The sequence below is a fragment of the Bos indicus genome, chromosome 18 (assembly GCF_029378745.1).
Source record: "Bos indicus isolate NIAB-ARS_2022 breed Sahiwal x Tharparkar chromosome 18, NIAB-ARS_B.indTharparkar_mat_pri_1.0, whole genome shotgun sequence".
Taxonomy (NCBI): Eukaryota; Metazoa; Chordata; class Mammalia; order Artiodactyla; family Bovidae; genus Bos; species Bos indicus.
In genome coordinates this window covers 58,292,094-58,431,256 of record NC_091777.1, presented here as the reverse complement: position 1 = coordinate 58,431,256, position 139,163 = coordinate 58,292,094, and the positions used below count along the sequence as shown (strand labels likewise).

At 41.5% G+C, this 139,163-nt stretch overlaps 4 protein-coding genes, 1 long non-coding RNA gene, 1 other non-coding gene and 3 pseudogenes across 12 annotated transcripts; 4 read left to right on the top strand and 5 right to left on the bottom strand.

Moving 5' to 3' along the window:
• Positions 1–9,857: 9,857 nt before the first annotated feature.
• Positions 9,858–14,752, bottom strand: LOC139177180 (zinc finger protein 615-like; annotated as a pseudogene).
• Positions 14,753–15,033: 281 nt separating this feature from the next.
• On the bottom strand, positions 15,034–37,028 carry ZNF614 (zinc finger protein 614). The gene is made up of 5 exons (XM_019978750.2): positions 36,181–37,028; positions 20,866–21,073; positions 18,209–18,335; positions 17,623–17,718; positions 15,034–17,287 (listed from the first exon to the last, which is right to left on the bottom strand). The coding sequence occupies exons 2-5, from the start codon at positions 20,878–20,880 to the stop codon at positions 15,771–15,773; spliced, it is 1,755 nt and encodes a 584-aa protein (XP_019834309.2). The 5' UTR covers positions 20,881–21,073; positions 36,181–37,028; the 3' UTR covers positions 15,034–15,770.
• A 2,303-nt stretch (positions 37,029–39,331) lies between these two features.
• Positions 39,332–52,880, bottom strand: LOC109572170 (zinc finger protein 432-like). Of its 6 annotated transcripts, XM_070771547.1 has the most exons (6): positions 50,949–51,445; positions 50,479–50,518; positions 48,093–48,268; positions 46,253–46,379; positions 44,189–44,284; positions 39,332–43,543 (listed from the first exon to the last, which is right to left on the bottom strand). In XM_070771547.1, exons 3-6 carry the CDS (start codon positions 48,105–48,107, stop codon positions 41,814–41,816), a joined length of 1,968 nt encoding a protein of 655 aa, XP_070627648.1. In that variant the 5' UTR covers positions 48,108–48,268; positions 50,479–50,518; positions 50,949–51,445; the 3' UTR covers positions 39,332–41,813. The 6 variants fall into 6 exon arrangements, with proteins under 6 accessions (XP_070627648.1, XP_070627649.1, XP_019834300.2 ...); XM_070771548.1 differs by lacking the exons at positions 50,479–50,518; positions 50,949–51,445 and adding an exon at positions 51,502–52,880; XM_019978741.2 differs by lacking the exon at positions 50,479–50,518.
• A 4,609-nt stretch (positions 52,881–57,489) lies between these two features.
• ZNF613 (zinc finger protein 613) lies at positions 57,490–68,429 on the bottom strand. The gene is made up of 5 exons (XM_070771553.1): positions 68,204–68,429; positions 66,301–66,501; positions 64,329–64,455; positions 63,954–64,046; positions 57,490–59,233 (listed from the first exon to the last, which is right to left on the bottom strand). The coding sequence occupies exons 2-5, from the start codon at positions 66,313–66,315 to the stop codon at positions 57,543–57,545; spliced, it is 1,926 nt and encodes a 641-aa protein (XP_070627654.1). The 5' UTR covers positions 66,316–66,501; positions 68,204–68,429; the 3' UTR covers positions 57,490–57,542.
• Positions 63,479–63,551, top strand: TRNAW-CCA (transfer RNA tryptophan (anticodon CCA)). The gene has a single exon. It is a non-coding gene; the product is annotated as a tRNA-Trp (tRNA).
• A 4,640-nt stretch (positions 68,430–73,069) lies between the features above and the next one.
• On the top strand, positions 73,070–85,808 carry LOC109572180 (zinc finger protein 84-like; annotated as a pseudogene).
• Positions 85,809–89,698: 3,890 nt separating this feature from the next.
• On the top strand, positions 89,699–94,277 carry LOC109571806 (zinc finger protein 613-like; annotated as a pseudogene).
• Positions 94,278–94,415: 138 nt separating this feature from the next.
• On the bottom strand, positions 94,416–98,723 carry LOC139177181 (uncharacterized). Its single transcript, XR_011561661.1, has 3 exons — positions 98,627–98,723; positions 96,516–96,574; positions 94,416–94,532 (listed from the first exon to the last, which is right to left on the bottom strand). It is a non-coding gene; the product is annotated as an uncharacterized lncRNA (long non-coding RNA).
• A 43-nt stretch (positions 98,724–98,766) lies between these two features.
• Positions 98,767–129,963, top strand: LOC109572174 (zinc finger protein 84-like). Of its 2 annotated transcripts, none has more exons than XM_070771555.1 (6): positions 98,767–98,921; positions 105,941–106,127; positions 108,188–108,314; positions 109,060–109,155; positions 116,752–116,847; positions 119,498–129,963. In XM_070771555.1, the coding sequence occupies exons 2-6, from the start codon at positions 106,113–106,115 to the stop codon at positions 120,784–120,786; spliced, it is 1,623 nt and encodes a 540-aa protein (XP_070627656.1). In that variant the 5' UTR covers positions 98,767–98,921; positions 105,941–106,112; the 3' UTR covers positions 120,787–129,963. The 2 variants fall into 2 exon arrangements, with proteins under 2 accessions (XP_070627656.1, XP_070627655.1); XM_070771554.1 differs by having other exon boundaries at positions 108,997–109,155.
• Positions 129,964–139,163: the final 9,200 nt, after the last annotated feature.

The window sequence follows — 139,163 nt, the reverse complement described above, 5'->3', positions numbered from 1 at the left end:
ACCCCAGTTCCATTCCTGGGTCGGGAAGATTCCCTGGAGAAGGGATAGACTACCCACTCCAGTAACATCAGATATGACTGAGTGACTTTCACTTTCCCCCTGGGACACCCAATAAATTATTACTAGGCTTTTTCTTCAAAGGACTTATCACTTGGTGACATCGTATCTATTGATTGTCTCTTCTTCACTATTCTGTAAGATCCATAAGGGGTATTCCCTTGCCCGTGTTGGTCTCTGATTTATCTTCAGTGTGGAGTACAGTGTCTTGCACAATGTTGTTGCTTTAAAATATATCTGAAGGAGTGAATTATCCAATAACCCAACATTTCAGATTGAATTCCAAGACAGCCACAGTATGGAAAATTTCCATTTCCTTTCCTGTGAATAAGACCCAAATGTTTATAACTTGGATAGGTGGATAACTACAGGATAGTTAGGAAATTAAGGGAAAGTAGGGCTTCCCTGGTCGCTCAGACAGTAAAGAATCCGCCTGCAATGTGGAAGTCCTGGGTTCAATCCCTGGGTCTGGAAAATCCCCTGAGGAGGGCATGGCAACCCACTCCAGTATTCTTGCCTGGAAAATTCCATGGACAGAGGAGCCTAGTGAGCTATAGTCCGTAGGATCACAAAAAATCGGACACGACTGAATCGACTTAGCATGCATGCACTCAGGATAGTGAGAGGCCAAGAGCCCTACTCTCAGAAGAGGGAGAAAGAAGAGAAAGCACATCTCAGTTCAGCAGGTAACAGTGAAGCTGGAATTTTTGAAATGGCAGCAGCTTTCAAGAGTTTTGAGAGCTTTGCCCTTTAGACAAAGTTTTTTCACCACATCCTTTAAGAATGTCACCTCCCATCTCTTATGTTTTCCTCCATTCTTAGACATGAAACCAGTCAATCATAAAGGAAATCAACCCTGAATATTCATTAGAAGGACTGACGCTGATCCTCCAATACTTTGGCCACCCAATGCAGAGAGATGACTCATTGGAAAAGACCCTGATGCTGGGAAAGATTGAGGGTAAGAGAAGGGGGAGGCAGAGGATGAGATGGTTAGATAGCATCACTGACTCGACAGGAATTTGAGCAAACTCTGGGAGATAGTGAAGGACAGGGAAGCCTGGCGTGCTACAATCCATGGGGTCACAAAGAGGTGACATGACTCAATGACTGAACAACTTAGAAACTGCAATTCCTGTCCTTTCTGAGGATCCTCTTTCATTTTGCTTTTCCCTGTTTATATTGAGTCTCTAATCACACACAATTTAGAAGACAGCTATGTTCTTTAGAACTGCCTTCCAGTGGCTTACTCCCTTCAGTGACAAAAAACTGATTAGTCCATTACCTTGTTCATTCAAGTCCCAAATAAATAATTGCTTATTTTTCTGCACTGGGAAATATAACTTTCTAGGGTGATGGAAATGATGACAGATTTCTCTCAGTATGTACTTTTCAGCCATATCACTCAGAGGATGCCATGATCTTCATTTTCTAAGTGTTGAGCTTTAAGCCAACTTTTTCACTCTCCACTTTCACTTTCATCAAGAGGCTTTTGAGTTCCTCTCACTTTCTGCCATAAGGGTGGTGTCATCTGCATATCTGAGGTTATTGATATTTCTCCCGGCAATCCTGATTCCAGCTTGTGTTTCTTCCAGTCCAGCGTTTCTCATGATGTATTCTGCATATAAGTTAAATAAACAGGGTGACGATATACAGCCTTGACGTACTCCTTTTCCTATTTGGAACCAGTCTGTTGTTCCATGTCCAGTTATTATACCTATTTTAGCTATGACAAACCTAGACATTGTTTTGAAAAGCAACAACATTACTCTGCTGACAAAGGTCCATATAGTCAAGGTTGTGGTCTTCCCAGTGGTCACATATGGGTGTGAGAGCTTGCCCATAGAGAAGGCAGATCACCAAAAATTTGATGGCTTCGAACTATGGTGCTAGAGAAGACTCCTGGAAGCCCCTTGGACTGCAAGGAGAACAAATCAGTCAATATTAAGGGAAATTCAACCCTGAATACACTTTGGAAGGACTGATGCTGAAGCTGGAGCTCCAGTATTATGGTCGTCTGATGTGAACAGCAGACTCACTGGAAAAGTCCCTGATGCTGGGAAATATTGAGGACAGGAGAAGAGAGTGCCAGAGGATGAGATGGCCGGATGGCATCACCGATGCAATGGATGTGAACTGGGGCAAACTCTGGGAGATGGTGAGAGATAGGGAGGCCTGATGTGCTGCAGTCTATGGGGTCGCAAAGAGTCAGACGTGACTGAGCAACTGAACAACTACAAATACCTATTTTAAATTTTTATTTGGAGAAAACTTTAGATTTACACAAAAGCCACAAAGTACTACAAAGAATGCATATATACCTTCATTTGACTTCCTCTCGTGTGAATATTTCATATAACCTTGGTGTGTGTGTGCTCAGTTGCATCTGACTCTTCACGGCCCTATGAACTGCATCCTGCTAGGCTCCTCTGTCCATGGGATTCTCCAGGCAAGAATACTGGGGTGGGTTGTCATGTCCTCCTCCAGGGGAGCTTCCTGACTCAAGGATCAGACTCAAGCCTCCTGCATCTCTTCCACTGCAGACAGATTCTTTACCCAGTGAGCCACCTGGGTAGCCCCTATGTAACCATGATACGTTTGTCAAATTGAGATATTAACATTGCTATGACACTCAACTAAATTAGTTTCTATTTGGATTTCACAACTTTTTACACTACTGTCCTCTTTCTGTCTCAGGATTCAACCCAGGGAGTACTGCCTTTAAACATCATGTTTTCCTGAATTCCCTTGTTCTGTGACCATTCCTCACCCTTTTCTCTTTTTCCTGTCTTCATTTTGAGGAGTACTGATTAGGTATTTGAGATATTGACCTTCTTTTAGGTCAGTCTGTTTTCCTCATTAAACAAGGGCTATCCATATTGGAAAAGACACCTCCGAATCGAAGTCCCTTTCTAATAACATCATGTCTAGGCTATCAAAGGGACAACAAAGGTAATATTTGCCAGATTTTTCCACTGAAAATAGCAAAAAAATTTGACCAAAAAGAACCAACATATAGAGCTCACATCAACAGATTTCAAGATTTATAAACCTTCAGTAGTATTGGTGAAAGGAGAAAATACAGGACAAAGGAATACAATAGAGATCCCAAAAGACCCACATAAGTCAATTACACTCAAGTGTTTCACAGAGGTAAAAAGTTTATTCAAAATGAAGAAAGATAGACTTTTCAGCAAATAATGCTGGAACACTTAGAGGTCCATAGGCCAAAAAAAAAAAAAAAAAGCCAGTGGGGGGTGGGGGGGACAGTGGGGGGGCAGGGACTCTCAAAAGTATCTCAACACATTCATCCCATAAGCCCTATACTGATAAAGAACTGATATCCAGAACAGAGTTCTTAAAAGTCAATAAGAGCCTGCTGAGCAGTGGGCTGATTTCCTTTAGGAGTCACTGGTTTGATCTCCTTGCTGTCCAAGAACAGGAGCTGGATATTAAATTGCTAACCTAGGGGAGAAACCGTGCTCATTAATTTCACACCTTCCATCCAGTTTTCAATTACTGAGTCTTGCAGAGCTTAACACATGTACCCTAAACCCTGACCAACAGAACCACTGATCATTAAACACTTCGGCTTAAGCCTTAATCAAAGGCCCCACTACTAACACCCAGATTCCTCAGTGACTCAACCCAAAGGAAATCCCCTATATGGACACTGGCATGCATTCCCTCTTCACTGACCCTCCACAGACCCCTCACTGGGGATTCTTACCCAGAATCAGGCTCACCAGCTTGAGCCCCCAAAGAGTCCTTCCGTAGCTACCAAAGCCTGAACCTGGTCCAAAACCAGTTCTCCTTCTAATGTGTTCTCCCCATAGTGCATCTGTGGCTGTTGCTAGGGACTTGCAGGGCCCAGGAGGAGGTGTATCTGCTGAGGGCTCTGGGTTAGTTTCCTGAGTTCTGGCCTCGCACAGGTTCTATGACATCACATGGCTCCGTGACCTCAGAGAGGTTCTGGCCTTTAGGATGGGAATGGCTTTAACAGCTGTTATCACTTTGCTGGGTGGGAAGACATGGGTACCCCACTGCTTTCGTCTCTTTGCAAGAGATGGTCACAGGTCACAGGCACCTTAAGTCTTCCAAGGCCAGCACCTTGCCAAGGCCAATGTGGTATGAGATGCGTTCTGGTCATCAGTTTGGGCAAAACTGGCAAGTTGATGGTGCCCTTGAGCCCTTAGGCAGTAACACCTTGAGTGCAGCCAGTTTGCCTGAAGTCTGATATTCTTGTGGAAGAAAAAAATGTTCAGAGAGCTTCTGATTGGATCAAAGGTTGAATTTACTTGAGGTCTATGTTGGAAAAAATCTATGCTTGTATTTCTTTTACTCACACTACTGCCACACTTGCAACACGTGTGACATGTCTGTCACCTCCTTTACACCAATTGGGTCCTTAAGTCTGACTCAGTTATAACCCTGTCTATGCAGAGATATTGCCAGACCCCAGAAGTCTGGCAGGGCTCGGTCCTGTAAGAATGCTGCTGACCCAGTACAGATGCTAGTTGTAAGTAGCAGGTCTCCAAGTTACCTACAACTTGTCTGACTTGGCTACAAATCTGAGATTTCCACAACCTCTGCTTTGGGTTCAATTAGTTTGCTAAAAGGGCTTCTCAGGCAGCACTAGTGGTGAAGAACCCACCTGCCAATGCAGGAGACGTAAGAGACAAGAGTTCAATCCCTGGGTCAGGAAGATTTCCCTGGAGGAGGGCACGGCAACCCACTCCAGAATCCTTGCCTGGAGAATCCCACAGACAGCCTGTCAGTGGAGTCCACGAACTTTGGGACACTCCAGGGGGTTGCAAAGAGTCAGACATGACTGAAGCGACTTAGCATGGCACAGCTTGCTGAAAAGCTTATGAATGACCAAATGAAGAGAAAAACAGGACTGGGAGGGTCTCGAGCACAGGAGCTTCTGCTCCTACACTGTGGCGTGTTCCTCTCCCCAGGCCTGTATGTGTTCATCCATCTAGAAGCTCTCCAAAGCACACACTATTGGGACTTTACGGAGGCTTCCTTGGAGAAGGCAATGGCACCCCGCTCCAGTACTCTTGCCTGGAAAATCCCATGGACAGAGGAGCCTGGTAGGCTGCAGTCCATGGGGTCGCTAAGAGTTGGACATGACTGAGCGACTTCACTTTGACTTTTCACTTTCATGCTTTGGAGAAGGAAATGGCAACCCACTCCAGTATTCTTGCTAGAGAATCCCAGGGATGGGGGAGCCTGGTGGGCTGCCATCTATGGGGTCGCACAGAGTTGGACACAACTGAAGCGACTTAGCAGCAGCAGCAGCAGCAGGAGTCTTCCTTACATAGGCATGATCAATTAGTAACTCCGTTTTTAGTCCTTCTCTGCTCTCTGGAGGATGGGAAGTGGGCTGAAAATTCCAAACTTCTAATCATGGCTTGATCTTTCTGGTGACCAGCCCCCATCCAGGAGCCCACCCACAGCCACATCAATAGCATAAGAGACATTCCAGATGCTCTCATTATGTAGAATTTACAAGGGTTCCGGAGCTCTGTGCCAGGAACTCGTAGCACAGACCAGCAAGTCAATTTTCTATTATTTCACAAGGTCAAACTCAAAAGGATATATGCTAAACAATTCTATTTTTCTAATATTCTCTAAGTGAAAAAACATAGCCGCAAAAAGATCTGTGATGCCAAGGGTTAGGGTCAGGGAAAGGTTGTGACTATGAGCATGTAAAATGAGGGAGTTTGTGTTGACAAAGCATTCTGAATTTTTACTGTTGGTTATATGAACCTACATATATGACTGTTTCTTGAAGTGATATATAAAAATCAAACAAAACTGAGTGCATGGTAAAACTGGCGTGATCAACCCAATTGTAGTTAATAGAACTGTAACAATTTCAGTTTCCTCTGTTTATGGTTAACTGTGTGCTTATATAACATTTTAGCTTTGGGAAGAGTGGGCTGAAAAGCATTTAGAAAATCTCTGGAATATTTCAGTTTTTGTAATTCTAAACTTATTTCAAAATTCAAAATTATAAAAATATCACATTTATATTAATTTTATAACCCCCCAAATGCTACATATAAATTTAGCTAAGTACATCCAAATACATGGAGTAGTACTTATGAAATTAATACAGTGTTTCATTTTGAAGTACTTCAAATACTTTGAAATAACACAAACTTAGAACCAAAGAAATGCAAAAGTTAAATAATAAAATGGTCATTGAACACTCCTGCACTGTATACATTAAAATTCAATCTGGGACACGACTGAGCGACTTCACTTTGACTTTTCACTTCCATGCATTGGAGAAGGAAATGGCGCCCCACTCCAGTGTTCTTGCCTGGAGAATCCCAGGGACGGGGAAGCCTGGTGGGCTGCCGTCTATGGGGTCACACAGAGTCGGACACGACTGAAGCGACTTAGCAGCGGCAGCAGTGACAACACTACTACTACTTAAAATGTATAAGATCAGTGACAAGGCAACTAGAAATATGGTTGAAATTATCCTTTCTCTCGGGGCTTGTGAGGTGTATCATCCCTTAAGTTTAGACTTATGACATAATGCTCTTCTTTATCCTTTCCCCACGGCTACTTTCCTTCACTGTTACCAGATATTTTGTTAAAGCCCACGATATTGAATGGGTTTCTGCCCAGATTTCCTGACAAAGTATGCGGTAATATTACTCAAATCTTGCCATATTTATCGCCATAGTAAAGTATTTCTCCAGAGTTAACTGACATCTGTTGAAATGTTATTTCTGGGCAAAGGCTTCCCCACAGTTGTATTTCTATTAATTTCTAATTATAGAAATATTCACTCACCTGTGATTCATAATGACCACATATGATCTGGTCTATTCCCACTGAAGGCTTTCCTAGACTTTCACACTACATAGGTTTTATCTCAGTATATTTTTTGGACATAAAATGTCCTAAAATATTTTCACCAAGGCTGGTTTTCAGTTCAGTTCAGTTGCTAAGCCGTGTCCAACTCTTTGCAACCCCAGGAACCACAGCACGCCAGGCCTCCCTGTCCATCACAAACTCCTGGAGTCGACCCAAACCCATGTCCATTGAGTCGGTGATGCCATCCAACCATCTCATCCTCTGTCATCCCCTTCTCCTTCTGCCCTCAATCTTTCCCAGCATCGGGGTCTTTTCCAATGAGTCAGCTCTTCGCATCAGATGGCCAAAGTATTGGAGTTTCAGCTTCAACATCAGTCCTTCCAATGAACACACAGGACTGATCTCCTTTAGGATGGACTGGTTGGCTCTCCTTGCAGTCCAAGGGACTCTCAAGAGTCTTCTCCAACACCACAGTTCAAAAGCATCAATTCTTCGGCGCTCAGCTTTCTTCACAGTCCAACTCTCACATCCATACATGACCACTGGAAAAACCATAGCCTTCACTAGATGGACCTTCGTTGACAAAGTAATGTCTCTGCTTTTGAATATGCTGTCTAGGTTGATCATAACTTTCCTTCCAAGGAGTAAGCATCTTTTAATTTCGTGGCTGAAATCACCATCTGCAGTGATTTTGGAGCCCAAACAAATAAAGTCAGCCACTGTTTCCACTGTTTCCCCATCTATTTCCCATGAAGTGATGGAACCAGATGCCATGATCTTAGTTTTCTGAATGTTGAGCCTTAAGCCAACTTTTTCACTCTCCTCTTTCACCTTCATCAAGAGGCTTTTTAGTTCCTCTTCACTTTCTGCCATAAGAGTGGTGTCATCTGCATATCTGAGGTTATTGATATTTCTCCTGGCAATCTTGATTCCAGCTTGTGCTTCCTCCAGCCCAGCGTGTCTCATGATGTACTCTGCATAGAAGTTAAATAAGCAGGGTGACAATATACAGCCTTGACATACTCCTTTTCCTATTTGGAACCAGTCTGTTGTTCCATGTCCAGTTCTAACTGTTGCTTCCTGACCTGCATATAGGTTTCTCAAGAGGCAGGTCAGGTGATCTGGTATGCCCATCTCTTTCAGAATTTTCCACAGTTTATTGTGACCCACACTTCAAAGGCTTTGGCATAGTCAATTAAGCAGAAATAGATGTTTTTCTGGAACTCTCTTGCTTTTTCAATGATACAGCGGATGTTGGCAATTTGATCTCTGGTTCCTCTGCCTTTCCCAAAACCAGCTTGAACATCAGGAAGTTCACGGTTCATGTATTGCTGAAGTCTGGCTTGGAGAATTTTAAGAATCACTTTACTAGCCTGTGAGATGCGTGCAATTGTGCAGTAGTTTGAGCATTCTTTGGCATTGCTTTTCTTTGGGATTGGACTGAACTTTTCCAGTCCTGTGGCCACTGCTGAGTTTTCCAAATTTGCTGGTATATTGAGTGCAGCACTTTCACAGCATCATCTTTCAGGATTTGAAATAGCTCAACTGGAATTCCATCACCTCCACTAGCTTTGTTCGTAGTGATGCTTTCTAAGGCCCACTTGACTTCACATTCCAGGATGTCTGGCTCTAGGTCAGTCATCACACCATCGTGATTATCTGGGTCATGAAGATCTTTTTTGTACAGTTCTTCTGTGTATTCTTGCCACCTCTTAATATCTTCTGCTTCTGTTAGGTCCCTACCATTTCTGTCCTTTATTGATCCCATCTTTGCATGAAATGTTCCCTTGGTATCTCTAATTTTCTTGAAGAGATCTCTAGTCTTTCCCATTCTATTGTTTTCCTCTATTTCTTTGCATTGATTACTGAAGAAGGCTTTCTTATCTCTCCTTGCTATTCTTTGGAACTCTGCATTCAAATGGGTATATCTTTCCTTTTCTCCTTTGCTTTTCACAGCTATTTGTAAGGCCTCCTCAGACAGCCATTTTGCTTTTTTGCATTTCTTTTTCTTGGGGATGGTCTTGATTCCTGTCTCCTGTACAGTGTCATGTACCTCCGTCCATAGTTCATCAGGCACTCTATCAGATCTAGTCCCTTGAATCTATTTCTCACTTCCACTGTATAGTCATAAGAGATTTGATTTAGGTCATACCTGAATGGTCTAGTGGTTTTCTCCACTTTCTTCAATTTCAGTCTGGATTTGGCAATAAGGAGTTCATGATCTGAGCCACAGATCTTGGTCTTGTTTTTGCTGACTGTATAGAGCTTCTCCATCTTTGGCTGCAAAGAATATAATCAATCTGATTTCGGTGTCGACCATCTGGTGATGTCCATGTGTAGAGTCTTCTCTTGTGTTGTTGAAAGAGGGTGTTTGCTATGACAAGTGCCTTCTCTTGGCAGAACTCTGTTAGCCTTTGCCCTGCTTTATTCCATACTCCAAGGCCAAATTTGCCTGTTACTCCAGGTGTTTCTTGACTTCCTACTTTTGCATTCTAGTCCCCTATAATGAAAAGGACATCTTTTGGGGGTGTTAGTTCTAGAAAGGTTTGTAGGTCTTCATAGAACTGTTCAACTTAAGTGCAGCCGAGAGGAGCTATCCCACATCCAAGGTCAGGGGCAGCGTCCGAGAGGAGATACCGCATGTCCAAGTAAGGAGCAGAGGCTGTGCTTTGCTGGAGCAGTCGTAAAGAGATATCCCACATCCAAGATAAGAGAAACCCAAGTAAGACGGTAGGCACTGAAAGAGGGCATCAGAGGGCAGACAGACCGAAACCACAATCACAGAAAACTAGCTAATCTGATCACACGGACCACAGCCTTGTCTAACTCAATGAAACTAAGCCATGCTGTTTTGGGCCACCCAAGACGGATGGGTCATGGTGGAGAGGTCTGACAGAATGTGGTCCACTGGAGAAGGGAATGGCAAACCACTTCAGTATTCTTGCTTTGAGAACCCCATGAACAGTAAGAAAAGGCAAAAAGATAGGACACTGAAAGATGCACTCCCCAGGTCAGTAGGTGCCCAATATGCTACTGGTGATCAGTAGGTATGCTACTCCAGAAAGAATGCAGGGATGGAGCCAAAGCAAAAACAATACCCAATATCCACAATGTGGATGTAACTGGTGATAGAAGCAAGGTCTGATGCTGTAAAGAGCAATATTGCATAGGAACCTGAAATGTTAGGTCCATGAATCAAGGCAAATTGGAAGTGGTCAAACAGGAGATGGCAAGAGTGAACGTTGACATTCTAGGAATCAACGAACTAAGATGGACTGGAATGGGTGAATTTAATTCAGATGACCATTATATCTACTACTGTGAGCAGGAATCCCTTAGAAGAAATGGAGTAGCCATCATGGTCAACAAAAGAGTCCGAAATGCAGTATTTGGATGCAATCTCAAAAAAGACAGAATGATCTCTGTTCGTTTCCAAGGCAAGCCATTCACTATCATGGTAATCCAAGTCTATGCCCCAACCAGTAACGCTGAAGAAGGCTAGTTTTACCTGAGTTGTTTCGTACATTTTTCCATCAATATAAAATATGCTGTAATCACTAAAGATAATACCACATTCTTTGCATTGCAATTCTTCTCTGCATACTATTTCTTGAGGGTCTGCAACTTGTTACACACTTCCCCAAAGAGACTACCTGTGATTTCATTTATGTTTAACATGGATTAACAAGTGGGCAAAAGCCTTCCCACATTTGCTGCATCCACAGGGCCCCTCTCTGGTATGTTTCATTGATAAACCTTGAATCCTGACTTTGTGGTAAAGACTTTCCCATATTCACAGCATTCATATGGCCTCTTTCCCATGTGAATTCTCTAACAGGTGATGAGATCATTTTTGTGTAAAGAGAATTTTCCACATTCAGTACGTGCAAAGAAGCATTTCCTGAGTAAAATCTCTGATGTTCTATCCGGCATGTCTTCTTCCAAAATGCTTTACCACACTCGCTGCATTTGTATAGTTTCTGTCCAGTGCAAATCTGCTGATACATATCTAGAGTACTCCTTACAGAAAGTGAAGTCGCTCAGTCGTGTCCGACTCTTTGTGACCCCATGAACTGTAGCCTACCAGGCTCCTCCGTCCATGGGATTGTCCAGGCAAGAATATTGGAGTTGGTTGCCATTTCCTTCTCCAGGAGATCTTCCCAACCCAGGAATTGAACCCGGGTCTCCTGCGTTGTAGGCAGACGCTTTACTTCCTGAGCCACCAGGGAAATCTAAGCCCTTGCCATGTTCATTACATATATATGGTTTCTCTCCAGTATGAGTTCGCAGGTGTGCATTAAGCTTCCTTTTTGAGAATAAGCCTTTGCCACACATTTACTGCATATATTGGGTTTCTCTACAGTGAGTTCGTTCATGCACAAGGAGACTGCCTTTCTGAACAAAGCCTTTTCCACAATCACTGCATATATAGGGTTCCTCTCCAGTGTGAGTTCATTGATGTCTGATGAGGTGGGCTTTGGCTGGAGAAGCATTTCTGCATTCACTGCATACGTAGGATTTCTCCCCTGTATGAGTTCACTCATGTACAATCAGTTGGCTCTTCACAGTAAAGCCTTTCCCACAATCACTGCATGTAAATGGTTTCTCAGTAGTATGAGTGCACTGATGTACAAGATCACCCTTCGTAGTGAAGCCTTTTCCAGACACTACACACATAGGGTTTCTCTCCTGTATGAGTTTGCTGATGTATGATGAGGCAGTGCTTCGTTGAAAAGCCTTTCCCACATTGACTGCACATATATAGTTTCTCTTCTCTGTGAGTTTGCTGATGTGTGCTCAGACTGTTCTTCAAGGTGAACCTTTCCCACATTCACTGCATATAAAGGGTTTCTCGTGTATGAGTTCAACGGCGTGCAATAAGACATCTCACTGAAGCCTTTTCCACATTCACTGAATATGTAAGGTTTCTCTTCTGTGAGATCCAACCAGTCCATCCTAAAGGAAATCAGTCCTGGATCCTCATTGGAAAGACTGATGTCGAAACTGAAACTGCTAAACTTTGACCACCTGATGCGAAGAGCTGACTCATTTGTAAAGACCCTGATGCTGGGAAAGATTGAAGGCAGGAGAAGAGGATGACAGAGGATGAGATGGTTGGATAGCATCACCGACTCAATGGACATGGGTTTGAGTAAATTCTGGGAGTTGGTGATGGACAGGGAGGCCTGGGGTGCTGCAGTCCACGGGGTAACAGAATCAAACACGACTGAGCAACTGAACTGAACTGATTCTCCTTAGCCTCTCATTTTTCTCATTAGCATAGTAATTAACAGAGGTGTCCAACATCCACAGCCTTGAATGAATTGAGATGATGTTATCAAGTTTGTCATAGTTCTAGTTCAAAAAATGCTTACCAGGGACTTACCTGATGGTCCAGTGTTTAAGACTCTGTTCTCCCAATGCAGGTACCCACGATTCAATCCCTGGACAGGGAACTCAATACCACATAATGCAACTAAAGAGTTGGCATGCTACAACTAAAAGACCTCATGTGCCACAACTAAGACCCCATGCTACCAAAAAAAACCACTCCAATAAATTTTAGGTATCACGTTCAGTGTGCTTTTCAGGGGGGCAGGACTGAATCTAGAGTGTAAAAATTAATAAAATGTTTTTGGAGTACAACTTGCAATTGCTCAGTTTAAATCTTTCATTCTTCTAAAGGCACCAATCAACAGAAATTCAGAAATTATCGTTGTGAGAACAAACATGCACAAGGATATTTATGGCATCAATTTTGACAATTTTAAGGAAGTAAGAAATCTTGTGATCATTACATAAACTTACTCTTGTATCTCTGCATTCACACCTTTGGATAGTGCCCCAGCATGACTCTGATGAATATGTCCGATGGGACAATAGCAAGCTTGATGCAGAGGGAAGAAAGACTTGCTCACTGAAGCATGTTCTACTCTCTTGGAGCTCTCCTAACACATTGTAATAGAGCCCAGGCTAGGCACAGGATGAGATACTATGTGAAAAGTCACCCCACCCATTCCAGGGATGATATTTCCAGATATGTGGAAAAAAGCCATCTAGATCATGTAGCCACCAGTCAGGACAGCCCACACTAGACAATTTAACTCTCAATCCACGTACTAGAGAATTAATAATTAATGTTTGCTGTCTTTAGATATTTTTAGGGAGATAGATCTGCAATGCAGTCAAAGGTAACTAAAACCAATAGGAGTGTACATTAGTAGGTGATGGGTTAAATAAATCATGGGATGGATCTTCATAAACACTATAGACATAAAAAGAATGAAGAAGCTCGTGATTGGTACAGATACTAAGGAAAACAGTACACAGGTTCCTCAAAAAATGAAAAATAGGAGTACCATAAGATTTAGCAATTTGGGTATATATCTGGAAAAAAATAAGAACTCTAACTTGAAAAGATATGTTGTTACAATCAGTGTTCAGGGCAGTGTTATTTACAACAGCCATGACATGGAAACAGTCTTAAGTGTTCATTGTCAGATGAATGGATAAAGAAATTCAACCATAAAAAGAAGGAAATCTTTCCATTTGCAACCATGAGGGATATTAAGTGAAATAAATCAAGCTAAGAAAGCTGAATATTCTATGATCTCTTTTATTTGTAGAACCCTCCCCCCCCCCCGAAAAACCCAAACTTATAAATAATAACAGACTGTGTGCCAGAAACTGAAAGAAGGGTGGGAGGGCAGAAATGGTGAAGGTTGTCAAATGGTACAAACGTCGTTATAAGTCCAATAATAACAGGATTGAAAATCATTAGCTATGAGGGAAATGCAAGCTCAAGATCAGATATGACTACAAACCTAACAGAATGGGTAATGTAACATATCACAATACCAAGTGCTGGTAAGGATGAACAATTGAATCATGTGTTGCTAGCAGAATGACTAAAATACACTTAAAATACCAAATGCCAGAGAGGATGTGGAACAAGTGGATATCATACACTGCTGGTGAGAATGTAAAACGGTAAAGTCACTCTGGAAGCGAGTTTGGTAGTTTCTTTTAAAGCTAAACACAACTTTCTTTATGTCCCAATAATCATACACCTGAATATATATTACAGAGGAATGAAAATTTATGTCCATCCAAAACCCTGGATGCAGATGTATAGCACCTTTCTTTATAAAAGTTGAAACCAGGAAACAATACAAACTTATCTGAAGAGTGAATGGATAAACAAACTGGTACATCCAATAATGTATACTACTCAGTAATAAAAATAAAGCAATTCAACTCAAAAAAGTCTTAAGAGCAATTTCCTGAGGGACAAAAACAGATTACATGGCCCTTATTAATAAAAAATTATAAATTTGTATCAATAAACACAACAATGTTTAAAATCCGGTTATAAAAATTAATTTCATAAATGACAAAATTATATTGATGGAAAACTGACACATAGTTGCCAGAGGTAGGTTTGGATAGAAGGAGTGACCATAAAAAGGTAGCTTGAGGGTGTCTGTGTTGATTAAAGTTTTACATTCTGGAGATAGCAGTTACACAAAATCTATGAATGTAATAAAGCAGCTTAGAATTCCAAAAAAAAACTATTTAAAAATTCATGTAAAAAATCTAGGGAAATCTAAATTCCAAAGGTTAAGAGTTAATGGTTACATAAAATGTTTTTACGGGGATAAGTTATATAAGGGATACAAGGGAATTTTCTGGACTACTTTTGCATTTTCTTATAAGTTAAAAATGATCTCAAGTTATCCATTTTATAAAAACAACTTTGAAGGTGGTTTTATAAAATATTTGGTTTTATTTATAAACTTAGTTAAGCAAGCTGCAAATGTGTGTACCTATTCCATTTCCTTTTTAAAACACTTGCAGTAACAATGATAAAAGCAAACAACTTTTATTTAAAACGATGGAATTACTGGAACTTCCCTGGTGGTTCAGTGGTTAAGACTTTGCCTTCCAATGCAGGGGGTGTGGGTTTGATACCTGATTTGGGAGCTAAGATCTCACATCCCTTGCAAAAAAACAAGCAATACTGTAGCAAATTCAACTAGAGTTGGGAGATGGTCCACATTTAAAAAAAAACACACACAAAATTATGGAATTATTCACAAGGAAATCAGAAACAAGACTCAGGTGCATCATCTGATGTCTGATGAGGTTACATTTGTAACAAAAAGCACTCAAACATTTATTATTTTCATAAAAATTCATTCCTTTGTAAGCCCACTGATATTTAACTAAAGGTACTCTACCTTTAGCATGTTCCTAAAAGTTTTAATTTCTATGTGATTCCCTGACAAATGATGAAGCAGAATGCTTCACTGAAATCTTGCCATATATACTGTCCTCTTAAAAATATTTCTCCAGTGTGACCTCTGACACTCACTGAGGTCTTCTTTCTGGGTAAAGACATTCCCATGGTCATCGTATTTCTTTTTTCTTTTCTAAATCATACTTCTACAATGAGTTCACTGATGATCAACAACAATCCCTGATAATAAAGTCTATCTTCCCACTGATGACTTTTCTAGTCTCTGCATTCACAAAATTTGTCCAAGTGTATATGGAATATATACTTTTCAGACATATAATGAAGCCAGAAAGTTTTTCCCAAGGCATCTCCACCCTGAACGTATCAAGGGCTTTTCCAACATGTTTTCACTAACAGAAAATGTGAGGTAGGATCATTAAGGCACTATTGCATTCACGATATTCACTGGATTTATCTCTGGGACAAACCCTTTCATCTCCTCATGGTCCCCCATCTGATAACAACAGGTCATCCCATGACTACATTCTGCTCTGCTAGAAGCACTGATGCTTAAAGTCTTAGCTGTCACAGAAGGCATTTCCCCAGTCATTGCATTAATGGGGCTTTGGTTCACTCATAAAAAATGATCTGGGACTCTGTTAAAGGCATTTCCAACTTGACTGGATCTACCCATTTCGCTGATGTGCATTTTCTTATGTTTCACAAGATTTGACAAGTGGGAGAAGGCTTTCTCACAATCACTGCACCCATATGGTCTCTCTCCTGTGTGAGTCCTTTGATGGACATTGAGTACTGACTTTGTGGTGAAGGCTTTTCCACATTCATCACACTCATAGGGTTTCTCTCCTATGTGAATTCTCTGATGGGTAATGAGACCATACTTGTGGGAATAGGATTTTCCACACTCAGTACATACAAAGGGAGTCTTTCCCGTGTGACACCTCTCATGTTGTATGAGGCATATCTTCTGACTGAAGGCTTTACCACACTCATTGCACTCATAGGGTTTCTCTCCTGTGTGAGTTCGTTGGTGTATAATGAGAGTGAGCTTTGTGGTGAAGCCTTTCCCGCATTCGTTACACCGGTAAGATTTCTCTCCCGTGTGAGTTCGCTGGTGTACCATGAGATTACTCTTCACAGTGAAGCCTTTCCCACATTCACCACATATGTAAGATTTCTCCCCTGTATGAGATCGCAGGTGTACCATGAGATTACTCTTCACAGCGAAATCTTTCCCACATTCACTGCACAAATATGGCCTCTCTCCAGTATGAGTTCGCTGGTGTACAGCAAGATAGCGCTTCATGGTGAAGCCTTTCCCACACTCACTGCATACATAGGGTTTCTCCCCCGTGTGGGTGCGCTGATGCACAGTGAGATTACTCTTCCCGGAGAAGCCTTTTCCACATTCACCACATACGTAAGGTTTCTCTCCACTATGAGTTTGCTGATGTGCAATCAGATAGCGCTTCATGGTGAAGCCTTTTCCACACTCACTGCATACATAGGCTTTCTCTCCTGTGCAGGTTTGGTGATGTACAGGGGAGCTGCTCTTCACAGTACAGCCTTTTCTGGGCTCACTGGTTAAGTGGGGTGTGTCTCGTGTTTGAGTTTTCTGATGTTTAGTTAATGTGACATTTCTGGAGAAGGATTTCTCACATGGATTACCCCCACTGGGTTTCTCTCCAGTATGAACACTCTCATGAGAAATAAGCTGAGATTTCCTGCTGCATGGCTTCTCACTTTCAACACAGGCTAGAGATTTCTCTATTTTGTGAGTCCTCTGATGCTTAAGGAATTGGAATTGAGCGCTAATGTGTTCTGTACTTTCAGGAAATATAATTCCAGAATACAACTGTCCACAATCACTATGTAGAAAGGATTTCTCGTCTCCATTAAACTCCACAGGGTTCTTTATTCCATAGCTGCTCTTCTGGTTAATTAAACTTAAGCTTGATTCCAAAGCTTTTCTATGTAAGTTAAATATACGATCTTGAATTAGGGTGAAATGTGTTTTGCTCAGATGAACACTCTTTCTAAATGCATTCTGTTCACTGCACTGTTGCATGCTCTTCAGAAATCTTTGGTTTCGAGAGTGCTCTGGCAAATAACTGTTACCTCTCCGGATTCCTAAGAAAAAAGGAAATGATAAATTATTTCATGAGACTGGTATGGGATGAAAGGCTTAAAAAATGACATGGTGTGTGGGGGTGCTCTTTATTATCTACCATGTAATCCCAGTATAAAAGTATAAAGATGTATGAGGAAGTGAATGAATATCAGATCCAAAAAGAGACAAGGAATATATTTAAAGCTAAATACCCAGAAAGAGTTCTCATCTGGATAGATGAATATGGGGAACAGCTGTTGAGCATCAGTCACCCTCACAGCTGTGACTCCTTCTCTAGAAAAAACTGGAATATGACTTCCTTGGTCACTCCCATTGCTGATTCTAACTCACTCACCTGGACAAATTCTATTCCGCATTTCATTTTCTATTATGCATGGTTCTCTTCCATGTTCCAACTTGGAAAGCATATCTGGTTTGGTACCTTGATATCCTGATCATGAGAAATGATAAAAGACTTAGATGCAAGAACTGGGTTATGGTATGTCAAGATGGGAAAATACTGCATTTTATTTATTTAACATTTACTGAATTTTTAACTTTACTGGATTCCTATTAAGCATATCACATTTTATTGGATTCTACTTTTTTAATTGGAGTATAATTGCTTTACAATGTTGTGTTAGTTTCTGCAGTACAACGTGAAATCACCTATGTGGATACATATATACCCCCTTTCTCTTAAGCCTCCCTCTCCCCTTACCTCCACCTGTGCCGAATACTGCATTTTGGAAACAAAATTTCTTGTATGCAAAGCAAATGTTCTCTTTCAGGGTACAGGAGATTACACCTCTTTGGAGCCAGACAGGGAACAAAAACATCTAACTCTTTGGAAGACCACAGGGACTGCAAAGCTTTCATCAGGTGATGGAGACAAGTCCAGTGACTCGACACTCATAAATGACACTGGGAGTCATCCTTACCCAGTGACACCAAATTGTTATAGTTCTCCAACATCACATCCCAGTATAGGTCTCTCTGAGCAGAATCCAGGAGCTGCCACTCCTCCCAGTTGAACTCCACAGCCACATCTTCCAGTGTCAGCAATTCCTGTAATAATAAAGTCCTGTATGATGTGAATTCCTTTCATCAATATGGAAGAAACATGAGAGAAGTTATTCTGATTTTCACCATACCTCCTGCATCAATATACTTTTCTCAAATACATTTCAGTTAAAAACAAAATCCTATCTTTCTATGTATACATTTTAGCACCTACCTATTTGCATAATATCCAAATGACATCAGGACAAATAAAACAGTCCTACATTACCATGAAACTTCACAGCCAATATAAGAATCAACTCTGAACAGACTCCACATCTGAAATTTACAAGATAATGTTTTTAATACATGTAAAAAATAGCAGAAACTATACAAGATACATCTGCAGCAAAGAAAAAAAATAAGTTGATTAGGAAGATTTGAAAACAAAAACAAAGAAAAAATATAGTAATGAATCAGTATCTCAACATCTAAAGGTGAAAATTTTCAAAACTGATTAAACTCTCCAAACCCCAGGCTCAGGAATCCCAACAAATTCCAAGCAGGAAATCTCTAGGTAGGGACATCAGACTAAAACTATAATACACAAATACAAAAGGGAACTATAAAAGCAACCAGACACAAAAGATAGATGACCTACAACAGAACTCAAAAAACATAGAATATTATCTTCAAAGTTCTGATTTTTGTGCCAAATAGTCAGACATGAAGTCACTTGGTACCGAAACACAGGACTCCATAGAGTCCTGGGCAGCATTCTCTCCTTCCAGCCACACTGTATGACAGTACTCAGGAGTACTGCTAACCAAGAAAGCTCACCTAAAGTCCAGTGTCCAGAATTTTCATTGAGGCTCCCTTATATATGTATGATTTACTGAATCACTGACCACATGGCTGAACCCCACAACCCTCTATTCACACAGCTGGTCTTTGGGGCATGGACAGCCCTCGCCTTGAATTGTCTTATTAGCACAAATCCTCTAGGGCCCACATGAGTCACCTCATACATAAACTATAAAGTGTGGTTGCAGTGGTCTGGGATGAAAAACAAGACACTCCTAACACACGGGTAATTCCAAGGCTTTAGAGATTACCTCCCAGAAATTAGGGACAAAAGTTAGTCAAATTCCTTACTACACACTAGGTATTCACGCCCCCACGAGGTACCCTTCCCTTGAGCATGGGCTGAAATGCTTCTAAAAAACAAAATGCAGCAAAAATGCTGTGATACCAATTTTAATATATATATTTTTTTGGTCTGCATGGTATGTGGGATTTAGTTCCCTGACCAGGGCTTGAACCCATGCCCCCCTACAATGGAAGTGTGGAGTCTTAACCTCTGAACCACCAGGAAAATCAAGACATGCATTTTTAAATTAGGCTATATATATGATTTCCATCTTGCTAACAGAATCTGTCTGTTGATGACTTTGATGAAACAAGATGGCATGTTGGGAGGCCCATGTGAAAAGGAACTCATAGTGGTCTTACATGAGCAGACAGATAGAATCTAAGGCTCTCATTTGATTTCTGGAAATGAATTCTGCCAGTAACTATGTAAGTGAACTCAAAGTGTATCCATCCCCAGCTGAGTCTTGGATCATGGTCAAGGAGTACTGAGCTATTATCAGTGAAGCTTGCATATTTCATGCTGAATCTATTTCTCAAACTCAGAATCTCCACCACTGTTCACCAAAACATAGGTTGGATTATGTTATTTTCTCATTTCAAAGGTTAAATATTTCACTTCTATCAAACTCCAATGACTGTTTTATTGAGAAATAACTGACATATATCACCATATAAATTTAAGATGTAAAGCATGATGATATGATTTACATATATTGTGAAATCACTATCACAACAGGTTCAGTCAACATCTATCTTCTTGCGTAGATACAACAAAAAGAAAAGGAAAAAGCTTTTCTCCCTGTGATGAGAACTCAGGATTTGCTCTTAACCACTTTCTTATATATCATACAGCAGTGTTAGCTATAGCCATCATGTTGTTCATTACATCCATAGTACTTATCTTACAACTTGCTTTCTTGAGTATGATTATGAAAGTCACGGAATTTTATATACCTATATAGGTAATGCTCTTCAGTAAATTGCATTCATCTTTCTTTTACATGCATGATTGGTACCAGGCCAGGGAGGAGCCCCTCAGAGTCAGCAATGTTGTTAGGAGTATCACTCCATATACTTAAGTGACATAAACCATTGAATCCCCCAGAGAGCTGATCTGCTCTCTCCTCATAGTCAACACATATCATGGAGCTTTTCATGTTTTTCTGGTTGTGATGTCTGCTAAGATAATAAAAAGTGACAGCTGATGCAATCCACAGGCTCCACCACAGTCACACATTCTCTTCTAATACTAGTCATCTGATGTGATCCCTATGAACAATACATTCCTGATTCACTTTGTCCTGATTCTGAATTCAGAGTCCAAATTAATTTCTCCCCAGAACCCAATCATCCCCAATTAATACTTTGTTTAGTTGAGCTATTATTTTTTTCAGCTTACCACAAATCTATTAGACAATAAAGGAAAGATATAACAAAAAATCACCTGGGCCTTGATCATCTTCTGTGCTCAGGAAATAGTAACATGGATTCTGACTTCTGTCTCTTCTGCATTTACTGTGTCATTCTTAAAGACAGAAATCTTGGCATTCACTTAAAGATGTCCCCTGGAACGATGATATCCAACTCCAAGAACCTCCTCTTTCTTCCCTAATTCCTTGACTTGATCACTCTTTCTCCTGGAGAGCCTGGACCTGTGGGCCGAAAAGCAAACTGACTTTGAGTGTACATTTCCTCTTGGCCCAAACACTGTCACTGTGGATATGCACTTATCCTTAAAGGGACCTCAGTATTTCCAGCTGTTCCTTTATTTGCTACCTAGAGGCTTTCATACTCTGATACAATAAGACAAGGTTAGGAATGGGTGAAAGGTGTGGCTTTCTTATGGAAAGAGGAAGTGGCATGAATATTAAAGGGGAAGAGGGAAAGCATAGGCAGAGCATGATGCCTCAGAGCCTGATGAAAGCTCAGGGCAGATCAAGTTTATGGAAGAGAACACACGGAAGGTTCCAAGAATCTGGATACTCCATCTGTGAAATGCACGTGTACCCTTGCACCACTTCAAAAAGTTTTATATGCTCAGTGGGTACACACACCTCAGTTTCAAGAGGATACCATGAAGTTGATCTTTAAGGTTGTCTTACTTCTCTTTGTGTATTAAAAGGATTAACCTTGCCCAACAGAGGTTGAGCTTTGCCCTTAGTTCCTGGGAGGAAACCTCTAAGCCTTCAGAATGTCAGGCCTGATTAAGAATGGCTTTGTTTACCTGAGAGGCTAGGGCCATACAGTCTATGCTAATCATGTGGTGAATGCTTATGGTGTGAATTAGAATATGCTATGCTAATTATGGTGAATGCTTATACTAATCTAGTTCAATGTTTACTTTAAAGCCATGGTAATAATTCCAGAAAAACATCTATTTCTGCTTTATTGACTATGCCAAAGCCTTTGACAGTGTGGATCACAATAAACTGGAAAATTCTGAAAGAGATGGGAATACCAGACCACCTGACCTGCCTCTTAAGAAACCTGCATGCAGGTCAGGAAGCAACAGTTAGAACTGGACATGGAACAACAGACTGGTTCCAAATCCGGAAAGGAGTACATCAAGGCTGTATATTGTCACCCTGCTATTTAACTTCTTTGCAGCGTACATCATGAGAAATGCTGGGCTGGAGGAAGCACAAGCTAGAATCAAGATTGCCGGGAGAAATATCAGTAACCTCAGATATGCAGATGACACCAACCTTATGGTAGAAAGTGAAGAAGAACCAAAGAGCCTCTTGATGAAAGTGAAAGATGAGAGTGAAAAAGTTGCCTTAAAGCTCAACATTCAGAAAACTAAGATCATGGCATCCAGTGCCATCACTTCATGGCAAATAGATGGGGCAACAGTGGAAACAGTGTCAGACTTTATTTTTCTGGGCTCCAAAACCACTGCAGATGGTGACTGCAGCCATGAAATTAAAAGACGCTTACTCCTTGGAAGGAAAATTATGACCAACCTAGACAGCATATTAAAAAGCAGAGACATTACTTTGCCAACAAAGGTCCATCTAATCAAAGCTATGGTTTTACCAGTGGTCATGTATGGATGTGAGTTGGACTATAAGGAAAGCTGAGAGCAGAACTGATGCTTTTGAACTGTGGTGTTGGAGAAGACTCTTGAGAGTCCCTTGGACTGCAAGGAGGTCCAACAGTCCATCCTAAAGGAGATCAGCCCTGGATGTTCATTGGAAGGACGGATGCTGAAGCTGAAACTCCAATACTTTGGCCACCTGATGCAAAGAGCTGACTCATTGGAAAAGACCCTGATGCTGGGAAAGATCGAGGGCAGGAGGAGAAGGGGGCAACAGAGGATGAGATGGTTGGATGGCATCACCGACTCGATGGGCGTGGGTTTGGGTAGACTCCGGGAGTTGGTGATGGACAGGGAGGCCTGGCGTGCCACAGTTCATGGGGTCGCAAAGAGTCAGACACGACTGAGCGACTGAACTGAACTGAACTGAATGAATGCCAGGCTGGATGAACCACAAGCTGGAATCAAGATTACTAAGAGATATATCAACAACCTCAGATATGCAGATATCACTCTAATGGCAGAAAGGGAAGAGGAACTAAAAAGCCTCTTGATGAGGGTGAAAGAGAAGAGTGAAAAAGCTGGCTTGAAACTCAAAATTAAAAAAACTAAGATCATGGCACCCACTCCCATCGCTTTACTACAAATAGAAGGGGGGAAAGTGGAAGTGGTGACAGATTTTCTTTTCTTGGGCTCCAAAATCACTGCAGGTGCTGACTGCAGCCAGGAGATGATGCGAGAGTTAGCCTATATAAATTAAAGAATGCTGAGTGCCAAAGAACTGATACTTATGAATTGTGATGCTGGAAAAGACTGTTTTGAGAGTCCCTTGGACAGCAAGGAGATCAAACCAGTCAATCCTAAAGGAAATCGACCCTGAATATTTATTGGAAGGACTGTTGCTGAAGCTCCAATACTTTGGCCACCTGATGTGAAGAGCTGACTCATTGGAAAAGACCCTGATGCCAGGAAAGATTGAAGGCAAAAGGAGTAGGGGGTGACAGAGGATAAGATGTTTAGACAGCATCACCAACTCAATGGACATGAATGTGAGCAAACTCCAGGAGATACTGGAGGACAGAGGAATCTGGTGGGCTATAGCCCATGGGGTTGCAAAGAGTTGGACACTTCTTAGCCTCTGAATGATAACAACAACACAGTCAGATGATCTTCAACGAAGGTGCAAGATTAGAGCAATGAGGGAAAAGATGGTCTTTCCAACAAATATACTGAAACAACTGAATATCCAACTCCAGTTAAATAATAATAGACAATAAGTTTAAATGTAATCGCTAAAAATACAAACTACTTCCAGAAATTGAGAAATAAGCCACAGGCTTGGAGAAAACATTTGCAAGAGATATATCTGATAAAGGACTGCTATCCAAAATATACAAAGAACTCTTAAAAACTCAACAATAAGGAAACACAAATACAGGCAAAAGACCTGAACTGACACCTTACCAAAGAAGATACACAGATAGCAAATAAGCAAATGAAAATGTGTAATTGGGAAACTACATCATATGTAATTAGGAAATAACAAATTAAAGAACAATGAGATACCATTACCTACCTATTGGAATAACCAAAATTCAAAATAATGACTACACCAAATGCTGAAGAGTACATGAAGCAACAGATTTATTGCTTATGGGAAGGCAAAATGTTACAGCCACTCTGGTAGACAGTTTGGCAGTTTCCTACAAAACTGTATATATACTCTGAAAATGTATGTCTGGACAGAAACCTGATCTTAGGTATATATCGCAAACTTATCCATCCAATGAGTGAACATTATTCAGCACTAAGAAGAAATCAGCTATCAAACCATGAAAAAACAAGGAGGAGGCTAAAATACCTATTATTAAGTGAAAGAAGCCAATGTAAAAAGGCTATTCACTATACAATTCCAACTACTGTAAATGACATTCTGGAAAAGGCAAAGCTAAGGAGACAGTAAAAAGATCAGTAGTTGCCAAGAGTTGGAGGGAAGGTAGGATGAACAAGCAGAATCCAGAGGGCTTTTTTAGAGCAGTACAACTATTCTGTATAACACTAAAGGGTGGACACGTGTCGTTTTACATTTGCCAAGACACAAACACATATAACACCAAGAGTGAACCCTAATGTGAGTTATTTATTTTGAGTGATAATGAGTCAGTACATAAACTGACTGTAACAAATTCACCACTCTGTGCCGGGAGCCGGCATATTGCATATTGAGTGCAGCACTTTCCACAGCATCATCTTTCAGGATCTGGAATAGCTCAACTGGAATTCTATCACTGCCGGGAGCCAGCCTGAGGAGCTCCACCCATGACAAAGGTCATGAGGAAGGCGGCTCGGCATACGCAAAGGTGGGATCGAGCCTCAGGAGTCCCCCTGGAAATTCTCGAGCATCTACCCCCAAAACCAGAGTCTGCCTACTTTCTGCTTTGTGCTTTCACCTACACCTCTGACTTTACGGGGGGCTGTCCCCCACTACCTCTCTCTGAAAAAAGAGTTAGCTTACAGCTCCAGTTAATAATTCCTGGGTGTGACAGTGTTTAACCTACTAACTCCTTTGGAAATCCTCTAGCCTGCCTGAATAGGTTTTTCCAGCCACATGAGATTGTTCAGAGCCTCCCAACTGTGAGAGGCAGGAGATGTTCTAAACTGTCTAAACACAGATTCCTTTGAGTAGTTAAAAGATTGATTAGAAATTCTACTGTGTCCTTGGCAGTGTATTGATTGATATAATGGGTGTATAGAAATGTAAATAGTGGCCTCAATGTTTGTAACCTTGGACCCTTGAGTTAATTCTTTTCTTGATTGAGCCCACCTCACCTTTGCCCTATAGGAATGCAGCTTTGTCCAATGCTTTTTTGGAGGCTGGTGCCTGACTTTGGAATAATCACCTTCGGAGAAAGAGAAGTTTCTTAAAATGTTAACAGGCCTCTGGTCAGAAGATGATGTAATTCACCTGAACTTTTGCATATGATAAGTTTGAAAGCCTGGCTTCGATTAGGACCAGGAACTGCTGTCCCTGCATGACTCCACCCCTTCCCCCATTATCCTCTATGCACAACTTAAGGTATAAAAACTACTTTGGAAAATAAAGTGCGGGCCTTGTTCACCGAAACTTGGTCTCCCCATGTCGCTCTCTCTCCCACATTCTGGCTGAGTCTCCATCTGGAGCACGGAACCCGCCATGCTTGCTAATTATGCCTGGGCTTCTAAGATCCGACCCGGGAGGCCTCACTGTCTCCTCTCCTTCGGGAGAAGGGAAGGATGCCTGCGGCCTACGTAAGTGGTGCAAATTTCTTGTCTTGAAGTTTTATTGGTCTCCCGTGTAAACCAAGCTACTCAGCCTCTTTTCTCCACTGAATTTCCTCACTGAGCTATCCTCATTCTATTACTCTTTATATCTTTGATAAATACTTAAGTAAATAGGTCGCCTATGCCGTCTCTCCTTCGAATACCCTGGATCAGCCGGGGCTGGACCCCGGCAACTCTGGGGCAGGATGCTGACAGTGGGGAAGGTTGCATATGTTGGGGCACAGAGGTATGGTATTCATAGCTTAAGGTGAACGATGTCAGATTCATGATCTCTGAAGATTTAGCTTCAGGATCAGGGACCAGGCTTGATCACTCAAGAGCTTTTGTGTAGCAGTTTTATTCAAGTCTGAAAAGGGAGAGACATAGACACCCGAAGGGGGATGCAGAGTGCCCCTAGCTAGTCTTATTAAGGCCTTATATACTTTCACCAGACCCACTCCCACAACATACATCTTACATTAACAAGATTAGAACAATAGAAAGATCTCACCAGACCTACTCCCACAATATACATCTTAAGATAACAAGATTAGTCAGAAGGTTCTTTTAAGGAGAAACATACCCTCAAGATACATTGTTATACTGACTAAGACAAAGCAATGTAGAAAATAACATTTGTCCTTTACTCCTTGAGAGCTCCAGACCCCTTTCTCCTCCTCAGGGTCAGTGGGTGTGTGTGTGGGGGAACCCTGGACTTCTTATCAACCTGCCTAGGAATTGACTCTCTCAGTATCCCTACTGCACTTCCCACTCAATGTTACTGTGAATCTAAAACTGCTTTTAAAATATAAAGTCATATCCTTATCTATTTATATCTATATACACACAGTTTTCAGAAAATACATGAGGAATTTCTCGTGACCTTGGATTAGGCAGAGAAGTCTTACACAACACCATATCAGCAAACCATAAAAGAAGACAACTGATAAACTGGACTTGTATTACCTTTTGCACATCAAAAGACACTATAAAGCTAAAGGAAAAGGTAGGCTACAAGTTGAGAAAGAAAATTTGCAAACCATTTATCTGATAAAGGACTTCTATGCACAATAGCCAAACAACTCAAAAAACTCAGTTTGTTAACCAAACAACCCATTTTTAGAAAAGGGGAAAGACTTGGATAGTTTCCTTGAAAGAAGGAAACTACACAACTAAGGAAACTATAAGCAAAGTGAAAAGACAGCCTTCAGAATGGGAGAAAAAATAGCAAATGAAGCAACTGACAAAGAATCCCAAAAATATACAAACAGCTCATGCAGCTCAATACTAGAAAAATAAATGACCCAATCAAAAAACAGGTCAAAGAACTAAACAGACATTTCTCCAAAGAAGACATACAGATGGCTAACAAACACTTGAAAAGATGCTCAACATCACTCATTACCAGAGAAATGCAAATCAAAACCACAGTGAAGTACCATCTCACACCAGTCAGAATGGCTGTTATCAAAAGTCTACAAACAATAAATACTGGAGAGGGTGTGGAGAAAAGGGAACCCTCTTACACTATTGGTGGGAATGCAAACTAGTATAGCCACTATGGAGAACAGTGTGCAGATTCCTTAAAAAACTGGAAATAGAACTGCCTTATGACCCAGCAATCCCACTGCTGGGCATACACACCAAGGAAACCAGAATTGAAAGAGACAAGTGTACCCCAATGTTCATCGCAGCACTGTTTACAATAGGCAGGACATGGAAGCAACCTAGATGTCCATCAGCAGACGAGTGGATAAGAAAGCTGTGGTACATACAAATACATAATGGAATATTACTCAGCTATTAAAAAGAACGCATTTGAATCAGTTCTAATGAGGTGGATGAAACTGGAGCCTATTATACAGAGCGAAGTCAGTCAGAAAGAAAAACACCAATACAGTATATTAACACATATATATGAAATTTAGAAAGATGGTAATGACCACCCTATATGCGAAACAGCAAAAGAGATACAGATATAAAGAACAGACTTTTGGACTCTGTGGGAGAAGGCGAGGGTGGGATATTTGAGAGAATAGCATTGAAACATGTATATTACCATATGTGAAATAGATCACCAGTCCAAGTTTGATGCATGAAATAGGGCGCTCAGGGCTGGTGCACTGGGACAACCCAGACATGGGATGGGGAGGGAGGTGGGTTCAGGATGGGGGACACATGTACACCCATGGCTGATTCCTATCAATGTATGGCAAAACCCACCACAACATTGTAATTAGCCTCCAATTAAAATAAATAATTTTTTTAAAAAAACATTTCAGATAAAAATGCTCAAAAGAATAGGAATAGGCAGATACTTAACATGAAAAAATAATACATTTGAATCAGACATTCCCACTGAAGTCAGGAACAAGACCAGATGCCCACTGTCAGTACTGTTACTGAGCATTATACTGGAGTTCATTTAATTCAAATATTTAGTGGGCATATACTCTGTGACAAGCACTATTTCATTTTCTTCTTTGTAACAAAGCAGATAACAAAGTAACAAAAGTCTCTGAATTTATGGGATTGATATTCTGGGACCCATAGACTATGTTAGATAAAAAAGAAATAATTGGGGTATAATAAATATTGCTATTGGTAGATGATATAATTGTATATATGGAAAACCTAAGAAAATCAACTGAGTAACTACTATCAGTTCAATTCAGTCACTCAGTCGTGTCTGACTCTTTGCGACCCCATGAATCCCAGCACGCCAGGCCTCCCTGTCCATCACCAACTCCCGGAGTTCACTCAGACTCACGTCCATCGAGTCAGTGATGCCATCCAGCCATCTCATCCTCTGTCGTCCCCTTCTCCTCCTGCCCCCAATCCCTGCCAGCATCAGATCTTTTCCAATGAGTCAAATCTTCCCATTAGGTGGCCAAAGTAAAAGTACTGGAGTTTCAGCTTTAGCATCATTCCTTCTAAGAACACCCAGGGCTGATCTTTAGAATGGACTGGTTGGATCCCCTTGCAGTCCAAGGGACTCTCAAGAGTCTTCTCCAACACCACAGTTCAAAAGCATCAATTCTTCAGCGCTCAGCTTTCTTCACAGTCCAACTTTCACATCCATACATGACCACAGGAAAAACCATAGCCTTGACTAGACGGACCTTTGTTGGAAAAGTAATGTCTCTGCTTTTGAATATGCTATCTAGGTTGGTCATAACTTTCCTTCCAAGGAGTAAGCATCTTTTAATTTCATGGCTGCAGTCACCATTTGCAGTGATTTTATAATTTGGTAAGGCATTGGAATTAAAAACTTAATATGCAGAAATCATTAGATGTTGTTATGTATATGATCTGAATCATTAAGAGTGGAAAGTAGATAATATGTCACTTAAAAATATCTAACACTAACCAATACTAAGTAATAAATGTGGAAAAATAGGAACAAAACTTTAGAATACATACTAATGAAGAACACAAAAGAAAATTTGGCCAAATGGAAAAATTAAATCATTTTCTTGGATGCAAAAAAAAGGGAAAAGACTTGGATATTACACTAAAGAAGACCTATGAATGTCTATAAACACATGAAAAGATGATCAACGTTACTTGTCACTAGGGAAACTAAGATGATGGTGAAATTCTACTACATGCCAACTAGAAAGATGATAATAGAAAGACTAATAATTGTAAATGCTGATGAGAATGAGGAGAAATTAGAACTCATACAATAATGGTAAACTGGTATAGGCACGTTTGAAACTCTGTAAAACACATACTTAGGAACCAGTCATTCCACTCAGAGGAATCTAACAGAAATGAAAACATTTCCAACTTGTACCTGAATGTATGTAGCAACATTATTCATCATGGTCTCAAACGGAAAATAATTCCAATAACTGATTTTACATATGAAATGCATTATATACATTCAATAGATCATTCGTGAATAGAATTGAAGAGAATATTTCCCAGTTCATTATATGAGGCCATTTAGTTTTTAAAAATGCAATTCCATCTAGTCATAATTTCAGAAGTTTTTCTGTAGAAACTGACAGCCTGATCTTTAAATACAAATAGCAGTGTAAAAGGTCTAGAACAGAAAAAAAAAAAAAAAAAAAACCTGTGAAAAAGAACAAAGTTGGTGGGTTGACACTACCTGACTTCAAGAATTTATATCAAGCTACAGTAATCATGGAAAAAGCAAGGGAGTTCCAGAAAAACATCTCTTTCTGCTTTATTGACTATGCCAAAGCCTTTGACTGTGTGGGTCACAATAAACTGTGGAAAATTCTGAAAGAGATGGGAATACCAGACCACCTGATCTTCCTCTTGAGAAATCTGTATGCAAGTCAGGAAGCAACAGTTAGAACTGGACATAGAACAACAGACTGGTTCCAAATAGGAAAAGGAGTACCTCAAGGCTGTATACTGTCACCCTACTTATTTAACTTATATGCACGGTACATCATGAGAAACGCTCGACTGGAAGAAACACAAGCTGGAATCAAGATTGCTGGGAGAAATATCAATAACCTCAGATATGCAGATGACACCACCCTTATGGCAGAAAGTGAAAAGGAACTAAAAAGCCTCTTGATGAAAGTGAAAGTGGAGAGTGCAAAAGTTGGCTTAAAGCTCAACATTCAGAAAACGAAGATCATGGCATCCGGTCCCATCACTTCATGGGAAATAAATGGGGAAACAGTGTCAGACTTTATTTTTTGGGGCTCCAAAATCACTGCAGATGGTGACTGGAGCCATGAAATTAAAAGACGCTTACTCCTTGGAAGGAAAGTTATGACCAACCTAGATAGCATATTCAAAAGCAGAGACATTATTTTGCCAACAAAGGTCCATCTAGTCAAGGCTATGGTTTTTCCTGTGGTCATGTATGGATGTGAAAGTTGGACTGTGAAGAAGGCTGAGCGCTGAAGTAATTGATGCTTTTGAACTGTGGTGTTGGAGAAGACTCTTGAGAGTCCCTAGGACTGCAAGGAGATCCAACCAGTCCATTCTGAAGGAGATCAGCCCTGGGATTTCTTTGGAAGGAATGATGCTAAAGCTGAAACTCCAGTACTTTGGCCACCTCATGTGAAGAGTTGACTCATTGGAAAAGACTGATGCTGGCAGGGATTGGGGGCAAGAGGAGAAGGGGGCGACAGAGGATGAGATGGCTGGATGGCATCACCAACTCGATGGACGTGAGTCTGGGTGAACTCTGGGCGTTGGTGATGGACAGGGAGGCCTGGCGTGCTGCAATTCATGGGGTCACAAAGAGTCGGACACGACTGAGCGACTGAACTGAACTGAACAGTAGTCAAGACAGGGTGATATCCATGTCAATGTAGACAAATGAGTGGAGCAGAATAGAGTTCAGAAAAGACCTACATATATATGGCCAACTGACATTTTTAAAAAGGAGCAAAGACAATAGAGTGGAGAAAAGCCTTTTCAACAAATGTTTTCTGGAACAAACATACATTTATATCAAAAATAAAGGAATTTGGATCCATATGAGAGTCAATTCCTAGGTAGGTTGATAAGAAGTCTGGGGTCCCAGAGGAAGAGACAGGGGTCTGGAGTTGTGAAGGAGGAGAAAAGGACAAAGGCTTTTTTTCTATATTGCTTTGTCTTAGTCAACATAACAATGTATCCTGCTTGAGGACATGTTTCTCCTTCTTGAGAATCTTCTGACTAATCCTGTCATCTTAAAATGTATATGATGGCAGAGTCTGGTAAGACCTTTCTATTGTTAGTTCTAATCCCATTATCTTAACATGGAAATTGTGGGAGTGGGTCTGATAAGATCTTTACAATCTTGAGACATTCTTTTGATTTACTATAATAACCAATTGAAAAAAGTATGTAACTCCCTTGCCAAGACTAGCAAGGGGGGCACTCTCCGCCCCCTTCTGATATCTATGTCAGAGGCTTTCTCTGTCCTCTTGCTTTAATAAAACTCTGCTACACAAAAACTCTTGAGTGATCAAGCCTGGTCTCTGGTCCCAAAGCTAAATCTTCTTTTCTGGAGATCACAAATCTGACATCGTTCACCATAAGTTATCACATACATTACACCAGATACATAACTCAAAATGTATAATAAGCCTAATGGAATAATAGGTTCATATTTCATAATGAAATAACAGTAAACCTAAATGAACATGCCCAAAAAACTCCAAAACTTCTAGAAGAAAAAAACTGGTGAAAATCCTCTGAATTTGTAGTTAGGTGTAGCTGTACCTAGATTCTTAGGTACAACATCAAAAGAATAAGTCCTTAAAAAAAGTTTAGACACTGGACTACATAAAAACTAAATCCTTCTGCTGTTCAAAACATATTGTTAAAGAGAATACTGAAAGTCAAGTCAAAGACCAGGAGAAAATCTTTGAAAAGCAAGTAACTGGTAAAGGAAGAATCTGTATTCAGAATATACAGAGAATTCTCAAAAATCAATAAGAAAACACAAGAAAATTGCAAAAGACTTGAACAGATACTTCAAGGAAGATATATGGATGGCCACTAAGCACATGAAACAATGCTCAGGATTATTAGCCATCACTAGCTAAATAAACTTTAAAACCACAAGTTACTGTTCCATACCTATTAGAATTAAAAAGAAAAACTATACAAAATGTGGAGACACCCAACAGCCACCCATCTGTTTCTCCTGGATATAAAGTACAGCCATTTCAGAGAACACTTTAGCAGTTTCTTGAAAAGTTAGATATACACCTACCACAGGATTTAGCCATTCAACCCCTGGGAATTTACTCAGGAGAAAGACAAACATATTATATAGACTTGAACATGAGTGTTCACAGAAGCTTTATCTGTAATAGCTAAAAACTGGAAACACAACTAGCCACCAACAGGTGAATTAATGAATGAACTAATCATTCATTTCCACAATGGAATACAAACCAACAAAAAGGAACTGTGGATACACATAAGGATGAATTTCAAAATATTCAAGAAAATTAGAGATATCAAGGGAACATTTCATGCAAAGACAGGCTCAATAAAGGACAGAAATGGTATGGACCTAACAGAAGCAGAAGATATTAAGAAGAGCTGGCAAAAATACACAGAAGAACGATACAAAAAAGATCTTCACGACCCAGATAATCACGATGGTGTGATCATTCACCTAGAGCCAGACATCCTGAAATGCGAAGTCGAGTGGGCCTTAGGAAGCTAGTGGAGGTGATGGAATTCCAGTTGAGCTATTTCAAATCCTGAAAGATATTGCTGTGAAAGTGCTGCACTCAATATGTCAGAAAATTTGGAAAACTCAGCAGTGGCCACAGGATTGGAAAAGATCAGTTTTCATTCCAATCCCAAAGAAAGGCAATGCCAAAGAATGCTCAAACTACCACACAATTGCACTCATCTCACACGCTAGTAAAGTGATGCTTAAAATTCTCCAAGCCAGGCATCAGCAATACATGAACCATGAACTTCCAGATGTTCAAGCTAGTTTTAGAAAAGGCAGAGGAACCAGAGATCAAATTCCCAACATCCGTGGGATCACTGAAACAGCAAGAGAGTTCCAGAAAAATATCCATTTCTGCTTTATTGACTATGCCAAAGCTTTTGACTGCGTGGATCACAATAAACTGTGGAAAATTCTAAAAGAAATGGGAATACCAGACCACCTGACCTGCCTCTTGAGAAACCTATATGCAGGTCAGGAAGCAACAGTTAGAACTGGACATGGCCAGGTTCGATGCATGATATAGGATGCTTGGGGCTGGTGCACTGGGATGACCCAGAGGGATGGTGTGGGGAGGGATGTGGGAGGGGGGGTCAGGATGGGGAACATGTGTACATGCGCGACGGATTCATGTTGATGTATGGCAAAACCAATACAATATTGTAAAGTAATTAACCTTCAATTAAAATAAATTTATATTAAAAAAAAAAAAACTGGACATGGAACAACGGACTGGTTCCAAATAAGAAAAGGAGTACGTCAAGGTTGTATATTGTCACTCTGCTTATAACTTATATGCAAAGTACATCATGAGAAACGCTGGGCTGGAAGAAGCACAAGCTGGAATCAAGATTGCCGGGAGAAGTATCAATAACCTCAGATATGCAGATGACACCACCCTTATGGCAGAAAGTGAAGAGGAACTCAAAAGCCTCTTGATGAAAGTGAAAGAGGAGAGTGAAAAAGTTGGCTTAAAGCTCAACATTCAGAAAACTAAGATCACGGCATCCAGTCCCATAACTTCATGGCAAATAAATGGGGAAACAGTGGTTAACTTTATTTGGGGGGGGGGCTCCAAAATCACTGCAGATGGTGACTGCAGCAATGAAATTAAAAGATGTTTACTCCTTGGAAGAAAAGTTATGACCAACCTAGACAGCATATTAAAAGAGACATTACTTTGCCAACAAAGGTCCGTCTAGTCAAGGCTATGGTGTTTCCAGTAGTCATGCATGGATGTGAGTTGGACTATAAAGAAAGCTGAGCACCAAAGAATTGATGCTTTTGAACTGTGGTGTTGGAGAAGACTCTTGAGAGTCCCTTGGACTGCAAGGAGATCCAACCTGTTCATCCTAGAGGAAATCAGTCCTGAATATTCATTGGAAGGACTGATACTAAAACTGAAACTCCAGTGCTTTGGCCACCTGATGTGAAGAACTGAATCATTGGGAAAAACTCTGATGCTGGGAAAGATTGAAGGCAGGAGAAGAAGGGGACGACAGAGGATGAGATGGTTGGATGGCATCACCGGCTCAATGGACATGAGTCTGAGTAAACTCCGGGAGTTGGTGATGGACAGGAAGGCCTGGCATGCTGCAGTCCATGGGGTCACAAAGAGTCGGACTCAACTGAGCGACTGAACTGAACTGAATGCTGATGAAACAAGTTAGTATGAAAATGAATGTACACTGTATGATTCAATTTACATAAACTTTTTAAAAATATAAAGTAACCTATTGTAATGTAGAATAGATTGGTGGTTGAATAGATCAGTGGTTGCTTGGGGAGGTGTGCGGAATATGACAGGCAGAGATTAAAAGGAACACAATGAAACTTCTCAAGAAGACAGGTTATGTTCACTGTCTTCATGGTGTTGATACTTTCATAAGTATATGGGAGTGGAAATTTGAGTGCACAGAGGATCAAGGAAAATTTCTGGGGTGAGAAATGTTTTAAAATTGAACTGTGTAACTCTAGAAATTCAAAGTACTGAAGTGTATATTTGTACTTAGTGACTTTTCAGCAAATAAAACTACAATTAAAAAAAGACTTCCTTTTCTACAGTAAAAAAAAACCAAACCAACCAAAGAAAGAACCCATCAACTGAAATTTCCAAAAAAGGTCAAGGAAAAGAGTTCACCAAGAAATAAAAGTAGCCAGAAATCTCGGGGAGAGAAAAAAAAGGCGCCATAAATTTTTAAGTGAAGTGGTAGAATCAGAAAGTAATCAGAAAGTCAAAATGGATTAATGAAATTATAATCGAATACTTTTGAATACTGTATGTCAACACTACCTCCATTAATGAATACATTTGATTCCAGACACCATGCCAGTGGTTCACCAACCTGAGTTGATACTACTGGAACTATTTTTAAAAAGTATAAATATCTCAGATGTAAATATGTTGAGAACAGAGAAATTAAGTGATACAGTCACCTATCATGCTTACACAGATAATCCAAAATGTTTAAAAAAAAAAATCTCCTTTGATATAAAACCGCCTATTAAAAAAATTCGCACTGCAGAACAGAATATAGGGTAAGGGAGAAGCTTTTACTTGAGTAAGAATGACCCTAAGAGGAAATATCCAAAAGTATAATAAACCTGGAGGCAAGAGGAATGGAAACTATATTAGATTACATTAAAAACAGTAAATTTATAACTACATCAACCACACTGAAATTGGTGAGGACGGTGAGAACAGTGGTGATGCGGGGAGCCAAAGTTTTTAGTAGGGTCCTTGAGGACAGACTACAAGGAGAGAATTGTACTCGGATTAACTGGGGAAATGCAGTCTTCGAGTCTGTTTACGGCATTTGACCCTGAGCCTACGGATTCTCCAGGGACCCCGGGCCTCCTCAAATACTGAAAGCCCCCACCAGGCCATCTAAATGCCAGATTAAACTCCAAACATGACCAGGAAACCAAGCGACAGCCCCTAACCCAGGTGTCTCTAACAGAGTCGCAGGTTAACCAGGACGAGACATCGCGTTCACCGATACAAACTTTCATCACAGTTCGCAATCACGGAGCCCCACAAGCAAAGCGATCCAAACCCTGACTGAGTCGGACCTTCGGTCAATGATTTCTTCAGACTCTTAATCACAGATTGCCAAAGGCCTCATCATTAACTCCGAGAAGTCTCTGAGGCCGAATCTAAATAAAATCCCAATTACGGTCCTTCACACATGCTCCGGTTTCACAGACCCCACAGGCCGTGAATACAAGCCCAGAACCCGACTCACCTGATCCCAAACCCGTCCAGACACCACTGGCAGCAACAGAATGCTGGAGCCCACTTTCTCTACCGACGCTTTCACAGTCCCTCGGGACGCCTACCTGCTGGTTCAGGTTATCAGCCGACGACCTTGGAGCGCTGCCGGGATTTCCGGATTCCGTCAGCAGACTCCGCTTTATGACGTAACATGGCCCCACCCACCTCGGCGTTTTTGACGAGACAGGCCGTGGGAAGAAATTGAAATCATTCCTGGCACCCTAAATGCTTTTACCTCCTGGTTGCAAGGAATAACCAACCATTCTGTACTAACTGCGTTAAGATTTCAGAGGTCAATGTCGTTCCAAGGCCAACGTGGCGAGTTCAGCCGCCTGAGGAAAAAAAACTTTAGAGCTGGAGTCCGACGGGCGCGGCCATCTTAGAAGGCAGGTGTCCGTACGACGGAAAGGGCTCAGGCGCCCGGTGACTTGGGAAGATTAAAGATAGAAGCCGATACCTTTCTGGAGAGGCAGCGGCCACTGAGTTGACAAAAGTAGTGGTCACTTATAATCTTAGGTTTGTGGAGAGAGCAGTTAAATGTGGGGTGGGTAAAGGCTTATGTAGTTTATTAGAATTAACAGCTTTTGTAGAGGTGTGCATGCAGAGTCACTTCAGTCGTGTCCGACTCTTTGCGATCCCATGGGCTGTAGCCCGCCAGGTTCTTTTGTCCATGGGATTCTCCAAGCAAGAATACAGGAGTGGCTTCCCATGCCCTTCTGCGGGGGACTGTCCAGACCCAGGGATCGAACCTTGGGCATCTGCAGTTCAAGCAGATTGTTTACCTCTAGTTCAGTCGCTCAGTTGTGTCCGCCTCTTTGCCACCGGCTAAACCAGGGGTAATAACTAAAGGTACATCTCGATTAAAAAAAAAAAAAAAAAAAAGCTAATGGACACATAGCGACATCTAGTGGGTAAGGGGATGAGGTGAAAATGTGTGAACTACGTGTTTTAAAAAGTAAATGGTGACAGTGGGGCATTTGAGAATGTAAAATTATAAGATAATGCAATTATCATACTTGGCATAGTTCACAAATGAAAAAAAAAATGCTTTAAAATGTTATTTTTATGTAGGCATGGGAAGTTTAATTCTAGAGGGTTTAAAGATTTTTAGAAGGCAACCTAGATCCAATTTAAATTTTTCATTCTTTGACCAAGCAATTCTAATTCCAACAATTTATTTGGTAAAAAGTTTTAACCACAGAGGCTTTTGTAGTAAACAAAGGAAAAGCCTAAGTGTACTGTAAAGATGCTTTGGTAAATTATGGGCTATCCACTCAGTATAACAGTATATAACATTTAAAGATTGTTAGTATAAATAAGGAAAATGGTTTTTCCAGTAGTCATGTATGGATATGAGAGTTGGACTATAAAGAAAGCTGAGCACCAAAGAATTGATGCTTTTGAACTGTGGCGTCGCAGAAGACTCTCGAGAGTCCCTTGGACTGCAAGGAGATCCAACCAGATGATCCTAAAGGAAATCAGTCCTGAATATTCATTGGAATGACTAATGCTGAAGCTGAAACTCCAATACTTTGGCCACCTGATGCAAAGAACTGACCCATTTGAAAAGACCCTGATGCTAGGAAGGATTGAAGGCAGGAGGAGAAGGGGACGACAGAGAATGAGATGATTAGATGGCATTACTGACTCAATGGACATGAGTTTGAGTAAACTCTGGGAGTTGGTGATGGACAAGGCCTGGCTTGCTGCAGTCCATGGGGTTGCAAAGAGTTGGACACAACTGAGCAACTGAACTGAACTGTTTTTGAAAATTCTGATTGGTTAAATATTTAGCTTGCATTATTTTAGGGTTTGTGCTTATGAGTAGAGAATATCATAAATTTTCACATTCCTAGTTTTTGCAATTCTTCATTGTTAGTATCTTTGTATAGTAATTATGTTTTACTTTATTATAAAAACAGACCCATTTTAGAAAAGTTTTAGAATACTGAATGATGTAGCTGTTCATAATAAATACAGACTTGTCTCATTTTTCTTTTGTAAAAAATATACTTACCCGCATTTAAAATTTGGAGAATATATCGTTAACAGTGTTTTGCTCTTAGGTACAATATGGGTGACAAAATTTGTTTATATATGCTTTTTAATTTTTAGGTATTAAGAATTTGTTTTCGTAATTTCTTAATAGTATTACATTCCCTTCAGGGATTAAATTTCAGCCCTATTCACCTGAGATGTCAAACTCTGAAAGGTGAGTTGAACATGTGGTCCAGAGAACTCGGGGCAGCCCATTCTGTGACTCTGACTGATCAGTTTCAGGAATGAGTGGCTGTGACCCTGCCATGGCAGCATGTGTAGGTTCACAGAAGGACAAGTAGTAGAAAGGATCTGAGGACCTGGTAGGTGGGGCCCTCATGTCTGATTCCTTGTTGTAGAATATCTGCCCAGAATCCATCCTGTGACAGTGTGGGGTGGGAGTGGCTGCACTAATCCGGGATTTAGGGCAGAGCTGTTCAAATTTTAGATCAGAAAGGTCATTTTATAAACCCAGAGTCTGGGGTCTCCAGTCTCACAGGTTCTGGTTTGGGTCTGCAGTGTGACTGAAGAGCTTGCATCTTTTACAAGCCTCTCAGAGAATCCTGAGGCAGGAAGCCCAGAGAAAACACTTAGAAAAACATCTAGAGTGTTCTTGGCTCGCAACAGATCTTCTTGGCTCCCCCTGGTACATTTAGGTGTTGATTCAAATTACATTTGCCCAGAAGAGCCTTCGTTGGAAACACTTTCTAAAATAGCTTCCCCATGACAGCGTATGTACTAGCCTTAATATTTCTCCAAAACATTTATCAGAACTGATATTCTGATGTGTATTTTACTCAGTCACCTTCACTAGACTCTATGCTCCACGAAGGCCGTGGCTTTGCCTGTTTTGTTCTGATGAGTCTCCAGTGACTAAAACAGTGTCTGGCCAAATGTAGATGCTTAACAAATACTTTTAAAGGAATGAATTACTCACCATGCAGTTGGATATTGAATACTGCCACAATACTGTATGGCAAATGTCCTTTTCTTTTGCCCCTAAAAGCAAGACTCATCATTTATAAACTGAGTTAAATATCCTTATTATATCAAAGAAAATAACTGGATAGAGACAAGAGAATAGATCTATTGCTTGGAAAACTAAGAATTTATTGCAAGCAGACCTGCCCAAAAAGAATTGATAAAGGAGACTGACAAAAAGAAAATAACAGAAGGAAACATGTGACATCAGGAATGAAGAAAAAGGAATGGAAAGGGTAAATAGGTCATCAAATATAATAGGCTAGTCTCCTTTCGAGTTTTTTAAAGTTACATTGGGTGGTTGAAAGCAGACATGACAACTTTACCTGATATGGTTCTCAATGTAGGTAGAAGTGTTGAGATATCACTGTTAGGGAACTGTAAATTAAGGCCATCATTATCTACTACCACGTATGTGACAGGATGGCTGGAATCAAGTATGACAGTGCCAACTGCTAGAAAAGACATGGAACATCCAGGGTGTTCATACACTACTGGTGAGAATGTTAATTAGTACAGCCACTAAAGAAAAATTTGGCAGTTTCTTATAAAGTTAAACACAAATGTAACATATGACAGCTGGGTATTTACTCCAAAGGAACAAATACTTACTTTCCCATAAAGTTGGGTCCATAAATGTTCATAGGGTTTTATTCAAAACAATGAAACACTGGAAAACAACCCAGACATCTGTCAATAGTTAATAGATAGTTATTGTACATCCATACAAAAGAATACTATTAACAAGTAAAACTATTTATACACCAAAAAAATTGGATGGATCTTAACAGCAATTTGCTGAGTGAAACGAAACCTATCTCAAAGGCTACACACAGTATGATTCCATTTTAACAGCATTGTTGAAATAACCAAGTTGGAGTGATGGAATTTGACCAGTGGTCACCATGGTCAGGGTTGGGGGAAGAGTGTGACCACAGAGGGGTAACATGAGGATGTTTCTTTGTGTGGGCACAATTCTGCATCCCAATTGTGGTGGGGTTTACAGAAATCTTATGTATAAGATAAAATTTCTTAAAACTATATACTAAAAACAAAAAACTTCATAAAATTAGTGCATGCAAAAACCTACTAAAATCCAAATAAGATCCAGTTTACTTAACAGCACTGCACCAATGTCATTTTTTGGGGTTTGATGATGTATTATGGTTATGTAAGATAACACCACTGAAGAAACTGAGTAAGGGTATGTGGGAACTTGCTATATTTTGTAATTACTTGGGAGTCTAAAACTATTTCAAAACGAATTTTAGAAAAATCATTTTTAAAGTCTTTGTAAACTACCTAATCCTACTTATAAACTTAGATAAATACATCGTTATATTGGATTACATTTATGAATATATTCCTTTTTACTTTGAAGTACATTGTAGACAGCTGAATTTAGAACCTAAGAAATGCAAGAGTGAAACATATAATAATACAAAGTGGGCACAGAACACTCCTGTATTGTATATAACAATACAAATTAGTGTCGAGACTAGCCCACTTTAAAATTATGGAATCATTGATATGGTTCAAGGTATTCTGCCCCAAAATGGACATCAGGTGTATAATAAATTTAGACATGTGATAGAAAGTTCAAGTATATGTCATTTTCATGAGGTTTCTTTCCTTCAAAATTCTGATATTTTGCTAAAGTTACTCCATATTTAGTGGGTCCATAACCATTTTATTTCTGTGTGAATTCATGAAAAGCAATGAGGCAGAATGTATCACTGAAATCCTGCCATATTCATTGCCATCTGAAAATTTTTCTCCAGCATGCATATCAGGCAACTTACTGAGGTTTTATTTCCAGGCAAAGGCTTTCCCACGATCATCATATTGTTACTATGTATGAGCTCATTGGTGATCTATTATGATCACTGATGAGATAGGGTTTTTTATTTCCATAGAAGGCTTTCCTAGCCTCTCCATTCATAGGATTTATCTTAGCATACACTTTTCATATAATTAGTACCTAAAAATGCTTCCTTGAGCTTTTTCTGCATTGAATGTATCAGAGCTTTTCCTACATGTTAATTTAGACATACAATGTTAGGTAACTGATCACTGAAGGCACTAGCACATTCTCTTCATTAAATTTCACCCCTATGCAAATTTCATATTTCCTAAGGGTGAAATCTAGCAGCAGGCTAATCTACACTGACGATAGTCAAGTATGCTAGGAGCACACTTATGTTTAAAGAGTTCACTGAACTATCATCTTTTTTATCCTAAAAAATTCACTTGTATATAATGAGTTCAGAGTTTCTACAAAGAATTATATACTTTGACCTATATGTTTCTCATGTGTATTAACAAGGGTTGACAAAAGATTACCCCCAATCACTGGATTCAGTCTGTCTCTTTTATGAGTTCTTTGAGGTACAATGAGTGTTGAATTTGTGTTGAAGGCTTTCTCACATCAATTGCATACATACAGTTTGTCTCCTGTGTAAATTTTCTGGTGGGTAATGAGACCAATACCAATGCTGAATAGGATTTTCCACAGTCAGTATATATAAAGGTTAGAAATCTCTGATGTTGGACAAACCTATTTTCTTCCTGTAGGTGTAATCATAGTCATCGCTTTAATGGTTTGTTTCCATTATGAGTTCTCTGATGTACAAGGAGATTCCTTTTTGAGGAGAAGCCTTTTCCACAATCACTGCATACAAAAGGTTTCTCTCCTGTATGAGTCCGCTGATGAACCACTAGACGGCTTTTCACAAAGAAGCCTTTGCCACATTCACTGCAGGCATAAGGTTTCTCTCCAGTATGAATCTGCTGATGTAAAATGAGCTCTGTTTCCATGACAAAACCTTTTCCACATTCACTGCATATATAGGACTTCTCTCCCATATGAATTTGTTGATGTACAATGAGATAGCGTTTCATGGTGAAACCTTTTCCACACTCACTGCATGTAAAGGGTTTCTCTCCAGTATGAGTTCGCTGATGTACCACAAGATTGCTCTTAAAGGCAAACTCTTTTCCACATTCATTGCATGTATAGGGTTTCTCTCCAGTGTGAGTTCGCTGATGTATCATTAGTGCACTGTTCACAACGAAGCCTTTCCCACATTCACTGCATCGGTAAGGTTTTTCACCAGTATGTGTTCGCTGATGCACGACCAGCCGACTCTTTAATGGGAAGCCTTTCCCACACTCACTGCAGATGTAGGGTTTCTCTCCAGTGTGAGTTCGTTGATGTACGGTAAGCATGCTCTTCAAGGTGAAGCCTTTTCCACATTCACTACATACATAGGATTTCTCTACTGTATGAGTCTTCTGATGTACAATCAGATTACCCTTCCTGGAAAAGCCTTTTCCACATTCATTGCACATATACGGCTTCTCTCCTGTATGAATTCGCTGATGTTCGGTCAGACGGCTCTTCATAATGAAACCTTTCCCACATTCATTGCATATGTAGGGTTTCTCTCCTGTATGATTCCGTTGGTGGATGATGACATAGTGCTTTGTGGTAAAGCCTTTCCCACATTCACTGCAGATGTATGGTTTCTCTCCGGTGTGAGTTCGCTGGTGTATAGTGAGCATGCTCTTTGCAGTGAAGCCTTTTCCACATTCACTACATACATAGGATTTCTCTCCAGTATGATTTCGCTGATGTAAGATGAGATTACGCTTCCCTGGGAAGCCTTTTCCACAGTCACTGCATACATAAGGTTTCTCTCCTGTGTGAGTTCGCTGGTGTTCAATCAGACGGCTCTTCGTGATGAAGACTTTTCCACAATCACTGCATATAAAAGATTTCTCTCTCTCATGAATTCTCTGATGTTCATTGAGCCTGGACTTCCGGGAGAATACTTTTGCACACAGATTGCATCCATAAGGTTTCTCTCCTGTATGAACTCTCTGATGATCAGTGAGCTGAGACTTCTTAACAAAGGCTTTCCCACATTCACTGCATATATGGGCTTTCTCTATGTTGTGAGTTATTTGGTGCTTAATGACTTGGGACTTAGTGCTGATGGGTTTTGCACTTACAGGGCATTTAACTGGAGAATGACATTTTTCATGTTTACCAAACAGAAATGATTTCCCATCTCCATTACATTTAGTAGAGTTTTTAATTTCATAGCTTTGGCTCTGAATGACTAAACTTGAATTTGTCTTCAAAGTTTTTATATAGAACTCAAACATATCATGATTTTGCCTGAAACAGAAATAACTTTGGCTTTGAAGAACAGGATTTCCAAATGTATTACGTTCCTGGTATTGTTCAATACCTTTCAGCATTTTTTTATTTTCCCAGTCAACCTGCAGATGATTACCAATGTTGCCAGTTTCTAGGAAAGAAGAGAATAATGAATCCTTTTTATTCCTGTTTGGAATAAAATTGGTTAAAAAATTCCTTGGTGTTTTTTTAAAAATGGTACTTTAGTGGCAACCTTATAACAACAGTATGAAACAAACACTCCCTGTATAAATGTTCCTTATTTCTTACACATTGGTAAAACCAAAGTAATACAGGGACTTCCCTGGTGGGCCAGTGGTCAAGACTCTGTACTTCCACTGTAGGGCACATGGGTTTGATCCCACATGCCAAAATTAAAAAAAAAAAAAAAAAAAATTTAAAGTGTGGCCAAAAATTTAAAAAAACAAACAAAAAAAAACACAAAGATTTCTTCTTGAGCTGAGGCCTGGAAGGTGGAATTCCACAGCCAGAGAAGTGAAACAGATTTGTGACAGGGTTCAAAGGAGTTATAAAATCCAAGGAAGGCAAAAACAAGGCAAACAAAAATCAAGATGTAAAATAAAATCAAGGATCAGATCTCAGAAGCAAAAACGGGTATATTTCCCTCTCAAGGCCTAAAAGTTCTTTTATGGGAAGAGCTATGCAGAGGCACAATTTCTGCATTTTCAGACACTCCCCAGCCTCTTCTCCCTGTCTAGCTCAGGACATCTGCAATTACCAACCATTTCTCACTCACCTGGCCAGGTATGACTGTGTATTTCATCTTCTGTCATCCATCGTTCTTCCCCTTGTTCCAACTTGAACAGCACATCTGATTTGCTGACTCGATACCCTGTTTATGGGAAATGATAGAAGACTTAGTCCCACTGAATTGGGCTGGGGCTGGTCAAGACAGGAGAATTTTACATTTGAGGGATTGGTTTTCACATCTGCCAAGCAGAGGCTTTGCACTCAGGAGAGACTCATGGGATGTTATGATATGATGATATCGCTTTGGTCTCCACCCATGGTTTCTGGCAGAGAGCTTCTGCAGCCCTCATAGGGACTTCCCTGGTGGTCCAGTGGCTAAGACTCCAAGCTCCCAATGCAGAGGGCCTGGGTTTGATCCATGGTCATGGAACTAGATCCCATATGCTGTAACTAAAGATCCCATATGCCACAACAGAGCTTGAAGATCCTTTTTGCCACAACTAAGACCTGGTGTGTGTACTAAGTCACTTCAGTTGTGTCTGACTCTTTGTGACCCTACAGACTCTAACCCGCTAGGTTCTCTGTCCATGGGATTCTTCGGCATGAATACTGGAGTGGGTTGCCATGACCTTCTCCAGGGGATCTTCCTGACCCAGGGATCAAACCATAGTCTCTTGTATCTCCTACACTGGCAGGCGGGTTCTTTACCACTAGCGCCACCTGGGAAGACCTGGCACAGCCAAATAAATATTTTTAAAATTAAAATAAAAATGAAGCCCTTGTAATTTCCTATGTGAGAGGCATGGCAGAAACCTCTTTTGTTACAGCATTTGGTCAAATTCCAGTTGCTGGCACAAGAACTTCCAACACCCTTGGTCTCCAAGAGTGATGGGTGTCTTCTGTGTGCTGATAAGATGACTGGTGACTAGGGGCCCTAGGGAGTTTAAGAGTGGAGACTGGCTGCCAGAAAAACCAAGGCATGAACAGAAGGTTAGAAATTTCAGCTCCTCCTACCCCTGCCATGAGCTTCCCTGATAGCTCAGTTGGTAAAGAATCCACCTGCAATGCAGGAGACCCCCATTCGATTCCTGGGTCAGGAAGATCCGCTGGAGAAGCGATAGGCTAACCACTCCAGTATTCTGGCCTGGAAAATTCTGTGGACTGTATAGCCCATGAGGTTGCAAAGAGTCAGACATGACTGAGAGACTTTCACTTTCTTTCACTTTTCACCCCCGCCACAGAAAGAGAGGACTGGAGACTGAGTTAACCACCCACAGCCAGTGACTTAAAAAAACATGCCTTCACAATGAAATCAGCATAAAACCCCTTACACAACCAGGCTGGGGGAGCTTCTGGGTTGATGACCACATCAAGGTGACACACTTGGAGCACTCGTGGAAGGACCATGATCCCTCCCCCTTAACTCTGCCCCAGCATCTCTTCCATTTGGCTTTTCCTGAGTTTTATCCTTTATAATAAACTGGTAATGGTAAGTTAAGTGCTTTCCTGAGTTCTGTCAGCCATTCTAACAAACTGTCAAATGCTGAGGGGTGGAGAATGGGAATACTTGATATTTTTTTTTAATGTAATTTTTTTTTTTTTTTTTGGCCATGCCCCGTGGCATGTGGGACCTTAGTTTCCCAACCAGGGATCAAACTTGTGCTCCCTGCATTTGAAGTGCGAAGTCTCAACCACTGGACCACTAGGGAAGTCCCAAAGGCTCAGTTTATAGTCAAGTCAAACAGAAGTGTGGGTACCCTGGACACCTAATATGTTCAACTAACATCTGAAGTGAGCCTGTAAGCCTCTGGGGTATGATGCTGAATTTGGGTGGTTACTGTCAAAAGAGGATTGAATTGCGGGACACCCAGGCTGTACATGGAGAGTAGGAGAATTGGTTACTAGTATAGAAAAAACCCAGACATTTGGTGTCAGTCATGTTGGGCATAAAAACAGTTCATAGCACATTGTATATATCCTTTCAACAGGAGCTAGAAGAGGCAATAAGAATCTGCCATAGGGCACTGCAGTATTTCAAAGTTTAAGCAGCTGAAAAAATAAAAGCCACTGATTGGGGACCCTCTGAAGGACCCAAGGGAGCTGTCCTCACCCACGGACACCAGGTTGCTATAGTTCTCCAGCATCACATCCCGGTACAGGGTCTTCTGAGCAGGGGTCAGGAGCTGCCACTCTTCCCATGTGAATTCCACAGCCACATCCTTGAATAACAAGATTTCCTGGAGTAATAGATTCCTGGTTTAATATGAGTGTTTCTCTTCAATTCATTCATAAAGAATATAAAGGAAGCTGTCCTGTTCATATTAAGTACGATTTTGACACCAATTTTCATGTTTTTTTTAAACACACCACCAAGCAACTGTCTGACACAAGCTGTGTGTCCTACCATTCAATTCTGACACAATCAACCTGAAGAGAGCACCATGTGGCATTCGGTAAAGGCTCAGTCCCATGTCTAAAATATGACACAAAGGAACCTAGTTACAAAATAGAGACAGACTCACACAGAGAATAGACTTATGGTTGCCAAAGTGGGAGTTGGAGGAGAAATGGGTTGGGAGTTTGGGATTAGCAGATGCAAACTATCATATATATAGAATGGATAAATAAAGTTCTAATGTTCTGCACAGAGAATATACTGTGACAAGCCATAACGGAAAATCGTATGAAAAAAGAATGTATATACATGTATAACAGAATCACTTTGGTATACAGCAGAAATTAACATAACATTGTAAATCAACTATACTTCAATTTAAAAAAGATTTTAAAGAAGATATCATGAGCAAAGCTGAAAGAAAAGTGACAAGCCAGGAAAATATTTTTTATAAACAAAGAGGACTTCCCCAGGAGTCCAGTGCTTAAGAATCCATGCTTCCACTGCAGGGAGTGCATGTTCAATCTCTGGTCAAGGAAATAAGGTCCCACATGCCACGTTGCGAGGTTAAAATAAAAGAGAAAGAATCAATATATAGTACATAGGAATGATTCATTAATCAGAAGAAAAAGATAATCTTGTTAATGTAAAAATGATAAGGACAGACATTTCTCAAGAGAAAAAATGCAGCTGATCAATTAATATACAAGACCGATTTCAACCTCATCTGTGATGAGGTAAATGCAAAATACGGCCCAAAAAAAAAAATTGATTACTGAAAATCATACAATTTGATAATATCCTAGTATTAAGTGCTGTCAAAGACTAAAGGCATGGATGACCTCATACAGCCCTTACCACGTGGCAGGCACTCCTCTAAATGCTTTACATAGTTTAACACAGTTTTTTTGAGTATGACTATAGACAAATGGCTCAGTGGGTAAAGAATCTGTCTGCAATGCAGGAGACACAGGAGACGTGGGTTCAATCCCTGGGTGGGGAAGATCCCCTGGAGGAGGAAATGGCAACCCACTCCAGTATTCTTGCCTAGAGAATTTCATGGACAGAGGAACTTGGCAGGTTAAAGCTCATGGAGTCACATAGAGTCAGACACAACTGAGTGACTAAAAACAGTACAGCACATAGACAAATGGAATTTTATACAGCTAATATTCACTGAACAATTGCAGTCATTATTCGTTTGGATGTTTAAATTATATCATCTTAGGGCAATAGGATGTTCTTTAAGAGTGTAATTTTTTGCACAAAACGTCCTAACAGATGTGTACACAGATATGTGCATGAACCCACATACATTTGTAAATAGACACACATCTGCAGGTGCGCACACAGAGTCAGTGACAGATACACATGATGTTCTAACACTATAGTTTCATAGGAATCACATAAACACTACATTCTTAATCGCACTTTGCCATGGTGTTGGGGTTAGATTCAGTTTATTTCTCTCTACTGAACTGGATTTTTTTTTTTTTTACAGGCTCTACAAATCCATTAAGGAATAAAGGAGAGAATAAAATAAGACATGAGTAACCTGCGCCTGGATCATATTCTCTGTTCTCTGAAAAGAGTTGGCAATGCAGAGGTTCTGTCTCTTCTGGATATTCCTGTTAATTTCTAGTTAGATATCACAGCTGCCAGAGTGTCCCCATAAATAACAATATCTAGGTCCTTCTCTTTCTTTATTCATATCTTGTCTGTTGGTTAAACCTGTGGGTTGAAAAGCAAAATTACTTTTAGGATTATATTCCTACTTTCTGTGAGCTCACCTTAATACTACGGTCCCCAGTATTTCTGTCTCTCCATTTAATTTCCCAGAAAATTTCACACCTCCGGCCAGTGAAACCTAATTCCCTGAATATGTGGGAGTAGCATGAATTTGATGGGGGAAGTGGCCAAGGAGAATTAGGACATCACTACATTTCAGTGGCAGGTAATTTTCAGCACAGTTATACAGACAAAGCCATCTGGGGATTGAGAAACTGTAAAATCCTTCCTTTAAATTTTGTTGCCCTGACATCTCTTTAAAAAGTCTTCATATCCCTTGTTTAAATACATTTTCAACACAAGGACCAATGAGCAAATCAGAAAAAGAATATGAGCTATACAATCTTGAGAAAGAAGAATCAAACTGGAGGAATCAACCTGCCTGACTTCAGGCTATACTACAAAGCTACAGTCATCAAGGCAGTATGGTACTGGCACAAGACAGAAACATAGATCAATGAAACAATATAGAAAGCCCAGAGATGAATCCACGCACCTATGGACACCTTACCTTTGACAAAGGAGGCAAGAATATACAATGGAGAAAAGACAATCTCTTTAACAAGTGGTGCTGGGAAACCTGGTCAACCACTTGTAAAAGAATGAAACTAGGACAATTTCTAACACCATACACAAAAATAAACTCAAAATGAATTAAAGATCTAAATGTAAGGCCAGAAACTATAAAACTCCTAGAGGAAAACATAGGCAAAACACTCTCTGACATAAATCACAGCAGGATCCTCTATGACCCACTTCCCAGAGTAATGGAAATAAAAGCAAAAATAAACAAATGGGACCTAATTAAACTTAAAAGCTTTTGCACAACAAAGGAAACTATAAGCAAGGTGAAAAGACAGACTTCAGAATGGAAGAAAATAAAAGCCAATGAAGCAACTGACAAAGAATTAATCTCAAAAATATACAAGCAGCACCTGCAGCTCAATTCCAGAAAAATAAATGACCCAATCAAAAAATAGGCCAAAGAACTAAATAGACATTTCTCCAAAGAAGACATACAGATGGCTAACAAACACTTGAAAAGATGCTCAACATCACTCATTATCAGAGAAATGCAAATCAAAACCACAATGAAGTACCATCTCACACTGGTCAGAATGGCTGTCAAAAAGTCTACAAACAATAAATGCTGGAGAGGGTGTGGAGAAAAAAGAACCCTCTTACACTGTTGGTGGGAATGCAAACTAGTATAGCCACTATGGAGAACAGTGCGCAGATTCCTTTAAAAACTGGAAGCAGAACTGCCATACGACCCAGCAATCCCACTGCTGGGCATACACACTGGGGAAACTGGAATTGAAAGAGACACGTGTACCCCAATGTTCATAGCAGGACTGTTTACAATAGGCAGGACAAGGAAGCAACCTAGATGTCCATCAGCAGACGAATGGATAAGAAAGCTGTGGATACTCAGCTATTAAAAAAAAATGCATTTGAATCAGTTCTAGTGAGGTGGATGAAACTGGAGCTTATTATACAGAGCAAAGTAAGAAAGAAAAACACCAATACAGTATACTAACACATATATATGGAATTTAGAAAGATGGTAATGATGACCCTATATGCGAGACAGCAAAAGAGACACAGATGTAAAGAACAGACTTTTGGACTCTGTGGGACAAGGTGAGTGTGGGACGATTTGGGAGAATAGCATTGAAACATGTATATTGTCATATGTGAAATAGATCACCAGTCAAGGTTCAATGCATGAGATAGGGTGCTCAGGGCTGGTGCACTGGGAGGACCCTGAGGGAAGGGATGGGGAGGGAGGTGGGAGTGAGGATCAGGATGGGGAACACATATACACCCATGGCTGATTCATGTGAATGCATGGCAAAAACCACCAGAGTATTGTAAAGTAATTAGCCTCCAATTAAAATAAAAAATAAAAAAAACCCCACAAAACTCAAAAAAAAAAAAAAAAAAAAGAATATGAGCTATAAATACAAATATAAAAACAATTCAAAAATATAAATACTGGGGAAATGAATAAGGGAGTCAACTTGCAGGAAGAAGAATAAAGACAAAATTTAAAGGGACTAGAAAACTGGTGGGTCCAGGGACTTGGACCTGAAGTTTTCGGGGAATGTTAAGTTCATTAGCCAAAGTCTGAGCTAAACACACGAACCTACCAGGGTTCCGGAGCCTCCAAGCCTTCTGCGTCACGCATTTCTGCACGAAAGACAGTGACCATTACCCACCTCACCCCCCACCCGACTAACACCAAACCAGGTCAGATACACACGTATACTGACCTCCCTTAATGGTTCCTCGACTTTGAGCTCCAAATTATTCGAAAACCCGAACAAGACGCCGCATTCACTGACAATCCCCACCGCACTAGTTGTCAACCGCCAAGATGCTAAACCCTGACCTCAGGACTCTCGGTAGTTGATCTGTTCAGACTTTTCGGTGACCACCAGAGCCCATGACTGACCCCAAAGACACTCCGATCACGGACGTTCAGTACACGCTCCCCTCAAAAACAAAATCAAACCGCCACCCCCCCTCGTGCTACCTTCACGGGCAGGAAGGAGCCACAACCCACCTAAAGGCCGACAGCCCGCCCCCGTCCCCGCCTTTTACAGACACACAAACCCACCTGGTTCTCTCCTGAACCTGCAGCCACCTCTTCAGGGCCTAACTTTCTTCCCTAAGCTTCTTTTACTTCTGGTCCCCTCGCCCAGCCCCCTCTACGGACACCAACCGTCAAGGGTCAACGGCGTTTTTACCGCGTTTCTATGGTGAACGATAGGGCGTTTCCGGCATTTCCTTATGAGCTCATATGTACGCGCCACCATGGCCGCCTCGGCCCCCTGGGGGCCGCCATCTTTGCGCTTCTGTCGTATAGACGGCATACGGGTCTGCTGAGAAACCACGGCCGAAATTCTATTTCCTGGCCCAAGGAAAATGGGGCCATTTTAAGAGGTTTGAGCTCATACAAAGCAATCATGACGTGAGGGTAAATTCGTTTGAATGGACAGGGCCCGCTTTCTAAGGTCGGAGCCCATCAAGACCAGAAGGGTGCGGGCATACATTCTAAGCGGCTGTTAATGGCTGTGGCGTCTCAGCTCTGTGGGAAATTAAAATTACTTCCGAACATCTGGATCACTGGTTTAACCCCGAAAAGATCTAGAGACCGTAAGAAAACTTACGCATGCTTGGAAAAAAAAAATGGAGGCGCTCTGTAGCCATTAGGCAGGAGCACTGTGGAAGCAGCCATCTTAGAAGTTCTGTGTCCGTACTCAAAGCAAGTGCTTCGTGCGGGGCGGGGCTAGGCGTGGAATTGTCAGGTTAAGTGTTTGAGGAAAACCGAGGTTTGGGAAACTGATTAGTATAGCGATCACAATGTGAGCAGAAACAGTGGACGTTGTGAGCCACTTCTCAAGTGTGCTAATTACACGGCCGAAATACAAAACTTGCATATCCTAGGCAGCACAGGACAGTCTTCTGTCACTATACATTAGTCTGCATTCTTTTCGTAAAATTAGTACTGTAGGTTCTGGCTTCTTTCACATAGCATAATTGTTTTGAAATTCATCATTACTAAAGTATCAATAGTTCGTTCCTTTTTGTTGCTTTAGTATTCATTGTTGGATACTCACTGGATAATCATTTACCAATGGGTGGACCTTTGAATTGGTTCGTTTTTTTGGATACTGCAAATAGAACTATGAATATCCGTGTACAACAATGACCTCAAAGAACTGGTTTTCCCAGTTCCGTGCATCTTCATCGCCTCCCCAAGAAGTCTTTGACAGTCATTTACAGGGATACTACCCAGTTTATGCCCTGCTCCAGCTCATATTTCTCCCATCACCCCAGCCCTATGCTCGAAGACTCACTCACCCTGAGGAAACAGATCTTGAGAACACAGGCTGTGGCACAAACCCCAGGTTCATCTGTTGGCTTCAATATGTTTAACCCTATAGCCAGTGCCATAAACAATTCTCAGAAAGTGACTTGATAGTCATGTAACCAAAGGTCATAGCAAGAAGTTAGTTCTATTTCCAATATTCCCTAAAATGACAATAATTTGTAAGAGGGGCTCAGGATTACTGAAAGCTGTTCTACTCAAAATGAGGGTTCATAACAGCTAAAGTAGACACAGATTAACATCAGCCAAGGGAACAGACTGGAAGGGCCGAGTCTGGGGAAGTTCCAAATGGAGCTTCCAGCTGCCTTTCCAACAATGGAATCATGGGCAGTGTGACTTTATTCCCCCTTATTTTTTAACTGAAGTATAGCTGATTTACAATGTTGTGTTAGTTTCAGATGCACAGAAAAGTGAGTCAGTTTTACATGGTGTTAGTCGCTGAGTAGTGTCTGACTCTTTGCAACACTGGACTCCAGCCGGCTAGGCTCCTGTGTCCATGGGATTCTCCAGGCAGGAATACTGGAGTAGGTTGCCATTCCCTTCTCCAGATCTTCTCAACCCAAGGATCGAACCCAGGTCTCCAGAATTGCAGGCAGATTCTTTACCATCTGAGCCACCAGGGAAGCCAGAGTTTGACATATACATAATAAATCCCTTTAATTTAAAAAATATTAACTTTTTAAAATTGAAGTATAGTCTATTTATGTTGTGTTAGTTTCAGATATATAGCAAAACAATTCAATTATTCATATATATTGGGCTTCCCACATGGTGCTAGTGGTAGAGAACCCACCTGCCAATGCAGGAGACATAAGAGACGCAGGTTCGGGAAGATCTGGAGGAGGGCATAGCAACCTACTCCAGTATTCTTGCCTAGAGAATCCCATGGATAGAAGAGCCTGACAGTCTATAGTCCATAGAGTCAGAAAGCATCAGACATGACTCAAGTGACTTAGCATGCACATACGTGAATATATATTCTTTTTCAGATTCTTTTCCTTAATAGGTTACTACAAAATATTTAGTATAGTTCTCTGTCCTATACTATAGGCTCTTGGTTATGTTTTTCATTTGGCCACACCTTCAGGCTTGCAGAATAGTAGTTCCCCAACCAAGGATAGAATCTGTGTCCCCTGCAGTAGAAGGGCAGAGTCCTAACCATGGGACTGCCAGAGAATTCCCATGGTTATCTATTTTATATATAATAGTGAGGGTTACTTTCCTGACATAAATGTGTGACAGCAGGCAGGCAGGGGGTATCACCAACCAGGAGCTCCCCTGAACCCCAATGTCCAGTCTTTATCTGGGGCTGGATCCCAGCAGGCTGGAAGGAAACCCACAGGCCTGATTTTAGTTTCCAGTCCCTGCAGAGGTCCACTGACACCATGGGATCTATAGCTTCCACCCTAAATCAGTGTGGGTGTGGTTTTTCCTTTTTCCTTTGCCGATTTTAGTGTCTATTCTTTCTATAATACATGTAACCTGGAGGATAACAAGTTTTCTGAGTTCTATCAGTCTTTCTAGCAGATTATCAGACATGAGGGTGGTCTTGGGGACCCCCCAACACAATAGTGAAAGTGAAAGTCACTCAGTTGTGTCCGACTCTTTGTGACCCCACAGACTGTAGCCTGCCAGGCTCCTCTGTCCATGGAATTCTCCAGGCAAGAATACTGAAATGGGTAGCCATTCCCTTTTCCAGAGGATCATCCCAACCCAGGGATTGAACCCAGGTCTCCCACGTTTCAGGTGGATTCTTTACCAGCTGAGCTACCAGGGAAGCCCCCCAACACAATATGGAAGGTCCTTTTTTGACAAACATGTATATATCATTACACATATTATTAAACATATACATATGTATGTTGCCTTTCCTTTAAAAAATATATACTTGACTCATGGCTACATTTTAAAGATAGGAAATTCAAATGATGACATATATATATTTAAATGAATAATTATTAACTCAATTTCTAGCCCCTCTCCCATCCCCATAGTATATGAGGATAAAGTAGAAAGTTCCAAGCTTCTAATCATGGTTTGGTCTTTCTGGTGACCAGTCGCACTTAAGAGATAGGCAGAAGCCCACCCAGAGTCACTTTATGAGAGCATATGTTCCTATCACCTAGGAAATTCCAAGGGATTTAACAGTTCTGTGTAAGATGTTCCTATCACTCCCATCACTCAGGAAATTACAAGGGTTTCATGACCTTTGTGTCAGGAACCAAGAGCAGTGACCAAATACATTCATCATTATGTCACACTAAGACGTTAGGATTAAATATCTCACTATTCCTTCTCTGATCTGCCCATCTTATATTCTGATAGGAACCTCTATTCAAAAAGGTTTCTTGCAATAATTCTGACCCTGAGAATCGCTTTCCAATAGGTCCTTTCCTTCAGTGACAAAATAACTTTGGTTAGTTCCTGAGGTCATTAAATTTTCAAATCTACATATAATTCATTTCCTATTTTGCTATGAACTGGGGACTATACCATTATGTATAAACTAACAAACAATTTATAATCTAGGTGGAACAATGTGAACATTTTTTAAAAAGTATCCATACCCTTTTCTATGTAAAATTAAGTGAATTATTTCCCCTTTCTCTTCTAATATGTCCCTTTGAGAGGGTAACAGGCAGGAAGGCCAGGTATCTCCAAAGGGAGGAAATAGGCTGCAAGTGTCAGAATTTTTTCTCTCTCCCTTAAGCAGCAGGTGTCAGATTTTTTTCCTTCTCTATACAAAAATAAAAGGTTTCTCATAAAATTCTGTGTTGCCATGATGATACCTGTTTCCACCTGAACTGAACTTTTCTCAAACTTTGAGCTAACCAATGCATTTTCCTTATGAAAATGTTTTACTTAAGCTATGTTAATGAAACTATGTATTTGCTTTGGAATTTGCCTTTCTTCAAAATGGTTCTACCTAACTTTTTCTTTTCTCAAACCTTGGGCTTATAATAGCTCAACAAACCAGTATTCATATCAATTGTTTTATGGCTGGGGGATGACACACCTCATTCCATCCTATCTCAAAAAAATGTATACAGTGGGAGAGGGGCCTGGTGAAACTCCCTCAGTCTTGAGCTGTCTCTCTTATCTGATTAATAGCTTTCTAACAGACATAAAACAGCTTGCGAAAAACTAGCAAGGGGGCACTCCTTCTGCCCCCTTCTGATGTCAATATCAGAAGCTTTGTCTATCACTTTTATACTTTAATAAAACTTTGTCACACAAAGCTATGAGTGATCAAGCCTCGTCACTGGCCCCGGATTGAATTCCTCTCCTCCAGAGGTCAAGAATCCTGTCATCTTTCACGCAACAACCTTTCACCTTGAACAGAAAATTATCAGAAATACTTCATTCCTTATATGTCCTTTTCAACTCATGTAGGTGTACACATACTTTGATTATCTTTGACTGTGGGTAAAATTACCATAGGCATGAAATCTAGCCTTTAAACAATTGCCAGCTCAAAGGTGGAAAGAATTGCCTCTTAAGTTCATCACTGTCATCATCTCTAGGTCCCAGGACAGGACCAAGTCAAGGGAAACAGTTGTTAAAAAGTTTTTTTCTGGATGGTGTGTATATAGCAAGGGAACTGTCTTCTAGAGCCAGAGCTTCGCTGATAGATTATTCATGAATTTTGAGCTCTGTTCCTCCAAGTGAGATGTATAAAGTTAAGCACATCCAAACATGCTGGGTTACATTGTCAGATTAAACGTATTTCATTTCCTTTGAAGGACTTTGGTAGGCTGAAACAACAAACTGAGTAAAGTTAGAACTGAAGAAATGCAAGAGCTAACCATATAATGATCCTGGGTGGGAAAAGAAGACTCATGTCCCTTCAAAGAGGGGAGTGTTAGTGTTAGCTGCTCAGTCATGTCTGACTCTTTGTGACCCCATGGTCTGTCCATAGGATTCTCCAGGCAAAAATACTGGAGTGGGTTGCTATTTCCTTCTCCAAGGGATCTCCCCAACCCAGGGATCGAACCCAGGTCTCCTGCATTGCAGGCAGATTCTTCACCATCTGAGCTACCAGGGAAGCCCACAGAGGGGAATGTATCACATTATAACTTTCAGAGATGAAGTGCAACAGAGACACCTTCCTTTCAATTAAGGAGTCACTGAGGTCAACATTCAGAAAACTAAGATCATGGCACCTGGTCCCATCACTTCACAGGAAATAGATGGGTAAACAGTGGAAACAGTGTCAGACTTTATTTTGGGGGGCTCCAAAATCACTGCAGATGGTGACTGCAGCCATGAAATTAAAAGACGCTTACTCCTTGGAAGCAAAGTTATGACCAACCTAGATAGCATATTCAAAAGCAGAGACATTACTTTGTCAACAAAGGTCCATCTAGTCAAGGCCATGGTTTTTCCAGTGGTCATGTATGGATGTGAGAATTGGACTGTGAACAAAGCTGAGCGCCGAAGAATTGATGCTTTTGAACTGTGGTGTTGGAGAAGACTCTTGAGAGTCCCTTGGACTGCAAGGAGATCCAACCAGTCCATTCTAAAGGAGATCAGTCCTGGGTGTTCATTGGAAGGAATGATGCTAAAGCTGAAACTCCAATACTTTGGCCACCTCATGCTAAGAGTTGACTCACTGGAAAAGACTCTGGGAGGGATTGGGGACAGGAGGAGAAGGGGATGACAGAGGATGAGATGGCTGGATGGCATCACCGACTCGATGGACATGAGTTTGAGTAAACTCCGGGAGTTGGTGATGGACAGGGAGGTCTGGCGTGCTGTGATTCATGGGGTCGCAAAGAATCAGACACGACTGAGCAACTGAACTGAACTGAACTGACACCAAAATTAGGAATTTGATTCCAGGTGTACTGTCCTACAATTTGATATATCAAGTTAAAATTGTGACAGCCATCTCTAAAAGATTCATTTTCATAGGGTTTGTTATTTGCTTCATGCACTTTCTGATATTTTGCTGAAGACGTGCCATAGTTGGTGTGTTCAGAGTTTCATTTCTACATGATTTCCTCTGCCAACTGATGACTAGGAACATACCACTGACCCATTTACTGCCTTCAGAGGTCCAACGGTTTCTCTCCAGTGTGAACTCTGACACCTACTGAAATCTTATTTCTGGGGAAGGACTTCTCCAGAGTCATTACATTTATGCCAACTATGACCTCACTGACATATGTGACCTATGAAAGCCCTGTTAGGGTCTATCTTCCCATGAGAGGCTTTCCCAGTCTCCGTGTTTATACTATTTGTCTCAGTATACACTCGCCAGCCATACAAAGAGCCAGAAGGTTTTATTCAAGGGTTTTCCAGCTTGATTGAATGAGTTTATTCCTGTGTGTCTTTTGTGACAAAAATATGACATAATTGACCACTGAGGGTGCTACCACATTCACTAGGTTTCTCTTCTGTGCGAATTCTATTACCTGCTGAGGGTGCATATCTGCCGCCTAGCTGTCCCACAAGGGGTATGTTCTCATCTTCTAGGGGCTTATTACTGTGGGATGGAGTCTGAACTGCCACAGAAGGCATCTGCACAGTCACCACACTAACAGGGTTTTTCCTCTGTACCATATCACTTGGATGTGATGGGCTGAGATGCTTTGAGAAAGCATCTTCCAACTTGACTGAGTCGCCACGTTTCTCTCTTGCATGTAGCATCCCCTTGTGATACACAAGGCATGACAAGTGGGAGAAAGCTTTCCCGCAGTCATTGCAGCCATAGGGTCTCTCTCCTGTGTGAATTCTCCGGTGTCTGTTGAGACACGACTTATCCCTGAATGCTTTCCCACAGTCATTACACGTGTAGGGTTTCTCTCCTGTGTGAATTCTCTGGTGGTTAATGAGACCCGACTTGTGTGAACAGGATTTTCCACATTCAGTACACACAAAGGGAGTCTTTCCAGTGTGAAATCTCTGATGCGAGATGAGGCAGGTTTTCTGGCTGAAGCCTTTCCCACATTCAGTGCATACATAGGGTTTCTCTCCAGTGTGAGTTCGCTGATGTATCAGGAGATTGCCTTTCTGGATGAAGCCTTTCCCACATTCAGTGCATACATAGGGTTTCTCTCCAGTGTGAGTTCGCTGATGTACAATGAGATTGCCCTTCTGAATGAAGCCCTTTCCACAATCGCTACATATATATGATTTCTCCCCTGTATGAGTTTTCTGGTGTGCGTTGAGCTGCGATTTCCAGCGGAAGGCTTTGTCACATTCCGTGCATTCATAAGGTTTTTCTCCCGTGTGAGTTCTCTGGTGTTCCATGAGCCTGGACTTCCTGGAGAATGCTTTGTCACACAGGCTGCACCCATGAGGTTTCTCTCCTGTATGAACCCTCTGATGATTAATGAGCCGAGACTTCTTGACAAAGCCTTTTCCACAATCGTCGCATATGTAGGGCTTCTCACCTGTATGAGTTTTTTGATGGATAAGCAGCCGTGACTTCTTAGGGAAGACTTTGTCACACTCATTGCATGCATACTGTTTCTCTCCTATGTGGGTTTTCTGGTGTTCATTGAGTCTAGACTTTCTAGAGAAAGCTTTCCCACATACACTGCATCTGTGGGGTTTTTCTCCTGTGTGAACTCTCTGATGATCGATGAGGCGGGACTTCTTGATGAAGGCTTTCCCACATTCAGTGCAAACATGAGGTTTATTTATCTGTTGAGTTCCTAGACATGTAATGATCTGTGAATTTGTGTTCATGGGAATTCCACACTCAGGAAGCTTACTTTCACTGTGAAATTCCTCATGCTTTGCATGGAGGAAGAATTTCCCATTTACATTAGCCTTAACGGGGTTCTTTACTTCATAGTTTCTGTTCTGGCTGATTGAACTTAAGTTTGACTTCAGTGTTTTCCCATGTAAGTAAAGTATATCATGATTTTGCCATAAAGGACAATGATTTTTGCTCTGATAAACATTTCCAAGTGCATTATGTTCATGACATCGTTCCATTCTTTTTGGACAGCTTTGATTTTGCAAGTTCTCCTGTAGAAGACAGTCATCTTTCCTCATTTCTAGGAAAGAAGAGAAGAATGAACCTTCCCATGAACTTGGTACAGAGTGAAACTGTTTAACAAATGCCTTTGGGTAGGTGGGCTCTTTACAGACAATACTATGACCTCCGTTTAAAGAAACTCCAAGTAGAAAAGAGAACCCTCCTACACTGTTGGTGGGAATGTAAATTAAACTGGTGTAGCCACTCTGGAAAACAGTATGAAGGTTTTAAAAAACTAGAAATAGAGCTGCCATACAATCCAGCAATCCCACTCTTGAGCATATATCTGAAAAAACTATAATTTTAAAAGATACATGCACCCCTATGTTCATAGCAGAATTCACAATAGCCAAAACATGGAACAACCTAAATGTCCATCAGCATTCAAATGGATAAAGATGTGGTACATAATGTAATACTACCCAGACATAAAAAAAGAATGAAATAATGCTATTTGTAGCAACATGGATGGACCTAGAAATTACCAAACTAAGTGAAGTAAGTCAGAAAGAGAAAGATATTATATCACTTATATGTGGAATCTAAAATATGACACAAATGAATTTGTCTATGAAACAGAAAGACTTACAGACATAGAGAACAGACTTGTAGTTACCAAAAGGGAAGCAGGGGATGGATTGGGAGTTTGGGATGAGCAGATGTAATCTATTATAAACAGGATGGATAAACAACAATGTCCTCCTGTATAGCACAGGGAATTATATTCAATATACTGTGAGAAATTATAATGGAAAAGAATATGAAAAAGAATGAAACACTTTACTGTATAGCAGAAATTAACACAAAACTGAAAATCAACTATACCTTAACTCAAAAAAAAAAAAAAAGGAATAAACTTCAAGTAAATATGTTTGTTATTACCTGGACAAGAGTACAACACAATAATATAAATAAAGGGTAAAATAAAGGGTAAAATAGGGCACAGATGAGGTTAGAGCATTCAAAATGAGCAAATACAGATTTGGCTGTTTCGTAATTGTGAACTTACAAAGTATGCTGATAGTAAAATAAAATCAAGTTATTATGAGGCTCAGACAGTAAAGAGTCTGCCTGCAACACAAGAGACCCAGGTTCAATCCCTGGGTCAAGAAGATCTCCTGGACCAAGAAGTGGCAACCCACTCCAGTATTCTTGCCTGGAGAATTCCATGGATGGAGGAGCCTGGAGGGCTGCAGTCCCTGGGGTCACAAAGAGTCAGACATAACTGAGTGACTAACACTTTCACTTTCATTATCAACAAAGACAGAGGGCTATTTGTTTCCAAATGATGTGGCACACTTTCATACATCCATAAATCTTTATTAAATTATGGCTATGTATCAAGCATTATGCCAGTGATGAGGAAATAGAAACAAAGTCCTTATTGTCACTAAGCATAAATTCCAGTTAGGGTAAAACTGAACATTAAAGCAACAATTAAGAAGGCAGGAGCAAATTGTGAAAAGTGGTTTGAGGAAGCAATAGAGAACCAGGTGGAAAAAATTAGGATATAATCTAGAGAAAGAAAAAACAAGGTTCATTCATGGTGGCTATGATAAATGTAAAGAATCAAGTGTTATTCCCAATTACCTGACCTAGGCCACTGGATAGATGAGTAGTGGTTTTTAATGAGATGGGGACTATCACTGAGGTTTACAATGTTGCTAAATCAAGTGTGCATCTCAAAGCGTATCAACCTTCAGGTAGGTTCTGGATATTCAAAGCAGACATGAAAAATTCAACTGAACATACAGATCCTGATAAAGGTCCTCACTGAAGACAACACTGTGGGAATCATCTGTATATAAATACTATATAAGGATAGGGGATAGGATGAGATATTTGGGAAAAAGTGTAGACTGAAAGTAGATGAAGGCATGGGTTGAAATTTATAGTTTTTGTAACATTAAGATTTGGGGGTTTTTCAAAATATTTATTTATTTATTTGGCTGCACTGTGTCTTAGTTGCAGCATATAGTTTTTTTGTTTTGTTTTTTTTAAGTTGCAGCATGTGGGATCTAGTTCCCTGACCAGGGATCAAACCCAGGCCTCCTGCATTGGGAGCTCAGAGACCCAGCCACTGGACCAACAGGAAAGTCTTATGACTTTGAGTTTTAAAAAGCCCAGTGAGGAGCACTCAACATTGACTATACTGATACTAATAAGGGAAATAAGCAGTCCTGTACTCAGGAAACTACAAGGGTTTTAGGACCGCTAAACCAAGGTCAAAGACCAAGATATATATGTATCTTATATCACAATTTCATACTAGGGAACTGGCACCTTTTTCTTTTACCCTTTGTACATGTACACATGTTAATATCCAAATTGTTTCCATTTCATTGTAACAAACCCTAAGCCCACCTCTTGCCACTAACAGCATTTTCTTTCAACAGCCTACATATTCATCCTGGTTTCCATCATTTAAGGAATCCTAAAGGATCACACTACTGATCTCAGGACTCTTGACAGTTCACCTGCCATTTGTCTCAGAACTATTGGATGTACTTAACTACAGCTCACACTACTGCCACCCAATTAAAAAGTAAGACTACATATCCAAGGATAATATAAACCAAACTCATAACGCCACCACTATACCTCAATTATAGCTGACCCTTGAACAACACGGGGTTAGGGGTACAGACCCTCCTCGAAGTCAAGATCCAATTTAACTTTATAAAGATCAACTTTATAGACATCCCTCTGTAGTCAAGGATTCAAGCAACCTCAGATAGCATAGCACTCTATTACATATTTATGGAAAAAAATTCCACATATAAGTGGACCCATTCAAACCTGTGTTATTCAGGGTCAACTCTACTAACAAAGACCAGAACAGTTAGCCTGGAGATAAAAGTTATATGACCAACATTTACTTTATTTATCCATGTACACATTCCACTTGTTCCTGTACAATTACCTCCTAAAACCGGCCCTCAAGGGGCTTCAGGCTAATCTTTCAACAGTTCCCTCAAGACCTAGCATGTTTCCAACTTCATACCTTCATTCTTTGGTCTCCATCATCTTTACTTAAATCCCACCTATGCCTTTTATGTATCGGGCTATTGCCTTCTCATTCTATGTCATTTTGTAAGCTCTATTTCACCTATATTTTGGGTGGGGGATGCTGGGTAGGGCTGGTCACCAGAAAGACCAAACCCTGATCAGATGCTTGGATCTGATCCAATTTTCAGTCTCACCTCCACCTCTATTCTCCAGAGAGGGGAGAAGGGCTGGAGACAAAGTCAGTGATCAATCATGCCTAGGGGGATGAAGTCTCCATAAAAATAACCAAATTACAGGATTTAGAGGGCTTCTGGGTGGCTGAACACATGGTGGTGATGGGAGAGCATTATGCCTAGACACGTTGTGGAAGTCCCTCAGCCCCTTCCCCACACCCTGCCCTGGGCACCTCTTTCATCTGGCTGTTCCTGACTTAGATCCTTTCATAACAAACTGGTGATCTAGTAAGTGCAATGGTTCTCTGAGTTTTGTGAGCTGCTCCAACAAATGAATTGAACCTGAGGGGGGAGTCTTTGGAAGCCCCAGTCTAGAGCAAGTGAGTCAGAAGCAAAGGGTACAACCTGGACTTGTGTTTGGAAGTGGAGTTGAGGGGGGGTGTCTGGTGTGATGGAGCCCTTAACCTGTGGGATCTGATGCTTTCTCCAGGAAGACAGTGTCAGAACTGAGTTAAATTGTACGACATTCTGCTGGTGCCAGGCTTCCCAGGGGGTGCTAGTGGTAAAGAATCCACCTACAAATGCAGGAGATGCAAGAAATGCAGGTTAGATCGCTGGGTCGGGAAGATCCCTTGGAGAGGGAAACAGTAACCCTCTCCAGTATTCTTGCCTGGGAAATCCCATGGACAGAGGAGCCTGCTGGGCTATACAGTACATGGGGTTGCAAAGAGTCAGACACGACTGAGCACACAAACATACAGCTGGTGTCGCAGAGAACTGCTTATTATGGGGAAAAACTCAACACATATCTGATGTCAGAAGTGCTGTGAGTGTAGCAGCGGTGAGAGAACAGAGGAGAAACACAGGAAGACCGAGGCTTTCCCAACACACATCTATGAAGAAAAAAAATCGAAGGTTCCAGAGACTGCCTTAAGGGTTTATCTTTCCTCCCTCCACAATTTATATGTTGAAACCCTATCTGCCAATCAAAGATGATGTCAATGTTAGGACTGGAAATAAATATTATCCAAAGGGGCAAGAAGGTGCAGTTGCCAGAAGATAGTGCTAAAAATCTTGGGGCTTCCTTGGTGGTCCAGTGGTTAAGACTCCAGGCTTCCAGTGCAGGGGCCCCAGGTTTGATCCCTGGTCAGGGAACTAAAAAATTTCCCTAAAACAAGTTCTGACTAAAAAATTGTGTGGCCAAAATTTTTTAAAAAGAATTAAACATGTCTCTTCAGAGAGAGGCGTGGAAGGTATAATTTCATAGCAAGGAAAGCAGAAGAAACCGTCAGTGATACAGTGCTGGGGACAGGACAGGAAGATTTGAGAATTCTAAACAGAAACTTAAGAGAAAAAAAATCAAGATCAAGATGAAATAAACAGGGATGAAATCCAAGAACAGAGACATTCTTTGACACGCCTAAAAGATAAAGAGCTCTTCTATGAGAGCGTCGTGGAAGCTTGGCTTCCATGTTGTCAGACGCTCATGGCTGTGACATCTCTGAATGATGAGAACGTAAGTCCTGCGGCCAACCCAGTGCTGGTGCTCTCACTCACCTGGACAGATTCGACTGTGGACTTTGTCTTCCACGGGCCACAGTTCTCCTCGTTCCAATCTGGAGAGAGCAGCTGGCTTGCTGGCTTGATACCCTGTTCATGGGAAATGAGACAGATAGGCTCTTGACTTGGGTTGTGGTCTGCCAGCGTGGAGTTATATTTTAGGAAGTACACAGTGTGCAGCTTAGCCAAGAGAAGGCTCATCTCTCAGGGAAGGGCACGTCATACTCTCTAGTCTGGGACCAGAGAGGAAACTGAGACTCAGGTAGCACTTCAGGGCACCATGGACACGGAAGAGCTTTCAGAAGCCGAAGCCAAAATAAGAAAGGCCACTGACTGGGGACTCTCTGAGGGACCCGGAGGAGCCGTCCTCACCCACAGACACCAGGTTGCTATAGTTCTCCAGCATCACGTCCCGGTACAGGGCCTTCTGAGGAGGAGCCAGGAGCTGCCACTCCTCCCACGTGAAGTCCACGGCCACATCCTCCAGTGTCAGTGATCGCTGTAACAACACAGTCCTGCTAGAGTGTTTCTCTGGTTACCATAATAGAAGGCATGTGAAGGAAGTTGTTCTGCTCTCTTTCCTTTTACCATTTAGGCTACATCTATATACAGAGGTGTTTTGATTTTTTTTTTAAACTACATTGTCATAGAAGCAAAATCTAACCATGTTCAAACCTATTTCCCAAAATATTCTGTAACTGTTCAACCATCATTCAACAAATCAGAAGTTTCTATAATGTCTTCATTAAATCCTTTTGCTAAACTAGAAACATTTGCAATATAGAGTTGAACCATGTGCTACATATATAACTTTTTTTGAAGCAAGTATATATGTACCAGGCACTAAGTATATTCTAGTGACACCCGGATGAATAGAACATTCCTACATTCACCATGAATCTTTGTAACCATTATCAGAATCAACTGTGAAGAAACGCCACACACTATAATTACAAGATATATATGTTAGGAGGAATAAAGACATCTTTCTAAAACATGTCCAAACAGTGAGAGACTAGGAAAGCACATTATGCAAACTAAGAAAATAAATAGCATCCTTCAAAAAACACACAAATACTTACGTACCTATGTACATTATTTATATTTACATTACCAGTCAGGTTCACAGCATACCAGATACATTGCAGAGATAATAAAATGAATGGTAAGATCTGAAGAAAGTACTCAAAATGCAGCACAAACATATAATGATGGACTATATATATAAACCAGAACAATAGAGAGGACTGAGAGAGATCTCACATTCCCCAACTCAGTTTATGAAACTGTAAATACAGTCATAGAAGGGCACTATCCAAAGGCCTAAGAGCTGAGCGAGATCCATGCACAAACATCTGCACAGACACAGAGGCAGACAAACTCAGTGACTGGAAGTACGTACTCCTGCCTGTTTGTTAAGTGAAACCAGGGGATTAGGAAAGAAGCCTGTGAAGAGGACTCTTACTTTTTGCTAGATGTACTTCGTAATCACTGGAGGGTTTTTTTTATTATTATTTATTAGGCTGCACCCGGTCTTCAATGTGGCAGGATCATTTACTTGTGGCTGTGAACTCCTGGGCTTCCCTGCTGGCTCAGCGGTAAAGAATCCACCTGCCAATGCAGGGGATATGGGTTTAATCCTTGGTCTTCGAAGATACCCCATGCCTCAGAGCATCTAAGCACAACCACTGAACCTGTACCTAAGAGCCTGTGCTCCACAACAATAGAAGCCACTGCAACGAGAAGTTCTCGCACTGCAATTAGACAGCAGCCCTTGTTCGCCGCAACTACAGAAAAGCCTGCACATCAATGAAGACCCAGCACAGCCAAAAATAAAGAAAATTATAAAGAAAAAAAAAGAAATGTTAAATATAAGTTTACCCTTGACAGCAAGGGTAACCCATAGGATACTCCAATCACGCACGCTGTGCCAACATTAGTCCTTCAGTGTAGATCCCGTTTACAATATGTTCCTGATGCTACTTTCCCTGGATGCTGAACTTATTATTTTTTTTTCTGAACATTTAATTTAATTTTATTTTTAAACTTTACAATATTGTATTAGTTTTGCCAAATATCAAAATGAATCCGCCACAGGTATACATGTGTTCCCCATCCTGAACCCTCCTCCCTCCTCCCTCCCCATACCATCCCTCTGGGTCGTCCCAATGCACCAGCCCCAAGCATCCAGTATCGTGTGATGCTGAATTTAAATCTAAATTTATTTCTGCACAAATCCTATTTTTCCAATTTGTTATTTTCTTTTGAATTCAATTGCGTTTTACAGTCCCCCCAGAAACCAATTACAGAATGATGGGAGGAATAAGACAAGCCAAAAAGTTACCTGGTCCTTGATCATTTTCTTCTGATATATTGAGAACTGGACAAAGACTAGGATGTGTCCTGAGTCTCCTTTTGGACTTCCCTCAATTTCGGGTTAGAAATCTTAGTCCCAAGGCAGTGATGTCCCTGCAAGTGAGGACATCGAGGAAGGGAAACCTCCTCATGTCACTTGATGTATCTTGTATCTTGATGTATCAGGGACCTGTGGGGTAAAAAGTAAATTCTCTTTTGAGTGTCCATTTCCTCAGGGCTCAGATGTTTGTCGTTGATATTGTCACCGACCTAATTTCAAGGTCACTTGTCCCTTTATTTGGGGACACAGAGGCTACACATGCTGGAGCAATAAAATAGAAGACTGTAAATGTGAGGATAGTGTTTCTTCCTTCTGTGAGGTGGAAGTGGGGTGACTGTGAAGCGGGAGATGGGAAAAGAGAACCAGCACAACACGAAGCTCCCACAGCAGGGGAATTATCACAGGCCAGTTTCTGGAAAGAGAACATACAAACGTGACAACCTGGACAGCTTTGCCCTGGAAACCATGTGTGCTCATGGACCTGCTGAACTACTCCACAGTGCGAAAGAAACAAACACAGGAAAACCAAGGGGAAAAAATTAAAGTGTACACATCAAGATTATTATTTGTGGATATATCCACATTTAGTGGGCTTCCAGGTGGCTCAGTAGTAAAGAATTCACCTGCCAAGCAGGAGACACAGGAGACAAGGGTTCAATCCCTGGGTTGAGAAGATCCCCTGCAAAAAGAAATAGCAACCCACTCCAGTATTCCTGCCTGGAGAATCCCATGGACAGAGGAGCCTGGTGGGATACAGTCCATGGAGCAGCAAAAGAGTCAAACATGACTTGGCAACAAAACAACAATAACTCATTTAGTAAAAGTATAAAAACAAGTTCAAGAAATGTGATTACAATAAAAATCACTAAATTGTACACTTGAAGCAGATAAACTGTATGATGTTTGAATAAAAAAAGTTATTAGGAAAAAACTATGAGTAGAGCTCTAATTATTTGCTTACTAAAATATTTAGAGGGAAATGTATAAGTGTCTGCAACTTACAGTGAAATATACCCCCAAAAAAGTAAAAAGGTGGGTTGATGATGAATAGAAGAGTGATATATGGATACATATACAATAAAGGAAACACAAAAAAATCATGATGATAAAATCTAGATGACAGGCACACAGGAATTCAAATGTATAATTCTGAAATCCTTGATATATGTTTGAAATTTTTCATAATGAAATCATGGGGGATGGGGAAGCCTATAATAATGAGGCAGGGTGAGCAAAAACCAAATCTTTTCAAAATAATTGCTCTTCTATGCAATAGAAAATTAAAAGTCAGTAAAAAGATCCAAAGTAAAAAGACACCATTCACAATGGCAAAAAAGTTAAAAAATCAAGATGGAGATGAGGGACAGGGAATCACACTCTTGTGCAAATCCAGAATTCATAACCTGTTCTCAAAAGTGCTGACTATTTAAGCCTTTAAATTCTATCTAAATGAATGTACATATTGAGTGATGCCAGTCATTAATGGCATAGGTTTGTAGGAATTTTTAAAAAAGAATTTTCACAGAAAAAAAATTGTATGATACATTCATTATGAATATTTATGATAGGAAATTAAATAATGAGGCTAATTATACCAATATTTCAGCAGTTTACTGGAATTGTGAAAATCAAGCATAGAAAAATGAGGACTAAAAAGTAAACTTATGAAAACTTTAAAAAACGTGATCATTGGAGAACAGAATTGGGGTAACAGAGATGCTTTTGTACTCCTGTTAGAACAACTGTGCAAGGAAATATTTACAAGTGTGTGTGCACACACATAGTAAATGAGCAGAAAAGGCCAAATCCTCGTTTTTAGTAGAAACCTTACCACTTTAGATGTGCTTAGTCCTCGGTCTCCAACAACGCTTTCATTTCTACCGGTCCGAGAGGAAAAGATACAAAAAGCCAAAGGCGATTTTACAAACGAAGGCTTGGACTTGAGGAACTGAAGGAGAAAGTAACGTTTGAAACACCCACCCACCGAACAGCTTCCGCTTTCACAAACCTCTCAACGACTGACAACCTGGACACCACCCCCCCTCCCGCAAACATTGGATTCATCCCCAAACCTGCACTAGACACCCAGGTTCGCTGACCAGGCGTCCCCCGATCCTGTCATTAAACCGCCTACTAAATCCCGAATCCAAACCAGACACCACTCTTATTGACAAATATCACTCCCTGCCGCAGTCCTCAATGAAGCACGGCCAAGAGACACAAAACCCCGATTACGGATTTTCAATCCGTGATCTCGACTGGACTAAACACCAGAATCCTTCAGAACTGACTCCAACGTCACCCCAACCATAAAATAGCCCAGTCACCAACTCCCACTTGCTTCCTCTTCCTCCACGGACAGCATGGCTCCACCCAACTCGGACGCGAACGAAACCTCAGTCCTCTCATCCTATTCCACGCAGAAATTCACACACTACCCTGATTTTCTCCTGATCCCACCGAGACCTCCTCGAACCCGCACTTCCGAGAATTCTTTTTACTACTGCGCTCTAGCTGGACTACGGCGGCCGACTAGGGGCTGCGGCATTTGTACGAAGCAGGCACATCTGTTTGTTTGGTCGCTGTTGTTGTTGTTGTTGTTGTTTCGGCTTTTCCAGGGAGCTAATGTCTGCGCCCTGCTCGCCACGGAACCCGAGGCTGCCATCTTTTAGGAATTGCCGTACAGAAAGCCAGGCACAAGCACGGAAGTGACAAACGCCAAACCACCCTCATTCTCTGCTCCTCTTTGCTCCTTCGCGTCCGATTGTAGCCCGACAGGGGATTTTTTTTTTTCCAGGCAAGAATACTGGAGTGGGTTTATGCACTTCGTTCTCCCGGAGAATCTTCCCAACCCAAGAATGGAACTCGCGTCTCCTGTATTACAGGAGGATTCTTCACGCTGAGCCAGCAATGATTTGCACCTTAAACGCTCCCTCAGCAAACTACACTGATTTCCGCCCAGAAAAGGGGAGGAGAGCAGTCAGGAGCCAATGGGAAGAGGGAATCCAACGTCTGGGGAAATTTTTTGCCCCTGATACTGGGCTAAGCTTGAGCCAGTATCAAGGGCCGAGCTTTCTGAAAACAAGAGTCCAGAAATTTTGTAAGGAATAAATAAGATAACTCCGGGCAGAATAAAAAGTCGTACAAGAAAGGAAAAGTAATCATAGTATACTAGTGGTTGAACTACAGTAGTACACAGTATATAGTAGTATATAAGCTAAGCTAAGCTAAGCTAAGTCACTTCAGTCGTGTCCGACTCTGTGCGACCCCATAGACTGCAGCCCACCAGGCTCCCCCGTCCCTGGGATTCTCCAGGCAAGAATACTGGAGTGGGTTGCCATTTCCTTCTCCAGTGCATGAAAGTGAAGAGTGAAATTGAAGTCGCTCAGTCTTGTCTGACTCCTAGCGACCCCATGGACTGCAGCCTACCAGGCTCCTCCGTCCATGGGATTTTCCAGGCAAGAGTACTGGAGGGGGGTGCCATTGCCTTCTCCGATAGTCATATATAAATAAATACTACTTATAGTTCCCAGGTCCGGCTACTTATAGTTCCCAGGAGACACAGAAGACGCGGGTTCGATCCCTGGATCGGGTATATCCCCTGGAGGAGGGCATGGCAACCCGTTCCAGTATTCTTGCCTGGAGAATCTCCCTGACAGAGGAGCTTGGTGGGCTACAATCCACAGGATCACAAAGAGCTGGACAGGACTGAAGTGACTGAGGACATGCGCGCACAAGCAACATAATGTAAACACTAAATCTGATCCAATCATAATTAAGAACTTTTTGGCCAACCCATAATATAACTCTATTGGAAGAATGAGGGAAAGGAAATGCTTGTGTGAAGAGAGCTGTTTGTGTTTGTAAGAGAGGTGTTTTGAAGCTTCCTACAAAGAGGAGACAATATCCCCAAATTAAAGCTCCATTATGGCTCAGTTGGTAAAGAATCTGCCTGCAATGCAGGAGACCTGGGTTCCATCCCTGGGTTGGGAAGATCCCCTGTAGAAGAAAATGGCAACCCACTCCAGAATTCTTGCCTGGAAAATTCCATGGAGAGAGGAGCCAGGCAGGCTACAGTCCATGGGATCACAAAGAGTCAGACGTGACTGTGTGACTATCACTTTTTTTTTTTTTTAATCATCATGTGAAAATTAACAAATAGAACCTCATTTGAAAAATGGACTTGGGAGGCTGGACTCCACCAAATGTTTGGTATCTGAAGTATCCTAAGGTATAAAAAACAGTTTTCCTTTAGTCAGTATTCCTTTTGCACAGCTACTTTGGAAACAGTCTCACAGTTCCCCAAACAGTAAACAAATTTACCATATGACCCAACAATTTCACTCCAAGGTTTATATTGAAGAGAAATGAAGGCAGATGTCCAGACAAAAACTTGTACATAAATGTTTACAGCAGCATTATTGGTAACAGCCAAAAGTGGAAACAACTCAAATATCAATCAACTGAAAAAATAAAAATGTGCTATATCCATATAACAGAATATTGTGTATGCATGTGCTCAGTAGTGTCTGAGTCTTGGCAACCTCCTAGACTGTATTGCTGCCGCTGCTGCTAAAGCACATCGGTTGTGTCCAACTCTGTGCGACCCCAGAGACGGCAGCCCACCAGGCTCCTCCATCCCTGGGATTCTCCAGGCAATCCACTGGAGTGGATTGCCATTTCCTTCTCCAGTGCATGAAAGTGAAAAGTGAAAGGGAAGTCGCTCAGTCGTGTCCGACTCCTCGTGACCCCATGGACTATAACGCACCAGGCTCCTGCATCCATGGGATTTCCCAGGCAAGAGTACTGGACTGGGTTGCCATTGCCTTCTCCCCTAGACTGTATTACTCAGGTATAAAAAGGAATAAGTACAGAAACATGCTACAACATGGACCAATCTTGAAAGTTTATGCTAAGTGAAGGAAGCCAGTTACAAAGACTACATATTATATGATCGAATTTATGTCCAGAGTAGGTAAATCTAGAGATAGAAAGTATATTAGTGGTTGCTTAGATATGGGGAGCATGACATCCAGTACCATCACTTCATGGCAAATAGATGGGCAAACAATGGAAACAGTGACAGACTTTATTTTGGGGGGCTTCAAAAATCACTGAAGATGGTGACTGCAGCCATGAAATTAAAAGATGCTTACTCCTTGGGAGAAAAGCTATGACCAACCTAGACAGCATATTAAAAGGCAGAGACATTACTTTACCAACAAAGGTCCGTCTAGTCAAAGGTATGGTTTTTCCAGTGGTCATGTATGGATGTGAGAGTTGGACTATAAAGAAAGCTGAACACCAAAGAACTGATGCTTTTGAACTGTGGTGTTGGAGAAGATTCTTGAGAGTCCCTTGGACAACAAGGAGATCCAACGAGTCCATCCTAAAGGAAATTAGTCCTGAATATTCATTGGAAGGACTGATGCTGAAGCTGAAACTCCAATACCTTGGCCACCTGATGAGAAGAACAGACTCATTGGAAAAGACCCTGATGCTGGGAAAGATTGAAGGCGGAAGAAGGTGACGACAGAGGATGAAATGGTTGGATGGGATCACCAAAGCGATGGACATGAGTTTGAGTAAGCTTCGGGAGTTGGTGATGGACAAGGAAGCCTGGAATGCTGCAGCTCATGGGGTTGCAAAGAGTCGGACATGACTGAACTGAACTGAACTAAAAGATGGGGAGAATGAAGGCTGAATTGATAGTTATAAATATCCACAATATGATTAAGAAAAAGATAATCAACCTAAAACAAAAAAGCAATAATGACATAAGAAAATAAATAATTTATAAAATAAATAAAAGAATTCCCTTGTGGTCCAGTGGTCCACTGAAGGGCACTGGGGTTCAATCCCAGGTTGGGGACCAAGGTTCCCAAAACCTCCACCACATGAAGAAAACAACAAAAGACTTAATAAATGTTATCAAGTAAAATAAATAAGCAAAGTTAAAATAATATTTTTTCATTCTTTAGAACAGGCAAAGACTAAAAGATGGATGAGGTTTCTAAATGAAAACAGGCACTCTGATAGAATTAGACCTTTTCCCCCCATATCTAAAATGAGGATATTTCTGCCCACCATTGACAGCTTTCATAATATTCAGTAAAATAATAAAATTACAATGTTTGAAATACTCCCCTAATCAAAAAAAATGTGCATACATTTAATAAAAATTAGCTCTTACTTTTCAGCTGGAGCTCTTGGGGAGGATAGATTAGTAAAGTGGACTCAACTAATAGAACAGTTTTGGACAACCTGGAATAATCAATCCAATTCAAACTTTTCATTCTCTCTGACTCTTTCAACAACTCCAATTCTAAACAATTCTTCACTAGACAAATGTGAAAACATTTCAACTGAGATAAAGCCTGCACAGAAAATTTTCCCAAAAATTTCTGGCCTGAAAAAAAGTGTGTTAGTTACTCAGTGCTGCCCCACTCTTGCTCCTCTATCCATGGGATTCTCCAGGCAAGAATGCTGGAGTGGCTGTAGTCATTCCCTTTTCCAGGGATCTTCCCGACCCAGGAATCGAATCCGATCTTCTGCATTGCAGACGGATTCTGTACCCACATATTCTGATCTTCTATTCCTCCTCAGTTCACTACCTTCCATCTTAGAACAAAACCCCTCCCTATTAGCTCAACCCTCCCAGCAACCCTCTCACCTTTCACCCTAGGGATGTCATCAAACTTCCACCCCCAACTTTGACTGAAGACCTTTTCTTTCAACTAAATATGTTTCCTGTGTGTCCGCAGAAAGGCATGCTGCCTTCCTCTACCACCTTGGCTTCTCCAAACCCTGTACCGTTCCCTGAAATCGCTCCTGCTGCTGCTGCCGCTAAGTCGCTTCAGTCTTGTCCGACTCTGTGCGACCCCGTGAACTGTAGGCCCACCAGGCTCCTCCATCCATGGGATTTTCCAGGCAAGAGTTCTGGAGTGGGGTGCCGTTGCCTTCTCCGCCTGCTCCCAACTCCCTAAAGGAGGCCTCCTTTTGCGGTATGGACATTGCACCTTTTTAAATATGGCTGCGCCCCCGTGAAGTTTTGTACCTCCCGCGTACCAGCGGCAAAGCCAAGGCGTACATATTTGGATTTAGTGCGCCTTACTTGAAGGACACCAGTATTCCGCCGAGATGGACTAGAGCATGCTCATTCCCCTTTGCAACGCTAGCGATTGGCGTAACAATCGCTACAAGACAAGTTTTGTAGGGCAGGAAAACTGGTTGTACGGCTGGCCTTCCAAAATGGCGGGCCCCATATATACCAGCTAATAGGGTGCCGCCATACTCTTGTCATAGTGTCTTTAAAAGACGGGAAAGCTGAACGGAATTTTCGTTGGTGTTAGGACGCCCCGGGGTGACGGTTGTCAGCCTGCAGACTCGGGTGCTATAGAGAATAAACTTGACCTGCGAAGTGGAACAGCCGGGCTTGTGACTCTGAAGAAAGTGATGGACTGTGCCTATTGGTACCCACCCAGCGGTGCGTGAAGAATCTATTAAGGGGTCTGTTTCGCTTTCTGGGAGCAGAATCAGGTTGAGCTTTGTGGAGATATGAGCTTTGAGGTAAGGGCAGCCTATGGGGAGTCTTTAGGAGGAGCAAGCCCTTGTTGGGGAGGGGATGCATTCCGTTAATGAGGGAACAGAATGGTCAGAAATGAGGCAGCCCTGGGGGTCAGGGTATTGCAGTAGCGTGGACAGATTTGGGGTGGCTTGGGGTTAGCATTTATGGAAGAGGTCAGTGACTGTGGGGGCTTGGAGGCAAACCAGTGTTTGGCATGGTTTAGGGGGGTAGTCAGTGATTGGGATGCACTTAGGGGATAGGTCAGTGATTTGGGGCATCCTTCGGGGGAATGTTATTGATTGGGGGTGAATGAGGAGGTGCTGGAGGAAGTTAGAAATTGCGTTTGAGAGTGTGTCAGAGCCTGAAAACGTCTTCTGGAGGAAGATCAGTTCTTAGGACAGCCTTAGAGGGATGTCAGTGATTGGAGCTTTCCTGGAGGAAGGTCAGTGACTGGAGAATCTTTGGGCATAAGTCAATGATTGAGACGTCTTTGGGGATGTTCTCTCATGGAAGTGTCCACAATGGCAGGTTCGTGATTCAGACATCCTTGGTTGGCAGTTCAGTGTTTTTGATGTTCTTGGCTTAGGCGAATATTTGTGATGTACTTAGTGGGAGGTTCAGTGTTTGGAATATCCTTCTGGGTGGCCTTGTAGGGAGGTTAGTGCTTGGAGCAACTGTTTCTTGTCTTGGAGTCCCCAGTGGTCACTGAGAGTCATAGGGATCTATGTGTTTGAGTCTGGATAAATGAATGATAATCTGTTAGAAGTCATGAACTATGAAATAGCCATGTGGTCCATATTTTGGGTATGATGTTGTTAGGCATTGATACATAAGAAATTTATGGGAGTTGGAACTTGAGAGATCTCTGCATTTTAGAGGACTTTGGTGTTTTAAAGCCCATTGACTTCTCATAGACTACATTACTGCCTTCATAAAAACCTGCTTTCCTCTGTCCTCTAAATCACTTCCTCCTCTTGCTGTCTTCACAGTGCTTTGTAATGATCAAGATTTACATAAAAGCTAAGGTTAAATGCTTATTCTGAAGGATGTGGTATCTGCCCCTCTAATTTTCAAACTTACTGCATATTTCTCTGGGATCCTTCCTTTTTTCATCCTTCTGATGCATGAGAGGACTTTCCTACATCCAAAATCTTGGTAACCAGAAATACACATTGTTAAAATTTTGATATGTTTCCTTTTCCAATTATTTTCTATGACTCATTTTATTACAAAAATGTGATAACAGTGCATAAATAGCTTATAATTTGGCTTTTTAAAGAAACTTCAAAACCTTCAAAAAATGAAAATTAACCTTATATGGTAAAATTGTTTCAGATTACTGACTTTTGGTACAAAGTCTTATTGATAGCTGCGTAGTATTCTACAATGTGAATCTCCTTGCAGTGTTGACTGAAGTTATATTCTTTGCACTAATTTGGATAGACATGACTTTGAAATATTCACATAGGTCTGGACATTGCTTGTTAAGTTTATGCCTAGATCTTATCTATGTTTGCTGCCATTGCAAACAGCTTCTCTTTCTTTTGAACCTTCAATTATTTTTATTTTATAGGTATAAAAGTAATCAGCTTTTTTTCTCTTCCATAGCCTTACTGAGAAGGCAATGGCACCCCACTCCAGTACTCTTGCCTGGCAAATCCCATAGATGGAGGAGCTTGGTAGGCTGCAGTCCATGGGGTTGTGAAGAGTCAGACGTGACTGAGCGACTTCCCTTTCACTTTTCACTTGCATGCATTGGAGAAGGAAATGGCAACCCACTCCAGTGTTTTTGCCTGGAGAATCCCAGGGATGGGGGGAGCCTGGTGGGCTGCCATCTATGGGGTCTCACAGAGTTGGACATGACTGAAGTGACTTAGCAACAGCAGCAGCAGCATAGCCTTACTGAACTCCTTTTATTACTAATGTGTTTGATCCTTTTTTAGGTTTTCCAGGTGAGCAGTCAGAACACCTGCAGATAAATTTAACTCAGAGAAAAGAATATGGACTTCAGATTTGGGCAGACCTAGGTTTTTATCCATATTCTGCCACTTACTACATTTCTCAACCTATGCTGCTTTTCCCATTTGGTTAAAAAACTACCAGTACTAACTATTCAAAAACTTAGAATACCTAGCACATAGTAAGTACCCAAGAGAGGTTAGCAAGCACTATTCCAGTACACACACACAGACTTACATGCACACATGCTTCCCAGATGGCTCTGGTGATAAAGAACTCACCTTCCAATGCAGGAGACATAAGAGACTTGGGTTTGATCCCTGGGCAGGAAGATCCCCTGGAGGAGGGCATGGCAACCCACTCCGGTATTCTTGCCTAGAGAATCCCATGGACAGAAGAGCCTGACAGGCTATAGTCCATAGGGTCGCAACGAATTGGACATGACTGAAGCAACTTAGCACACACACATACACACACATATATATACTGTTTCTCTGGATTTTAGCCTTTTAAAAATTTAGTTTTTTTAAAAAAATTCTTTATAGTGACCCTTCTCTAAATGTAGATTTAGTTTTGAATACAGTTTTAGCACAATTACATAATTTAATGAAGATAGCTTTGTTGCTTGTGTTTCTTGCTTGTACAATAGACCATCAGGTAGTATATGGTACTTTTTTCCTCCTTAAACTATCACATTAACCTATCACCACATACAAATAAAAACTCATACAACTCAGAAAAATATTGTGCTCCCAGTTATAGTTTGTCACAGGAGTGAATTTCTGTAATCCCCCAGGTCGTGACTTCCTGGGATGAAACAGTTCCAGTGAGGGAAGGAACTGAAGGTGCCAGAGCAGCCTGGCGTCCTTCACCAGAGACTCTGTACTGGAGCTGCAGGGAGGCAGCCAGAACCAACAACAGAGCAGATACGAGAGGTGCTGGCTGAACCTAGGGCTCCAGAAAATGCCTGCATCCCAAGTGAGTAGTTTCCTGCATATTTATTTTCCTTTTGGCTTTCTAGTGAATTTTAGGAGGTTAAATACATATATTAAGAGAAAATGTTTATTCAGTATTCATGAAGGCTACTCTATACCAGACACAGCATGGAAAGATGAATGTCTGAATTCAGAAAAAAATACTGAGACAAAAGATCAACTTCACAGTAAAGTTTATAAATTTATAAATTTTATTAAATTTATAATATTTATAAATAAGAATTTATAAATCATATGTTTATATAAATTGTTTGAAGTTAGAACATGGATTATAGCCTGTGAGGCTCTAACTGTTTAGTAAAATTGAGCACATGGGAGTCCTGTGCACCAGTCCTGGCAGTCCAGGAGTTAAGACTGTGCTTCCACTGCAGGGGGCATGAGTTTGACCCCTGGTTGGTAAACTAACACCCCACCATGCCTCACAGTGTGCCAAAATAAATAAATAAACTTGTCTCTGGTATCCCCTGTTTTTCCACTTATCTATTGTTGCCTTGTTAGTCACCCCAAAATCTAGGGGTAAACATTTATAATCCTCATGGATACAGTGGGTATAAATATTCTGTCTACACACAGTTTTTGTGTGACACTGAATTCTAGGATGGATCTTCGAGTGTTTACATGTGTCCCATTAGTTATGGTTGTTTCCAGAGAGCTTATGTAGGAGCACGACATTACAAATTTTGAAGAAAAAAAAAAATTAAGTATCCTGGAGTATTTTTTTGGATACATAATACTTTTGTTCTATAATGAGTGAGAATTTCTTAAACATTACAAATGGTGACACAAATATACTAGCTTACAGATATGTACAATGTACTACTTTATGCTTCAAAAAGGCAGGCAGGTATATATGTGTGTATATATATATATAATTTTAGATCTAATGAACAATTCAGTGGGCCATATGGGCCCTATGGTGATGGCGTGTATCTTTTCAGGTTTCAAAGACCATCCTCAGTTTCAGTGCTTTGCTATAAGAGCTCAACAGTACTCAGCAAAGCATTTATTCTCATGGTTATGATTTATTACAACAAAAGGATACAGATTAAAATCAGCAACAGAGAACGGTGCGTAAGGCCAGGTCTAGAAGACACCAGGCAGAAGCTTCCTGTTGTCTCAATGAAGTCACATGGATTTTGTTTCCTGTTCTCAACAATGATTTATAAGAACACATCTCGTGTGTGTGCTCAGTTGCTTCAGTTGTGTCCGACTCTTTGCGACCCTATGGACTGTAGCCCACCAGACTCGCTCTGTCCATGGGATTCGCCAGGCAAGAATACTGGAGTGGGCTGTGCCCTCCTCCAGGGGATCTTCCTGACCTGGGGATCGAACCCGAGTCGCTTACATCTCCTTCATTGGCAGGCAGGTTCTTTGGTTCTTTACCACTAGCGCCACCTGGGAAGCCCAACAACACATCTCCGGTATTGCTAATTAGTGTCTAGGCTTTTTATTTGCAGTGGGTCACACAGGGAAGGCTGACTATATCAGTGGCTGACATTGGTGTCCAGCCTGTGGACAACTTCAGAAGTCAAGCAACTTCCAGAAGTTGCTACAATGTGGCTCAAGACCTCTAATATAAATCACATTGATAGTATTAGTGAAGCTTAAGATATTCTCAGTGTCAAAGTTTCATATAGTCCAGAAGTTTATAGAGTTAAACCCATATGTCCCCCATCAGACCTTTTTCTTTACCTGCAAGATAAATAATCCAGACACTTTTATGTATATTCTTTCAACCTCCTGTGTCAGTACTCACATATGTAAATGTGTATTTGTATGAATTTGAGTTGAGGACCCATGACTCAAACTCAGTGATTCTCTAGAAGACCTCACAGGACTCAAAAGAGCAATGTGTTATATTTCTCTCTCTGTAAGCTAGTGTGTTCCTTCAGGGTAAAAGAAAGTCTCTTATAAAGGAATGCTTAATACATTGTCTGTCATAGGTGCATACACATAGGCTGTAGGTGGTTTCCAGATTAAAGATTTAAGGATGTTCTCTGTTCTATTCCTCTTTTGTGAATGGATGAACATGTGAGTCTCAGGATGACTGAACAGAAGCACAGGCAGAAGACACCCGGCAGAAGCTTCCTGTTGTCTCAATGAAGTCATATGGATTTTGTTTCCTTTTCCCAACAATGATTTGTAAGAACACATCTCGTGTGTGTGCTAGTTGCTTCAGTTTTAAATTTAAAAAAAATTGGCTTTTCCTACAAAGTAAAATGCAAAACTTGTTACACAGAAAGCAGTCAAATAGCTCATCATGGGAAAACTTACAGGAAAACTTCTGAGACATTCCTATTTATCTTCATAGTAGTAATCAATGATAATTCCTTTAGAATGAATAGAAATGTTCTATTACAGGGCTCAGTGTCATTCAAGGATGTGGCTGTGGTTTTCACCTAGGAGGAATGGCAGCTACTGGACCCCCTTCAGAAGAACTTGTATTAAGATGTGATGCTGGAAAATTTTATCAACTTAGTATCAGTGGGTAAGAAGAGCATTCTGGGTACTGTAGGCAGTGGACTGCCTTTTCTTTCTCAGGGATGAAAGGGGTGGAGTCTTACAACTGCCTTACTTTTCTAGACTTGAGTTTCATACATCAAAGATTTTAGTACTTTCTGGCCTCTTAGTTTCCTTCTCCCACTCCCAAAGCAAAAGTCCTTTACTTGGCCAAGTTGGAATTTGTTCAACCCCTTAAATATAACCTTATTCTACAGAGGACTTGTATTTGGGTCTGTGGGTCCTCTGTAATTCCCCTTGAGTAGGGTATGATGTGCTGTGAAAGTGCTGCACTCAGTATGTCAGCAAATTTGGAAAACTCAGCAGTGGCCACAGGACTGGAAAAGGTCAGTTTTCATTCCAATCCCAAAGAAAGGCAATGCCAAAGAATGCTCAAACTACAGCACAATTGCACTCATCTCACACGCTAGTAAAGTAATGCTCAAAATTCTCCAAGCCAGGCTTCAGCAATATGTGAACTGTGAACTTCCTGATGTTCAAGTTTTAGAAAAGGCAGAGGAAACAGAGATCAAATTGCCAACATCTGCTGGATCATGGAAAAAGTAAGAGAGTTCCAGAAAAACATCTATTTCTGCTTTATTCACTATGCCAAAGCCTTTGACTGTGTGGATCACAATAAACGGTGGACAATTCTGAAAGAGATGGGAATACCAGACCACCTGATCTGCCTCTTGAGAAATTTGTATGCAGGTCAGGAAGCAACAGTTAGAACTGGACATGGAACAACAGACTGTTTTCAAATAGGAAAAGGAGTACCTCAAGGCTGTATATTGTCACCCAGCTATTTAACTTATATGCAGAGTACATCATGAGAAACGCTGGACTGGAAGAAGCACAAGCTGGAATCAAGATTGCCAGGAGAAATATCAATAACCTCAGATATGCAGATGACACCACCCTTATAGCAGAAAGTGAAGAGGAACTAAAAAGCCTCTTGATGAAAGTGAAAGTGGAGAGTGAAAAAGTTGGCTTAAAGCTCAACATTCAGAAAACGAAGATCATGGCATCCGGTCCCATCACTTCATGGGAAATAGATGGGGAAACAGTGGAAACAGTGTCAGACTTTATTTTTTGGGGCTCCAAAATCACTGCAGATGGTGACTGCAACCATGAAATTAAAAGATGCTTACTCCGTGGAAGGAAAGTTATGACCAACCTAGATAGCATATTCAAAAGCAGAGACATTACTTTGCCAACAAAGGTTCGTCTAGTCAAGGCTATGGTTTTTCCTTTGGTCATGTATGGATGTGAGAGTTGGGACTGTGAAGAAGGCTGAGCGCCGAAGAATTGATGCTTTTGAACTGTGGTGTTGGAGAAGACTCTTGAGAGTCCCTTGGACTGCGAGGAGATCCAACCAATCCATTCTGAAGGAGATCAGCCCTGGGATTTCTTTGGAAGGAATGATGCTAAAGCTGAAACTCCAGTACTTTGGCCACCTCGTGCGAAGAGTTGACTCATTGGAAAAGACTCTGATGCTGGGAGGGATTGGGGGCAGGAGGAGAAGGGGACGACAGAGGATGAGATGGCTGGATGGCATCACTGACTTGATGGACGTGAGTCTGGGTGAACTCTGGGAATTGGTGATGGACAGGGAGGCCTGGCGTGCTGCGATTCATGGGGTCGCAAAGAGTCAGACACAACTGAGCAACTGAACTGAACTGAACTGAGGGTATGATGTTACCAAAGCACATGCATTCTACCAGTTGCAACAAGAAGCACCATGGATAACAGGAAAAAATCCAGAGTCAGACTCATCCCGGTAAGTGAAAAACCAGCTCCATGGGATAAATGGAAGTATCAATCTTTGTTGGCCAGAAAGAGGGAGACACCTCAAAAATATCTGGAGAAATCTTATTGAAATTTTTAAGCTCAGTATGACTCAGAACAGCTGACCTGAGTTCCCACCTAACGTGAACATTGACTCCTTTTCTCTTTTTCTTGGCTTGTGGAATCTTAGTTCCCTGACCACCAGGGATCCAACCTGGGCCCTTGGCAGTGAAAGTGCTGTGACTTCACATTTTAATCTCTCCATGTTAGGTCTCCTGCATTGGCAGGTAGATTCTTCACCACTGAGCCACCTGGGAAACCTGTATTAGGTCTCTTTTGCCTGGTTTAAAACACACACACACACACATTTCTTTATTTTAGATATTCCGATCAGATCCCTTCCTTAGTCCATCTTGGAACTTGCTCTCCTAATTAATCTTTCTCTCTGTTATCCTCAGTGTACTTGCCTTCTCCTTGTCTCCATCTCCTCAATCCATGTTTATATTAATAGCTCTCTTTTCTTATATATTCAAGCATACATAAATTTTCCATTCTTCTCATTCTGTGTATCTCTCATGCCTCTCGTGCGTGAATGCTAAGTTGCTTCAGTCATGTCTGACTCTTTGTGACCCCATAGACTGTAGCCTGCCAGGCCCCTCTGTCCATGGGATTCTCCAGGCAAGAATACTGAAGTTGGTTGCCATGCCCTTCTCCAGGGGATCTCCCGGACCCAAGGATCGAACCTGCATCTCCTGCATTGGCAGGCGAGTTCTTTACCTCTATCATCACCTGGGAAGATGCTTATAGTTTATTCCTTTTTTCATCTTTAAATCTCCTTTTACTTATAAATGTCACAGACTTTAGGTTTATACTTACAGTCCCCCTTCCTCTTTTCTCTTTGGCCTTTCCTGAGATTCTCTTCCTTCTGTTACATAGTCATTGTGGATTCACTGGTCTGTTTCTAGAAGACACCTGGCAAGTTGATAATTACAGAGACTGGCACGAAATAAACCATGGCAACCTGGAAACTACGGAGAGTCACCACAGAGATAATGCATTTGGAAAAGCATCTTCTCTGAGCTTAAACCTTGAAGTTTCTTTAGCACAAGTATCTCATACCTGACATACTTGGGAAATACTTGAAACCTAATCTAGAGTGTATTACTCAGAATAAAAGCTATTCAAGAAATGAAGTGGGATTTAATCAATATGACAAGTTATTTCTTTATACTAAGCATGAGAAAATTCTTAATAGACAAAAATACGACGAATATAGTGAACACATTAAAGCTTTCAGCCATAAGTCACAGCTTCTTAAACACCGGAAAACTCAAATGGCAGAGAGACACTACAGCTGCACTGACTGTGGGAAAGCCTTTTCACAGAAGTCAGACCTCATTAAGAATCAGAGAACACACACCGGAGAGAAACCCTATGGGTGCAGTAGGTGTCAGAAAGCCTTCAGCCGGAAGTCCCATCTCATTTTACACCAGAGAACCCACACAGGAGAGAAGCCCTATGAGTGCAACAAATGTGGGAAAGCTTTTACTGATAAGTCATGCCTTAATAAGCACCAGAGAACTCACACAGGAGAGAAATAGTCTGAGTGCCGCATGTGTCAGAAAGGCTTCAGTGATGAGTCACAAGTCACATTACATCAAAGAACACACACAGGAGAGAAGTCCTACAGATGTGATGAATGTCAGAAAAGCTTCAGCAATAAGTCACAGCTCATTATTCATCAGAGATCTCACACAGGAGAGAAACCCTATGGTTGCCATGAATGCGGAAAGACATTTCCCCTTAAGTTTAGCCTCGTTTTACATCAAAAAACACATACAGGGGAAAAACCTTATGGATGCAATGAATGTGGGAAGGCCTTCATCCAGAGATCTGAGCTCATTAGACATCGGAGAACTCACACAGGAGAGAAACCTTATAATTGCAGTGAATGTGGAAAAGGCTTTAGTGTAAAGTCACTCCTCAACACTCACTGGAGAACTCATACAGGAGAGAAGCCCTGTGGGTGCAATGAATGTGGAAAAACATTCTCCATCAAATTTAGTCTCATCCTATACCAAAGAACTCATACAGGTGAGAAACCCTACGAATGCCATCAGTGTCAGAAAGCTTTCACCCAAAAGTCACATCTCACTATTCATCAGAGGTCTCACACAGAAGAGAAACCCTACGAGTGCAGTGAATGCCACAAAGCCTTCAGCTGGAAGTCGTATCTCCTTATTCATCAGAGAATTCACTCTGGAGAGAAGCTTTATCAATGCCATGAATGTGGGAAAACTTTCTCCCACAAGTTTAGCCTCATCATTCATCAGAGAATCCATACAGGAGAGAAACCCTATGGATGCAGTGAATGTGGGAAAACTTTCCCTATGAAGTTTAGCATTGTTTTACATCAGAAAACACATATGGGAGAAAAACCCCATGAATGCCATGAGTGTCAAATCTTTTGCCCAGAAGTCACATCTTATTATACCTCAAAGAACTCACACAGGTGAGAAACATTACAGATGCAGTGAGTGCTGGAAAACTTTCTCCCACAAATTTAGCCTCATTTTACATCAGAAAACTCATCAAGAAAAGTCATGAAGAAAGTTAATATCCAAAAGTTGTCATTGAAAGGAAATAGCTCATTATACTCCAGAGTTTACATAGGAATGAAACCTTAAGACTGAAGCAGATTTGGACACTTCTAGATTCATACCATGTTACTTTTATCAAACAATGGAACTACATAGAACGCCAGACAGGAGGAAATATCTTTCCCAATAAATGTCAATTGAACATAGCCTAGAGGGAACAAATAGGAACTTCTGTGTGTGTATTAATGGTGGGGATGTTGTCGGTATGAAATTCAGCTACAGAGAATTGACATTTAGGGGGAAAGTCATGCTTTCATGGTATCATTTATGAGGGAATTCATTTCCTGTAATTTTGATCTAATACACAGCATTACAGAAATTATTAAATATGTAAATAAATACAGTAGTTAGAAAACAAAGCAAAAATTATAGCAGAACACCATGTGAAAATACTAAGTGTTCTGTACCTATTTTAATAATAACATGATTTTTGTATTTGGGAATTGTGTGTGTGAGCATTAACGATTGTGACTCCCTAGTTCATGTGCTTAAATGTCATAAAATTTTACCACAGAATATCTGCACCGAGTCTTTGTATCATCATAATGCTACATGAATTATAACTGAACTACATGGTTCATTATTTTAGTAAAAGAATCTTATGACTCAATATCTTGCCACCTCTACCATGCCCCCACGGTATGCTTTATTAGTAAGTGGGCCTGGAAATTTCTGAGTCTTTCTTGAGTAAAACTTTTGTTTTCATTGATCCAAAGATGGAAAAATTGTCCCATGTATTAATAATGCTTAAGTGAAAATGCAGCACACAGTTGATTGCTTGACATATTTAAATGGAGAAGTGGGTACATAAAATATTAGTGTATCATACAACCAAAGGTACCTTAGATTGGATGAAATACAGTAGAAATCATCATCTTTATAATAGTCTTTCTTCTAAACCAGCCAGATATTTAGGGTTTGAAGATGATGACTATTCATAGGTTTTATATACCCCCTTTGAATTCTGAACAGTTTGAGATAAAGTCCCTGGTATCAGAAGATAAAATTAAATATTAGCTTGAGTCCTGGTATTGCCTGATTGGATGTGTGGTTTGTTCCTAAGGACAAATAAAATATTTCCCCCATACAGCACAAGATGCACTTCCTTTTGAAAGAGTATAAACCAAACTTTACAGATGTTTTTATTAATCCCTTTCTAGAATGTAATACAAAATCTCTCTTTTTTTTTTTCTTAAATGGGAATTAAACTCTTAAGTTACAAGGAGCTTGACTCTGGTTTCCTTTTGAAGCACATTTTACATTAAAATAAAACACAAACCTCAAAGAACAATCCACAGACTGGGAGACTATATCTCAACACTTAACTGAAAAAGATGAAAACTTAGAGTGTATAAAGAACTCTTATGAATCTGTGGGTGCAGAAAAATTGGGATCATTAAGACAAAGAGGGTTGCTCACCATCCAGTTTTGACAGGGGGTTAAGTTGTAACCCACTGCGGTTGCTGATAGTGCACTGAGATGAATTTAAATAGGTAAAACACCAGGCATTCTGTGCTTAGAATGCAAGTGAACAGGCAGGCAGGGCTCACAGATCGTTAGATGTACATCTCAGGAAGAATTTTAGTGACACTGGATTCTAGCATCTTCCCATACAGAGATAAGCCTTAAAAAGATTAACTTGAGACATTTTTTTTTTCCTTTATGATTAGCAGTAAATCTTTTACCAAGATGTATGCCTAACTGCATGTATTTCCTATCCAGAAAGCATATATAAACGGGCTTCTCCCTTACCTTTTCGGAGCAATTTCCTCAGAGCTAATGTCATCCCAAAACTGGGTTCACCTCTTGGTGGGTCTCAAGCCAGTAGGCATACCCAAGCCAAAGAATGGAAGAAGGAAGGACTTATTACTTGCAGCAGGTAAGAACACCAGGGATTTTTCCCAAAGCATTGGCTCCTGGGAACTGTAAAAGTGAAGAAGTTTTAAGCTAAGGGCACATGCACATTCATGAAAGGACTTGAGCAGAGAATTTAGCATAAAATTGAGCAAAAGTTGAGTGTCCAGCTTTAGTAGAAGTCAGAGGGTCAAGATTATCAATTTGGTCCTTCACCTAGTGAAAGTGAAAGTTTAGCTGCATAGTGGTGTCCAATTCTTTGCGACCCCATGCACTCTAGCCCAGCAGTCTACATCAAATTCTCCAGGCAAGAATACTGGAGTGGGCGGCCATTCCCTCCTCCAGGGGATCTTCCTGACTCAGGGATCAAACCCATGTCTCCTATGGCTCCTGCATTGGCAGGTGGATTCTTTACCACTGCGTTACCTGGGAAGCCCCATTGTCCCCTTAACATCATTGATTACGGAGACTGTTCAAGGGCAAGAATTATGGCCAGGCTTAGATGACAAAACGGCTTAGGCTAAAATGGGTTATTTCATGTCAAGAAAGCCATGCCTGGTTCTCTTTCTCACAGAAATCTCCCTAACCCATATACTTACACTAACTGGGTGGCTGTGGTCCTTAGCAAGAACCTGAATAAAACTTAGAACTGTTATTTTGTGTGTTTTCCCGTCAACAGATCAATAAGAAAATAACAGAGTGAAAATCAGTAGGTAAATATCCATAGAAGATATGATTCTGAATACCCAATTAACATGAAAAGACACTAAACTGCATTTTTAACTGAAAGCAGGCCCATTTTTGGACAGCCAATTCTCAGATTTTACTTCTTTTATGTGAAAAATTATAGCAATTCCTGCTGGATAGGATAATTTTAATAGTTTTGGGGGACATATCTGTAAAGTGACAGCTGACTGACTTACAGTATCCTAAAAATTTGTAAGGAACACTTGATTTGTCTCTGCCAAAGTATGACAGGATGGAAGGGGGCAGGGCACAGTCATTTTAAGAATGACAGCTATTGAAGATATGACAAACTGGTTAGAACCTACAAGGCTTTGACTAGCCTATACGACTTCCCATAGACCTTGAGCCTCATTATACACTCATTGTAGTACATTAACGGAGAAGGCAATGGCACCCCACTCCAGTACTCTTGCCTGGAAAATCTCATCGGTGGAGGAGCCTGGTAGGCTGCAGTCCATGGGGTCGCAAAGAGTCGGACATGACAGCGACTTCACTTTCACTTTTCACTTTCATGGTGGAGAAGGAAATGGCAACCCACTCCAGTGTTCTTGCCTGGAGAATCCCAGGGACGGGGGAGCCTGGTGGGTTGCCATCTATGGGGTTGCACAGAGTCGGACATGACTGAAGCGACTTAGCAGCAGCAGTAATACATTAATATGCTAAATAACACACCCACCAGTGCCAGGACAGTTTCAAGGTTGACCATTTTAAAAGATCAAAAAGTGGGTGGTGGCCCAATTCCTGAAAACTGCTTTTCCCCACAAATAGTTTAAATAATCCTCCCACTTGTTAGCCTATAAAATTATTCAACCCATAAAAACTAACAACCCTCTACCCCTAGGCTGCTCTCACTTGCCTAGGGCATGTGTATTTCTCTGAATAAACTCACTTTCACTTTACTATGGCTCACTCTCCTGAGACCTGGGATGTGACCATTCTCTTGCTCCTCCCTTCTCCTGCAACCACAGCCCACTGCTGCTACAGCTGGAAGAAACTTGGACTAAGACGCACGATAGGGTGAGGGGTGAACAGAGAGAAGGGGACGTACATTAGTTCAGTTCAGTCACTCAGTCGTGTCTGACTCTTTGCGACCCCATGAACCGCAGCATGCCAGGCTTCCCTGTCCATCACCAACTCCCGGAGTTTACCCAAACTCATGTCCATCGAGTCAGTGATGCCATCCAACCATCTCATCCTCTGTCATCCCCTTCTCCTGCCTTAAATCTTCCCCAACATCAGGGTCTTTTCAAGTGAGTCAGCTCTTCATGTCAGGTGACTGGACATATTTGGCTGGACATTATAAAGTGACAAAACAGCACAAAGATGCCCCAGAATTGTCTCCCAGTAATCTTAGATGAAAGCAGAGGTGCTAAGGCCTTAATGATGTTATCCCAGAAAGAATGGTTGTGTGTATTTTGAGACCTACCAGAATCCTGTGGGGCTTCCTGTTCATAGGAAAAAGGCTTTGGGCTCCTTGACTTTCCAGGAGTTCAAAAGGGCAGATTCAAATAGTTTTTCTAATTAAGGAAGTAAGGGAACTCAGTAACAAAGGAAAAGCAGTCAAGAAATAATATTGCAGCAATAAAGCAGGGTCCTGGTTCTTCCTCCAAGGATACACATAACAATACACCTTTCAGCTTTTGGCTGAGCACAACATTCCTGGAACACTATCCATTACCTCACCACCAACCAAACAGAAGAAAGTCACATATCCTGTAGCCCCCACCCCAAATTTTGCCTTTAAAAACTTCCCCCAGATTTCCCTGGTGGTCTAGTGGATAAGAATCCTCCTGCCAATGCAGGGGACAATCCTTGGTCTGGGAGGATCTCCACATACCTGGGGGCCACAACTACTGAGCTGGCAAGCTTCAACTACTGAAGCCCTTGCGCCTAGAGCTGTTGCTCTGCAACAAGAGAAGCTACCATAATGAGAAGCCCATGCGCTGCAGTGAAGAACTGCCCTGACTCTGCCACTAGAGAAAGCCAGCACATAGCAACAAGGGCCCAATGCAGCCACAAATTAATTAATTAATTAAAAACAAACAGGGACTTCACTGGTGGTCCAGTGGTTAAGAGTCTGCCTTCCAACACAGGAGATGCAGTTTCGATCCCTGGTCAGGGAACTAAGAGCCCACATGCTTCAACGAAGTGTGGTGACTAAGCTCCCATGCTGCAATGAAGATCCCACGTGCCTCAACTAAGATCTGATGCACCCAAATAAATAAATATTAAAAAAAACTCAAAAGAAACAAATACTCTTCCCTCAAAACCATCAGGGAGTTCAGGATTTTTTTTTTAGCACAAGCCACCCTTCTCCTTCCTTGGCCCTGCAGTAAACCTCTCTCTGCTCCAAATTGCAACATTTTGGTTTGTCTGGCCTCACTCTGTATCTGGCTCATGAACTTGTGGTCAACAACCTGTGTCTCCTGCATTGCAGGTGGATTCTTTACCTGTTGAGCCATCAGGGAAGCCCCTGTATTGTCTTTAATTACACAAATGACTTATTGTCACATATTTGGTCTTTGACGCTGGTTCTTGGGACAGAGTTCCTAAAACATCTGCAGTTTCCTGAGAAATAGAGGAGTATCCTTTTTTTATTCATAACAAGCCCCTCTGAACCATCTGTGAGTGTATGCTAATGAGGTGACTCAGGACAGGTCCTTAGACAACTTTAAGACGGGAGCTGATCCCAGAAAGACCAAGCCTTGACTGGAATGTTGGGCTCTACCCTCTGATCTCAGTAGACAGGAAAGGAACTGGAGATTGAACTCTGTCACTAGTAGGCAGGGGTTTAATCAATCATTCCTGTGTAATAGAACCACCATAAAAACCCCAATGGGGTTCAGAGAACTTCCAAGGAGGCAGGCTGATCCCCGTGCTGGGAGGGTGACTCATCCCAACTCTGGGATGGGGAAAGAGGCCCTTGCACTCAGGACCTTTTTACACTTGGCTCTCTTTACCTTTTCATGTGGGTGTTCATTAATATCCTTGATGAAAGTGAAAGTCACTCAGTCATGTCTGACTCTTTGCAACCCCATGAACTATACAGTTCATGGAATTCTCCAGGCCAGAATACTGGAGTGGGTGGCCTTTCCCTTTTCCAGGGGACCTTACCAACCCAGGGATTGAACCCAGGTCTCCTACATTGCAGGCAGATTCTTTACCCGCTGAGCCACACACAGGAAGAAGCCCTATATCCTTGGTAATAAACTATAAAGGTAAGCGTAACATTGTCCTCAGTTCTGTCAGTTGTTCTGGCAATTTATCTAACCTTAGCAGGCAAAGTACGGGAAGCCCTGAGTTGTAGCCAAGCTGGACACAAATGCAAGGAACCTGGGACTTTGGACTGGTGTCTGAACTGAAGGCACTCTTGTGATACTGAGCCCTTTAGCCTGTGGAGCCTGATGCTAACTCTGAGTTGTCAGTGTCAGATTAGGGTTGAAGCTGAAGACCAAATATTAGAACAAAAGATGTTCCTAGTGCTTTTACTACTTAGGAGACTACAAGGGTTTTAGGATCTCTAAGCCGACAACCAGGGATAGAAACCTCTATTATTTCACACCCTCCATTTTAGTAATAAGAGAAACACTCATATTACACGGGACTGTGTTGTTACAGGGATCGCTGACACTGGAGGATGTGGCCGTGGATGTCACGTGGGAGGAGTGGCAGCTCCTGGCCCCTGCTCAGAAGGCCTTGTACCAGGACGTGATGCTAGAGGACTATAGCAACCTGGTGTCTGTGGGTGAGGACAGTGCCTTTTCTTTCTTCAGCTTCTGAAGGCTTTGTTGTGTCTGTCATGCTCTGAAGTGGTAGATTTTTGGTCTCATCTCTTGTCCCAGATGAGAAGGTATACTCTCTTTTCATTTTAGAGAAAAGCCTTTAATTTACAAACATACAAATTGTGTAGTCCCTAAAAAGCATACTGTTCTCAGCATCACAGATCCCTGGTGACATCTGATGAGCCTTAGTCTTCTGGCATTTCCCATGAACAGGGTATCAAGTTAGCAAACCTGATGTACTCTCCAAGTTGGAATGAGAAGAACCACCATGGACCTTAGACGATGAAGTTCCTGGTCAACCCCATCCAGATAGGTGAGAGAGAAGCAGCAAGACGGGCAAGGCTGAAGAAATCACCTTTCAGTTCCTTAGAGAAGGCATCCCAGTGGGGAGGGGTGCAGAGGACACAGAAACAGCCTCCATGTATCCCTCTCTCCATATGAGAGCTCTTTTTCTGGGTGGGAATTTAAAGGAAAATATACCCCTTTATCTCTTCTTGGAAAGAATCCATTTATTTCTCCTTAGATGTCAACATTCCTCCCTGCCACACCCCACAGTCTTCCTTGGATTTTCAAGTCTTCCCATACTTCATCATTTGTCAGAGTATGATTTTATATTCCTTTCATGTCTCTTGATATGAAATTCCTCCTTCTGTGTCTCGCTTCTAAGAGGAAACTTTGAATTCATCTTTATCTTCTGATGCATACACACGTTCCTGCCCCATTGGAAAATATTTCCCCTTATGACATCCAGCCACACCTTGGAAGCCTTTATTCTCGTGGTGACATGGTCTCTTAATATGTATTTATGTTTGTTTTTCTTTTTTCCCACTCTGAGCTACTTCAAAGGTTCTGTTGTCGTCCTCTGCTCTCATAGACTATAAAACCTTATTTATTTAAATTAAGCCCTTGTTCTCTGGCCCATATCCCGTAACAATGTCTAATACACCTGCTGCTACCATGTATTTTACCTGTCTCTATGGCAACTCCCAGTAAGTTCACACTTTTTGTGTGAGACACCAGAACCATCTTCCCTCCAAGAAAATCCCTTTCCAACATCCTTTCTGAAATTGAGATTCTGTTGTCCTTCTGTACATCTTAAGTCCTGACATTACCTTGAATCTTCTTTACCTTCTGTGTGTGTGCATGTGTCATTTCAGTCATTTCCAGCTCTTTGCAACCCTATGGACTGTGGCCTGCCAGCCCCTTCTGTCCATGAGATTCTCCAGGCAAGAATACCGGAAGGGGGTGCCATTTCATTCTCCAGGGGATCCTCCTGGCCCAGGGATCAAACCTGCATCTCCCACATCTCCAGCATTGGCAGGCGGGTTCTTTACCACAAGCACCACGTGGCAAGCCCCTCTTTACCCTCTCTGTTTAACACCTTTGCTGTTCCTCTTCTTTGTTTCATTAGAGAAGATCTTTCTAAAATTTCTCATTCTGTTTGTTAGGCTAGGGAGCCTAAACAAAATTATAAAATCTCATTAATGAGTCTTATCCTTCTTTCCAAATAAATCCTCATTTCTTCTATGTCTCATTACTTCCTTTGCTTCTTCAAACCATTGTCATGTTTGAACTGCCTACTTTATTCCTTATCTTGCTTTTTCTGTTTCCTTTCCACCGCAGAATATGGCTTCAATTTAAGTAAAGAATTTTTTTGTGTTTCTCCAATACCAGCACCATGTCTGGTTTGTGGATTAGCCATTTAATAAGGATGTGTTGAATGAATGTCTTTCACCATTTTGAAACTGGGTGTCCCTCCAGTCTCTGTGAGGTGATGCTAACAGTGACGGTATTTAACTGTCCCCAGGGCCTTATTTATAAAGCAAACAAATCTATATTTATTCATTGTGAATTTACTGTATTTTACACTGATGGCTGACATCTTTTGGGTTGTTTGGTGTTTTATATTATCGTGTTTTTAACCATTTCCAAGAGATTGGAGTTAGTGCTTAATGGATGCAGAGTTTTTCAGTTGGAGAAGATGGAAAAAAAAACCCAAAAAACTAGCAATATAAGGTGCTGGTGGTTGTACAACATTGTGATTATACTTAATATCACAGAACTGTACATTTAAAAATGGTTAAGGGACTTCCCTGGTGGTCGAGTAGTAGGACTCTGCTCCCACTGCAGGGAGCATGGGTTCAATCCCTCGTCAGGGAACTAAGATCTTGCATGGCCCAGCCCTGCCAAAACCATTAAAACAGTAAAATTTATTTTATATATATTTAACTATAATTTTGAAAAGTTTTTTAAAGATAAGGTAATTTTATGCTTGGAATTTCTTTGATATCTTGGGTTTTTCATTAAAGAGCCAGCTTACCCCAAGGTATTTTTGAAATAGTTTTATTCCATCTGATGCTCATAAAGTGTTCATTGTTATCTTTCCTAGACATTAAGGAAGTGGATGATCATGTGCAGTTGCACTGGCAAAACCAAAATATGCCGAAGTGTCATGAACAGAATGCATTTGGGAATATTATTCATCAGAGCAGAAGTTGTTTTCCTTTAAGGCCAAATTATGATGTATTTGATTTACACAGGAAAACTCTGAAATCATATCTAGATGTAACTAACCAGAAAAAAAGCTGCAACAAAAAGGAGCCTGCTGAGTTTAATTGGGATGGGAGATTCTTGCTCCATGCTCATCATGAACAAACTCATACTGAAATTGAACATCAGGAAATACACAAAACAGAGAACACCCATGAATGTACTGAATATGGGAAAGCCTTCCTCAAGAAGTCTCTCAGCTCAATGAACATAAAATAATTCTCACACAGGAAAGAAACCCCATGGATGTAGTCCGTGTGGGAAGACCTTCTTCAAGAAGTTCAAGCTCACTGAACATCAGCGAACTTACAAAGGAGAGAAACCCCATGAGTGTTTTGAGTGTGGAAGAGCCTTCCTCAGGGAATTCTAGCTTACTGAACATCAGAAGATGCATACGGGAAATAAACCCCATGTATGCAGTATATGTGGGAAAGCATTCTACAGAAAGTTCAAGCTAACTGAGCACCAGAGAACTCATACAGGAGAGAAAGCCTACAAATGTACTGAATGTGGAAAACCCTTCTTTAGGAAGGCAGAGCTCACTATACACCAACAAAACAAAACAGGAGAAAAACCCCATGTATGCAGTGAGTGTGGAAAAGCTTTCTCCAGAAAATCACAGCTCTTTCTGGATCAGAAAATTCAGACAGGAGGGAAATCTTATATATGCAGGGAGTGTGGGAAAGGTTTCACATAGAAGGGCAATCTCCTCATACATCAACTAACTCACACTGGAGAGAAACCCTATGGATGCACTGAATGTGGTAAGGCCTTCAGTCAGAAGGCATGCCTCATAGCACATCAGCAATTCCATACGGGAAAGACTTCCTTTGTATGTACTGACCATGGAAAATCTTGTTTGCAGAAATCAGGACTCATTAAACCTCAGAGAATTCATACAAGAGAGAAACCTTATGTGTGCAGCGACCGTAGGAAAGCCTTCACCACAAAGACAATGCTCACTGTCCATCAAAGAACTCACACGGGAGAGAGGCTCTATGGATGCAACGAGTGTGGGAGAACTTTCTCCCACATGTCTGGTTAAACACAAGAGGACACACACGAGAGAGAAACAAGTAGATTCTGTGAAGGTGGAATACTCTTTCACAAAGGGTCACAGCTTCTTAGATACTAGTGAACTCTTGCAGGGGAAAAACCCTGTTAATATAGTGACTGCGCAGATGCCTTCTGTGACCCCTCAGACATCATTACTCATCAGTGGACTCCTAGCAGGTAGGAATGTAGTCCTGATGGAACAGCCAGCTGCCAGATGTGCACCCTCAGGAGATAACAGAGAGTTTGTACAGGAGAGAAAGGTTTATGAATGCTATGAATGTGGTTATGCCTTCAGTGGTCAATTACATCTTATTTTATGTCATGAAAAATACATAGGAAAAAAACTGGTACATTCTATATGGAAAAGCCTTGGGCCATAATGTATAGCTGCTTGCATGGTTATATGTAAACAGGAAGCCTGTGAATGCAGAAGTTAGAAAAGCTGTGTTTTGGAAGAAAGACCCTGTCATCAGTGATTACCATTGGTCATAGGTGAGCTTATAGTGGGTAAAAAATATGAGAGTGGTAAAACCCTTGCCCCCAATAGGTATTACATATGCGAGAGAAACTGTTGGAAGGCAGTGAATGTGGCAAGGTTTTCAGTGGTACATTCTGCCTCATCCGTCAGCTGGTGAAATCATACACAAAGCACTGTGAACATACTACTTGACAAGTATCTTAATTAGTTCTTGTGATGCAAAGCCTGTGAAAATGAGGGGTATTTGAGAGCTTTATGTACCATTTCCCACTTTAATGCATTACATAATATACCTGATACATATTTTTGGACAGGAAACCTGGAACCATATTCTTAGGTACTATGCTTAAAAGTGAAAATGTTAGTCACTCAGTCATGTCTGACTCTTTGTGACCCCATGGACTGTACCTGCCAAGCTCCTCTGTCCATGGAATTCTCAAGACAAGAATACTGGAGTAGGTTGCCATTCCATTTGCCAGGGGTTTGACCCAGGGATCGAACTAGGGTCTCCTGTATTGCTGGCAGATTCTTTCCTGTCTGAGCAACCAGGGAAGCCTGGTTACTATGCTTATGTTTCCATAATTTTAAGGAGATAATCTACCTCACATCACTGGTTATATTCATTTCTTATACATTCATTTCTCCCAACTGAAAAAAAATTATCTTCAACGCCCACCCAGTATATGATAACTAGCTGCTACATTTCTTTGACTCTAAATTTATTTAAATATTATTTCAGAAAATTGAATTTTCTAATAAGAAAAATGAATATTAAGGTCATAAATGCAACTTAATGTCCTTGAATGAGCTTAACTTCAGCTGATAAATAAGACCAAGCATTATACAATAAAGGTCACCTTAAATGTAGTTTTTTTTGGAGAAGGCAATGGCACCCCACTCCAGTACTTTTGCCTGGAAAATCCCATGGACAGAGGAGCCTAGTGGGCTGCAGTCCATGGGGTCGCTAAGAGTCAGATACAACTGAGCGATTTCACTTTCACTTTTCACTTTCATGCACTGGAGAAGGAAATAGCAACCCACTCCAGTGTTCTTGCCTGGAGAATCCCAGGGACAGGGGAACCTGGTGGGCTGCCGTCTATGGGTCACACAGAGTCGGACACAACTGAAGCGACTTAGCAGCAAATGTAGTTTTTAAGATTTTCTAGACTTGAAAAGGTAGTGAAATGGTTTGCAAAGTGAACTGAAAGCCCAAAAACAATTAGTAATTTAAACCTATAAATTACATAATAAAATACATTGCAACACAGACCTTGCTTTTTTTTTTTCCCTTAAAACATGAAAAGATGGACAATCTGAACACAAATTAAGATTGCTTCTCTCCTAGCTCTCCCCTTCTCTGGTTATCCAGATTATTCTCAGAATCCTGGGAATATGAAAGTCTACACTGGTTAACTCAGCTGCATTCTTCCTTCTGGACATAGTTCCCTAACCCTATCTTTTGCCTCACTGATGGGATGGAAACCGATACCAGGAAGAAAGGTGGGTGGTTCCATTTCCTCCTAACTCAGGCACTCTTGAATCTAACATGTTTGGGAGTCACATGAGGAAGAGAGAAGTAGATTTTGTAGAATCAACTTTGGCCTGTTACCTCATTCTCCACAGAGTTGGAGAGACTGAATCAGATTGGGAATGAGTCGAGGAGCCCTGCAAGAGTGGGCTGAATCTGGTTCTAGACTGGAATACTACAGGCCTTTAACCAATCTGGCAAATGTTTTCCAAATCTCTATAATCATTGAGCTGTAGCCAGGGGTAATCTCAGTAGTGACTGGCATAAGGTTCAGGCCAAGTCTACTGCTGGAAAACTGGGTTTGAGGAAGGGCATGATGTCAGGTCCCTTAGGGAGAAGCTAGCGGTAGAGGCATGTAAGTAGATGAGGTATCTTAATGGCATTGTAAATGTTCTTTAAAAACTAACACATGATGTGAAAACTTAAGACTCACTTGGAGTGAACATCTCAATTGTTTTCTTAAGGGTTTTAATGTGGAATATATGAAGATCTTAGGTCATACATAAACATTCCTGTATTACACTGCTCTGGCTGCCATACTGAAATACCAGCATAGGTGGCTTAAACAGAAGTTAATATTCTCATAGTTCCAGAGACTAGAAGTCCAAGGTCAAGGTTCCAGCAGATACAACTGGAGTAGAGCCCCACCCTTACAACTTCATTTAACCTGAATTACTTACCATAGGAGTCCCATCTCCAAATAGAGCCACAGTGGGTTTCAGGGCTTCAGCATGTGAATCTGATGGGACACAAACATTCAGTCCTTAAAATTCCACCACTGGCCCTGTGCCCTTCAATCACACCCCTCTTGCATGCAAAATACATACATTTCACCCCAATAGCCCCCTGGATTAACTCTAATCCAGGACTTCCCTGGTGGTTCCGTGGTTAAGAATCCACCTGCCAATGCAAGGGAAATGGGTTTGACCCTTGGTCCAGGAAGATTCCACATGCCTATGGCAACTAAGCCTGTGCACCACAACTACTGAGCCCACATAGTGCAATTAGATAAAGCCCCTGCCCAATAAAGAAGACCCAACACAGCCAAAAACAAATACCTTAAAAAAAAAAAGTCTTTATCCAAAGTCTCATCTGAGCCAAATATAGGTGAGACGTGATGTACAATTCACCCTGAGGAAAATTCCTCTCCATCTTTGGACCCATGAAACCAGGTAAGTTATGTTCTTCAAAAATACAATGGTAGGACAGAGGTACAATACATACTTCCATTATAAGACAGATAAATCATAAGGAAAAAAGAGTGACTGGTCCCAAGCAAGTCCAAAAGCTAGAGAAACAAATTCCATTAAATCTTAGGGCTGTCTTTGGTTCACTGCTCTGCCCTCCAGGCACTGTAGGTGGGAATTGTAGGTGGGAATCAAAACTCTTGCTATAATGAGAAAGACAAACCAACAACTTTCCTTTTACATTCTGCACACCAGTACTGAGACAGGCTGGGACCCAGGACACTTCACTGCAGTGCCTGCCCCTAGACAAACGGCCCATCCAGAATACAGAGGAACTATAAGGGACTAAAAACAACTTCCTGGCATAGGCAATAGGAGCAAATTATGAACAAGATACACAAAGACCCAAACCCAACCGCTACTTCTGAGGTACTGTGAGCAAAAGCAGGATCCTATGTGTGTTCCCTGCAAACAGCCCTAAAAGAAATGGGCAGACCACCCAAGCCACCCCTCCCCTGGACCTGCCCTACCCTCACACCATTTAATGGACCAGCTCACCACCTGCCCCGTAGCAAGAAAGGGTACCTGTTACTTGTTTTCACTTCCTCCTGCTACAGCACCAGGCCCAATAAAGCATTGCCTGAATTTATCTGGCCTCTTACCAATTTCTATTGGCTAGAATCCAAGAACCCTGGTCAGTAACAGAATGTACAGCTCAATGAAACCATGTTATTTTTCCTGCATTTATACCTTTTATATTTCCAGCACCCAGATCCATGTTTGCCACAGAGGATGCATTTTATAAACATCTGCTGGGTCAATAAATAAATAACGCCTTTAGCTTGAACGTTCTCTGAACCAAGTTCTATAATTACAGGGTTGTTGTTTAGTCGCTACATCGTGTCCGACTCTTTTGCGACCCCATCGACTGTATAGCCCTCCAGGAACCTCTGTCCATGGGATTTCACAGGCAAGAATACTGGAGGGGGTTGCCATTTCCTTTTCTGACCTTCCTGACTTAGGGAGCGGTGCTTCATCAGTTGCGTCACAATACTCAACAGAATCACTTCCCTCAGAGCTTCTGATTCAAGTATTTCTCACCTTTGTGCAAGTAAAACCTTACCCCATCTTTGGCTCATCCCACTGTCGAAGGGAGAACCATGCTTCTCCTCTGGCTTTGCCCCTGATCAAAAGTGTTTCCCATTTCCCTCCACACCAGTCATAACAAGAGCTGTATAATCCCGCCGTTTTACCCACTCTCAGACCTGTGCCCTCCCGGTTTTCTAAACCCTACCACACCCTCTACAGTCCGCATTCCTAGAATACTGCTCGGTTGTCCTTCAATTGTTGCTAGGTTTGGCTTGGGATCCCTCCCTATTGGATTTCTTTGAGACGGCCGCGCTTCTTAGCTTCTCTTCATCTTAAATCAAAGGGCCTTCATGTCCGCGAACATCTCTGCCCAGCCTGCAGAGATCCAGGTACCCTTGAGTTTCTGAGAAGCTAAGCGTTTGTGCAGCGCCCCTGGCGAATGTTCAAAGTCATGGCCCAATGGGTCAGGTGGGCCGAAAATAGGGTGAAATAAGTCCTTTTCGATAGCTTCTCACCGTTTTACACCTTCCCGCGAAAGGAAGAAAAACGAAGCCCTCACCGGTCAAACGGAACTAGGTGGAAAACGGCTGCTACTGGAAAAGAGCCGCAAACCCGGCGCGGAAATATTGCGTCATGGAAGGCTCGCGAGAAGCCAGGATCCGGGTCTTTGGAACGGCTGCTTGTGAACCTCGTCGGCCGCCATCCTTTCAGCTTCCAGGAGTCTTGCCTGCGGCAGAGGGTGGTCGCTTGGTTTTAATACGTCTATCCTGTGATTTGCCTCCAGCGGTGAAGACAGAAGTCATCCGTCAGGTCAGTGTTGGTTTCTGGGCGTGTTTCAGGGCCAGGGAGAGCGCCTTAGGGTGTTTGTTGTTGTTGTTGTTCCAGATTGCGTAATGGGGTAGGCGTTGGGGTGACGCGAAGGGTCATGCCGGCTGGTACCTTTTGTGTTTGTGGACCAACCTGGGGGTTCATGTTGAGAGTTTTCTCTGGTGCGGGAGCACGGTTACCGTGTTGGATCTGTAACCTAGCTGGATGCCACCAGGCCTTCCTGGCACAGGCCTTCCCTCACATCCTGTGCTTCAGCTCCTCTCTGAAGTACCTAGATAATAGTACTTGATGTACATTTCATGAGTTGTTTTGCAGAGGTTAAAAAAAAAAAAAAAAAACCTCTCCCTCTCCAACAAAGAAGAAGATATTAATAAACTATTTAGTGAGGTAGGGCACAGAACCCCAGGCCTCCTGGAACCCAAGGACTGATAATGTTAACCCCTGTGAAACCATCCTGCTACCTCACCAAAAGCCAATTAAAGAATTGTGCACAAGCTGATCTTGGACCCTGCAAACCCCCTCCCTCCCTCACCTGGCTTTTAAAACTGCTTTGCCAGATCCCTTCTCATTTTAGGGCGTTTTACGGCAAGAGCTGTCTTGTCTCAATGCAGGGCCTTGAAATAAACCTTTCACTGTTCCAGACAACAGCGTTTCAGTTTGTTTGGCTTTGCGGTGTCTTGAACATGATTAACAGCATGACAAATTGGGAGATCTTTGCTGGAGAGTAACATTTGGGGTGTCTGTTGTTAGGGGATTGGAACTTGTGTCCTCATTAGGGAGAGTGTTTGGGGAGCTTATTGCATGTTTAATTTTAGATGTGGAGTTTCCGGTCTTGCATCCATGTTACTGTATATTCCTATTGAAAATACTTGGTTTTCAGGTTCATCCTGAAATCAGGGCTTCCCTGGTGCTCAGCAGTAAAGAATCTGCCTGCCAATGCAGGAGACTGAGGTTTGATTCCTGGGCGCGGAAAATCTCTTGGAGAAGGGAACGGCAACCCACTCCAGTATTCTTGGGCTTCCCTTGTGGGTCAGCTGGTAAACAATCCGCCTGCAATGAGGGAGACCTGGGTTTGATCCCTGGGTTGGGAAGATCCCTTGGAGAAGGGAAAGGCTACCCACTCCAGTATTCTGGAGAATTCTGTAGAATAGTAGAGAATGTATAGTCCATGGGGTTGCAAAGAGTCGGACACAACTGAGCAACTTTCACTTTCCAGTATTCTTGCTTGGGAAATCCCATGGACAGAGGAGCCTGGCAGGCTACACTCCATGGGGTCACAAAGTGTTGGACACGACTGAGCACTAACACACTTTAAATACTCCTCCAGAAAGCAACTCTTGTTAAAATTTAGTATATTTCATTTTTAGCGTTGGGATCAGATGTGTAGGTATTGGTATGATTTTATACATTTTAATCTAACATCCTATCATAACCATTTGAAAGTTTTATTTCTTTTCTTTTAAAAATACTATCACAGTTATGCTCCATCAAGTGGGTATTTTAATTTGGGAAGAAGCGATACAGATGTAGGTACTACACTTTTCAGTTCAGTTCCATTCAGTTCAGTCGCTCAGTCGTGTCCAACTCTGCGACCCATGAATCACAGCACACCAGGCCTCCCTGTCCATCCCCAACTCCCGGAGTTCACTCAAACTCATGTCCATTGAGTCAGTGATACCATCCAGCCATCTCATCCTCTGTCGTCCCCTTCTCCTCCTGCCCCTAATCCCTCCCAGCATGAGAGTCTTTTCCAATGAGTCAACTCTTCGCATGAGGTGGCCAAAGTATTGGAGTTTCAGCTTCAGCATCAGTCCCTCCAATGAACACCCAGGACTGATATCCTTTAGCATGGACTGGTTGGATCTCCTTACAGTCCAAGGGACTCTCAAGAGTCTTCTCCAACACCACAGTTCAAAAGCATCAATTCTTCGGCGCTCAGCTTTGTTCACAGTCCAACTCTCACATCCATGCGTGACCACTGGAAAAACCATAGCCTTGACTAGATGGACCTTTGTTGGCAAAGTAATATCTCTGCTTTTCAATATGCTGTCTAGGTTGGTCATAACTTTCCTTCCAAGGAGTAAGCATCTTTTAATTTCATGGCTGCAGTCACCATCTGCAGTGATTTTGGAGCCCAAAAAAATAAAGTCTGACACTGTTTCCACTGTTTCCCCATCTATTTCCCTTGAAGTGTTGGGACCAGATGCCATGATCTTAGTTTTCTGAATGTTGAGCTTTAAGCGAACTTTTTCACTCTCCTCTTCCACTTTCATCAAGAGGCTTTTTAGTTCCTCTTCACTTTCTGCCATAAGGGTGGTGTCTTCGGTATATCTGAGGTTATTGAAATTTCTCCCGGCAATCTTAATTCCAGCTTGTGCTTCTTCCAGCCCAACATTTCTCATAATGTACTCTGCATAGAAGTTAAATAAGCAGGGTGACAATGTACAGCCTTGATGTACTCCTTTTCCTGTTTGGAACCAGTCTGTTGTTCCGTGTCCAGTTCTAACTGTTGCTTCCTGACCTGCATATAGGTTTCTCAAGAGGCAGGTCAGGTGGTCTGATATTCCCATCTCTTTCAGAATTTTCCACAGTTTATTGTGATCTACACAGTCAGAGGCTTTGGCATAGTCAATAAAGCAGAAATAGATGTTTTTCTGGAACTCTCTTGCTTTTTCCATGATCCAGCGGATGTTGGCAATTTGATCTCTGGTTCCTCTGCCTTTTCTAAAACCAGCTTGAACATCTGGAAGTTCACGGTTCACATATTGCTGAAGCCTGGCTTGCAGAATTTTGAGCATTACTTTACTAGCGTGTGAGATGAGTGCAATTGTGCGGTAGTTTGAACATTCTTTGGCATTGCCTTTCTTTGGGATTGGAATGAAAACTGACCTTTTCCAGTCCTGTGGCCACTGCTAAGTTTTCCAAATTTGCTGGCATTTTGAGTGCAGCACTTTCACAACATCGTCTTTCAGGATTTGAAATAGCTCAACTGGAATTCCATCACCTCCACTAGCTTTGTTCACAGTGATGCTTTCTAAGGCCCACTTGACTTCACATTCCAGGATGTCTGCCTCCAGGTGAGTGATCACAATATCATGATTATCTGGGTTATGAAGCTCTTTTTTGTACAGTTCTTCTGTGTATTTTTGCCACCTTTTCTTAATATCTTCTGCTTCTGTTAGGTCCATACCATTTCTGTCCTTTATTGAGCCCATCTTTGCATGAAATGTTCCCTTGCTGCTGCTGCTGCTGCTAAGTCCCTTCAGTCAGGTCCAACTCTGTGCGACCCCATAGACGGCAGCCCACCAGGCTCCCCTGTCCCTGGGATTCTCCAGGCAAGAACACTGGAATGGGTTGCCATTTTCTTCTCCAGTGCATGAAAGTGAAAAGTGAAGTGAAGTCGCTCAGTCGTGTCCGACTCTTAGCGACCCCATGGATTGCAACCCACCAGGCTCCTCTGCCCATGGGATTTTCCAGGCAAGAGTACTGGAGTAGGGTATCTCTAATTTTCTTGAAGAGATCTCTAGTCTTTCCCGTTCAGTTGTTTTCCTCTATTTCTTTGCATTGATCGCTGAGGAAGGCTTTCTTATCCCTCCTTGCTATTCTTTGGAACTCTACATTCAGATGCTTATATCTTTCTTTTTCTCCTCTGCTTTTCACTTCTCTTCTTTTCACAGCTATTTGTAAGGCCTCCTCAGACAGCCACTTTGCTTTTTTGCATTTCTTTTCCATGGGGATGGTCTTATCCCTGTCTCCTGTACAATGTCATGAACCTCCATCCATAGTTCATGAGGCACTCTGTCTATCAGATCTAGTCTCTTAAATCTATTTCTCACTTCCACTGTATAATCATAAGGGATTTGATTTAGGTCATACCTGAGTGGTCTAGTGGTTTTCCCCACTTTCTTCAATTTAAGTCTGAATTTGGCAATAAGGAGTTCCTGATCTGAACCACAGTCAGCTTCCGGTCTTGTTTTTGCTGACTGTATAGAGCTTCTCCATCTTTGGCTGCAAGGAATATAATCAGTCTGATTTCGGTGTTGACCATCTGGTGATGTCCATGTGTAGGAACATGTAAATGGATTTCTTTTAACTCAAGTTTTTTTGTTTCTTTGACCAGCTGTGATGTTTTTCTGTATGTGTTTTGGACATGTTTTATTACATTTGTTTGTAAACAGGTTGTACTTTTGTTGTAGCTGTAAATAGTGTCATTTTTTTTCCCATATGACCCAGCTCCCTCAATTTTGTGTCTTCTAATTTTATGTAATGAACAAGAGCAAAAATTAAAAAGATATATTTTGTCACCTCATTCCACTCAGATATTACTAATTGATTCCTTCAGATTGATTCCTTTATATTTTCTAGCTGAGCATCTTTGTCATCTGCAAATAGAGTTGACCAGGTAGCAAGTTTATGGACTGGAGTAAGAAGAACCTGCTTCTCCCTCTGACTTGGGTAGTTAATCTTTGAGTCAGGCTTCATCACTTGTGAAAAAAGCTGTCATGATTCCCACTTCATAGCTGTTAGAAAGATGGAATGAGCAAAAGTTCTTTGAGTACAAAGCAGAGTGCCTGCTAGTCTGAATAAATGGTACATGCACTTTATAGTTATTAATCTTTCTCAAAGGTGTCCCACACACCTTATTGAGATGTAATTGGCATATACATATATAATTCTATAAGTTTAAAGGTGTACAGTTGTGTTTATTTAATACACTTACATATTGCAAAATGATCACCACCGTTAGTCAACATATGCATCATGTGACATAATTACCATTTCTTTTTAGTGATGAGAACACTGAAGATCTACTTTTTTTTATTAACTTTCAAGTGTATGTGCTTAGTTGCTCTGTTGTGTCCGACTCTTTTAGATCCCATGGATGTAGCCCTCCAGGCTCTGCTCTCCATGGGGATTCTTCAGGCCAGAATACTGGAATGGGTTGCCATGCCCTCCTCCAGGGGATCGTCACAACCCAGAGATTGAACCCACGTCTAATACGTATTTAACTGTAATCACCATGCTGTACATTACAGTCCCCTTAAAAGGCTTTTAAATTTTTTTTTCGTTGATAATTTTTTTCCCTTTTAAGTTTTCTTTATGTTGTGAGATTTTTCAATATTTTATATTCTGGGCATACACCATACCTGTTCATAATGATTTGTTCTTTTAACATGGGACTGAATTCTGTTTGCTTATAGTTTACCTAATATTTTTGCACCTAGAAATAAAAAAATGTTTGGGATTTGCTTCAAAATAATCCAGTGGTGGTGGAGGAGTGAATGGAGGTGTAGATAAAACAAATGAGGTTTGAGTTGATAATTATTGAAGTCACACAGTGGATACGTGGAGTTTGATTACACTCTTCTTTGTTTGTTTGTTTGTCTGTGGCTACACTGGGTCTTCATTGCTGCACACGGGCTTTCTCTAGTGCGGCAAGTGGAATCTACTCTCTGGTTGTGGCACACGGGGCTTCTCACTGAGGTGGCTTCTCTTGTCGCAGAGCATGGCCTCTAGGCACACGGGCTCAGTAGTTGTGTGTGCCTGGGGCCTAGTTACCCCAAGGCATGTGGAATCTTTCTGGACCATGGATTGAACCTGTATGCCCTGCGTTGGCAGGCATGTTCTTAATCACTGAACCACCAGGGGGGTCGCTGAGTACACTGTTCTCTATGAGGGTTTTTTGTACACGAGGTTTAAATTACTGTTCTTTCTTTTGCTTGAAATTTAAAAAAAAAAAATTGTGAAAATGTATAAGTGAAACTGATCTGTACTTTTCTTTAAAAGCTTTTTTCAAGTATAACACCCAAAATTAAAGGCTAGAATGTTACAGAAATAAAATAAAAACCAAATTAAAAAGAATAGAATATTACAGGGACTTCCTTGGCAGTCCAGTGGTTAAGACTCTGCCCTTCCACTACAGAGGCATGCGTTCAATTCCTGGTCATCCCTGGTTAGGGAACTAAGATCTCACATGCCAAACAGCATGGCTAAAAAAAAAAAGAATAGAGTATTCCAGCACCCTAGAAGCCTCCACCTCCTAATCTCCCTCCTTTCCAGAGGCAATTACTTTCCTAAAAACATATTAGATTTGCCTGACTATTAACTTTATGTAAGTAGAATCATGCATCCATGTTTTCTTGTGTCTGGCTTCTTATGTTCAACGTTTTGTTGTGAAATTCATCTAAGTTATTGCATGTAGCAATAGAGTATTTCTTTTCATTGCTATTAGTATTCCACTGTATGAAAGTAAAAGAAATTGTTAGTCCCTCAGTTGTGTCTGCCTCTTTGCGACCCCGTGCACTGTAGCCTTCCCCACCTCCTCCCAGGCTTCTCTGTCCATGGAATTCTCCAGGCAAGAGTTCTGGAGTGGGTAGCCATTCCCTTCTCCAGGGAATCGTCCCTACTTGGATTGAACCCCAGTCTCCTGCATTGCAGTCGGATTCTTTACCATTTCTTTTTATTGCTCAGTCATGTCTGATTCTTGCAACCCCATGGACTGTAACCATCAGGCTTCTATGTCCATGGAATTCTCTTGCCTCTCCAGGCAAGAACCTGGAGTGGGTTGCCATTTCCTACTCCACTATGTTATATATATGTACACACGCTGTTATAGTCTTTTTCCAGTACTGTTTATCGTAAGACACTGAATATATAGTCCCCTGTGCTGTACAGTAGGACCTTGTTGTTTATAAAGCCAACATTTTCGTACTTCATTTTTCCTGAACTGGATCTGTGTGAGATCTTAGCCATGGACAAGACCATGAGCTGGTTTGTATTTCCCATCTTCTCTTTCACTTTCACACTCTTCCAACTTTGTCAAAAAAGACATTCGTCTCACCCATTTCATATGTTTCTGTGGGACCCAACCCCATGATAGAAAAGCTTTCAGGGAGTTAAAGAGACTTGAATTATTGGGACATTCTGTTTGAATGAGTACTCGTGGCTACAGAGAGCTGTGGCCGTAGGTTCAGTCATTGAATTTGCTCTTGAATCCACAGATTCTAGTCTACAGGAACATCTTCAGTAATAGGAGGCTCCAGGCTTTGGAGAGCATGGATTCTGGCAGCAGCTTGACCTGAGACCCCTGACCATAACCTCCAGGCAGGCCTGGAAAGAGAGAAGACAGAACACAGCCTGGAGTTACACACTCTTTCTTAAGAAGTGGAGAAGATGAGCAAGGTCCAGGTGAGGTTTGTGTTATTTGTTTTAATCCTTTGTTTCCCAGGGGACTTGTGGAAGCTTCTAAAAAGCAGTCTGGTGAAATGAGAACAGTATGAAGTGAAAAGTGAAAGTGATGGTCACTCAGTTGTGTCAGACTCTTTGTGACTCCCATGGAGTGTAGCCCACCAGGCTCCTCTGTCTGTGGAATTCTCCAGGCCAGAATACTGGAGTGGTTAGCCATTCCCTTTTCTAGAGGATCTTCCCGACCCAGAGACAGAACCCTGGTCTCCTCCATTGTAGGCAGATTCTTTACCTTCTGAGCCACCAAGAAATCCCTGAGAAGAGTATATGTTAAAAAAAATTAGGATCTGCTGGACAGTAAGTTTAGGCCAAAATCTTAAAATAGAGGCAAATTCTTCCCTTATAACTTTTTAACCCCAGTTTCAAAATAATGAAGTCAGAGCCAATTATTCTTGGGTGATCTTTGTATTTTTACTTATACAAATGATACATAGCTCCATTTGCGTGCACAAGGTTTAAGCACACAAAAGTCTTTGCACCAAAAGAGAATATCCTCTTTTGCCTTTTTCTCACCAAAGGCTCACCCCGAAGGGTAACATGTTAATAATTTGGGTCTCCCACCAAATTCATGTTTGGTAAAATATATCTATATTTAGATTAATTTATGTATATCTTAATATATGCATTTCTATGCACACACATATGTAAACTTATAGATATGTAACTGAATATGTTATTAAGAGTTTTTCATATGTCTGGGATGAGACTATATACTATATAGACTATATACTATAGACTATACTATTTGGGGGCTTGATTCTTTTCATTTAAGAGAATGCCTTGAAGATCATTGATACCAGTATATTTAAATCCATCTCATTGATTTTAATGTTTGCATAATATTTCATAGCATGGAGGTTTAGGATACCCTGTCTGCCTCTAATAGACTTCTAAATTAATAACAGATTTTTCACTCATATAAACAAAGACATTCTTACTGCACAGTGTCTTTTATTTCTATGCAAATATTATTTTAGTTCTTTTCTAGGCTGGGAAGGACTAATTTGTAGAATTCCACAGGGCTATGGTTTGAATGTGTGCCTCTACAATTCATTGTTGAAATCTTAACCAATCAAAGATGATAGTATTAGGAGGTGGGACCATTTGGAGGTGTGTAGGTCAGTCATGAGGGTGAGGTCTTCACAAATGGGATGAATGTCCTTTTAAGAGAGAATGCACAGGGATCTCTCACCCTTCCCTGTGAAGGTTCCCGCTGTGAACCAGGGAGCGGGCCCTCACTAAAAGGTGGCCATGATGGCCCTTGATCCCAGACTTCCCAGCCCCCACAACTGTGAGAAATAAATTTGTTTTTATAAGCTACCCAGTCTGTGGTATTTTATTATAGCAACCCAAGTGGACTAAGACACAGTCATGGGCTTTCCCTGGTGGCTCAGTGGTAAAGAACCCACCTGCCAATGCAGGGGACACAGGTTCAATCCCTGGGCCGAGAAGATCCCACATTGCCACAGAGCTAAGCCCGAGCACCACAACTACTGAGCCTGTGCTCTGGAGCCCGGGAGGCACAACTGCTAAAGCCCACTGGCCTAGAGCCTGTGCTCTGCAACAGGAGAACCCGTGACAATGAAAGGCCCACACACCACAGCTAGGGCATGGCCCCCACAACTAGAGAAAAGCCCATGCAGCAACAAAGACACAGCACAAAAATAAATAAATACAGATTTTTTTTTAAAAAGGCACATGGTCTATCCTATGTGAAATAGCCACAGCCACAGTGCACATAATTTTTTATCATGGGGAAGATAAACAGAACTTGTTCCTGGGACTTCCATGGTGGTCTAGCAGTTAGGATTCTGGGCTTTCACTGCTGTGATCCAGGTTCAGTCCCTAGTCAGGGAACTGAGATCCCATGAACTATGTCATACGGCCAAAAAATAAAATAAAAATGAGATCTCTTCTGATTTATTAAAAAAAAAAAAAAGAACATGTTCTTATTCTTTTTCCACATGTTCCATCATGATTTGCACTGGAATTTGTTATTACAGGGCTCTGTGTCATTCGAGGATGTGGCTGTGGGCTTCAGCCAGGAGGAGTGGCAGATACTGGGCCCATCTCAGAAGGCCCTGTACTGGGACGTCATGTTGGAGAACTACTGCAACTTAGTGTCAGTAGGTAAGGGCAGCATGTGCTCAGGCCACCCAGGATGGCGTTCTCCTGCTCTCTGTCCATCTCTGGCTCAACCCACGCCTGCTTCACTTACACCCTACTCAAATGACTGACCTCCCTGTCTACAAACTTACCCCGGCCCCAGCTAATGCCCATTCTAGCTTTAGATCAGAACATCTCCACTATGAGAGCTTATCATAGGGGTGGTGATGGGCGTGCCTCTCTGCTGGTTTCCCTGGTAACCAGTGAGCCAACCTGACATCAATTTCCCCTATAACTGGTAATGCACACCCCACCCCAGCAAAGACTGCTGTCATGTCCTACCTGCCATGTACTGCACACAGTGGGGTATTGCTCCAGGACCTTGCGTCAGACAAGTAAGCTCCTCCCTCCGTTAAACCACTGATGTCTCTGTCGCCGACTCCGGGCTCTTTTTCTTTGGTTTGAAGTTGGGTGAGTCCAGGGCTTGGCTTGGAGGACTGCAAGGTGCAGCCCAGCAGACAGCATTATAGTCAGTTGCCTTTTCTTTCTCATTCAGTGAAATCTGCAGGGTTCCTGGAATGTTGTGTTTTATGGTTGGGACTAAAGCACTGTAGGTCCTAGAATGCATGTTCTCTCTTTCCAAGGTAAAGGTTTTTACTTTATCGAAGTATAAGGGATGTGGTCCTCAAAATCAAACTTTGTACAGTTCTCGTAGATCACCCCGGCTCAAATGCTCAGCACCGGCCATCCCGTGATTTCCCGTTTACAGGATATCAGGCTCCCACACCAAATTCACTCTTTCAGTTGGAACAAGGAGGACCCCCGTGGACGGTCGAGGGAGCAGCCCTGAGTCCAACCTGCTCAGGTGAGTGAGCGCAAACCAAGAAGGTGGAACAAAATGACACGAAAATTCAGTTAGTCAGTGACAGATTGACATTTCTGAAGTATTATCTAGGGAACTTCCCTGACACCAGTTGATGACCCAATAACCTAACACCTTTCCGCATGTTGTTATTAGGGCTGTTCTTCTTTGCCTGCTATTAAAGGATGATGTCTTCTTTTTTACAGTTTTCTGGATCTTACTGTTGTTTGTTTCATCCAAGACCTTGAGGTCTTAAGGTGGTTCCATGCCTCCCAGCATACTCCCTCGTGCCTTCTCCTTCCTTTGTCTGCAGAGGCTCACTTCCTGTCCTCCACCTTACTCACTATGAGGTCTCTCTCACCACCCATACAAATCACTTTGCACTTAGCGCTGCTCCCTGCCTCTGCAGTATCAGCTCCCCTTTTGACAGAGCTATTCTCCCTCCCTGACTACCCACCTCACCTTCATTCATCTGAAAACCACACACACCTTGTCTCCCAGGGGACTTCTGTCTACTGATTGACCCTCTGCTTCCCCAGCTTTCAGGTTAAGGGTTTTGTTGTTAATCTTCTCTTAAAAGTTTGACTCAGTCTCAGGGCCTCAGCTTTCTGTTCTCTGCTGGAGGGCCCCAGGTTGACTCCTGCTAACGTCTGACCTGCACTCTAACTCTGTGTGTGTTGCCAGCCACCAGAGCCGCTGGCCTGTGATGCTCTACTTCCTGTGTGTGGGACCAGAATCCTCTTTTCTCCCAGATCCTGTCTTCACCCTCAGAGTGTGTGTTCACACATATGGAAGATTTAAGCTCTCTGACAGATATTCCTGGGTTGACAGCTCTCTTTCTATAGTCTAATCTGCCCTCTGATTCTTCATTTTGCCTGCATCCAAAGTAATTGTCCTGCAAAATACTTTTTCCTTCAGTTTCATGAATGAGATCATTTTTCCTCCTGGTGAATTCTTTTCCTCCCCATGCATTTTGTTTAGGTTCTACCATATTGCTCTGCCTTTCAGTTACCTTGAGTCTTTCCTATTTGCTCTATTATTTCTGAAGGTCTCTGTGGTGGTCCAGTAGTTAACACTCCGTGCTTCGTCTGCAGGGGTCGCAGGTTCTATCCCTGGTCAGGAAACTAAGGTCCCACATGGCACAGGACATGGCCAAAAAAAATTTTTAAAGGCCTTCTGTATGAATTCCAGGTACCTTCTTTTGGACTTCCCAGGTGGCTCAGATGGTAAAGAATCTGCCTGCAATGTAGGAGACGTGGGTTCGAGCCCTGGAGGAGGAAATGGCTACCCACTCCAGTATTCTTGCCTGGAGAATTCCATGGATAGAGGAGGCCTGGTGGGCTACAGTCCACGGGGTCACAAAGAGTTGGACATGACTGAGTGACTAACACTAACTTAACTGCTGTTCCTACTGACTTTTGTTTTATAATACTGTCATTTTTTTCACAAAGCATAGGATACACTTCCATAGTAGACATTTCTCTTAGACTGGGATCTTATAAGACCTAACTCAAACCATGGCATTTCTGTACTCCGTTTCCCCCCCGTAGAATTATCATGGATGTTTTCATTGTTCTTTTTCCTAGAAGAAATGTGGGAGATTGATCCTATGCAATGGCACCCAGAAAACCAAAACAGGATTAAAACTTTGGAAAGATGTCCACAAAGTTATGCAAATATTTTTGATTTATGCAAAAGCCTTGTTCCTTTAACACAAAAACACAGTAAGTTTGGCTCACACTGTAAAAGTTTGAAGTCACAGTTGGGTTTTGTTGTCGAGAATAGAAGATACACAGGAAAGGACTCTGATGGGTTCAGTGGGTATGGGAAATCATCTGTCTGCCTCCAAGATAATAAAACTCTTAGTGGAATCAAATACTATGGTTGTGTGAAACCCAGTAGCACTAAATCACCGCTCAGTGGCCGTCAGAAAACTTGTTCAGGAAGGAAGCCATATGCACGCAGTGAGTGCAGGAAAGCATTCTCCAGGAAGGCACAGCTCATTAGACATCAGAGAACTGAAAGGGGAGAGAAGCCCCACAGATGCAACGCACATCAGAGAACTCATATGGGAGAGAAGCCCCATGAACCTAATGAATGTGGGAAAGCCTTTTCCAGAAGGTTGCAGCTCATGGGTCTCAAGAGCAGTCACACAGGAGAGAAACCCTACAGGATGTGGTGAGTGTGGAAAAGCCTTCAGCCAGAGGTTACCTGCTCAAGAGACATCAGCGCTCTCACACCAGGGAGAAACTGTATGGCTGCAGTATGTGGGGGAAGGCCTTTTCCCAAAAGGCTTACCTCATTTCCCATCAGAGACTCCACACAGGCGAGAAGCCCTATGAGTGCCGCGAATGCGGAAGAACCTTCTTTCTTTTTAAGTCTGACCTGACCAAGCATCAGAGAATTCACAGGGAAGAGAAACTGCGTGAGTGCAGTGACTGCAAAAAGGCCTTCCGAAGCAAGGCAAAGCTCATTCAGCACCAGCGGACTCACACCAGAGAGAGACCGTATGGCTGCAGTGAATGCGGCAAAGCCTTGGCGCACATGTTCTCATCAAACATAAGAAGACTCACTGGGGAGAGAAAGCTGTAGAATCCCCAGAGCTGGAGAAACCCTCCTTCGGGCGTCATAGCTCTTCATGCCTGAGTGAACTCGTACAGGAGCAAAGCCCTGTTAACGCAGTGCTTGCGGAGATAGTGTCTTCCGGAACTCAGTCCTTATTAAACAGCGAGCTGCTAAACAGAGTGATTGTGGCCTAGCCTTTTCTAAGAAGTCAGGCCTCAGTAGATAATCGGGGGTTTACCCAGGGAATAAGCCTCAGAAATGCTGAATGTGATCACCCCTTCAGTAATAAATTATGTCTTATATGTTACAAATACTACATAGAAAGAAAAATCCTTGGGTACCAGAGATGGGGGAAAGCCTTGAGCCAGAATCTTCCCCACATTCATATGTGTCAATGCTCACTTAGGGCAAAAATGCTGGATTTCCCTGGCGGTCCAGTGGTTAAGACTCCAAGCTTCCAATGCAAGGGGCACAGGTTCAATCCCTGATTGAGGAACTAAAATCTTATAGGCTGTTGTGGGGTGCAGCCAAAAATATATAAAGGGTTGATTTCAGGACAGAAATGCCGTGGATTCAGTGGTTGTGTAGAACACTTCCATGAGAAATTAGACTTAGTAAATATCAGTGAGATCATATTGAGCAGAAATGTAGCTCTTGTGGGGAACCTTTTTCCCAGAAGTGATATCCTAGTGGGGTTCAAAGAGTTCCCATGAGACTGAAACCTTAGGAAAGAGTGTGATGGTCTTCAGTGATCAATTATACCTTCTCACTTGTCAGAGAAGCATAGAAAGACAACTTTAGAGGCACTGAAAGTGAAAAAAACACATTTATAAAGTGGAAGAACTCAGAAAAGAGAAATCCCCTGAAAGCCATAAAAAAAAAAAAAAGAAAACTGTATCCCCAAATTAAGTCCTGTATCACAGTTTTACCTTGGGAAATGGGGAGAGACTCCTCTAAGTAAAGGAAATCTTAGATGTCAGGAAATGCAGTATGGAGTGAAAACCTCAGAATATAATGAATGTAAAAGTACAGCTGTATTAGTTTCTTATGGCTGCTGTAACCAATTTTCACAAACTCAGTGTTTCAGAATAACACAGTGTATTAGTCCAGAGATCTGAAATCCAAAATGCATCTCTCTGGGCTTAAAAACAAGGTTGTTGGCAGGGTCACATTTCTTTATGGAGGTTCTAGAGCAGACTCGGTTTCTTTGTTTTCCCAGCTTCTAGAAGCTGCCCAGATTCCATAACTTTGGCCCCTTTCCTTCCTTAAGGCCAGTGATGACTGGTCAGCTCTTCATTTCTCACTTTTCTGCCTCTTCCTTCCACGCTCAAAGACCCTTGTGATTACATTGGGCCCACCCAGAAAATTCAAAATAATCTCCTATCTTAAAATCAGCTAATTAGCAACTTCATCGCTAACTTGTGTCCCCTTTGCCTTATAATACAGCATATTCACAAGTCCTGGACATAAGGATGTAGACATCTTTGGGAGGCCATTATGCTGCCTACCGAAGGCCACCCTTTGGCACCCAATGATTCGTGGCCATCCCACATGTAAAATGGAGTCACCCTATCCCACCATCTCCAAGTGTCTCAGCCTGTCACAGGACCAACTCAGAGTCCAAAATCTCACCTAAAACGGATCCACTCGGGAGTGCCAAATCTCACCTTCTAAAGCTAGTATTGGTAAGCCTCTGGGTATAATCTTCCCTGGGGCACCATTTTTCTCTGTGAACCTTAAAACTCGAGAAACAATTTATTTGGCCCTAAAATGACTTAATGCCATCTTCTGCCTTGATTCCCCTTCACCGTATAATGTAACAGATTTCCAGATTCTGGGAATTGGGACATGAACATCTTTGGGATTTGTCATGATATTGCCTACCACAAAAGCATTCGATTTCAGCGAGTTTGCACTTCAGTAAATTCCTGCCTACCCCTTAAATAAATTTGGAACAGCATGTTCCCAGTGAAGCAGTTATCTAAAGTAATTATGATCTAAGTACATTAACATTTTTTTTCTTTAATCAGAGAATCTTGTACTAATTCTTAGATGTGAACACCGTGGAATGCTCTTGAAACATAAGAATCAAATTGTCAGCACTGGAAAAGAACTCTCTCCTAATGGAACATGAGATTTTTGCTGCTGGAAATACTACCAAACATACGTTTGTATCTATTCTGAAATTGAATAGATTAATATATCCACATAGAAAATTCCACAGGCAGAGGATCCTGGCGGGCTATAGTCCACAGGGTCGCAAAGAGTAGGACATGACTCAGCAGGCATGGATCAACCAGTAATGTTAATTTCATGAGGTCAGACATCCACTTAGAACCTACGCATGTATGCCAAGAAACAGGAAAATAGGACCCATAAATGTGAAGGAAAGTCTGTGGAAAGAGACCCAGAAAAATAAAAAATGAAAAAATATTTCTTAAAAACAATAACAATGTGGAAAACAATAAATCTAAAAAGAGGAAAAAAGTAATGAGACCCAGAAATGACATGGGTGATAGAATTAGTAGAAAATGATGTTAAAATAGTTCTCATAAATGTTATATATGGCCAAGCAGGCTGTGCCAAGTGGATTATGGAAATTATAATCTTCTGTGGGATTCTGTCCACGTGAAGAAAGGGACACATTGCTCCCTGGTGGCTCACAGGGTAAAGATGGACCTGCAGTGTGGGAGACCTGGTTCAGTCCTGTGTCGGGAAGATCCCTTGGAAAAGGGAATGGCACCCTCTCTAGTATTCGTGCCTGGTGAATCTCATGGGCAGAGGAGCCTAGTGGTCTCTAGCCCATGGGGTCGCAAGGAGTCGGACACAACTGAACAACTGACACACACATGGCCAATTGTGCAGTATCTCTTTTTAAAATTTTTGTTTATTTTTGGCTGAGCTGGGTCTTTGTTGCTGCGTGTGGGCTTTCTCTAGTTGTACCCAGGCTTCTCATTGCAGTGACTTCTTTTTGCAGAGCATGGGCTCTAGGGCACATGGGATCAGTAGTTGCAGGCCACGAGCTCTAGAGCTCAGGCTCAGTAGTTGTAGCACACAGGCTTAGTTGTTCTGTGACATGTGGGATCCTCCCAGATCAGGGATTGAACCCGTGTCCCCCGCATTGGCAGGCAGATTCTCCACTACTGACCCACAGGGGAAGCCCTGTATTATACCTCTTGCTTGAACAAAGCTTATCTAACACATACACTTGCTCCATAAGGTACATCACTGCCTTCTTGCACTTGAAGACATTAGACGGTACTTGAACACTGTGCTTGGGACCATTTTAATCAGCAGAATTACCAAGAAAAAGTATAAAAATATGAAAAACATGACACTAAGTAGACCATGAAAAGGGTGCTTGTTTGCAATAGGAGAACTGAAATAAGACAACATCATTTTGTTCAGACTCAGCCGGGATCAAACACATTGGGCAACTCAAATTATTTGTTGCTCAAATTATTCTATGCAGATGTCTGCAGATGTTCGTGAAAGTGCTATGATTATTGATTTGGGGTTAAAAAGAAATTTTAACAGTCAGGTGAATTCACAGTAAATCCATGAATAATGAGAACTAACTGAACTTTATTTTTAAATTTTTCTGCTGGTTTATGTACATCTAAATGGTCATTTTAATAATATCCCTTCTACATATTTTAGATTTCCTATTTCTCAATACAGTAAACCTTTATATTAAACATTCATATTAATAATCTTGTGCTGATAATTCTTGCATATGTAGTCATTTCATATCTGATTCTGTTATTTGTTCTATCTGTTGAAAAGTGTCCAAAAGCTCCTTGAGGGCAGATTTTTGCTGTGTTTATATGTTAGCACTTAGTTCTTCTTCACCTTTTAAATAGTTGTCTGAAATGTTTTATAGAGACATCTTATATCCCTGTTTTAGGGATATTTTACTTGTAAGATATAGTGAATATGCTTTTCAGGAACTTGTGATTTACTAGACTAGTTGATAATTAAGTGTTCAATTGCAAAATCGGTATAAGGGCATTTTACTTCTTTTCATAGTAACTAATGAAAACTGTTACCCAGAGAGAGAGAGCCGTGGTAACTTATGGTGAAAACAGCCAGAACACGTACCTGTAGGTCTTTTGCTTATTGGTAATGATCATTACCGGCTTCCCAGGTGGTGCAGTGGGAGAGAATTCACCTGCCAACACAGGAGGCCCGAGAGACATGGGTTTAATTCCTAGGTTGGGAAGATCCCCTGGAGGATGAAATGGCAACCCACTCCAGTATTCTTGCCTGGAAAAATTCCATGCACAGAGGAGCCTGGCAGGCTATAGTCCATGGGATCACAAAGAGTCAGATACAATTGAGCACACATACACACACACTCAGAATGATCACCATACATTGGAAGAAGAATCTGTGATAATTAATAGGGACTAGTGTCATTTGAGAATATTTCTATGGACTTCACCTGGGAGGGGGACTTCCCTTTTGGCTTAGATGGTAAAGCGTCTGCCTACAATGCAGGAGACCTAGGTTTGATCCTTGGGTCGGGAATATCCCCTGGAGAAGGAAATGGCAACCCACTCCAGTACTCTTGCCTGGAAAATTCCATGGACAGAGGAGCCTGGTAGGCTACAGTCCACGGGCTCGTAAAGAGCTGGACATGACTGAGCAACTTCACTTCTATTTCTTTACCTGGGAGGAGTGGTAGCCACTAGGTTCTGCTTAGAAGAGCCAACATCAGGATGTGTTACTGGAGAATTCTAGTAACCTATGACACTAGTTAACGATAATTGCCCTGTGTCATTCAGAACACAGCCAATAGCCTTTCCTTTTTTAGTTGCTCTAACGTCCAAAGAGCCTCAAGATACTGGAGTTGAGTTTATAGACAATCAATTTTCAGTCCTTCTGTGCCCATCAGAACTTAATGTGCTTTCATCTTCATTGGCTCTTTAATCTGCCAAGGTGATAGTGTGTCTGTTCCTTTTGTGCTCTTCCTAGACATCCCCCACCAGTCCAATTGTAAGCATCCAAGTCTTTGTCATTTCCCATAAACAGGCTATCAAGCTACCAAACCAGTTGTGATCCTTACCTTCGAGCCCAGAGAAGAGCCATGGAAAGTAGAAGATGAAATGCAGCATCAGTACTTTTCAGGTAAGTAAGTAGCTGAGAAGCTGCAAGATGGGAGACCTTGAAAGTAGTTGGACGTGAAAGGCTGACCCTTCCGAATGTGTTTAGCAAGGCTAAAACTCTGAAGGTTGTTGTTGTTTAGTCACTAAGTTGCGTCTGACTCTTTGCAACCCCATGAACTGCAGCATGCTAGTCTTTCCTGTCCTTCACTGTCTCCCAGAGTGAAAATAAACTCATGTCTGTTGAGTCTGTGATGCCCTCCAACCATCTCATCCTCTGTTGCCCCCTTGTCCTGCTCTCAATCTTTCCCAGCATCAGGGTCTTCTCCAGTGAGTCAGTTCTTTGCATCAGGTGGCCAAAGTATTGGAGCTTCAGCTTCTGCATCAGTCCTTCCAGTGAATATTCAGGTTTAATTTCCTTTAGGACGGACTGGTTTGATCTCCCTGGTGTCCAAGGGACTCTGAAGGTCTTTACAAACACCTAAATCATCGATGAGGCTCTCTTGCATGCTGTTTCCAGGAAAATGTGCCTCTTTTTCTCTCTCAGATTGACTCAGTGTTCAGTAATTAGTTTCCTTACAGCATCCAGACTTCCTCCTTCTTCTTCCTCTTTGGCAGCGTCACTTCCTTTCTCCACATTCTCTTTAGCCTCTTGCACGACTGAGTGACTAACACTTACTTACCTGATCAAATAATGCCACAATTCTTCCAGTTAATACAGCAGCACCAGTGCCGGTGGCTTTCTGTGGGCTGTGTGAGAATGTATCAGAGCAAACCAGAAGGTGGGGATACTGACCACAGTGGTGGTCTGTAAATGTGATATTAGAGTTTTGGGAAGGTTCATTGTCTATTGCCTGCAGAATTAATTAGACAAGAAAGAATCAGTAAGATAGGGTAAATACACTTTAAAAGCTGAGGATCCTTTGTTCTAAAGTGCTTCCCCCAGATGTTTGTGTAAGACTTAACTTGGCGTCTTTCCTTTGTAGTCATTGTTTGTGCCTGATGTGAATGGACCTTCTCCATACTCTGGGCATCTCCTAAAGTCTTCAGAGTTGAAAAGCATGAAGCTTCATCTTTGCCTGTTTCTGTCATTTGTTAACCAGTGTAAATTCATTAAATTTCATGGCCTTAACAATACTATTTATTTGCTGATGACCCCCAAATTTCTGTCTACTGACCAAACCTTCCCTTATCCTCATATAGTCACCTGATACTTCTTTTCTGCACTCAGAGATCTGATACCTCCCTCACATTCACATCACTTGTGTTCCTCTTTTCGCTCATACCACAAGTTTAATCTGTCAGCAAGTTTGGTCTCACTGTCTTCTATATCCCAAGGGCTCCACTCTTTTCTGTTACTGTTGTTTTCACTCACACGTCGAAGTCCAGTATTTTTTGCCAAAATTGTTATAGTTTTCTTGAAAATACTCTTGACTTCTTTAATCTTGCTTCTCTCTGTTCTCCACACAGTAATCAAGTGATTTTTTGCAAAAATTTTGCTGTTTTTATTTATTTATAAAAAGGAAGTAAGGAAAGTCAGTGTTTCTAGCTACTCACCACCTCACCGCCCCCCCCAACAGTCATGAGCATAAGTTTCAGAAACATCTGGCTTATTAAAGACATAATGTTTTGACAGTTACCTGGATTGAAAAAATGGGGAATGACAGGATAAACCATCATGTAGAACAACCTTCTGAGTGGGAGGGTAGAGCGCAAAATCTAAAGTGTAATCTAAGAACAATGCTATATGACATAGCAGATCATTACCAGTTTTCATAACCACAGTCCACAAGCCTAAAAACAGTGTTAAGTCACAATATTTAAGACCTTGTAATTCACATACACAAAGGATGACATTTTTGAAGTGAAAGCTGAGTCATCTCTCTCCTAGTATTACCTTGAATGGCATCCTGTTACTCTTATTAATAATATAATATCTGAATTCCTTCCAGAGTCCTCCTACACGTGAGCATTTCCTGACTACTGCCTACTTTTTTACTTCTTTATGTGAAAATGAAGTATAATGAAGTTAATTTTTCCAATCAACCCACGATGTAACCAGCATTTAGATTGGAAATACTAGAGTACTGTGCAAGATGCCATTGTGGGAATCTAAAACAATTTAGTCACTCTGCATTCAGGCCATTATGAGTAATCCTCCTATATAACTTAATACGAATGTCTTCTATTATTTTCTGTTTTTTCCTTTTGAAAATATTTATTCCTAAATAGTTTAGACTTCATGTGAAATCCCAAGATTATACACAGATTTCATGTACATTGTTTTTGCAGATTCCCTTAAGTGGTAGCATTTTACCACATTTTCTTTATTGTAATCTGTCTGTCATTTTACACACACACACACACACACAAGTACATATTGCTTTCCTGAACTCTTGACCCCTAATAATGACCCTTTATAAATACATAACTGTGTATTTCCTAGAAACAGGTAATTTAAAAAACATAAACAGAATAGTTTTCAAAATCAGAATATTACTACTAATTTAGAGTTTCCTCAAATTTTACTAATATCTCATTCTTATTTTGATAATAATTAAAAAAAAAAAAAACCTTTTTCTGGACCTTTACTTGCCATATTGTTCATTCTGCTATGAGTACTCTGGCTTTCATCTAGCTGTCAGGGTTTGCTAATTATAACTCAACTTCTTTAGGCAAGAAACTGTATGGATGCAATCAAAATGCAGTGGATACTTGTCAACCACGCACAACCATGCCTTGGAGAACTCACGCAGGAAATAATTCCCATGGATGCCGTGATTGTAAGAGAACCTTTCCCAGTGAGTTAAAGCTGGTTACTCATCAGGACACTCAAACAGGAGAAAACCCGTATAGATGCAGTCGATGTCAGAAAGCCTTCATTACGAAGTCAGCACTTGCCTATCATCAGAAGACCCGACACAGAGAAGGAAAGTCCCACGGATGCAGCAAATGTGGGAAAGCTTTTCCTTGGAAGTCAAAGCTCAGCTTACATCAGAGGACTCACTCAGGAGAAAGACCCTTCAGATGTGGAGTTTGTGATAAAGCCTTCATGGTGAAAGCACATCTCACTGTACATCAGAGAACTCACACGGGAGAGAAGCCATACAAATGCTCCGATTGTGAGAAAGCCTTCTCAAAAAAGACTCAGCTCCTGATTCATCAGCGAATCCACACAGGAGAGAGACCATATGGATGCAGTGAGTGTCAGCAAGCCTTCATCCAGAAGTCAGATCTCAGCGATCATAAGAAAAGTCATCATGCAGCAGAGAAATCCCACGAATGCAGTGAATGTGGGAAGATTCTGTCCTCTAAGTCAACTCTCATTGTACATCAGAGAACCCATACAGGCGAGAAGCCCTTCAAATGCAGTGCATGTGATAGAGCCTTCACGTCAAAGGCACATCTCGTTATCCATTTGAGAGTTCATACAGGAGAGAGACCGTATGAATGCTCAAACTGTGAGAAGGCCTTCTCCACTAAGGCGTATCTCATGATCCATCAGCGAATTCACACAGGAGAGAGACCTTATGGATGCAGTGAATGTCCGCAGGCTTTCATCCAGAAGTCAGGTCTCACTAACCATCTAAAAAATTGTCATGCCAAAGTGAAACTGTGTGAATGCCCCCAATGTGGGAAGGTTCTGTCATGTAAGTCAACGCTCATTATACATCAGAGAACCCACACAGGTGAAAAACCATTCAAATGCAGTGTGTGTGACAAGGCTTTCACAGCCAAATCCTATCTCACCGTACATCAGAGAATTCATACAGGAGAGAAACCATATGAATGCCCCCATTGTAAGAAGGCGTTTACTACTCTGTCAGCTCTTATCAGTCACCGGAGAACTCACACAGGAGAGAGGCCCTATGGATGCAATGAATGTCAGAAAGCCTTCTTTCGGAAATCAGTGCTTGCTAATCATCAGCGAACTCAGCATAGAGGAAAATCATGTGCACAGTGACTGTGAGAACGTGACAAAGCTCTTTCGATTAACCTTATCTACTCACAGAACTCACACAGAATGGAAATGCCATAAGTGTTCTCATTATACAGACTGTTCTGGAACTCCTTAATAGGAAAGAAACCTTGTACATGGAATGAAAGTTGTACATCTTCCATCTGAAGACATTCACCTTGTTTGATCATACCTTAGGGATCTTGCCAAAAAAAGAAACATTATAAAGTCAGTGAGAATGGGCTTTTCTGGTGGTGCAGTGGTATAAAGAATCTGCCTGCCAACGCAGGAGATGCAGGTTTGATCCCTGGATCGGGAAGATCCCCTGGAGTAGTAAAAGGCAACCCACTCCAGTATTCTGGCCTAGTGAATTCTGTGGGCAGCGGAGCCTGGCAGGCTACAGTCCATGGGGTCACACAGAGTCCGACATGACTGAGCATGCAACGTAGTATAAGAGGCAGTGATTGTCAAAAGACTTTATTTGAAAGTCACAGGCTATGCATTTAAGAGGCAGCCCATGTGGGTGCAGGGAAAGTGGGAAATTTTCTTTTTCAAGTCATGTTGGTTATACATTAGGGTATTCATTCAGGAGAGGGACCCTGCAGTTGCAGTGAATACAAGCAAGCTAAGAAAAGTCACATCTCATTGTACATAAAAATGGAAGTTTCAGGAATGTTTTGATAGTGACAGTATCCCCTGGAAAAGTCAAAACTCTTTGATCATCTTGTACAGGAGAGAGATCCTATGGATGTGGTGAATGTGGTAGTCTTCCCACATCAACATGATGTAAGATCTTCCTTACATCAACAAACTCAGAGAGGAGGAGAGCCTTATTAATGTAGTAAATGTAGTACCTCCTTAATGTAGATGATCTCCTTGGACTGCAAGGAGATCAAACCAGTCAATCCTAAAGGAAATCAACACATAATATCCATCAGAAGGACTTATACTGAAGCTGAAGCTCCAATTATTTGGCCATCTGATTCAAAGAATGACTCATTAGAAAAGACCCCGATGCTGGGACAGATTGAGGGCAGGAGGACAAGGAGGTGACAGTGGATGAAATGGTTGGATGGCATCACCGACTCAATGGACGTGAGTTTGAGCAAGCTCTGGGAGATACTGGAGGACAGGGAAGCCTGGCATGCTGCAGTCCATGGGTCACAAAGAGTCAAACACGACTTAGCAAGTGAGCAATGACCCAGGAATTCCACTTTTGGGTATATACCCAATAAAGTTGAAAACAGGTAATTAAGTACTTGCATAAGAATATTCATAGCAGCACACTGCTCACAAAAACCAGCGGGTGGAAACAACCCTGATGCCCATCAGTGGCTAAATGGATAAACAGAATACATGTATATATGTAATAGAGTATTAATCACTCATACACGTGAACTGTCGATACATAGTATAAAATGAATAAGCCTTAGAAACAGTCAAGTGAACTATCGATACATATTATAAAGTGAATAAGCCTTAGAAACAGTACACTGAGTGAAAGAAACCAGACCCAAAATACCATGCATTGGGACTTCCCTGGTGGTCCGCTAGTTAAGACTGCACTTCCAATGCAGGAAGCGTGAGTTTGGTCCCTGGTTGGGGAACTGAGATCCCACATGCCACCCAACTGGAAAAAAAAAAAAAAGATCACATATTATATTTCTATAAAATGTGCAGAATGCATAAATCTATAGAGACATAAGAGCTTCCTTGGTGGCTCAGTGGTAAAGAATCACTTGCCAATTCAGGAGACCCAGATTCGATCCCTGGGTCCGGAAGATCCCCTGAAATGGCAACCCACTCCAGTATTCTTGCCTGGAAAATCCCGTGGACAGATGAGCCTGGTGGGCTGCAGTCCATGGGGTCTCAAAAGAGACACGACTGAGTGACTAAGCAACAACAACACAGAGGCGTGAAGGAAAGTGGCGCTTACCAGGGCCTGGGGGACGGGGAATAGAGACTGAGTGAGTAATGGCCACAGAGTTTTCTTTTAGGATGATGACAATGCTTTGGAATTAGATAGAGGTGGTGATTGCATAACATTCTCAGTGTAGTAAATGCTCACTGAATAGTTTGACGTGGTTAACTATATTTTATGAATTTTTACATCAATAAAAAAATATTTGAGAAGAATAACATTGCAAGAACCTTGGCACTCAAAATGCAAATAAAAATCATTTGTTGTTGTCCAATAGCTAAGTCATGTCTGACTCTTTGAGACCCTATGGTCACACCAGGCTTCCCTGTCCTTCACTATCTCCCAGAGTTTGCTCAAATTCATGTCCATTGAGTCAGTGATGATACTTACAGAAAAAAAAAAAGAAACCAAAAACCCTGCACAGCAAAACCAGTGTAAATATACAGTCTTTAACTTAATAGATATTAGCTACCAAAACTTTATAGCTAACATCATAATTAATGATGAAATTTTGAAGATATTCTGTAGTTATTCACCAGTGAGGTACACAAATCTGCTGTCTCTATTCCTGCTAAACATTGCTGGAGGTCTTAACCAACATAGCATGACAATAATAACAACTAATGGGTTTAAAAATTGGAAACAAAATTGTCATTATTTGCAGATGATTTGATTGCCTATGTGGAGAGACGAGAACCCATAGACAACCATGTAGAAAAAGAGAGTCCACTGCATAGCACAGGGAGCTATATTCAATATCCTGTGATAAACCATATTGGGAAAGAGTATAAAAAAGAATGTATGTGTATAACTGAGTTATTTTGCTGTACAGCAGAAATTAACATTGTAAATCAACTATTGGGAGAGAAGTGGGGACAGAAAAGGTAATGTATGAACATTGGTCTAATCATTTTAGTCTAGGGAGCAAGCTAGATATCATCTAAGCTGACATAAAAAAAATAGAAGACAAGTACATGTCAACAAAAAATTAGTCAATCTAAGGAAAATTTTATTCAAGCCCAACTGAGAATTATAACCCAGTAACAGCCTCTCAGAAAGTTCCAAAACCTGTTCTACCTGTTGGAAGTCAAAACACACATATATATTTTCTGAGACAGACGGCTGTACGTTAAATGGCATACTGTTGACAGTTTACACAACCCAGATCTAAGCATCACTGAGGTCCCTTACAAGGTCGAGAAGGAGTGTTAAGGAGTTGTCTTGATGCTGGGAGGATGTTGCTCTTAGTGGTTGAGTCGGTATTTCTCTTGATGGGGGAGGTTTGGTCGATGCCTAATGTAGGTACACAAGGCACAGTCGGGGGTGAGGGAAGGCCAACGGACAGGAAAAATTTTTTATGTTTAAATTTTTCTGGGAATTCCCTGGTGGTCCATCTGTGAGGACTCCATGCTCTCACTGTCAAGGGCTGGAGTTTGATCCCTGCTTGGGGAACTAAAATCCCATAAGGCTCGTGCCACAGCCAAAAAATAATAATATAAAAAAACACATATTTCTTGTCTTACCATAAAGTGTGAATTTTATTTCACATACACATAAACTATAAAAAGAAACATGAAGACAAGTGTACAGTTAACCCTGGGCAGTGGAAGGAAAAAAAGAGCAAGTGGAACTATATGAATTGTATTACATAGAGTAGGCACTCAACAAGTTAGGGTAGAAGTATTTTTGACTGCATTAGGTCTTCACTGCTTTGTGCAGGCTTTCTGTAGTTGCAGGGAGTGGGAACTGCTCCCGAGGTGCGGCACACGGGCTTCTCATTGTGGTGGCTTCTCTTGTTGCAGAGCACAGGCTTAATGGTCAGAGTCTTGAGGATGGGCTGTCCTATATATTTCAGGTTCTAGGCAACATTCTTTTGCAAAATGTGCATTATGACTAAGCACAGGCAAGAGAGCACAATGTTGAGGAAGAAACAGATCTAATACGGAGTCAGATTTACTGTTCCCTCTTAAAACGCCACAGCTCAGAGTCCAACACGAACATGACAGGTCTCATCTCTGTGACCCTGGTTCACAGGGGCGGGGAGGAGGGGCAGGATTTGAGGATCCACTTTGCCATCCCAGCACAACGCTGAGTGCCCTGTCTGTCCTGTGCTCCCTTGGACACACAGGATTCACTGCAGTGGGGGCAGGAAAATGTTGCCCTCAGCTGCACCTGCTTTTAATTAGTTCTGTCTTAATCCCCAGGGACTGCGGATGCTGACTTGTCTTGGGACTAACATTGACAGCTTCTTTGCAGAGGTACCTCGGTCCCTCTGCAGAAGCTGTCAGTGCCTTGCAAGTGCCAGGGTAATTGCAACTCTTTAGGGGGGGAGATGAACTCAGGGGATCTCAAGACATAGCTGCCATGGCTTGCGTGGCACATATTTACTGACAGCCACAGTCCTGCTGCCCGTTCCAGCAGCAGTGATCTACCTTGGTGAGTGTGTCCTTATGGCTCAGACTCCAACAAGGTGAGGGAGATAGTGTCCAGGAGGAGAGGGCAGCTGGGGAACTGGGTGGGACAGCGGCTTTTCCCCCTTGTGTCTCAGGACAGCTTTGTCTCAGCTGGACTCCTTCCTGGGCTGAGTGAGTGATGGGGCAGGTGTAACAGCAGAGACCTCCAGAGCAGGCAGGGGAGGGCGGTGGGTACTCAGCTGGAAGGGGAATGGGCATTGCCCAGGCTGTGCCCAGCCTGAGAGTAAGGGTTGCTTTTCTCCCTCCTGCTCTTGCCCCTTAAGATTGTAGATAAGATTTTCCATCAACCCAAACCACTTGGCGCTGGACCCAGAGTTGATGTCTAGAGTTCAGGGTTAACATGTAGACTCTTGAACCGTGGCCCCTGTTCTCTGCACACACATGGGCACTCACACTCACACTGCTCCACTATTGCCTCACAGGCCGATTCCACAACCTGGAAGGACCTGGAGAAATGGACAGGCGTGGGACCTAGTGGGGTTGTAATATCATACATGCTTTTCACCAAAAGGCACAGCTTCAAAGCAACACTGAGTAAGAGTCCAGTCTTTGGGGGCAGGAGCAGCTTATCTTCAATTCCTGGTTCTGCCTCCTACAATCTGGGGGACCGGGGACTCCTGACAGCAAGTCTCAGCCTCCCAGCCAGTGAGCCGGGATTAGGACAATATCATTCTGAATAGTGAGCAGGGTGGCTGAATGTTTAAGAGGGTGACAGGCAGGTGCACAGCAAGTCTCTGGTAAATGGTGGTCATGATGGTCTCACCTGCATGATGCTAGAGCCAATATTTTGCAGCTAGAGAGACACACACTGCAACAGCTCATCAAATTCCAACCCATCTTGGTGATTCTGTGTTGATTTCCCAATTCCATCTGATGGTGTTTTGGAGATTTTGTAGGATGGATCTGAATGATTTGGTGTATTTGTGTGTGTGAGACAGAGACAGAAAGACTGCCTAGACCATGCCCACATTTACCAACCTACCAGTGATTTAATCCTAAAATACTTATGAAAAATGAGACAGTACATCCAAACATGATGTCTTATTCAGTAAAGGCTATTGATGTGTTTAGGAGTTTCTTCTTAGCAAAGATTTCCATAGTAGAGAAGAATAACCCCTTTACAACACAGATCAGTATTTTTCTTTCTTTTTTTCTTTTTTTTTTTTTTGCTTTAGCTTTGTGAAAGTGCCTCTTAGACCTTAAAAGGCAGGAGAGGGGACTGCTTTTTTAAAAAATTTATTGAAGTGTGGTTGATATACAGTATTAATTTCAGCTGTACAGCAAAGTGATTCAGTTATATGTGTGTGTGTGTGTATAACTTTATAAATTATTTTCCATGATGATTTATCACAGGATATTTAGTTCTCTGTGCTATACAGTAGCATAAACAACAGGGTAGGACAAAAAAACTGCCTCTGGGAATTCCCTGTCCAGTGGTTAAGATTCAGCACTTTCACTGCCAGGGCCCTGGTTCAGTCCCTGGTTGGGGGACTAAGACCCTGCAAGCCAAGTGGTACAGCGGAAAAAAAAAAACAATTGCCTTCTTAAAATTGGCTAGTAGGATTTGAATTACCCACTGATTCACTTAACATATTGAGTAAACTTTAGTAGCAAAGGAGAAACCAATCTGGCTTCAAGACTAAAGAATGAATTTATTTTTTAAAAAATCAGAAGTACATACCTTGGGTCACATCAGAGCTAGGCTGCAATTTACTGGAACTGAGTGACCTTGAGAAGGTTAAAAAAAGTCTCTCTGGCTCATTTTCCATCCATGTAAAATAGGATAATAATATTCATGGGATAATGATCTTTGACACTGAACATTCAATATTAACTTATAAGGGCCTATTCTTGGCCCTATGTGCAAAAGCTCATCAATAAATTGTATCTCCTGGTATATTCTCTGAATGGACTGTGAGCCACTTATTGGGAAGTGAGTTGAAAATACAGAAATTGGGGCTTCCCTTGTGACTCAGTGGTAGAGAATCTGCCTGCCAATGCTGGAGACACAGGTTCGATCCCTGATCTGGGAAGATCTCACATGCCACAGAGCAACTAAGCCTGTGCATATTAAATTAAAAAAAAAAAAAAATACAGAAGTTGGTGAAAAGAAAAAGTGAAAGTCGCTCAGTTGTGTCCAGCTCTTTAGGACTCCATGGTCTGTACAGTCCATGGAATTCTCCAGGCCAGAATACTGGAGTGGGTAGCTGTTCCCTTCTCCAGGGGATCTTCCCAAGCCTGTGATCGATTCCAGGTTTCCTACATTGCAGGTAGTTCTTTACCAGCTGAGCTACCAGGGAGGCTACAGAAATTGATAGCTCTGTTAATTACTTCTGTCTTCCTAATCACTTCCAATTCTTTTACCTCTCAAAGAATTCCCCTTTGGGTGAATAGGCCTCTTCTAAGGCCATTCTTCCTTTTTTTTTTTTTTTAAACTGTCTTCACGTCGGTCTCCTTGAAGATTCAGGGTTTATTTCCAGTGCTCTTAACAGCTGGCAGCTTTCTCAAATGTCACGGTCCCTGACTCCAAAGAGAAGTCTAACCATGCCTGACTCACCAGTGCTTGACCTGATCTTCAGAATTCCATTTTTGTTTTCATATTTATTTCTGCCTGATGCTTGCCCCTGTGGCATTTGAAACACTCAAGACTTTTTTTTCCCCTTGTCCTTGCTGTCAGTTTAAATTTTTTTCTCCATTAAAGAGAAACCCCTGAAGCACCAAGCATCCAGTGGAAAAGGCAAAATCAAGAGACATCTTGAGTCCTATTGCAGAAACTTATCATCTGTAGTAAAGCGGGTAAAGACAGGATCCTTAAAACCTGCAGTTCTAGAAGTGTGCTGGACTGCAGCACGCTATGGTGGGCTGTTTGCTATCTGGCCCTATGCAAGCACGTTCAGGGGTCAGCCAGTCTTGGATTAAGACTGGTTAAGATTTATGGTCACACTTTTCTGGCTCTCTTTTTTTCTTTTCTTCCTTTTTTTTTTAAGATTTTTTTTTTTTTTACTTTGCAGCCTCTGTGTTTATCCTGTTGTTTGGTTCTTTAGACCAGTAGGATTATGGGGAATCTATTTGGGCTAGCCTGCCCTCAGGAAGAGTCATTTAAAAAAAGAAAGAAAGAAAAGCAAACTCGTGCTTCTTCCAAGTGTCATCCCAGCAGGATTTGCCTGCAGTTGTTCACTCTTTAGTGAACTACTTCTGTTGTTTTTTAGTTGCTCAGTTGTGTCCAACTCTTTTGCGACCCCATGGACTGTAGCCCGCCAGGCTCATCTGTCTGTGGGATTTCCCAGGCGAGAATACTGGAGTGGGTTGACATTTCCTTTTCCAGGGGATCTTCCCAACCCAGGGATCTAACCCGCATCTCCTGCATTGGCAGACAGTTCTTCACCACTGAGCCACCAGGGAAGCTGAACTAACTCTATAGATACTCATTTAAAAATATAAATAATATAACATAAATAAATAAATATATGTATATATGTATCTTTTGTTCAGGGTCTATGATTGTTATTTGTAGAATTTGCCCAGCTATTAACAGAAGCAGAAACTGTTCTTTGTCTTTTATTTTACTTATAGTGTTTCATGAAAACTTTCTTTTTAACCTTTATATAGTTGATTTTATCAATATTTTATTGTCTTTTGATATTCAGTCATAGTTAGAAAGCCTTTCCCTATGTCCGGGTCATAGAGGAATTCACCTATAGTCTCTTATACATAATATATTGAGGGCTCCATTTTAAAAGATTTTGATCTTTCATCTGTTCTACTGCTCAGTTTGTCCATCTGTATGTGAGTACGGGCTTCCCAGGTAGCACAGTGGTAAAGAACCCACACGCAATATAAGATATATATACTATATATATTATATAATTATATATATTATATGTACATTATATGAAAGAAAAGTGAAAGTTGCTCAGTCATGTCTGACTCTTTGTGACCCCATGGAATATACAGTCCATGGAATTCTCCAGGCCAGAATATTGGAGTGGGTAGCTGTTCCCTTCTCCAGGGCGGTCTTCCTAACCCAGGGATTGAACCCAGGTCTCCTGCATTGCAGGCGGATTCTTTACCAGCTGAGCCACCAGGGAAGCCTGTATATTATATATATGTTATATTATATTTTTTAATGAATATACAGTTAGTTCAGCTTCCCTAGTGGCTCAGTGGTGAAGAACTACCTACCAGTGCAGGAGATATGGGTTAGATTCCCAGTTCGGGAAGATCCCCTGGAGAAGGAAATGGCAACCCATCCAGTATTCTTGTCTGGGAAATTCCATGAACAGAGGAGACTGGCAGGCTAGGTCCTTGGAGTTGCAAAGAATTGGACATGACTGGGCACACACACACAAACATGCAAGTACAACCCTTTTAATTACAGAGATTTTGAATTATGTTTTAACACCTGCTAGAACTACTCCATAGCCCATCACACTTCTTTTATGCTCTTCCTACCTAATCTTGCATGTTACTTTCCATGTAATTTAAAAAACCAACTCATTTGGTTCCAGAAAAAAAGCTTGTTGTTATTTTTACTAGGTCCATTAAATTTTAAAATTATCTTAGAGAGAACTGATGTCTTTAGAATGTTTAGAAAGCATGGAATGTCCTTTCACTTGACTTTGATATTTTCTTTGATATTATATTGACTTTGATATTACTTTGATATTTTCTTTGATATTATATTGACTTTGATATTACTTCGATATTTTCTGTTTTTGTTAAGTTTATCCCTAAAAAATTATAAATCTTCATTGGTTTTGTAAATAAAGTTTCTCTTCCATTACATAATCTGATTGTTATATGTGTATATGACTCATATATTAATTTTAAAGCTTTCTACCTTCCAAAATTTATTATTTATTTGTTTATTCATGGGGCTTGAGGGAATCTTAGTTCCCTGACCAGGGATTGAATCCAGGCGCTCCACAATGGGCAGTGACAGGGCAGAGTCCTAACCACTGGACTGCTAGGGAATTCCCATAAATTATTTTATTAGTTGAATTAGTTTCAACATGGATTCTCTAGGGTTTTCATGCTATACCATCACATCATATGCAAGAATAATTTTACTTCTTTTAAAATGCTTATGCTTATTTGTTTTCTGTTGTATAATTATATTGACTTACATTTAGAGGACAATATGAATTACTAATTGAAATACCATTCCTCCTTGCTTTGTTCTGGCAATACTTCCCCTTCAGTAAAGAGCTAGTATATAAATTCATAATCATGCCAAGGAGGTATCCATAAACTCCTATATCCTAGAGTGGTTTTTTAAAAAAGATGTGGTTAATTTTTGTCAAAGGCTTTTTTAACATCAATGAAGATAGTCATATGAATTTTCTTCTTAGATATATCAAGGGGATTTTATAATATCAAGATATATATATATATATATGTATATATATGGTGAATTTCAGTAAGAAAATTCCTTGCATTCCTTGTCTCACATGGCCACAGTATATTGTTTTCTTAGTGTCAGGTTTTCAGTATGATTTTTTTTCCCCCTTTGGTCCATGTTTTATGAGAGAGAATGTTTTAAATTTCTAAACATAAGTGGCACATTTAGTCCTATACTTATTATTACTGATTGCTAACAGACACACATGCACACTTTGTGTGTGAATGGGTGTGAAAGAATGCACACCTAAAATATATGATTATCTCAGGGGAGAGAGGAATAAGACTAGAAATGAGAGACAGAGGACACAGATGAACTTTTTCCTCTCTATGTCTTTGTAATTATTTTATTCCTTAATAGGAGATGCACATATTAGTTTAATAATTTGGGAGAGCAGTTTTACTAAATTGAAATGTCTATATAGTATCACAGATTCTTTAAGTGCTAGAATCTCTGACACACATATCCACAATACTATTTATATCCTTTATTCATTTTTGTGTGATTTCTATTTTATCTCATTGTATTTTATATAGGTGTCACCCACACTAGGCTCCCTGCCCTTTGGAACAATGATCCAGGTCAGCTAATTTTTGTATATCTGTGCACCGACAACCTGTCCTGGCATATAGTAGATGTTTAAGAAGAGTTTTTGTAATGAAATATAAGAGTTTATACCTTGGCGCTTATGACCTCAACACATAACACTGAAGGATTTGGGTAATGGACTAAATAATGAACCATTTTGTATGGCTGTGTGAGCATAAGCAGACATTTGCCAAGATGGCCACTCTGAGTGACCATCTTTAATCTCTATCCTCAGAAAGGGAGTTCCTAAGGGCCCAAGACTCCCTATCAGAACTGGGAATAGTGGAGCAGATCTGTGATTAGTGCTATCACTCTGAGTTCTAACTTCATGACCCTCAGGTTCTTTTCTGAGCTGCTTCCTCCCATGATCTCATGAGAATGATTTTTGGTGACTTGATCCTGAGGCTACTCTTCCTGGTCCAGACGGGGGTTGGGGTCCTGGGAAACACCTTTCTTCTCTCAACTTATGGTTCTACATCCTGCACTGGCTGTACCCTGAAGCCCATACACTTGATTATCACCAACATGGCAGTGGCCAACTTTTTGGTTCTTCTCTTCAAGGGGATCCCCCAGATGATTTTTATCTGGGGAATGACACACATCCTGGGCAACACGGAGTATAAACTTGTGTATTACATCCATAGACTAGCCCAAAGTCTTTCTCTCTGCACCACTTGCCTTTTGAGCAGTTTTCGGGAAATCACCATCAGCCCCAGAACTGGTGGGTGGATGAGGTTCAAGGACAGAGCTTGGAAGAACATCCTTTCTTCCTGCTTCCTTTGTTGGATCTCCAACCTGCTGATAAATGTCTTTGTCCCTATAAATTTAGAGGCTTATCAGCATACTCACAAGCTACGGGATTATGGGCTGTGTTCTTTGAAAAATCCTGAAATGTCTAGTGCTGCAAAATACACCATTATCATGACTTTCCCAGATGCTGTGTTCATGGGACTCGTGACTGGGGCCAGTGTTTATATGGTCCTTCTCCTGCATAGACACCACCAGCGAGTGAAGCATACTCACACCCTCAGAAACTGCCACAGCTTCTCTCCTGAGGCAAAAGCCGCTCAAACCGTCCGGCTTCTAGCAAGCACCTTCATTTTGTTTTACTTCACCAGTTCTCTCCTTACAATCTATAGTGTTTTTTCTAAGTCTCACCTCTGGAGGCAGCACACTACCACCTTTCTAGCTGCATGTTATCCCTCCCTGAGCCCCCTGATATTGTTGCTTCGAGATCTCCAAGCACCAAGATTCTGCTCTTAAATGGTGAAAATAAAAAATCCCAAACGACTAATAGCCCATTCATAACAGTTTCTCTTTTCTTCACATAATCTGGTTATTCACTTATTCAAAGCAAGGATATATGGATGTCTAGCACGTGACACATACACTCAAGATACTGGAATGTATCTTGATGACGATGGAAAGATTTAGAAGACACTGACTTAACCATATAGAAGCTTTCAGCTTCACTAAGAAGGCAGACAAATAATCAAATGAATACAATTCTGTATAGGTGTTAGTATTATCTTGATGCTTTGTGATTGTTTTTTCTTTGAAACAGTTGATGAAAGTGAAGTTGGATAGACATAATTTGGGGACACATCAAAATTTTGAATGGTTTACTAGGGCAATTATTCAATTGTGTTCAGGGTCTTCTCCTCCAGTTAAGACTCTGCCTCCCAATGCAAGGGGCATGGATAGGTTCAGTCTCTAGTTGGGGAACTTAAGTTGGGGAACTAAAGATTCCACATAATGCACAGTGTGGCCAAAAATAGTAATAATAAAATGTCTAGCTTCAATAGAAAGTTGTGATACACAAAGCACAGGAAAGTATTACTTTTTACCTTTACACAGGAAAAAAGTAATCCATAGACATTGTCACTGAGCAGTCTCATATATTAGATTTACTACACAAAGACATTAAATCAGCTATTATAAATATAGTCAAGGAACTAAAAGAAACCATCTCTGAAAAACTGAAGGAAAGTATGATAATGATGTTGCATGAAATGCAGAATATCAACAAAGAGATGATGAAAAAAGAGAGAGAGAATTTACTAGAGGGGCTTCACAGCAGATTTCAGTTGTAGAAGACAGAATAGGTAAACATGAAGATCAGTCAATAAAGATTATCCAGTGTGAGAAACAGGGAAAAGTCAAAGAGAAAAAGGTGAAAAAGAAAAAGTAAACAGAGCCTCAGAAATTCATGGTACACTCTCAAGCATACTGACATATACATAATGGAAGTCCTAGAAGCAGGGGAGAGACAATAGTGGGCATAAAGAACATCTGAAGAAATAATGACAAAGGGAATTTGCAGTGGTTAGGACTCTGCACTTTCACTGCTGAGGGCCTGGGTTCAGTCTTTAGTTGAAGAGCTAAGATCCTGCAAGCCACCCAGTGTGGCAAAAAAAAAAAAAAAAAACTTCCAAATTTGATGAAAACAATCTATGTATACAATTAGGTCAACAAACTCCAAATAGCATCAAATTATTTTCTTCCTCAAAGGTTTTAATTTCAGGATACTAAACAGGAAACTGGTTCTTTCCAGAGATGGGTACAAAATGGGTTCTTATTGGATGAATGCTGAGAACATTTCTACAGTGATCTGAGATATGATAAATAGAAACTCTACTTTCTTCTCCAACTTCCTGCCGCACAAAAAGCAAATCACTTCCAAATCAGTTACATATCATCCAAAACCAGTCACCAGTAGCTTCTCACAAGTTTCTTATTATAAGAATGTTCTTACATATATAGAAACTCATAATACCATGGACATCCTTATACTATCACATAAATTCAATAAATGTTAAATTTTGCCATTTTGCTTTGTGTATATCTTCTAGCTATCATGTATCTATCCATCTCCCTCTGTCTTCTCTCCAATTTACTTTTGGCTGAACTATTAGTAAATTGCAGACATCACGATCCTTCACTCCCAAATACCTCAATTAGAATCTCCTAATTAAAAAAAAAAAAAAAATCAGAGAAGGCGATGGCACCCCACTCCAGTACTCTTGCCTGGAAAACCCCATGGACGGAGGAGCCTGGTGGGCTGCCGTCTATGGGGTCGCACAGAGTCCGACACGACTGAAGCGTTTTAGCAGCAGCAGCAATAATAAAAATATTTTCCTACAAGCCACAAGGTCTTCATGATGCCAGTCTTTTGAGAGTGTGGTATTGGGAAAGAAAGAAGACCAGATACTGAAGAACATCTGCAAACTGAAAAGGAGAAGCCTAGTTTCAATAAGTGTTTTAGCCAAGAAAGCCACAATGAGGTTTCCTGAATCCAAAAAGGCGAAAAAAACAAATATACCATGTAAAGCAACAACAGAGCCTTCATTATATTTGAAAATCATACGACCAGGTTCAGAATCAGGCCCCCCACTATGTAAACTTGCACGTGGTTATCAGATCTTGGGACCAGACAACCACAGTCCTTTAGGTTGGTCAAATTTAAGACTGAAGTTCTCTAATGCCTGTAGAAAAAGACTAAAACAATTGAGTTCATCACTGAAGACCCAGCAGGTGAAAGAGAAGGAGATAAAGTGGTAGGTCTTAGGATAGTACTCCCTCTCTTTTTTAAGATTTTTCTTTTGTAATATTTATTTATTTGGCTGCTGAAATGCTAGATGGAAGTGCCCAAAATGAAAAACGTCAAAGAGAAAGAATCGCTTGGATTGGCGCGTTGCCGGCCTGGTCAGCCCCAGTGTCCAACTCAGCTCTCAGTAGGTCACGTGATCCAGAACGGCAACGCACAAGCCAAGATGGCAGCTCCCATCAAAACAGAAGGGCGTTGACGTGGCCATATTGCACGGCGCTAGTTCCCTCCAGGCGTCAGAAACCATCACTCCCTTCCAAAGTGGCCTGGAATGTGAGTGACAGCAGAGACCTGCCACTCACGTCAGCGGAAACGGAACTGTCAGAAGCTTGGCTTCCCCGAGCTTAAGGTCGCGGAATTGGTCTTTGACGTTACTTGAGATTTCTGCGAGTGGCTTTTAGAATCCCTCGTAGTGGAAATTCTGTGGCTTGAGATGTGGTGTGTGGTGGGTACTCATGGATGATTATTGTTTAAGGCATCCTCGGAGTTTGAAGGGCGTTGTGGGTGGTTTGGGCCGGCATCAGTCTTGGGGAGCGGGGTTGAGGAAGACACCAGAGACAGTGACAGGTCAGCTCCAGCTCGCACCTCCTAGTCCCTAAGCCCCCAGCCCCCAGACAGTGGAGACAGGCAATGGAAGAGCCAGTGATCAAGGGACCCGTCTGGGTGCTGTTGTTGAGAATAGGGCTTGGGGGTCATTCATTGGAATACCCATTGTTGGGGTTTGAGCTTCAGAGGGCCTAGTGGTCCCGATGAAAAGAGATGTCTGGAGAACCGTGAATGGGGGCGACAGTCAAGTGCAGGGTGCAGAGCTGTGTGGGTATCCTTAGGAAAGGCTGAGAGGGTTGGAGCATAGAGACCTCAGGTGGACAGATATTTGGGTGTATACTGAGCACTGGGGTACTTTCTTTCCCAACATTTTAGACTGAAGAATTTCAAGCATACAGAAAAATTGAAAGAATAGCAAAATGTTCTGCAGTATAGCTGCCACTTAGATCCACGAATTGTTAAAATCAACAAAGGTCCGTCTAGTCAAGGCTATGATTTTTCCAGTAGTCATGTATGGATGTGAGAATTGGACTATAAAGAAAGCTGAGTGCTGAAGAATTGATGCTTTTGAACTGTGTTGTTGGAGAAGATTCTTGAGGGTCCCTTGGACTGCAGGGAGATCCAGCCAGTCCATTCTAAAGGAAATCAGTCCTCAATATTCAGTGGAAGGACTGATGTTGAAGCAGAAACTCCAATACTTTGGCCACCTGATGCAAAGAGCTGACTCATTTGAAAAGACCCTGATGCTAGGAAAGATTGAAGACGGGAGAAGGGGACGACAGAGGATGAGATGGTTGGATGGCATTGCCAACTTGGTGTACATGAGTTTGAGTAGACTCCGGGAGTTGGTGATGGACAGGGAGGGCTGGTGTGCTGCAGTCCATGGGGTCGCAAAGAGTCAGACACGACTGAGCAACTGAACTGAACTGCCGTAAATATATGTTTGTGTGTGTGTGAGGCAGCCAGTGTACACATGTGTTTGTAAGCACTTGAAATCAAATGAATCCTAGCTTTTTATGTCAGTTTTTCCACTAGTTTGTCTGACTTTAGATAAAGTGTCAAGTTCTATAAGTCTGTTATCCCATTTGAATAAATCAATTTCTACCTCACCAGTCCTCCTGAAGGCTCCATCTTCCTGACCTCCTGCCTGCATGCTCAGTCACTTAGTCATGTCATGAAGCCATGCAAAGCCATGAAGACCCAGAAAAGCCAATAAATAGTTATTTTTTTAAAAAAAGCTAGTGCAGTTGACCTTTGAACAGTGCAGGGTTTAGAGGTGCTGATCCCCTATGCATTTGGGAATCCATATATAACTTGATTCCCTCAGAACTTAACTACTAATAGATTTCTGTTGACCAGAAGCTTTACCAATAACATAAACAGTTGACTAACTCTGTATTTTTTATGTTTTATATACTAGAGAAAAGAAAATGTTATTAAGAAAGTCATAAGGGGAAATTCCCTGGCAATCCAGTGGTTAGGATTCTTACACTCTTACTGTTGAGAGCCTGGGTTCAATCCCTGTAACACCCCACAAGCCAGGAAGTGTGGTCAAAACAAAACAAACAAAAAACACCTATGGTGATAGGCTGATTCGCAGTTTCTCCAACAATGAAAGAGAAGCAAAGTTATAAATCAGAAAACTAACACATTAATTTTATACTAAATATCACCCATCTTAGGCCTATGTAAGGATAGTCTGTCCACTTCCAGTCTTGCACATGATATTCTGCATGATGAATACTTAGGCAATGATAATGGTGATGACATAATATGTCTCACAGTTCTTGCTATCTCATTATTAGATGCAGAGAAGGCAGTGGCACCCCACTCCAGTACTCTTGCCTGGAAAATCCCATGGACAGAGGAGCCTAGTAGGCTGCAACCCATGGGGTCATGAAGAGTTGGACACAACTGAGCAACTTCACTTTTCACTTTCCTGCATTGGAGAAGGAAATGGCAACCCACTCCAGTGTTCTTGCCTGGAGAATCCCAGGGACAGGGGAGCCTGTTGGGCTGCCGTCTATGGGGTTGCACAGAGTTGGATATGACTGAAGTGACTTAGCAGCAGCAGCAGCATTTTTAGATAACTGAGTACTACTCAGAAACTTTTATATACAGAGTGGATAAACAAGGGCCTACTGTATAGCACAGGGAACTCTATTCAATACCCTGTGATAAACCATAGTAGAAAAGAATATGAAAAAGACTGTATCTGTATGTATAACTGAATCACTTTGCTGTACAGCAGAAATTAATGCAACATTGTAAATCAGTTCTACTTCAGTAAAAAAAAAAATTTTTTTTTAAAGAATGCATGTTTAATCATTAACAGAGTAGAAGCAGGATGTGTGTCTTCCAAACCAGTCAAGGGCAAAAGTAAAGAGCAAAAATAGAATGACTAAAAAATATTGTGAACCCAAAGAAAGGCTAATAAGCAGAGTACAGGGAATACCTCAGAGATATTGCAGGTTTTTTCCAGATCACAACAATAAAGACAATATTGCAATAAAGTGAATCACACAAAAGTTTTGACTTCCAAGTGCATATAAAAGTTATGCTTGGGGAGTTATTTGGTGGTCCAGTGGTTGGTTAGAACTAGGCGCTTTCATTGCCATGGCCCTGGTTTTAATACCTGGTCAGGGAACTAAGATCCTGCTATCATGGCAAAAAAAAAAAGTTATGTTTACATTATACTGTAGTGGGTTAAGTGTGCAACGGTATTATACCTTAAAAAGCAATTTACATACCTTGAGATTGAAATATGTGTTTTGCTTATCTGAAGAAATTATGTATAAATATAACTAAATCACTTTGCTGTATACCTGAAATAATATTGTAAATCAACTATACTTCAATTAAAAATGATTTTTCACTAAAAAAAAAAACTAACCATCACCTGAGACTTCAGCAAGTCATAATTTTCTTTTCAATTGCAACATCAAAGATCACTGATCACAAGGACTTCCCTGGAAGTCCAGTGGTTAAGACTTCAGGCTTCTACTGCTGGGGATGAGGGTTCGATCCCTGGTCGGGGATCTGAGATCCTACATACCACACAGCACAGACAGAAGAAAAAAAAGTCACAGATCGCCATAAAGTGTATAATAATAATTTTCATCTGTCTAGTAACAGTAAGTTTTCGGGTGAGGTAAGGGCCGGTCTCCTGAAATACATTCCAGGTAAGGATATTGGGATTTCTTGGAAGGTTATTTATTCTGGAGGTCCCTGAAAACTCACTCTGGAGAAGCTGACGGAGACTGTAAGGTTCTCCTGAGGCTCTCTTAGTGACATTTAGCAAAACCTCAATCATGTGTCCTAGCTCCAAGCAAGCACTAGGTGGAAGTGAGTGAAGGTCGCTCAGCCGTGTCCGACTCTTTGCGACCCCATGGACTATACAGTCCATGCAATTCTCCAGGCCAGAATACTGGAGTGTGTGGCCTTTCCCTTCTCCAGGGGATCTTGCCAACCCAGGAAACGAACCCAGGTCTCCCACATTGCAGGCAGAGTCTTTACCGGCTGAGCCACCAGGGAAGCCTAGGTGGAAACTGAGTTCTGAGTTTTCATCTGCTCTTGGGACAAAGCAAGGTGACGTGAGTACCATCATCAGGTCACACCAGAGCTGTTTCACTTTTGCTGTCTTTTGATCCTTCGGGTTTCTAATTAGTCTGGTTTATTGGTTTTTATCTTTTGGTCAGGACATGAGTCATATGGGGTCTTAGTTCCCTGACCAGGGTTGAACCCGTGCCCTCTATAGTGGAACTGCAAGATCTTAATCACTGGACTGCCAGGGAAGTCCCTAACCTGTATTTTTTAAAAGTACCTCCCCGGCTTTCCCTGGTGGTA

Excerpts from the sequence above, each read along its gene's own strand:
- ZNF613 (XM_070771553.1), bottom strand. Across the intron at positions 64,047-64,328 it reads TAGCAACCTGGTGTCTGTGG|GGTATCAAGCCAGCAAGCCA; the intron begins GTGAGGACGGCT and ends TCCCATGAACAG. Across the intron at positions 59,234-63,953 it reads CCACAGTCGAATCTGTCCAG|AAATGAGGAAAGATGACTGT; the intron begins GTGAGTGAGAGC and ends CTTCTTTCCTAG.
- LOC109572174 (XM_070771554.1), top strand. Across the intron at positions 109,156-116,751 it reads CCTGAGTCCAACCTGCTCAG|GCTATCAAGCTACCAAACCA; the intron begins GTGAGTGAGCGC and ends TCCCATAAACAG. Across the intron at positions 116,848-119,497 it reads GCAGCATCAGTACTTTTCAG|GCAAGAAACTGTATGGATGC; the intron begins GTAAGTAAGTAG and ends CAACTTCTTTAG.
- LOC109572170 (XM_070771548.1), bottom strand. Across the intron at positions 44,285-46,252 it reads TAGCAACCTGGTGTCCGTGG|GGTATCGAGTCAGCAAATCA; the intron begins GTGAGGACAGCT and ends TCCCATAAACAG. Across the intron at positions 43,544-44,188 it reads ACACAGTCATACCTGGCCAG|AAACTGGCAACATTGGTAAT; the intron begins GTGAGTGAGAAA and ends CTTCTTTCCTAG.
- ZNF614 (XM_019978750.2), bottom strand. Across the intron at positions 17,719-18,208 it reads TAACAATTTGGTGTCACTGG|GATATCAAGGTACCAAACCA; the intron begins GTAAGGATGACT and ends TCTCATGATCAG. Across the intron at positions 17,288-17,622 it reads GCGGAATAGAATTTGTCCAG|GAATCCGGAGAGGTAACAGT; the intron begins GTGAGTGAGTTA and ends CTTTTTTCTTAG.